General features: G+C 35.0%; 2 protein-coding genes across 3 annotated transcripts; both read right to left on the bottom strand.

The window, feature by feature from the left end:
- Positions 1–56,686: 56,686 nt before the first annotated feature.
- Positions 56,687–70,337, bottom strand: LOC117340911 (BUD13 homolog). The gene is made up of 6 exons (XM_033902693.1): positions 70,179–70,337; positions 69,265–69,461; positions 67,233–67,720; positions 65,612–65,766; positions 63,970–64,154; positions 56,687–61,197 (listed from the first exon to the last, which is right to left on the bottom strand). Exons 1-6 carry the CDS (start codon positions 70,304–70,306, stop codon positions 61,022–61,024), a joined length of 1,329 nt encoding a protein of 442 aa, XP_033758584.1. The 5' UTR covers positions 70,307–70,337; the 3' UTR covers positions 56,687–61,021.
- Positions 70,338–73,938: 3,601 nt separating this feature from the next.
- LOC117340326 lies at positions 73,939–102,882 on the bottom strand. Of its 2 annotated transcripts, XM_033902092.1 has the most exons (16): positions 102,815–102,844; positions 100,936–100,979; positions 100,306–100,484; positions 98,915–98,992; positions 98,444–98,553; positions 94,927–95,016; positions 94,537–94,616; positions 90,174–90,295; positions 88,567–88,626; positions 85,021–85,640; positions 83,159–83,238; positions 81,622–81,746; positions 80,357–80,416; positions 78,875–79,017; positions 78,084–78,165; positions 73,939–77,110 (listed from the first exon to the last, which is right to left on the bottom strand). In XM_033902092.1, the coding sequence occupies exons 3-16, from the start codon at positions 100,417–100,419 to the stop codon at positions 76,946–76,948; spliced, it is 1,929 nt and encodes a 642-aa protein (XP_033757983.1). In that variant the 5' UTR covers positions 100,420–100,484; positions 100,936–100,979; positions 102,815–102,844; the 3' UTR covers positions 73,939–76,945. The 2 variants fall into 2 exon arrangements, with proteins under 2 accessions (XP_033757983.1, XP_033757982.1); XM_033902091.1 differs by lacking the exon at positions 100,936–100,979 and having other exon boundaries at positions 102,815–102,882.
- Positions 102,883–144,179: the final 41,297 nt, after the last annotated feature.

Genomic DNA, 144,179 nt, shown 5'->3' with positions numbered 1-144,179 from the left:
CAAAAGTGATTGTAAAGCTTTCACTTACATACTGCAAGTTAACTCCAAAATCATCGCATTCATAAGGATGTCATTCTGAATGATTATTTTTTCATTAGAACAATAGGTTAGTGGCCTAATTTTGCACACAAAAAAATCTAAAAAAATTCGCATGTATTCTAATGTGAAGCTCAGATAAATGTTTTTTTTTAAATAGTCAATAATGACTTCATATCTAAACAATATCTACATCTATAGTGATCATCCAATATGTAAATTTTCATTGTCCAATGGTAATTCCTAGAAAAGTACATTGTATGTTAGTGTAACCTCAGTTTGCATCTATGATATCAATATCATTGTCAGCTGGACGTTATTGATAAAATGCAAGTTCAACTTTAATTTCTCATCTCAGATGTCAATTTTCATTGTACGGAAATTTTAGTAGTGCTAGTCTGATTTTGACTTAAAGTATGTTAAAACGTATCAGTCATTATACTAATTACCCAATGAAAGCTTCATCAAAAATGACAACGACCAATGAAATATCATGGCTATATCTCACCTCATCATTTCACCACACTGCTAAACGTAAATCAACTTGTAAAAGATTTCCACATTGGTGGGGAAATTTTACCGACAATTATTGTATTTTTGCCTTTAAAAAAGTAATCCAACAACTATATTTGTATGTTTTTGAATGAATTGTTGGATGCATAAACATTGATTGACATTTTAATTCGAAATAAACATATTTTTTCCGTTGAAACATGGTATGTAATATTTGGATACACTTCAAACATATAGAGTCGATGTCTATCTCTATCTCATTGCATATAGTAATATCAGTCCATCGTTAAACTTAATTTCAATTAGCATCCACTTCCTTCTGAACTTATCTTCATACTGTACATATGTGAAATCAGTCGTTTAACCTCCTTCAGCCTTTCTCTGGATCAATATCAACTTTGACAATCTCAGGCAACCACTTTAAGATCATAGCCGATTTATACTCCTTTAAAAAATTTCGAAGTCTAGACATACTCCCCACACCTGAAGAGTCTGTCTGGAGTTTAGAGAATGATTGTCTACATTGGTACATTGTCTACATACTCCTGTTGTATTCTATCACTTTATCTGTACTTTACTCTGATGTCCCTTCATCACAGATAGCAAAACATTTTTTGAACTCTTGATGAATTCTCCCATCAACAGAATGTTTATCAAAGTTCATGGAGGACCGCTTTATAGTTATATCAAACTGCCGACAACCTCCGGTAATCCTTTATGTAGGACCGCTTTATTACAGTACCTATGATCACAATTGCCTACTTCCATATTCAGATCCTCCTAGCAGGTATAGCTGCGTCTCCAAACTCAACCTACTAAATCTATCAGCTACCGTTTATAGGATAGATGTACATTTGTCTCTGTGAACACAGCCTCCTTGTCCACAAATATACCATAGTCTACGCCTATGTGGTAACTTGATGATTCACATATCCTCAACACTCCATTTGTAGGCCTGATTGGCCAGAGCCTTCAAATCCATTCGACCTATTGATCCCGTCAAAGCGGTCACCTGGCTGGCTCCTATCCTTGGTTACTCTGGATATCCCCATTCCCATTAACAATAAAATAAATATATCCAGGGGTTGTTGAGAATGGTGCAAACTTTGACCTATACTCTTCACCAATGACCACCAAATCTTAACCCGCTGTAGAACTTAATGGTGTGGTGTAATGAGGTAAATATGAACTAAACCTACCATAGGTAAAATTTGCTCAGACCCACGCAAGCAAACGAATACACAAATGTTATGGTTAGTACCATGGGGCGGATCCGGGATTCTATGTTAAGGGGGGCGTGAGACAAATCATTCAGGCGAGGGGTCTGGGGGCCGCCAGAAGATATCCAAGAAATAGTGCAAAATCCTGCATTCTGAAAAAAATGATTTATGGTATATATTATCTCTCTCCTTGACGCTTGTGGTGCTTGTACATGTTAACTGGCAACATGACACCAATCTCGGTTACTTTTGCATTATTATTTTCTTCGTTCCCCACCTTTAATAAGATTTTACAGACAGAACTAAGTAATTAAAATGATAAATAATATGATAATAATATAACAAAAATAAGTGCACAATAACGTTAACTCATATAGCAATATGTTAATCAATTTGAGTACCGTTTACATTAGTAATTTAACAGTGAAGCGAGTTTTTCTCTTGAGGTCGAATACACATGTGTACATGTATTAGGTCACTGGAAGTGTGCCAGTAGTATGTTTGTACTATAATAATATGATATTTCGGTATCAGTTAATGACTGTACTAGCCAGACGTCTGAGTGTGAGTGTAAGCAATCACTAAACATAATTTAACATTTATTGATTATATGTACCATACCTGAACTAATTGGAAAATCACGCAACGGACATGAAATAATAAATACAAATTACATAGGTGTGGCCATTAGTTCCCCGCCGAAAAAGAGGGATAGTTTTGCTTTGTGTTCGTCCGTCCTTCCATCATTCCCGGATGACTTATCCAGGCTCTATCCCCTACACTTCTTAACACTTACACTTCAAACTTGGGGTATGATTCATCTAGGTGTGGTGGTATGTCGCATACCATGAGGAAGTCACTCTGACCCACGTCATTACCCTTGATTTACATAAAAAGTTTGGTCCTGGTTCTATCTCCTTCAACTCTTGACACTGGCACTTTATGCGAATGTCATTCGTTACAAGATACAAATATAAACAGAATAAAGTTCCTCATAAATTAAATGATTTAGAAAACACACTTAAATATATCAGGTATCATTGCATACAAGAGCTTATACAGTATAAGTAAGAGTATTAAAATATAATGATATTCTTTTCCATATAAACAGCATGAACGGTTATCATAAAACAAATTTTAGAATAGTTAATGTCTAATCATCAATTAAGATTGTAAAATCAATAGCACAGAGAGCAGGTTATTGGGATTCCGCTACTTAATAAACTCACTGGCTTCTACACACTTTAACTTAATTAAGATTGAAAAAATTCTAGCTCAGAGGGTAGGTGATAGAGAATCCTGGATAAACAATTACATGATTAAATGAATAATAAGTAGAAACGTTTTTTTTATATGAGGTTAGATGTAGAAAGTAAAATACCTATAGACATAGCCAAAGGATATAGCCGAAGATTTAGGATTTGAAAATATTGCACATACAGATCGGACCATCACAGGAGTGAACCAGTCTCTTACATATCCTGAACTTTTCTACTCTTAGAGAGTCATTTTGGAGACTGTTCCACACCCGGGTAGCCTCAAAAGCACATGACTTTTGACCAAACCTCACAGTGTTTGCCCAGTGTTATACTATCGGCTGTGAAAGACAGACTTCAAAACTACCGTGATAAAGCCCATACAAATGACAAAAACAACCAAATTCTGTCTGCAATGTATTTTTGTAATAACTTAGTTATTGTATCCAGCTACCATAGTATGATCCTGATTCATCTGTTTGGTCATTTAAGGTAAATACTTTTGAATACAATTTATTGGATTAAGGTATCCAGTCTTTCTACTCCTTGAAACAGTACCACAAGCCACGTTTCAAATGGTAAAATGTCAAATAAGTTATAGTATCAGTTCAAAAAATCACAGTTGTTTTTACATCTAGAATGGGCGACACCATTGATCAAATGAGTCACATTGTCCCTTCATATTTTTGTCTTCATATTTTAATCCCCATACTAAAACACATACCACAAAACGCAATTGCATAATGAATAGTTGTCAACAGATCCAATTTCATGGTATAAGGACACCACTATCATTAAGAAGTCATTTAATTATCATCTGTGAATTCCTTGTATAATTCCACACTCCGTGGGGGAATGTAGTTCGCGGAATCGCTCTGTTCTGCTTTGTATCTTTTCGTTATTTTAATCTATATCAATGCACACGGCATTGTTCAAGTAAGTAATATGCCACAAGTCTCGACTACTTATGCACTATATCGCTTTTGAAGTCGGCGAACCTCAATAGGAATAATATTATAACATTAACTGTACAAATACATTTTACTAGCTAATTTTGGTGTTGATAGGATGACAGACAGTGTTAATAAGATAGGTAAAATGATTATATTAGAATTACTTAACCACACAGACTTAATAATTACATTGGTCGTGACATTTCATGTTTTTTTGGTAATTAAAGTGTGAGAATGCTTACAGATGTTAGTGTATCATTAATTGTATCTTATTTGTAACAGCAATTTACAGATACGTATTTCTTTATACATATGTACATCGATATCACTGCTGTTACAAATAACCAACGAGTATAACGCAGGACAACCAGTAGACATAAAATCTGAGTTGAAAAGTATTGCAATAGAGAGAAATCATCAAAACAAGATCAAGTTTTTAAGGATTTTCCTCCATAATGATATCTATCACATTTGTATCGTTTTTTTTTTATTTTTGAAGACCTCCGTGACCAAAATCAGACAACACAAAAAAACACTTACACAAGACAGAGTAAAATACAACCAATTAATTACATAGAAAAATAGGCAAAACTTGTTGCGCTGAGAAAGCAGTGTACGGTGTTTGATCGTCGATTTGAACACATACCATTTTAGCAGAAATGGTGACATCAACAAAAGTGTCATATTAGAGAGTAGAAACTTATTTTCTATTGATAATTACTATGACCTTGACCTTTCAGTTTTTGACCTGTAAAGAAAGCCCATGCAAGCTACATTGTATCTCAATAAGGAAAGACAATGTGGCAAGTTCAGTTAGAATTTTATCAATTCACCTGCGCTATTGTCCAGAGATCAGTTTTCAATTTATATAGACAGTGACCTTGAACAATTGAAAATTGTATGGCGTTTGATATGTACACATGTACTTGAGTTATTGTCTGGAAGTAGTGATATGGAATGAATGAAAGGTTGACGGACGAATTATCAACAGATTGATAGACAGAATCACGGACGAATGATCAACAGAATGATAGACAGAAAGACGGACAAATGATCAACTGAAAAAATAACATATTTTGCCAAAACAAACTTTGGAGTACTGTTGTGCAAGATGACCGAATAGAGATATAATATACATGTACAACAATGTATAATATGCCGACAATGGCAGGTGTAGTCTACGATCACGCGAGTGAGGTACCTAAATACGTCCGTGTACAAGCTTGACCAGGTGTAGACTACATCGATAGTGGTCACGCATGGCCGAACATAAACTCCGGGACGAGGTGACATAAAACACCTTCGCTTAGAGAAGTCAGCTCGTCACGTACATTCACAAGAGTACTACTGTCAGGTTTGAACTAAATTCGAATGGAGGTGTTAGGAACATTCTTTTCTTTTGTGCATTAGGCCGGATCCCAATTTTGGAACGTAAAAAATAGTAAAAAGATTAAAATGAGAAATAAGCATGGAATAGAGACGGGAATGGCTCAATTCACCGTGGAAGTCGTCTATAAGATGATATGAATACCTGGATCGCAATGTATTTACATACATGGCTACGAATTGTACATATATTATTCTTCCTTCGTCATTTGTGTTGCTAAGTTATATGTATCATATACACTATGTGTTGGTGATCCGAAGATATAAATTTGAATTTCCTGTCGTAGTTGTACCGAGAGAAATATAATTTATATAAATATATATATATATATTGAGTACAAAATCAAGGCCGATTTATTAGGGAACAACCAACCAAAAAATAGATTTTTGGAATATCCCCTGTGTGCCTGGCAGCCACTGATTGGCCAGTATGTTATGAAGTAAGAAAATAGATATGTAGCCTGATAGGTAACTATACATAAGATATGTTGATATAAATCTTGTTAGTCCGATTGAATTTTCCCCCAAAAGTTCATGTAATATTAATTAACAGGTAAACATTTCAGATTTTTGAGAATTTTTACTGCGAAATTCACCCATTTTCAAAATGGCTACACTGGAAAAAATTTGAGCTGAAGGAACCAACTACTTTTACTAAACCATAATTGCCATATTGAATTCAAGAATTTTAATGATATACTCCAAAACGTTAACACTAAAGTCTATGGGAAAACAATTGGTTGGTTGGTTCCTAGTAGGAAACTTTCGATGATTGCTGCAAGTTTAACGACAGGAGATAAAACAGCCATAAATGATTTACAAATTTATAGTAGATCCTCTAAACCATTTGTCATGTCGTATGTAAATAATTGTTATCCGAGTCGTGCGGTGTTTGTATTTATAGCTACAGTATCAGTGTTTGGATGTGACACATGGGGTTTTGGAGCAGAGAATTTAGTGACTCTAAATGTGTGTGAGAATGGTTGAGAGTGAGTGTGTTTTGTTGTTATGTTGTAAATTAATTGTTAGCCGATTGGAAGTGAAATAAGGCATTTTGTAAAATTAATTTCCTGTTACCCGCACCGACAGACTGCCCGCGGGTTATACGCCGATTACATTCATCGATACTCAGAGTGTATTATGTATGTGAACAAACCTTTTCCTAATTAAATGCTATGACGAATAAAATATATGTGGTTCGTGACCTATGCAGTTACAGTATATTCTTTTGATACATACAAATCATACTAAAGTGTTTGCGTTCCTTTAAACTGTAACTGATACTCTTAAAGTTACACCCGCAAACCGGCAAATATGCATTTACAAGATTTCCTTACCTTTATGTAGCAAATTAATTATGTTAAATTATCATTGACACGAACTTTAAATTTTATTTTTAAACCAAGCCTAGTATATAAATGGTAGAGTTGTTAGGTTGTTAGGTTGTTAATATCACCTGTAAAGCAGATTGTATGATCCAACAATGATATACATACGAACATTATGAATAATGGTATTGTGGATATGCGAATCAGAAGACAAAGTGGATGTTAAAGTATATAAATAAGGTAAATATTTTTTTATATTTTAAGCTTTTAAAAACAGAAGTTGTCATGTTTTTGATATCACATTTTACCATCATTTTGTCTTACATAATAGTAGAATTGAAATGAACTCTTTATCATTTCATTGAAAAGTCATTACAATAAGTACAATCTTGATATTACATCTTTAGCCCTATTAATGATGTGTTGTCCTTAAATAAAACACTTACAGTCGTGTTTAAATAAAAACACTTAACGGCCGTATTGCGCGGACATCGCTCGAATCCGAGTGAAATGGTAAGTTCCGGAGTCCTCAGAACACAGCCAACACTTCACTTACAACAGCAGCATGGACAGTTAACACCTAAGCTGTACGGTAAACAGGACGATTACTATTTTCCGTGTATTACTGTATTTGTGTTATAGGTAGTTATATCGCTATTGATCCAATCTAAAATGATAATATGTAACAGTTTATTAAATGCTCAATCGCTTGTTATCAATGACACTAATTCCATGTCGGTTGTCGATGCTGAGGGAATACGGTTACGACAGATGTAATTTGATAACGACCATCGTCAACACTTTTATTTCATCAAGAAGAGTTCTACTCCATGAAATATATTATGTATTTGAGGCTCTGTAATGTCTGCGGTCGATTTCTTTAGCCTTTTGAGGACCTAACATTTGACCTATATTCATTGAAGATATCGCCCTGGCCCTGGGATCGTAGGCAGTGTTAAGTTTTGACTTAATTTTAATTTTTTTGACTTAAGTCTGTAAACAGATTCAATTTGTTGATCTTTAATCTAATGACTTTGCAATCTTACCTGGGCGTGCAATTTTGTGAATTGATCATCTCAACCAACTTTCATAAAAATCGGCCAATAACAACCAACTGTACCAAACCTATAGTTAAGAGTGCTTTTCAGGATTGACCGACAGACAGAGTAATTACTATAGGGTATCCGTATGTCCAAAACAACAAACAATAGGCTACAGAATATGTCCTCTACATGTCAATGACTAAATGAGTTTTGACTGCTGTACAGTATATATTTTACTACACATGACTCTTGTTATCTTAAAAGGCAATCTAGGTTATGTATCAAAACAAGCCATCCATTCAAAATTTTATTTCAAATCTGTCATGCCAATGTGTGAATCAAGATTTCACAGAAATTCAGTTTTGTACAGATCAAAATGGATTGTCAGAATTCCGAAAATAGGGTTATACAGTATATAATGATAATGTAGCGTATTCATAAGGAATCTGAATAGGTGATGATAATTCATTTATAACAATATTTTATTGTCTCGAGTACTCTCTTCTGATCACCAAGGCAACGTTGATAAAATTCACATTATTAAAAACAAATAACTCTTTGAACTTCTAGATATGTAGTAAAATGTTCTGTTATAAGTTAATTTACACACAAACAAAAGTAATATAGATCTCCATCACCATTTCTACAAATGCCGTAATATGTCCTCTATCCAGACCATTCACCATTTTCAATATGACGAGACAGGTTTGAGGATCTAAATTGACATCAAATATTTCAATTTTTGAACATTAATTAAGATGTTTGGTACACATTCCTTACAACATAGTTATTTTTCAAAGGATTTAATTTCCAACTTTCATAAAAAATGGACAATAGTTTAACTTTAACCAATCAGAGTCTTCATTTTTGAGAAGCATGTCGAAATCTAGTTTGCGGACAGAATAGAATAAGAGTGCTAATTTTAATAGGAAATCATTACAGAAGTTCCCAAAACGACCTCCATAGTCCGAGAGTTACTAATGTAGTAGCTATGGCAACCTAACCGAATTCGCACTCCCTTATTTCCCAGATACACCAATTTTCATGTAATTGAACAATATGGCTGTCTGGCTTCGAATAACTCCGCTCTCTACGAGCGACCAACGCCTGGATCACTCCTCAAATGGTCATTAAGATCAACTCCTAGAGAACAAGTTGATTTTGCCTTCGCACGGCATCCGTTCGTCTTCTCAAAATACAACAACGTTTTTGGGGGATTTTTTCAGTGGTTTTGTAATTTATTTCAGCTATTTCTGGCGTCGAATAACTCCACTCTCTACGAGCGACCAACGTAAAGTTCGTAAGTGTTATTTTGATCGTTAGAATAGAATTACGATTACGGTGGTTTTCACAAAATAAACACACAAAAAAGTCTACGAGAACCCACTCGTAGGTGTAAAACTTAAGAATTATCGTAAGAGTAAAAATAATCTTACGAGTGCTTTCGTGAAAACCACTAAATTTCACTTACGATCGTCAGAATAACCGTAGGTGTAAAACTTACGAACTTTCGTGAAAAGGTCTCCAGGCCCACAGACCGACCCGATAACAGCAACTCTCTGACAAAATCTCGGGTGAAATATTCTAATCGTCTTTTGCCCGTCACCGTACGTCTGGCGTTTTTAGCTAGGTCTCAGGCCCTTAGTAGGGTGTAAACTTTACTATAGGGAAATAACATTTTTGACAGTCATTTGTTTGTATTGAAATTAATTCTAACATGGTTAGAATTACCGGTATGTGATTACATTTATATGGTATACACACTTGGCCCTTCATAGATGGAAGGGTCTAAAAGGTACTCTAAAAATGATTTAATATCATGACACTGGGCCCCATGTTAGCCCTTTGGGAGGAGGTAAACTTGACTATAGTTACATATGGAAATCACATGTTTGAAAATTATTTGCTCAATTGCCATTGAATAGAATAAACATGTGATTAGAATTATCAGTATCAGATGGGGCGGGTCAGACTGACAGAAATATTTCTTAACTCGGGTGACCGTTAAGGTACATCTGCCCCTTGCCATTATGAATTACCGGATACAGTAACACAGGGCGAGCGTCGGTACTGATTATTAGACATGAACAAGCCAAACTAGTCAGTTACAGAAATTTATATGATATGGCACGTGATCAAACTCGTTGCAGTGTGTTATTGTTTTTGTTTACACGTCGCAGTGTGTAACCACTTTCTAAGCCTTCGATTGGTCATTTGTGATCCCCAACAAATCTGATTGGCCTTTGACCACGGACTATTTTTACTACTCTCACTTATTCTTTTTTTGTCTTCTGTCTTCAAAAATCAACATAGACACGTTTTGTGGATTTGTTGGTGGTCAATATTAGTATAACTGGTTGATAGGAGTGTCCTGATGGAAATGTCGATTAATCTTGGGTTCGAGACGTTCATGTACGAAATATAATTTGATTTTGGTAAAATAGACGAGGCACGGGAGCGAGATATTGCATCGATTATAGGCCTACGCCCAGCGAACCAAAACTGACACCCCACCTCCCCCTTGATTATCGATATGCAATGGACCGCGATAGCCATGAATGAATTATCAAAACAATGAACAAATGTAATACAAAATGGTTAAATCGCTGTCTCTAATCGTAGTCATTTGAAGGTCTAAGCCTACAGTAGAGCTACCCTTTTTGTTCGGTGTCATTCGGTACGGATATTTTACCAGCAGAAAAACAATCAACGAATTAACACTTTCTTATCATTCCACTTACCTTTATTACGAATACATATACATGTATCCCAAACACATCAATGTAAAACTCATTTTTGAACATTTGTCTATGTCAGTAATCTGATGACATTTCGTGTTTACAAACACACTGACAAACGTGAAATAGACATTGTTCAGTACTCCAGCTCTGTTTCCGAAATATTTGTTGAAATACACGGTGTCTTGAATGAAGAAATCTCAGAATGAGCATTTAACATCACAATAACCAGAAATAGCAAACCTACGAAATCCAGGAAAGGACCGATAATTGAATATGACAATGATAAGTGTAATATTCAGCAGTGACGTCGACTTCGCGATGACGGTTTCGTCTTCAATATTTATTTGTGTGGAGTCATTTCAACATGTTACCTATCAATAAATCACACAGGAACAAGGATTGCCAAACTAATATTTCGTTTCGTAAAAGTATATCATTTACAAATAAAGAACATCTAAAATAGGACGATAAGCTTTCGTTCATAACGACCTATATTTTGTCGCGTAGTGATTTGGTTCACGAAATTTAGTTGCCACGTTGGAAGAATTTGAACTTGACAAGCTTGCATTTGTAAGTAAAGAAGTTATGGGATAAACAAGTTCCCCTACTCGTGATGATTGTTTGTCATTTTTATGTAACTTTTGTTAGTTAACTTTCTAATTTTGAAAAGACACTCGCTAAAGCTAGTGTCTTTTCAAAATTAGAAACTTAAGTAACTGGAGTTGGATAAAAATGATAAACAATCTCCACTCGTTGTGGAACACCTATATACACATTTTAATTACAATTAACAAACATACATTTCTCTAAACATATCTGCCATCTCTACCGCATCCACTCATTTACATCCATACAAATACATAATTTCACAAGTTGATTTCATACAAAAGTTCAGCGTCTAAATAAAAGCCGGCACAATGCATAATTCAAGTCACTGTTCCTTGTACACAACAAGATAACACTTCATTTGCTGTCCGCTGCTGTCTGAGCTGAATCACTCAATAAACCAATCGTCCTTAACTGGGTGACATCTGTCTCAGTGCGGTGACACCGCTGAGCAACTTTACTAACGGTTGAACTAGATGCTGCGTAATATGAGCATCTCTTGAACATTATTGTCCACTATATGACTAACATAAACATCACAAGACAATACATTCGATAAATCCCCCATTCTGGAAAAATAGTCACACTTTTTATTCACACCGCGGAGCATGTATCTTCTATATCCTACTCAAATGGTCTGCTCCAACATTGTCAACTCCTTTGATTGCCTTGATTCTGTGTCTGTATAGTTGCAACCGCAACGCCCATCTCATTAGTCTTGCGTTTGCTGTTTTTGATCTTTGAAGATATGTCAGTGGCTGATGGATCGTTTCCTGAACCTATTCCCGTTCTTAGATATACACTTCATATTTCTGAATTCCCCAGACGATGCCTAAATAAACAATTCTGTCAGATTCTATGTTATGTCATTGAAGCCATGTCTTACATGGCGGTATCTGTTTGTTCTTATGAAGTATTCCTTTGATTTATTTTAGAGAAATATCGAATGTACATCTATATACCCTTTTTAGGAGCATCGTGTTAACGACGAAGATACATTTCAAATCAACAACCAACTGGTACCATGGCACCCCTTAGGAAAAGTAAGTAACACTGTTAAAGGATAAGTTATCATGTTTTGCCCTTCAAAAGTCATAATGCAGTATCATATTATATTTTATAGATAATGATGCTTCAGAATTAAGAATAATAGAATATATCATGGGTCTGTTCCGTGGATAAGGATATCTCAACCCGAGTGTAAGAGTTTGTAACAGTTTGTCCAGTCAGCACGAGGCTTGCCGAGTGCTTGCCAGCTAAACTCTTACATGAGGATTGAGATATCTTTGTGCGGAACAGACCAATGATTGATTATTTTTCTCACATACTTGCAACCAAACGTTTTATGAAAGTTTTCACGCCATCTTCAATGCTCCTTGGAATGCGTCAAAAATGTATTAGGTGATAATTTACGACTCAACGCAAAACATCAAGGTTTTAAGAACAATGACTTCCATCCCGCTAGCTTTGAATGCAAACTTGTTTTCCAGAAAGGGCGTTACGTGGTTCTGGTAATGTCACTACAACAAAGAAAAGAAAACTAACAGACAATGGTAGGTACCACCTGACCTTGTTTTAAAGCAAAGCTTAGTGCCTGTCACTGATATCATTTCATTGTTAGATAGCAAATTAACAGACCCTTCTCATTTTTTATTTATTTATCTAATATTTGTTTTCATCACTGAATGCATATTATTAATAATAACAAGAGAAGATTTGAGGTGTTAAAGAAGCGGGAATGGCTTCCGGTGACATATCTAAAAATTTTACCTTAAAGTTTTCAGCAGATATCATACATTTCAGAGTATAATCACGTTTGACTGCCTACAACATTATTATATTAACGACGGGTGTAGTTCTTTCCCCCACTTTTCCATGTAATTAAACGTCTACTTCAAATGAGTTTACCCGTATTTACCTCTTCTACCTGTGCATGCAATATTAGGCTGGTGCTTGATGATATGTACTGATTTAGTATTTTCTTTGTACGAAATTATTTATTGGTTTCTCTTTTTATTCTTTTACCCCCTAAACCTTAGATAACATTCTTACTATTAGAAAAACTAATGATATTTTAACATTCCAGTTTCAGATCCTTCTACAAAATTGATATTATACAAAGTTTATGGTATTTATGAGTCTTAAAATAGCAAGAGTACTTTGGGTGAGAACAATACATGTCCAACGAATATCACAGTCAACTCTTTATCAAGATGTAATAAATATTAAAATATGGAAGCATAATACTAGTGAATTGTGTAAACAAAACAAGAGGCCCAAGGGCCTTAACGGTCATCTGACTCTAAATTTCAAATGTGTTTTCAAAACGGCGGCTGTGGCGGCCATATTGGATTTCAGACTGACCCGAAAAATAACAACACTAGGTCAGGACCATCCCAGCATCATTTTCAGGCAAGTTTCAGATTAATCCTACTGGTAGAACTTGAGAAGAAGTTTGAAATGTGAAAAGTTTATGCACGGCGGACGGCGCACGACGACGGACGAAACATGATGATTATAGGTCATCTTGACCCTTCGGGTCAGATGAACTAATAAAATACCTCTAATAAGTACCTATGTTAGAAGATCCCCCAGTAAACATATTAAGATACTCCAACAAAGAGCAATGCCTCTTTCACCATGTTATGCATTTATTTATTTAATTTTTTTTTTTTTTTTTTTTTGTAAAAATCTGTCAGATTTTTATAGTCCTTGCCTGAAATGAATAACATTTTGCATTTACATCTGTTGAAAAAGCCTATTTCAATCTAAGTTTCTTTATCTATAATTAGATCAGATAGTGGGCAATTCAACACACCAATTAGTTGTGGGTGAGTCTGAAAATTAGGGATGCTAGGTATTTTTAATTGAAAACTTAGTTCAGTTTCTCAGGACTACTGTTATCCCTACTCAAACCTAGATTATAATTAATTATGATATGATTGGTTTGGTTTGGTTTCATTTGTTTAACGTCCTATCAACAGCTAGTCATTTAAGGACGGCGTCCCGTGCGTTCGACATGCAGTGCGTATGTGTGTTTTGGGAGGCTGCGGTATGTTCGTGTTAAGTCTCCTTGTGATAGGCCGGAACTTTCGCCGATTTTCTAGTGCTACCTCACTGAAGCATACTGCCGTAGACACCCAGCAGGACATCCCATCCGGTCACATTATACTGATAACGGGCGAACCAGTCGTCACACTCCTTGTATGCTGAGCGCTAAGCAGGAGCAGCAACTACCATTTTTAAAGACTGGTATGTCTCGGCCAGGGGACAGAACCCAAAGCCTTCCTCTCAGGGGCGAAAGCTCAACTAAAGGCCAAAAGTGAGGCATTGTCAAGGAAGACATTAGGAAGAAGAAAGTTGTTAAGAAAGAAGAGAAAAGATAAGATCCCAAATTTAGTCGCCTCTTACGATCATGCAATGGGGCAGCAGGTACAATGCTAACGCCATACCTGCAGGGCAGAATTGTAATATGGTCATCTCAACCTTCCAAATAGATTACTTGCCTTTTAATATCGTGTCTGTTTTTTTCTAATTGATATCCATACGGGTCTATATCAATACATCGTGTTCGTATCCACATCTAGATTAACCTTATTAACACTTTACTAATATCGGGGGTTAATCCCTCTGTGCGCCTTAAATACTGATATTTTAGTGAATTTGTCGAAACTTTACCAAAATATATCGCTAAACAGTTGTGGAATGTAATAGCAAGCCTTTAAAGTATTGTTTCCATTGTATCTTACGGTAGAATCACTAAGTATTTCAGAGTATCAAGTTTAAATCTTAATACACACAATATGTAACTACTATCATAGGTGTAATACAACATATCAAATAGGATAATATGGGTGTATGTAATGATTTTGATATTTTTGGCTTAGCAGCAATAATTAACTTATTTTGATTTCCTCAACTTTTTAGATCGTGCCAGTCACAGGTCAAACAGGAATGTTGAGTTACAGTGTTGAATAAAACTCATTTTAAATGATTTTCCTTAATCTTACAAAACCAGAACAATTCTTTTCAAAAAGTGGGGGAATAGAGAAGACACCTTGAAATCCCTGTCGTAAACCACAGGCAGTCGACATTAAACTACCCTGGTGACCCTTTGAATTGTTTATTAACATTCCATATGAATTGTATACTAATCAAATTTGATCTCGGGGGAAATTGTATCGTTCCTTTGTTATGCAATTCAACTATAATAGCTAAGATACCATTTTAAGCTTGCAATGTTTTATAACATTTTAGATTTGGAAGTACCCGCAGATGTTAGGGAATGGAACTGCCTTTCGCCCATGTATTTCATGGGTAAGTATCTAGGAGCTATTTAAACAGACAATAAATAACATCCGCTATTGGTTATTTCTTGTCGTTTCTCCTACATGTATTTAGTGTATCGGTATATTATGATAGTAAAAACCAACTCATCGTATCGTGTTACTTAGACATATCGATATACACTGCCCTCTAAAAGTTCTGTTACACTTGAAACGGTTATTTCGAATGGCTTGCCAACAAAATTTGAAAAAAAAGTGTTTTAATATCCGTAAGATAGTCCATTTGAGACGAGTGCAAATTATTTGAAAAATAACTCATTTTTTTAAGTTGCTAAAAAGGGAATGAATGGTCTTATTTTCCGTAATTTTCAAAAATGAATAAAAATATGGGGTTTTTGACACAGGGGTATTTACACCCCCTGAGTCATAAGTATTGGTCTTAAGATTTGAACTTTGAGCTCCATCTGGATATTGCAATGACAACATATGCCCCCCACTGGGCTCTCTGAACGAAATTAATATTACCTCCCTTCAATCAAATGTGATTACACTTTTTTTGCATCGTTGAACGGAAGATGGGAAAGCATTACTGTTGCGGCGAGGGAGCGAAATTGCGATTGCGAGAGGGCGACATTAATCTCGCCACTGAGTTTTCGCATTCTCGCGTTTTCCCGCTTTAGCATTCTCGCATTTTCGCTCCCACGCCGTCGTGTTTTCGCATTCTCCCGATTTCGACATAAGGTCGAGAGTGAGAGAATGCGAGATTTGGTATTTGGCCCTAACGAGCCACCATACATATGCACTGTTGAAAAATGAACATGGACATTTGAAATCATGAACAAAAACATCCTGAGAAGTTATGATTCTAACAATTTGTAATAAAGACTTGTATATAATAAAAATAAGGTATGTTTGATTAGTGGGTTTATTCTCACACACATAACTCAGTCTTAATTATTCCTCTTTGAACAAGTATATACAATATGTAATTCATAGATACATTATTATTATCCTATCTTTGTGTGTTGTTTACCTGATAAAATGCCATCAGTTCGTGTAATAGCAGTCTACTTATTACCTTTTTAAAATGTGGCTGATCCCATATGAACAGTATAGTTATGTGAAATTAGTAAAAATTAAAAAAATGTAATGAGAAAAACTGGCAACCATAATCCATTCGTTACATAATTGCATAATTTCGCTAATTATAGATAGCACCACTTTACAATTTAGTCGTCTCTTTTGAAAAACACCTTTTAACATTTTGTCCATAATAACTTGAAACGATCTCACGAAAGTCATAATTTCCGTAATAGAATGCTAATAAAATGTTCCTGTTTATTTTACCCTACTGCGACTAGTTCTATGATGACAATCATTGGATATGATATGTAAGTCAGGGCCAGAAATGACGCGTGTCACTCATAAGGAATCCTATCAACATGGTTATTAACAAATGTTTGTGTTACATGGGATATGACAAAAGAGTTTATCACCGTCCGTATTAACTTTTTTTTCACAAAGGAGTCCATGCTAAATCAGCTTTGGCTGAGGGATGGGGTTTGGGGAGGGGGTGGTCAGTTGGTTATTGGGTCGGGTTATCTAACACAGCCTCATCATCCCAACGACAATAAAGATGACAGAATTAATCAAGAAAAAATGTTTACAAATGAAATACGAGGGCTGACTGATAACGGTGTAAGGGCCTCGATGCAACTTTTATAGAACTCCTTTTCTTGGCTGTTATGAAAGTCATCCACTGCATGTTATGGTTAGGGTTGGAGTGCCTGAAATGTTTTCAGTTTTGGGAATAGTTAAAACTCTGATTGATCGAGATCAGGTGAATAGGGAGGATTCAAGCCATGGCAATGACAAACTCTTTCACCATAACCCTAACCGATTTGTCCATTTTGCAAAAGTCGGTTGTATTCGTTTACTTTAAAGTACTACCTCGTCAGACAAATGAGATCAGTCCTTGTGTACATGGCTCTATATACAAAATGTTGCCAGAGAATAGTAGGACTTAAAAAGAACATCCTTGAGTACCTACTTCAATACGAGACACACACCTTATCAATCGCCCCAGGTAATTCATATACAGATAACATATATATATTTTAGGTAAAGAAAGACTCACTAGAGGCCAGCTACGTAAAGATATTGACGAAGCAGCTATCCTGCCCTGCTACGCTCAAACTATCGGCAAACGTACGACTGAAAATCGTGAGTATTAATTAGAAATAATGCTCGTACTCGTTACAGGAAAGACAACATGTTCAGCCATTCAGTCTCTCTAGAGAAATTTATGCGTATTCTGTCTCTCGTCACTCTATCGAGTCAGACGCAAACAATTGGAGAGCATTACGCATTTAATGCTAGCTAACTCTCGTGTTCATGTAAGACCGAATGTATTAAGCTATAACCTTGATGTATACATTTAATATTATAATTGCATTTGTACATATTCTCTGTCACCCCTCATTTTCTAACATACTACCCGACGTGAAAGGAAAATTGTCTAATTATGCTGTACAGATATATGTATAAGGATCTCTTTATTGCCGTTACAAATACAGAATTCCTATTTGCGTGGTTAGGAATAATTAGTATAGTTTGTATGACGTAAGTTGATCTGTTATTTAGGTGTGTCTATAACCTAACACACCATTGGTATATAATATGAAACGTTGGTTAAATTGAGTTTTGTTGATATGCTTTCTTATCGCATATAAAATAATGCTTATCACTAAAGACAGAAATAAAATATATATTGTACCAGTCGGGTACAGTTGTAGGATCGTACAACGTACCAATAATATCGTCCTTACATCGTGCTAACATCGTTAACACAGATGTTATATTTGAGATTGTATCGCACAATGTTGCAGTTTCGTAAGATCAATTGTGCGAAATTACCAAAAATACGGATGAGTTCATCATGGATATATATATATATATATAAGCTGTAGGTATTCCTGGCTAGGCGATTGGATGCCGTAGATCGTGAGTTCGAGGCCCGTTCAGGGCACGAGTCAAAATGTTCCGTCGTCTTCCTTCGTCATTTGTGTTGCTTAGTTATATATATATATATGTATATTAGCAGAATTAATTATCGGCCGAGGGGGTCATTTTCACAACATAACGATATTTATTGTTGTTTAAACCCACTATATTTGTGTAATTGTTCCATGTTCTATGTCTATATGTGATCGTATGTAGTTTACCTGTGTCTTGATAAAGGGGCAGAGTGCCTCGAAAATTCGACAATTTACATGTCTGTACTGTCGTTATTAGTACTTGACAATTATATGTATATACCAGTTTATAAATCACAAAATAAATTGTGTATTAAATCTAAGTCAGTGTTTGTATGTAATATAAAGAAACTTTAATTATCTGCATAGACCTATACAGATAATTAATCTATATATGCAGTTGTCAGTTGTGTACCGCAGGGGCGCAACGTGTGTCGGCCTGTTACCACGTTTGTGTAAAATAACCAAGTACGAAAAAAATACCCGCGAGGCTGCCCTGCAGGTAGGGCGTAAGAATTGTACCTGCTGCCCCCATTGTATGATCGTAAGAGGCGACTAAATTTGGGATCTTATCTTTTCTCTTCTTTCTGAACAACTTTCCTCTTCCTAATGTCTCCCTTGACAATGCCTCACTTTTGGCATTTGGTTGGGCGTTCGCCGCTGTGAGGAAGGCTTTGGATCCTGTCCCCTGGCGGAGACATACCAAAGTCTTTAAAAATGGTAGTTGCTGCTCCTGCTTAGCGCTCAGCATATTAGGATTGGGACGACTGGTTCGCCCGTTCTCAGTATAATGTGACCGGGTGGGGTGTGCTGCTGGGTGTGTTTGGTAGTATGCTTCACTGAGGTAGCACTATAACCCGGCAAAAGTTCCGGCCTATCACAAGGAGACTTAACACGAACATACCGCAGCCTCCCACAACACACATACGCATTCGCCACACGCACGCACGGGAGGCCGTCCGTAAATGACCTTAGCTGTTAATAGGACGTTAAACAAAATGAACCAAACCAAACCAAACCAAACTAACCTAAATCATATACAATTGACAACCCTCGTTTAATCACTAATGAAATATAAAGTAAGACTTGGTTACCCCGGGTTTCAAGCACGTGACATGTCCAGTCAGAATACAGCATTTTGCTAACCACCATTCTTTTCTCCCGTATCTCCTTACGAGGTTTCCAACAACCATCCCTCGCCTTACCGGTATAGAAACAGTCCGAGAAGCGGAAATATTCACTAGCCACTCCGCGAGTGCTCTCAAAATGGAATAGTTCCTTCAAGCAACAACCTGACTTTCAAAATGACACCGGCCCACGAAACCCAAAGTAAACACAAAGTTCCACATCGAAAATACATTGAAATATAACATATGAAAAGGAAAATACATGTACTATAATTGCAAATAATATCCAGCAGACAAGCCAATATCAAGTTTAGGAAAGGATGGGCGACAGTTGCTTAATAATTTCACAGATTAAAATTCAACACCACTTACCCTGCTGACACCCGAACGGAAAGTGATTGACCCCACAGTAGCACAGGTAGCTTACGTAATCGGATGTTACAATTTCTGGCACTAGTCAAAAAAAACACTAGCAAGCGGAAAGCATTTGTGTTACACAGTTTTGTGAATCAACTTAATCTTAACGTAGATATTCAACGCAGGTAGGTCAAATATATTGTACTTACCTATTTCCCCGAGAGGTGTGAAACCACGTTTTTAAAGAACAAGGATGTAAGATTAATGCAACCCAATTAAACTCAGTTTCCACAGGTAAACACAGTCAAACATAGAGCTATTTTCATTTGAAATACAGCACCGGTATTGTCCTGACAGCAGCGTCTTCGTGTTTTTACAGCACATTGCGGGTCATTGAATGTATGGGTTTTTTCACCAAAATAGGGCATGCATTTTATTATTTTACCGTGTGTTCATACGTTGAATATGTTGGCACTGAAGCGTTTTTCCAAGGTAATAGTCGGTATGGCTTCTGTAGGAGACACCCGAAATTCACCCCCGACGGCGAGTCATGGACCAAATCTCCGATTGATCAGAAGCCGAACATTTTGATATCATTAGGAAGGCTGTATCTCCATTTGCCCACTTTTTAAAATCCTATAATGAGGGGAGTGTTGTTTTTACCTGTGTTTTCATCTGTTACCTGATTATATCATGATGGTAACTTATACCTATAGGATATACATATAAAAAGAAACTTATTATAAATATATTAATTACATTTATATATTTATAATGAATTAATTACATTAAATCAAAGATTCTTTAATAATCATTTTATCATTACTTATATCAAACAATAAAATATCACCAATTTACAATGATCACATGCAATAATGTCCAGTAATATTAATGAATGAATAATTGTGTTGCCAAACAATTACCAATTTAGAGTTCACCAATGCGATATTAATTACACTGTAATTGCCACTAATTACATGAGTGTGGCCATTTGGTGACCACTTTTCAGTTGATTAGAATTACCCTTGGTGCCCATGGATAGTGTGGAGGACGTGTGGTTCAACGCCTTGGAAGAACTAGAGTATGCTGACCTACACGTGAACACCATACCCTTCACCGACTGCGTCGTGTCGTATAGAGAGAGAGACAGACAGACTTGGAACCACTTCTTGACAGAGGGGCGTCGCACCACCAACGACCTGGAAGCCTGGCACGGGAAACAGAAGAGGAAAGTCCGCCACTCCCATCCTAACATCTTCGCCATCATCAAAGTCTTCAAGGAGATCCAGGCCAGCAACGAGATCAGCAGGATATACAGAAGGACGTAGGGGGACCAACCAGACGACGCACCAAGATATACCGGGATAGCGACCACCGCCTCGCCCAACTCAAAGAACGACTGCAGAACCACAGCATGAACCTGATGGACTACGCCGAGGCAGCATCACACCTTCTCCACTTGGAGTAAAGATAAAATAACGGAAGAAACCCGCATATGAACTGTAATGACATTAATAATATTGTCATATACGGTATCTTAGATGTTGTATTAACGTAGATATGTTTTTTATCAAAGAAATTCTAAATTTATTGTTTCCATCTCATGAAATGTACAAAAATGTACATGTATGTGGTAAAATATTGTTTTATTAAAATGTATTGATATGTTTCGCATAATGTATTTAAAGTAACATGTTGTAATATTATGTAAAATATGTCTTATATGAATGAAAGGATTTGTAGTGTAATATTTTCCATAAAATGAAATTAATGTAATTGGTGCTTTCTTGCTGATATATGTTGCTGATTGTAATGTATTATCTCTATATGTCTGTCGCTGTATAATTTAATTTTATGTCTTTAGTACTCATTACATGTATTCTTTCTACAGTTTATGTTTCATTAAAATGTATTGATATGTAACTGTAGTTGATATGTATCGCATACTGTATTTAATGTAACATTGTAATGTTAAATATGTCTTATATGAATATTTTCAATAGAATGAAATTAATGTAATATTAGTGTTACAGGTAACATGTATCTAGCACAGGTAAAACACAGGTAAAATTAAAATGGAACAGACTATAATTGGTTTTCCTTTGTTATCCTATATCAACACTTTTCATTGAACTTTAAAAAGGGGGCGAATGAAGAACATCCCATTAGGAATCGGCTCGTAAATCAACCGTGATTACCATAAAAGGTAAAGGACACGCTTCGTGCAGACAACGTACGCGTGCGTAATTTGTATATCGTGTAACGTTGTGCGAACCCACAACTGCATATAAATGATGTTTGGTTTGTTTTAGTGTTGTTGCTTAAGTATTGTTAACGACCTTTCAACAATGTTGTGCAAAATGAATGCGTATGGTGAATGTCCGCGTGTGTTTCGGGAGGCTGCGGTATGTTCGTGTTTCACTCTTTAGAGTGCTACCTCACTGAAAAATACTGCCAAAAACACTCAGCGTAACACTCCTCTAGGACATTATACTGACAACTGGCGAACCTGTCGTCCAACTCCCAACATTCTGAGAGCTAAGCAGGGAAATAGATAGTATCTACCAATTTATAGACTATGGTAAATCTCGGCTAGGGGGAACGGAACCAAAAGCATTCCTCTCAAAGGCGAACGCCCAATAAAAGGTCAAAAGTGAGGCAGTTTCAAGGAGCCATAAGGAAGAAGGAAATCGCTAGACAGAATAGATAATATCCAAAATTAAAGTCTCCACTATCGATCATGCAATGGGGTGCGTGTGTGTGTGTTACTCCCTACCGGCAAGGACAGTGATATGAAAGTGATATGGAGGAATGACTGAATTTCCAACCTGGCACTCCTGTCTAATTTTCTGCTGGGATGGGGATACTTTTTAAATAAGTCTTTGCATTGCAATTGATAAATCTCACTTAATGTATATTTTCAGAAAGCGTTGTTCGAGTTTATGAAGTTCAATGCAGGCGGGATTGTTTCCCGTTATTACAGTATAACTGTACTCTAGCAGGTGATATTGTTACCAAATACGACAATATGAGAGACAGCATCGCTCCTAGAAAAAGATCGAATACAACAACACAGGTACCGGACATCCTTCAGAGTGAGGAATTACGGTTTACCGTTGTAACAGACGGTAGTATCAATGACGATCTTAGTCTCATTGTTAGGAAAGACAACCTCCGCCAAACCAAATATACAGACATCACAGGTATTGTTATAACCACTTCTCACTGGAGAAATTGTTGTTAAAATGATTTATTCAAAATGTGTAACATGTTATTTGTTTTAGTATTTAAACCTTGCCTGAGAAGCGTTTTGCTTTTTAAACATGAGCTATTAATTTTGATTCAAGAGTGCAGCTCCCTTACGCATCTATCGACGGGCGAACATTTATTTTGTGAGCCAAGTGGTACTCTTGCTCTACTTAATGTTTTGTTTTACAGCAGTTTGATTTTGTATTTAAAAATACTTTTTGGTAGTTTTATGGATCGTTCTTCTAATGAAAGTCACAAATGGGTGTTTGAACAGATACAACCAAATACAACATTAAATAGATCTTTTAGCATTTCCATGAATACCACCTTGGTCGACATAATCATGGAAATATAATTTGATACCGGTTGATTGAATATTTGACAAATGTAATTACGGCCTTACAAATACTAGTATACATGGTCAAAACACAATGGGGATTTAATAACTCAATCTTCTTAAACTTTTCAAGTCAAGAAAAATGTTGAGGGTATTTTAACTACTATTGTTGAATCAATACTTATTACACGTACTTCATGTCTTTCAGGAAATTCCAATCAAGCACTCAGATTATTGGAGGCCAGGGGAAGCTACTGTTGTATAATCTTTGAGCACTCCGGTGCCAGACTAGATGTTCAGGTAAGTTAAGTTAAGATTACGTCGTTTATTGCAGATACATTATACATATTGAATATTGTAATTTTGATTAATTACAGCCAAATGTTATGCATCCGGGTGTTCATATTAAACATTCAAAGCATCGTGTGTAAGTGCGCGTGTAGCACAGACCACTCGTCCATATCCCTGTTAGGAATACACACGTGCAGCACGGACCGCTCGTCCGTATCCCAGTTACCGCCTCATTCCACTATATTTTAACATCTCGGCGGTGTCACCGGGAACCGTCAAAAGCAAGATCCATTCTGGATGTTCGTTAGATATCAATCACTTTAAGGTTTAAGGAATTTGTTAGTGATAATTTACGTCTATTTAATCCAGTGACCTTTCTGTCAACAAATACAACATCATATAACTTACTGTGAGGGATTTGTCAGTAATAATTAACGTCTATTTAAGGGTCATCTATATAGCAGAATAATGTTGAATATCAAACACGAATAAATACCTTAAGATTTGCACAAAAAATGTCATGTAATATACCAAAATTTTTGTTTGGACATGAAGCTTCTTACAATCACCAATAATTTGCTATAGATACTACCAGTTTCTTCTATAGAGTAACTTTGTGGCAAGATTTAGCATGGAATAATTCTAAGTCACACAAATGACCAAACCTGAAAAATAGCCAATCTGTTATGTTCACAAGTGTCTATAGCACAGGGTAGGAGCATTTGTTTGACCGGATTTAACTGTATGTACGAATAAATACTTATTTTGTTTTGACCTTGAAATGCAAATGGCGGCTGTGAATTATATTACATAAATATGGCTTAAAGGGAGTCTTTTCAGTTAATAACAATACTCCTATATCGAACTTTTAAGACATCTCATCATAGTAAGAAGATCATTATAGGGTCAAATTGTTAAACTGGTGAGTTTGTAGGCTTTTTCAGAAATAGGCATATTTTACCCCAAACTCAACGGTTGAACATTTTTATATGCCGTATTTGTGTGATATCATAAACGACCGCCATTTGCAATTCAAGTTCAAAATAAAAACAGCGTTTATACATACAATAACGTCAAAGCCGTTCAAACCAATGCTCCTATTTTGTGCTTTAGACACTTGTGAGCAAAACGACATGGCCAATTTGTGGAATATATGGGATACAAATGAGTTAATTATGTCCCCCTGAAACATGCATTTTTCTTACGTTTTGTTGAAATCTACAGCTTAACAAATTACATGTCAACAGCAAGTCCCACGGTTTGCCATGATACATACTAAAAATGTATCATGTTACTTCTGTGACATTGCACCATAATAGGGATTTATAGGCCTGTACAATATCAATGTTTTGACTGGATTTGCTGTTTAGATACCCCTTAATCCAGTGACTTTTCTGTCAACAAATACAACATCATACAACTTACTTTGAGCTGGGTGTCTCTGATCCTTCTTCATCTGATTTTTTAACATATTTGTGCATTCTGTGTCCAAATTCTGAAATTTAAAACTTTTATTTAAAAGTTCTGTCTGTCGACCACAACTATCAATGATCTAGAAGATTGAGATACATCAATTGATATAAAAGTACCTAATTTCGACTATAAATGATATTTCGGAAGTTGAATTGCCAACACAAATATGAAATTTGGGAAAGACCAAGGAAGATTTTCCTTAGAAATCGATGGCTGTTTGTCGGCCATTTTCGTTTCAACAATGAGCCATAAAACTCGTTATTGGGATACGGCCAAATGGGAACTTATCTGTTTTTGTTATCATTTCAGGCAAAATATATTATTCGCACTTCGCCTACTGCAAAACCACTGCACCGCCCAAACGGTATCAATGAAATCGAATGCGACATGACTGAAAAGGCCCTACGAAAACACTTGACACATTTTCTTTCCGAGACTCTATTTTCCTATGCTGAAAATATAGTGGAGAAAATACATAAATTGGCACTTCCTGGTAAGGAAGATTCAGGAGAATTGATTCAACAGGCTGAACAGGCAGCAAATGCTCTACTAAATAGAAAAGTCCCGCAGGAACCATCCAAACCATCCAAAGCTAGCTGTATTCCAAATGAAGTCGCAACGCGTTTAGCAAAGTAAGTTAACCAATAAGACTTTTATCGAAAATAAAACTTACATCAACAACGCAAACGAAAACCGGAGTTTGTAATAGACATTTCTAACATAGCCTCAGACGCGAACTCCTAGACCGACTTCGACTGTTTGAGGGGTCATCTCAATCATCTCAAACAGTCAAAGTCGGTCTCGGTGTTCGCGTCTGAGGCTATGTTAGAAATGTCTAATAGTACAAACAAGTTCTAGTATAGGACAGAAAAACGAGTACATGTAGCTGTACTTACGCATTGAAATGTTACAAAATGGTAGTATACAGTAGATATGAATACAAATAAGGTGACAGATAAATAGAATATCGCCCGTTAAGTTGCTTTATTTTTTGTGGTGGCGTATGTCAATAAATGCTTGCATTCGAAAGCTCTCTAGGCCGAAAGTAACTGACAGTCATTGTTTTAACCTACAACACCCGGAGCTGTATTCCTACAATGACCGAATCACTGTAAAGTATATGTCATGAATACAATTTGGTTCACTGACGACATATAGGCAAGTGCAACACAGAATGTAAATTAATATGTAGTCACTGTTTAATTGACTCTATTACCTTCGTAATGCAAATCATCATTATACACCGATATTACTAGTATCTCCCGTGCTTGTAATGATGTGTGTTGTTGGCACGTCTTGTCAGGCTAAACGGGGACTCCCGTGGCTATTTTTAAATGTAAACAAAGTATCCCAAACGAGAAATTACCACAAACAGATAAACAGACTTCACGTACTGAAACGTAGACTTAGTCATATGTGAAAACAAAAAATCAATTATGAACAGAAATATTTGTATGTTGGGAGAGGGCGTTCATAAGTTGAAAAAACTTGAGCCTAATCTTTTGTCACAATTACATTGACAATAAAACATGTTTAAAGTAAAAAAAAATTACTCGTGATCCATTGTAGTTTTTTCCCCATAATCTAATGAAAGTTAATCCTTCAATAATAATCGGGATGGGCTTGGATTAGTTAAAATGACATTGATCTTCAACCACGTAACTCCTTTTGTCATTTTAATCCAATCTTTTGGACAAGGTAGGGTAGTACGATAGAAATATTGCGTATAAGTTCCTTTCAAAAATTGAAAGCCATGTACGGATTAAAATTGCGCTATAGAGCATCACTATATTTCGTTAAGGTAGATGTATCTTGACTTTTAGCTCTGTTTTTGTTTTATTCATACATTGTCAGATATTTAGATCAAGATTTAAAACTTTTCCATTCATTAGATTGTTAAAAGTGCATTGAATTACATTATTAACGGTTTTAGGTTGGTTACGAAAGGAGTTTTGGCCTTTGGTTTATTTTCAACCGGCGTCGTTGTATTCGTCGACGAGTGCATCACAAATAAAAGAGCAATAGAGGAAAGTGTGAAAAGAGCATGCGAATCACTTGAACAATTACCAAAGATAGAGTATACCGCCAAATCCTTTCTGAAGCCAACCTGTGGGAAACAGGGAGACAAGTTAATAAACAACAGAACGCACAAGACAGGAACCCTTGGAATGGTTGCACGTGCAAACGTTAAAAAGGATGCTGAGAAGAAATGTTCCTGTGATGCACGAGATAATCAGAAGTTGATTTACCAACGAGATTCGGAGGTAGAGCGGGAAGACGTCATCGTAGGCCTGACGAGCGGACATTACTTCGACGAAGGAAACGACGCTGATTATAACTCCAGTACGGCAAGCAGGAACCCACAACCTTTCGGAAGATGCATCGCAAGCCTTCCGCCGCCTGGCACTGACCTCGCATTAATTCGGGTAATTGAAGGAGAGAGGTTTTCATTTAATTTCTCTGGCGAAAACAACCAACTTTGCAACTGTGTGCTAAATGAGGAGCAAATGAACATTTCAGATATTGTCTACAAAAGAGGCGCTACGACAGGACTTACACAGGGTTATATCCTTAGTCCGGACTTTCGAGTTGGCAACTCCGAAGAAACTGTTCCTATGTGTAGAATGCAAGACGGATACCTAATTCAAGGAAATGAAGGGCCATTCGCAGAAAAGGGCGACAGTGGATCAATCGTCTTCTTTCCAGACACGACAGACGTCGAAAAAGAAACAGCTAAGATAGCTTCGATTCAATCTTCTTTAATTCCAAAAAAAAAAAAGCGGAGAAAATGAATTTCCCGGAAAATGTCTGCTACTCGGTTAGAATTGACAAATGTTTCGAGAAATTACAGACTGAAAAGCGAATAACAGTTACCTTGCCGACAAAACAGGACATGATGTCATAAGGAAGTGACGTTATTCATACACCAAAATTTGATAACATACTATCTACAAAAGAGGCGCTTAGACAAAATTTAGAAAGGGTTTTATCCGAAATATCTTTGCAATTCCGAAAATACTTCAACTTTATATGATGAGAAATACGGATTCCTCGTTGACGGAAATCATATAACATTTCCCAGAAGTAGACAGCGGATCCTATCTTTGTCATTTGACCAAGTCAGTGCTGGAAAATCGCAATCACACGTAATGCCTGCTATACAGTAAGAAATGACAGTTGTTTGCGTGAAAAGGGAATCGTAATCAATTCACCCACACAGCAAGATATGAGAAAATGGAAATATAGGAACATTTGCGGTATATGTACACCCGCTATCAAGGCAGCTCAATTATCTGCAGATTCCAATGACGTTATCAATTATATGCAATATAATTATTTAGAGATTTTAAAACATTTTGTTGTAGTAGATTAACGTTACACCTTCCGGGTTTTTTGCTCTTTTTTGTATTTTTTTCAGCTATTTTTCACACCTCCTGGGCTCAGTTGTTCAACGAGTTTTTGTGCTAATTGCAATTTAACAACAAGTGATTTTTATTTTTATTTTTTTTCAAAATCAATTTTATTCAACAAGCATGTATATATATATAAACAAATGTCCTCACGCAGGAGGGCTTTCACTCATCAGACATCCTATCTCTCACTCATCAGAGATCCTATCCCCTCACACATTCTTTTCATATTTTACATACATGTACTGTACACTCTGATACATTTTCGTTCAATCTAAATTATATACACACAATATCACTTAAAATCTATACTAACACACATTTTTTCTTCTACTACTTTGGTCTATTATAATCGGTATATTATAAAAAAAACTATCCAGTGGTTAGCCCAAATTTTGGTATTCGACTATTTTGGCCTTTATACAATACTCAATATTTACTTCCGGTTTGTCGTAGCACGTTGTTTGTAAGTAAACAGATCACATTTCTTGTAATAGTGTTCGATATTTTGATATCAAACATCTCTTTTAAGTGTCGGGTGTAATTTTAATGTAAAGTGATATGTTTTCTTTCAATAATTTCTTCAGAATTATATAAGCCGATTGTGGAGACGTTGTTTTGTTTTGAATTTTTTTAATGTTTCTAGCCTTCCATATGACCAATTTAGTTGTCAAGATAATTGTGTTAGCTATGGTGGCTGTGATGTTATCAGTTGTATCTCCTAGTATCATCTTCTCTTCGTCAATATTCCATATTTGATTAGCTGTGACATGAACAGGGTTATTGTACAAGTTAACATGAATTATATCTAATAGCTGATTTGAAAATGTACAGTGAAAAAACAAGTGAGTTAGAGTTTCAGTTTCAGTGTTACACATGTGACATAAGCCATTAGATCTGTTCATTAAATTTAATTTGCTTTCAGTGTATATAATTTTATGAATACTTTTCCAATGAAGTTCTTCTATCTTGCTAGTAATTGCAATGTCAGTATTTTTGAAGTTTTCCCATACTTTCTCCCATGGTATTTCCTTATGAAAATGAGTATTCCATTTCATTTCTGATTTAGGTCTTACAGTTGGATCTGAAATATTGTGGAGAATTGAAAATTTTAGTTCATGTGGTTTTAAAATTTTAAAATGATTTATTTTCAAGACACATATCTCTAACTTATTGTTAACATATATTTTTTGTTTTTTAGCACCAGCTGTTCTGTCAGGTTCTTGTCCTTGTATAATCTCAATATATTGTTCAGGTATAGCTTTCTTTATTTTTGTTATTTCTGCAATCCAGTTTGTTCTAACAACAAGTTTTCTTAATAAATGTTGGTTATTTATAAATTGATTCCTATCCCAATCCCATAAGTCTGATATTTTTTTAATGCCACTTTTTGAAAAGGATGGTATAAATAATGGTTGTCTGTTTAGCTGTATGTTTTTGTTTCCAAACAGTGGCTGTGATGAAATTTGTGAGATTCCTTCTGGAACTATTTTTGATTTCATATTTGCCCATGCTTTTAAATTATTGTAATAAAACTTAGGAATTTTATTGTTAATGTTTAATCCGTTCAAGTCTGAGCAGCTTGCTAAGAAGTTACTTTGCATATATTTATTGTCCAATGTTTTCAAATAGGATTTTCCAATAGCATTCCAAGCCTCAGTCTTTGTGTGTAGGATTTTGTATATTGTTTTTACTTGTTTATTTTCTATAAATTGCATTAAATTTATCATTCCTATACCTCCATCTATTCTACTGTTACAGCAGACTTTCCTCTCTACTAGATTTACTTTCCCATCCCATATATAATCCCATATTAATTTGTTTATTTCTTGCATGTATTTCTCAGGAATGCCTCTGGCTTCTATTTCAAACCCTATCAAGGATATTATGAAAGATTTTATTATAAGTGTTTTCCCCTTAAGAGTGAGATTCCTAGTTTTCCACACTTGGAGACAGTTTTTTTATCTTCTGTATTTTGTCTTTCCATATTTTATCATTGTCGATCACATGCCCATGGAAAATGCCTAATGTTTTAACAGCATTTTTTGTCCATTTTATTTTTGTGAATATTGGTTCTTTGTTTTTCCATGGCCCTAAGTATATTCCTTCTGTTTTAGTGTAATTTATTTTTGACCCAGATGCTTGTTCATATAGTTTTAACCATTTAAATGTTTGCTCAATAGATTTTTCTGTTTTGTTCATGAGTTGTGTGTCATCGGCGAACATGTTTAATTTTGATTCAATATTCCCTGGTAGTTTTATTCCCTTTATTTCTGTATCTGATCTAATTGCACAGGCAAGTGGTTCAGCCTGTAGTATATATAGTAACGGTGAAATCGGGCAGCCTTGACGGGCTGATCTTGTAATTTCAAAGTAAGAGGAGGTAAAACCATTTGTTTGTATACATGTTTTTGAGTTAACTAACAGCATATTTATCCAATTACAAAAAATATTGCAAAAAATATAACAACAAGTGATTAAGCTAATGACCTTTTGAACTGTACTCTTGTTTCTAGCAGATACTGATGTAGATTATTTGATAAAAAAATCCGTAATATAAAAATCTGAAAGTAATACAAGAAAGTTATTACTCCCATTTTTTTTTTTTTTTTTTGTGGTTTTTATTTCTCTCTTTGCTCTTAAGTAGATTAAAGTGTGGTGATAGTTAACTCTTCATACAGCTTCTGAAGGTGAAGTTATACACGTAAAGGAAATATCCACATCTTGGTCGCCTTTAGTTTCGGGGAGTTGAGTTTCCCCCAACAATAAACCAACAGAGACAATTTCATTTCTGTATGAATATTTGTTTGATACATGTATTGACTTTATGTGTCATTTCCCCCCGATTCCCAAATTCCCAACAGAATGCTGTCCACTACAGAGTTTATGCAATTCAGAATTTATTTCATCATTATTATCCCCTCGCGACGAAAGTCGGGGAGGGGATATAGCGTTCCGTTCGTACGTACGTACGTATGTTCACTTTTTGTCAGCGCTCTTGCGACTTTATTTTTGAACGGATTCTGACCAAACTTCATAAATGGGTCCAGCATGGGAATACCTCGAAGGAGTTTGTGTTTCAGGGTGCCAAGGTCAAGGTCAAGGTCACCGTTACTATTTATAGAAAATCTTTGTCAGCACTCTTGCAACTTCATTTCTGAACGGATCCTGACCAAACTTCATATATAAGTCCAGCATGGGAATACCTCGAACGAGTTCGTGTTTCAGGGTGCCAAGGTCAAGGTCAAGGTCACCGTTACTATTTATAGAAAATCTTTGTCAGCGCTCTTGCGACTTCAATTTTGAACGGATCCTGACCAAACTTCATATATGGGTCCAGCATGGGAATACCTCGAACGAGTTCGTGTTCCAGGGTGCCAAGGTCAAGGTCAAGGTCAGCGTTACTATTTATAGAAAATCTTTGTCAGCACTCTTGCAACTTCATTTCTGAACGGATCCTGACCAAACTTCATATATCGGTCCAGCATGGGAATACCTCGAACGAGTTCGTGTTTCAGGGTGCCAAGGTCAAGGTCAAGGTCAGCGTTACTATTTATAGAAAATCTTTGTCAGCGCTCTTGCGACTTCAATTTTGAACGGATCCTGACCAAACTTCATATATGGGTCCAGCAAGGGAATACCTCGAACAAGTTCGTGTTTCAGGGTGCCAAGGTCAAGGTTAAGGTCACCGTTACTATTTATAGAAAATCTTTGTCGGCGTTGTTGCGACTTCATTTTTGAATGAATCCTGACCATAATTATAATAACTATCAGGAAATGAAGTTGCTAGTGTGATGCGTAACCAGATACTGTTGAATGCATAACAATATATACCATATTTATCTGGCAATGAGCCCATGCCTGATAATAAGCCCATCCATGTCTATTGCAGTTCAGTGCAAATGACAACTGATGTTATTTCAATGTCCTGCAATAACCCGCCCCCCTTTTGTGTCAGAGTTCATGTGTTAGCACGCCAGGGGATTTGTATCGTTTGCGATGCCTTGTTCCACTCTTAACACCAAACTTATCGAATGGCTTTGTTCACTTATTTTATGCCTATAAGGCCATCCCTTTTCAGGATCTGAAACAAATGTGTGACTTTTTTTAACATCTAACCTAGGTGTTGAAGATATTTTTTTTGAGTTTTGCCTCATCTAATCAATTTTTCCCCAATTTTTTCATATTTATCCAGTTAAAACAATTTATCCAGTTATTATTCTTATTTTTTTTTACTTTTGTACTGTTAATCTTTATAATTCGAGATACCTTGGAATATTGACATTACATTACAGATAAATCATCATTTTCTTTGTATCCTTTTGGCTTTTGGTTGCTATGATTTAATGTTATCTATGATGCTTATATAGCATATATTAAAATAGTAAATTTTAATTGTTATTCATTCTCAATTATTTACCTTAAATTTTATTATGTCTTTCCACATTAATTAAATTATATATTTGTGATTAATGTATCATTTTCCAAAGCGCTTTTTGCACAATTTTTCTGTTTAAGCTTTATTTATTGTTTGTTTTTTAATTTTTTGTTATTTCATTTAAATTATGTATAATCTCACATCAGCTACATGTAAAAATATATATATTAAAATTAATTTGTCGTCCACTAGCAGTGTTTAGGGACGAATCGTCTTTGAACTCTTCGGAATACTTTCACGTGCGGGGGAATTCAAAATATCTCTGCCGTTGGTCGCATAGCGTTCTAGTGTTTGAACATGATGCAGTCACGCTAGTATCCGCCTTCGGCCCACGTTTGCCGAAGGGTTCATTGTGGTTTCTCAAGTTACTAAAACATTATTCTTATTGTATTTTATTGTATTTCCAGTACTTCTTATATATATTATGTGATTGTATTTGTGATTTTTTGTGTTTTGATAAAGGGGCGGATTGCGTCGAAAATTTAACAAACCTTATTGTTTACACTGTTTGAATTACTTCTTTGTCCCATATATATATATATATATATTTATTATTTTGTTTTTCACTTGGCCCCCAACGAAGCGTGTGTGTTGATATTATGTAACGCACACACTGAACAACTGCATCAACGATTACTTTTGATTATGACTATTTATATGTTAATTATTGCACTCAGAAATGATCTGATTGTCAGCTCTATTATATGGGTACAAAGCGACATACAAATAATATATGTAATATTTTTGTGATATTGTTAATTTATTCAATTATGTTTTATTTAACATTATCAGATAAAGACAGAAAGATAATAGAGAGGGGAGAGAGATGGATCTGGAGGGGGAGAGAGACGTGGGGGAGGAGAGAGAGAAAAAACGAGAGGCAGAGAGCTGAGGAGGTAGAGATTGAGAGGAGAGCGAAAGAATGTGTGTTGAGTTGAATAGAGGAGGGAGAGTGTCTTTTGACAAATACAAATATATGTCAGAAATAGAAATAATTTGAATATATGATACATGGTAAAGATAGGAGAATAGCTTAAAATATAAGGAGTAGGAAATATTCAAGGTAGATAGCTAAAGAGAAATATATAACCTTTCTTCCAGAAAATTTTTTCAAAACTCTTTGTTCTTTCATTCTTTTTATTTGTTTATGCATGCAAGTCGCGCTCAATCTTACTCCGAACTCATCTTTGCAATATCACTTACAAACGATTGAAAAAGGTATGTTAGGATTAAAAGTTTAAAGGACCTAAATATCTGAATATTTTATTTGTATAATTTTCTTGTGTTGTTATATGTTTTTGAGATAATAATTATTCCATGTCGCATTTGTTCATATCTGCTGAAGTAGGATTTTTCATATCATCATCGTACAAGTTTTATCTTTATTTTTTTTGATTATTTCATTCTTCATGTTTCACTTCTTATATTAATATAAATATTTGATGTCTATTCTATTATATCAAGAGTTCAGCTTCCGTGTTGGTCATATCAACTCTTACCACTTTCACTGACTGTCGATACAACAGAACAGACGATACATTAGATATATCTATATTTTTCACAATTTTTCAATAATAGTTAGACATACACATAACTTCAATAATGAATAATATGCATTACAACTGTCATTATTATCAATAGAATAAGCTCACATTGTAATCAATATAAATAATTTGATCGATCCATTATTATTTTAACAATTCAGCTTCCGTGATGGTCAGACAAAGGAACGAATCAATATTTATTATATGTTTTCTATCAAATAGTTAATCATCTTATATTTTCCATAGATGCAACCCAACTCATATTTCAAAACTAAACATGGGTTTACGAATTTCCTTTTATGATCGCTCAAATGAAATGTTTTAAAAATTGTAAAGCCAACCATGCATAAAATTATGTTAATTTCCGTGTACATTTTTTGCCCAATTTTGTAACCAAGTAGGATATATTGTAATTTCCTTAAATTTACATTGAAGCCATGTTTCATAAAAATAACGATTAGCTTATTCCAAAATATTTCAAAATATTGGCATTCAATAAAATAATGATTGTAAGTTTCTGTTACACCGCAGACATTTCACAAATTATTCTCTTCCATTCTCCATTTGTGGAGCTGGTACTTACTAGGAATAATGCAGTGTAACAATTTCCACTTAGAAATTTTGTGTTTGTTTTCCTTCAATTTTCTGAAGGTGAAATAGATAAAATCTTCAAATATTTGTGTTTCTTTTATGTCAAATTGCTTTCGCCAATATTCAAAATTGTGCGTAGGTACGACCTTTTTCTGCAATGCTTTTTGATATAATATTGTATTATTCAGATCGTCTAACTCCAAATAAGTTTTTGTTTTTTTGTCGTAAAGTGCTAATTTATCAGCACCTTTAACCCATGTTTTCGTCGACTCTTCTGTTTTTAATATAATCTTCCATCTATTTGGTATAGCTTTTTTTAGTTTAACTACTTCACTTATCCAATTTCGCTTGTCTATTAATTTGTTGTATATAATATGTTCATCTAAATCTCCATGATTGTTTATTACATCTGCTATTCTTATTATGTTTTGCTTTACCTAGTGCTTATTTATTAGTGCTTTACCTTTAAATTGTATATGTCTATTTCCCCATCATACTTCATTTCTGATGTCAGCGAAATTTTGGCACTCATTTTTTATACCTCCACCCAGTTTTATCAAGGAGCTCAAAACTTGAATATAACAATCAGGTACATTGCTTTTTAAATTCGGGATATTTTCAATATTTTTCATGTTCATTTTGAATAATAGCCAGTTGTTTCCAAAATTGTCAAAAACTGTTCTTGGAATTATTTTCAAGTTTGCTTCAGTAGCATCTGTTAGCCTCTTCACCCATCTAATTCTGATGCTATCAATGTGTGATTCCAAGTCCCTCAACTTTAACCCTCCCTGTTCGTAATTTCCAATTATCGTTTTTCTTTTAACTTTGTTCTTTTTACCATCCCAAAGAAAGTCAAAAATACTTCTCTCTAAATTATGTAAATTTTCCTTATTAATTGTTTGTACATTAGCCAAGTAAGTTATTTTAGGTATTAATAGGGTTTGTATAATTATCATTTTTTCAATTAAGGATAATTTTCTTTTCTTTAGCATTTCATCAATTGAAATTCTTTTACTTTCCCAGTTCAAATTCATACACACTTTTTCATTTGTTCAAAAAAATATCCCTAGTGATTTAATTTCTGTTTTGAACTCAATTCCTTCATACTTATTGTGTCTTCCTTTATTACATCCTAACCATATACCTTCTGTCTTATTTTTGTTTAATTTCAAACCGGACATTTCTCCAAATTTTTCAACTATTTTAATTGCCTCTTCGATATCTTTTCGTTTCAGAAACAGTGTTGTATCATCTGTCAATTGTGCTATCTTTGTGCTTTTATCATTTACCTTAAAACCATCAATATTTTTATTCCATGGGTCATCTGATGTATATAGTTTTTCATAAAAATGTTTAATTGTCTGTAAAATTTTCCTGAGTCGTGTATTAATGTTCCGGAATCATCTTCTATTTCATTTATAACTTTACTTGATTGCCTTTTCTTTTCTAGACCTAAGAAATATTTTGTATTTTTCTCTCCCTCTTCTGTCCACTTAATACGTGAACGTGTTTGTGCCCCTTTTGCTTGTTGATCGTATAAGTTTTTTATGTCATTTTCAATACGTTTTGCCTCTTCATCCTCCATAACTGTAGTATTTGTTTTATTGTTCAGTTTTTGTAATCTTTCTTCGAGAGAGACTAATGCCGATTTCTGTTTTCTTGATTTTGATATACTATATTGAATAGATTCGCTTTTAATCATTATTTTGCAATATTCCCATGTTTGTCGATTATTCAATTCATTTTGTTCGCTATACAATTTTGCATCGAGTATGCATTTTTTTAATAATTTCTTGATATTCTTTATCATTTAGTATACTGTTGTTGATTTTCCATATTCCCGGTCCATTTTCCTTACTTGTAAACAGTTTTAAAGATACTCCCTGATGATCTGTACTTCTTATTTGAGCTGGTCTATTGTCTGCAGATTTTACCAAATTATTGAGTTTTTTTTCGATAAGAAAAAAATCAATTCTACTAGCTTCTCCTCGTCTGTTCCGTCTCCAAGTATATTGTGTCTTTTGTTTGTTTTTCTCTCTCCAAATATCTGTCAGTTTTAATGATTGTTTTAAAAGTTTCAATCCATGTTATATTTCTATTTCTCATTTGTGCATTACTTCTTCTATCACATTGCTGAAGAACTTCGTTAAAGTCCCCGCCTATAATTGTCATTCCCGTCCCCTTTCCCTTTATGTCATTTAAAACTGATTTTAGAAAAGCATTCCTTTCGTGTTGATTATTAGGAGCATAAACATTTGCGATAGTTAAAATGGTGTTTGCTATTTCCATATTTAATAAGATAAATCTACCATTTGGTTTATTATGTACATTTAAAATTTTTGCATTAAGATGTTTCTTTACAATAACACTAACACCTTTTTTATTTTGTTCCCCAAAACAATGATAGCAAGAAGCAAACTCACTCGTTTCAAATTTTAACAAGTTACTTAAAATGGGTGTAAAATGTGTTTCCTGTAAAAGACATATCAAATTTTTGTTGTTTCATCCACTGATATAACCGAAGTCTCTTTCCTTTATCCCTCAGTCCTTGGGCATTTAAGGAAAGAATGTGAATAGCACTTCCGGTCTCTACTTTATATCATGTGTCATTTATTTTTTATGTTTTTTCTTTTCTTTATTCGTCGGCGACGGGTGTGTGCGTGATTTTGACAGGCTTCTGTCGCGAGATTTTGGAGTCTCGCAGCCATAAGTCGAAGGTTTGATGAACTTGTCTATTGTTTTTACCTGTTGTTGACCGATGTTTTTTTCCCTTCTTTCTTTTCTTCTTTCCTTCCTTGTGTCTGTATTTGTAGCCCCATGTGTTGTATTGTCGTCTCTCTTTTGTTTCCACATGCTGAGATTCATCGTTTTGTTCCTCTTCTCCATCATCTGATTGACTCTCCTCGATGTCCTCTGCCTTCTTCATATTCATGCACTCATCCCTCTTATGTCCCGATTCTTTGCAATAGAGACATTTCCATTCATTCCTGCAATTTGCAGAACTATGTCCATCTTCCGAACATTTCCTACATTGTTTCTCTTCTGTTTGTATTTCGTTTTGTTGCCCTCTTGGTTGTCCATAGTACCATGGTACCTACCCATGGGCATTGTTTTTGGAAGATCCTTTTGGAGTTTTTTGGTAAAGATTACCCTATCCCCTGTGTCACAATCTGTTAGTTTGTTGTTTATTCTCAGTTTTTCCATATACATGTTTAGAATTTCGCAACCGTTTTCCTCAAGTGTTTTCTTGATCAAACCGTCATCTACGGACAATGGAATATTTGATACTTTAATCCGTGTAGTGTGCATTGGGTCATATTTTGGTCGTTTAGGGTTCTCCGGTACAAGCGATACATGTTTACCCCTGATGGTTATACCTCTGCTGAGGAGTGTTACTCGATCAGTCGGGTTGTCGGGGTAAATTCTCCACACGTTCCCTGTACGTTGAATCCCACTGAGATTTTAAGGCACTATCCCAAACTCATGTATATTTCTGTGTGATTTAACCATTGTTTATTGTCAATATTGTTACCAAAAATGTCAGACTCTACCATACCCATTTGGGTACAAGTTTTCATTTGTCTGCGTTAAATCATTTTGTACGTCCTCGGGATCGATTCGCGAATTAACCCCTACGGGTCTCTCACCTGTCGAAACTGCATTATTAGTACCACTCAATATATTTGCCCAGGTATGCGCGTTCCCGTCACGCTCCATTGGTCGAACGCCTACCTGTGTGTGGCCGGCTTGGGTCAATATGTCGCTCAGTGCTGACAATATATTGTTTACGTCAATCGAGTTTGATGCCATTTTACTCAAAATTCGCAGTAGTATATACCATATAAACAACCAAGTACAAGACTTGTTAGGTTCATAAATGAGTCATTCAAAAATTACCAACATTACCCTTCAGCAACCGTTGATTTTGAAATTCTTCAGAGCAAAAAATCCACAACTTCCCTTAGGTAGCGGCAGATAACTCTCTCTATTTATATGGTTGTTATAGGTTTATGCATATTTTCCTTTTAAACACAATCTTGACCTAGCAACATGTACTACATTTTCACCCAATCTACAGACGAAACCTCACAAATGAACACGGAAGTTGTGAACATTGAATTATTGTTTTGATCGGAATATTACTGATGGCAGCTATACGAGTTATCACTGAGGGCCCTAGACCGTTCAATTACGTTAAAAAAACGTTCTGTTATATACAATCGTTGATTTATGACAATCTAGTGTTGATTCTTCAAATCAGTGTTCACCCCTCCCGCTACACTGTTCATTTAATATTCTAGCGATCATTCTTCAAGTGTCACCGTTCAGTAATCAGAAAGTATCTATTTTTCACGGACAGCGTTCTCGCGTGAAGGAACCGTGTATACCTCGCGGATGCTGTTCTGTTTGCAGGTCTACCGCTGAATTTTGAATTCGAGTGTTCAGTCTTACGAAATCATTCAGTTCTCGCGACCCACCGTTCAGTTTTGGGCATACTGTTCAGTTTTGGCAACACCATAGAGTTTTCATGACCCACCATTCAGTTTTTAAGTCACTGAGCAATTTATAGTTTTGTTAGCCTCGGGCTAATCTATCGACCAGCAACGCCAGCACAGCCAGCCATACGCATTGCCTCCTACTTTACCTGGACAGCAGTCATGCGTGACGACCTATCTCAGATCAGCGGCCAGGGGACAGGGGTCATCTCGGCATGCGAACCTTTCAGTGACACCTACCTTACCACAGGTAATAAATTATAACTGGATTATGATTAAATTGCTCAAAATCATTGTTGTATACTCTTCACTATACTAATCAAACGACTAAACCTATGCTGTCATATATACATCATATTGATTGCACATTGGCAATGCAAAGTGGTAATAAAAATGAGTCGTTTTTTTCATATTGGTCTTATCAATGCAAACAACAATGCACCCGTGATTGAAATAGAATGCATGGAATTCTATGCGTAACAATTGTTCCGTCTCGCAGTATTCGCGCATGAAATGACTAATACCCGGTAATGAAATAACAATGAAACAGATCACTATGCATCGCAATACTACATACCGTAATACATATCTTTCTATTCCAAAATGTTTCTCCTCTTTGCATTACATTACGTATAAAGAAACATGTGTAATATAAGCAAAGCATGAATTATTAGTTTGACTGATGGGGTTAAACGTCTCTGTTCCGGTTATAACGAGATCATGCGTTTGAGACCCTGTCGGGGCACGACTCATAAAAACTATGTTACATGATCACCCCGCTATTCTGAATATCGACCACTTTGGACAATTAACTAATTAACGTTAATTTACCTCATCATTACGACCATTCACAAATGGTCAAATTTATCTGGTGTGCAACGAGCCGTGAGTAGCTTTCCGCGGCATATCAAGCGTTTTATCTAAACATAAGTTCATTTTATTTGGTTATACGATCATGTATCAGAGCGACATAATATAGATACAGTGAAACCTCACCTCACGACCACCTCAAAATTACGACCACCCCGCTATTACGGGCACTTTTTTTTCAGTCCCGATATTTTCTCTATATATCTTTGTATTGGTCGCTTCACTATTACAACTACCCCGCTATTCCGTATTACGACCACCTTGGGAAGTCCCAACGACCACTAATTAACGTTAAGTACCCCCACAATTACGACCAGTTGGTCGTGTCTAAAAATTTACCTGGTGTGTAGCGAGCCGTGAAAAGCTTACGGTAATGCGTGTCAAACTGGCCATTGGCGTGTATATACGTAATTATCGATCTTTTGTTTAACTACTGACCAATGTAGCGACAGGTAAGTTCAAGTTCAAGTTCTTTATTACTTTAAGTCAGCTGACTTATCAGTTATAACATATATACAGAACAACATAATACAAAGACAACAACAGTTATACACGCGTACGCACACACTCGCACACACCGCCACCGCCACACACACACACACACACCGCCACACACACCATCACATACAGTGGAGAGTAAACACTAAGTCGCAGTAATCAGCTCAGATCTCCTTTTGTTTGCTTGTAACAAATACTTGCCAAGATTTCTTATTTCCGACAAATTCTCACACGTAAGAAGTTGAATTAATTTATACATGCTTGGATGTCTTGCATAATATTTCTTAATCAATTTTATCCTTATGTCAATATAACAGGGGCATTTCAAAATGAAATGGAACTCATCTTCGACATCATTCAAGTCACATAATGTACATAATCTGTTTTGTCTTTCGATTCTGTTATATCTGCCACACTCGATATTTAGCTTATGTGCAGACAATCGAATTTTACATATTTGCTTTAAATAAATTATATTTACAGATTTTGATAAGTAATACTGGAGACCAAAGTTACACACATATTGGTACAATGCTCCTTTCGGAGAAGATTTAATTTTTTCAAAACATTCTTGTCTAAATATGTCACAAAGACGTTCTTTTATAATATAAAAAGTGTTATTACTTACACTGGAAGATTCCCACACATTTCCAAGACCAATTCTGTATAATTCTTGTTTTACACTCATTAACCATATGTCATTATTACAAAGCATATCGTCATAGCATGACCTAAGTATACAATTTTCTACATTTCTCAGTTTTATCCAATATTTGAATATTCGAAATTTTCTAATAATCTGTAAGGGATATCTTCCCAGTTCATAATACACCATAACATTACTAGTTTTATTATGTAATCCTAGTATTTGCTTGCAGAATCTCACATGCAGTTTTTCAATATCCGGAGCGGTATGGAAGCCCCAAACTTCTGCTCCATAATTTAAAACACTATTTACATAAGTATCAAATACTGCTAATTTTGTTTCAATATTAAAATAATTTTTCCTACAAACATTTAAAAGTGCAAACAATGCTTTTCTCCCCTGGTCAGCAACTTGCTTCTGAGTTTGTTTGAATTTCCCGTTAAAATTTAATAGCACACCCAGGTAATTAAATTGGTCGACAACATCCAATCTATTTCCTTCGTATGTCCATATTTCATTCCCTCTTAGTATCCCTCCATTTCTAAACACGACAATTTTAGTTTTCCCAGTATTTACCGTCAAATCCCATTTTTTTGTGTACTTGGCAAGAGAGTTTAACATTGTTTGCAAACCCTCTGGTGTTTCAGATATAATCACCATATCGTCAGCATACATAAGTAAAAACATGTTTATATCTTGTATTTCAATAGATGGGCAATTATCTACTATAAATTGCATTTCACAATCATTAACATATATAGCAAACAAAAGGGGTGATAATATTTCCCCCTGAAATAATCCGTTATCTATCTCAAAAAAATCTGATAGAATACCATTATATTTAACAAGTAGAATAGCTGTTAATCTCTTCGCACTGAACGGAAGATAAAATAAACATCCAGTCTTTCGTAACAAGCCAGCATGTGCCGGGTTTTCGTTTGTAGTCCTTTGTTTACATGTTGTATACGGCTCGTATACGGCTCGTTATAATAGAAAATTAGTAAGATGCTACATGTATATACAGCTTTTCAGTGACGCTGCCTCACCACAAGTAACAATTATAACTGGGCTATGATTATAGAACTTCTGGAAATTACTCAAAATCATTGTTGTATACTCTTCACTATCTAATCGTATGACTTCACCTATACCGTCATATTTCATGTACATCGATATACAATTATATATATACACATTATTTTGATTGCACATTGGCAATGCGGAAGTGGTAATATAATAAAATGTGTCGTTTTCAAGATAGTACAAACTTTGTAATTATTCATATTGGTCTTCAAATGACAATGTAAATTGCAAACAATGAACGCGTGATAGAAATAGAAAGCATAAAAATTGTTCCGTCTCGCAGTATACGTGCATGAAATGACTGGTACCGGGCCTAATGAAATAACAATAAAATCGCTTTATCACAATACTATATAATACATATGTTTCTATTCCTCATTGTTTCTTTTCTTTTACTACAATCAGATAACCAGATTTCTTGGAAAGGACCAGTAAATGTTAAGCAATTTAACTATATCTTTATGTAAGTGTATATACATGTATTACTTGATAATATTTTGTTTTAAATGAAATAAACAGATGACAAAGTCGATGCTCGTTCGATTTTATTCAGTTCATTTTTACAATACATTACGTAAAAAAAAAAACATGTGCAATGCATAGCATGTGTTATTAGTTTGATTAACGGACTAAACGTCCTTGTTCCGGTTATAACGAGATCACAAGTTTGAGACCCCGTCGGGGCACGACTCATAAAAATTGCATGTCCTCGTCATTGGTCTTACTATATAGTACATGATCATCCCGCTGTTTTGTATATCGACCACTTTGGACAGTTGCAAAGACCACTAATTAACGTTAATTTATCCCATCATTACGACCAATCACATGTGGTTTGGCTTTATCCTTATATGATTAAAACGCGCAAAGTAAGAATTTAAGATTGTTATTTCATATGACTTAACCTATGTACCGTCATTACTATGTACATCAATATGCAAATATATATATACAATGTATCATATTGATTGTACATTGGCAATAATCAGTCAATCACCAATAAATGTATATTAGTTATGTGTTTACCATTTCTTACTCATTACTATTAAAAGGAACTCGACATCATCACTTTATTTATAAAAGAACGTGGCATTTTATTCACATATTAATATTCAAAATAAATTATACCAACAGTTCGGAATAATCTGGTTTATGAGACAAGACGATACATACGTACATTAAGCATTACTTATAACACGTACAACACTTTATTTATAAAGAAATGTGCCATTTTATTAACATATTAATATTCAAATAAGCATACCAACAGTTCTGGATAATCTGGTTTATGAGACGAGACGATACACACGTACATTAAACTTATGCATTATATTCTATACGAAACCAGCTTTTAGTCATGAAGGCCACTTAATTTATTAAAAAAAATAATATATAGTTTCATCATAATCGAAAATAGACTAAATCTCTCCCGTATGAAAACCAGTGTTGGAACCTTTCCCTTGTATTTTAACAAGTCATGGTCACATGGATTACAAACGATTAAATGCTTGAGAAAGATATATACAGTGGAACCTCTATAACCGAACATGCACGGGACATGGATATTTGTTCAGTTTACAGAGGGTTCTTTTTGGAGAAGTTTTATCGAAAATGGCCGGTCGAATTGCGGACATAATTGGTTAGGATGATGTTTTGTTAGAATGTACCCGATTACAAACCGGCACGTACTAAGTAGCCAATTTGGTTTGTCTGAATAATATGAATATTATGAACGTTAATCAATGTATATGTTGCAGATTATACAAGAAAAAGAAATGATTATAACTGCAGTTATAAACAGTATTTTTACATGTACTGCTGCACTTTACGATCGACATGCATTTTGTTACATCCGGTGAATCTTCGTTGTGAGGATTTGAAGAGTTCTTTCATTAACCAAGTGTTACAAGAAAAAAAAAACATATAAAAACACCCCTTTTTGGACCTCATTTAAAGTAGATGCGAAACTCGCGATCGGGCTTCTAGCTCTACTTGTTTTGAGAAGATGCAAAAATCGACGCGCTTCAATGAAGCGTGGCATTGTTTCTTAATTGTCGTGTTGATTATATAATTGACCTACCGTCATAATGCCCCCTTGGGGCATTATTGGATACCTGTACAAATCACCTGCATGTGTATACGGAGGTCCCGAGACAATAATGCTTCACACAATACCAGGTGTTGTTTCAAGGTTTACTGGCCTGACCTCGTGTCATAATCGCTCAGGTAAGGCCGGTTTTTCACAAGTAATTTTTGGTATATTATCAGGTCCCGGACTCAAAATCGGCCCGGTGTTCGGAATTCAGAGGGAAGCACTGCATCAAATATCGGATCTCATGGAGATACGGGCTGGTCATCTTGTTTATCAAAACAGCGTAAGGAAATTTTCAGGATGTATTCCTGACTTCAAAACTTAGAAACACACATGATTTTATATAAAGTACATTCATGATCATCTAGAAGAGGCAATGCGTGGGTAACGCGTGTGAAGAAACTCGCGTGTAACTTTTATATGTTACAATACTTAACAGTAGCACTACAATTAGAGTAAAAATGCATAACATATATATATACATGTCTCTGACATTAGCAATGCGCTCATCGTGTCTAATGAATATACGTGGTTCAAAAATATATGGAGAAACCGACGAAACCAGGGAAACAAACTTCGGACATACAGATGTTAACGGAGGACCAGCGATTATGTTCATTTTGTATGAACGCTGTTGAAATTGAAATACATTTCCTATGTGAATCAACAATCTAGTACACTATGTAACGATTTTTATTCTTTAAATGCCAGAGACAGGTTTGTATATATTCTGCAAAATATAATCCTCAATATCTTTAATCTAAATCTATATATTTTATGAAGCATAGACGTTCGAATTTTTTACGTATGAAACAAAATTCAACACTTGAAACTTACCCCAGACTGAACAGGGAGTGTTTTTTAATATGAGTACCTGATATTGCTACAGTAAATCACAGTAAATTGGAGTTTTATATCTTGCGATAAATCAGAACGTCGACATACATTGTAGGCTATGGTGTATATAGATAAAAGTCATCTTCTACATTTTTAACAAGCTTTTATCATTATCTTCATTGTACATTTTTAAATGATGTGTGACAATCAAATAAAATATTAATGTATTGGTATTTGGCAGGTTTTTATTACTATAATAAAGAAGGACCAATTCTGTACAATGACAATTCGCTAGGTATTCAGAGGTGTTCAACCTAATTAAAATTGAGATGGTCATTCTCACTACTGAGAATGGCCATCTAAATTTTAATTAGATTGAGAGGTGTTCGGTTTTCGGAAGTTGCACTGTACGATCATTGTCAGTGAAGCTATCCTGTATTTACGATCTTTGTCAGTGAAGCTATGTAGAGGTGCTTCGCAAAAATTATAACATTAGGCCATACCAATTTGATTTGTTCGTGTTTTAAAAAATTGAAATTAAAATAAAATTAAAAATTTACCGCTCCTATTTTCGCGTCGACAAAAAATGACGAATCCGGAAATTTATTCCGCGAAGTTAAAATTTAGAGAGTCCCTTTCCGGATCAATTGAGCGTTTGAAACGAAAGCTTTAAACGTGTTAAGACAGATATTTCAAGCGTTTGTTTGAGATAGACATTTCTGTCAGATCACGAAGAAACCACGAGGTATTTACATCAATTTCAATGTGTCAAAATGGGTATTTTGTCGTATCTGTCATTACAGAGTCATGTCGTCATAATGTATTGGACACTACGGCAATGGAGCTTGAAGGCGATTTATCGTTCCTTGATTTGTATAATAGGGTGAACGAAACAGTACTTAGTTATCAGAAATTCGGATCTCGGGGGCAATCGCCACCCTGCAAATATAATCGTCATTTCGTCCGCAGAAATGTCCATATCGGTATGTCAAGGTTTAGGGATGAGATTTGCTGAATTCTTAGTGAAACCCCAACACGAGAAAGAGACACAATCTACCAGTGACACGGTTAAAATGTCAGCAATTTTCTGTGCTAATGGAATCCCAAAAAAACGCTTTCTCTTCCATCCTAACCTCCGCCAAACTTGCGATCCTCAAAAAGTGTATTGGGTTTTCAATGGTAAACTTTAGTTTTCATTTCCTAATGGTTGGGACCATGCTTTTATTCTCATTAATAAATATTGTTAGATTTAATAGTCCATGCTACCATTTTTTGGAGTTTATTAGTTTGAGATAAGGGAGGGGACCATGTTTTTGTTCTCTTTCCAAAATATTGTAGTTTATTGGTTTCAGATTCTAGTCATTTTGAGACCTGTTGTTTGATACTTTTAAATGCCAATCAAAGATGCCTTTGTTAATTTTATCTAAGTTCAAATACTATCAATGTTTAAACTTAATATTTAATAAAACACTGTTGATTTTGTTTGAGCAATGTGTTTGTTTTGTAATGGTCATCCCTTGATATTTGGATTTTTGTTTTTTATAGATGCACTGACTAGCCAAAATATTTCTTTGGCATATTTTTTTTATTGGTATCCATAAAAGAACATGCATTGCATATAGTTTTTGAATTCAAGCTTAAGCATTTCATCATTCATGGAGTGACCAATCATTGACTTTGGGTATTTTTGACAACTTTTCTACTACATGTACATTACATTGTTTGTAACTTCTGTTGTTGATGTTCTTCTATTCACCTTTTTCTCCTGAGCAGATCCATATATGTAGTTATTATTCAACAACATCAAATAACTAGTTTGAATGATTTAAACATTTGTTGTTGCTGTATTTAAAGAGGAAAAGACATTGTTCTAATATTGCATCTGTGAAAATTACGTGCTCGCTCCAAAATGTTAGGATTTCAATTTTTTGTTTAAATAAAAAAAATTTGCTCGCTCACTCCAATTTTAAAATGTAAAAATCCGAAGAACAATTTATCAAATTGGTATGGCCTTATCGATAGTTTATTGACATAGCATAGGTACTTATTAAAACCATAATTTTGTTCTGAAGATATGCTTTTACAGGTTGTACGTAAATTGAACTTGAATTTTGTAAACAATATGGGGGCGAATGTTTGCGTCTCGATGTCGACACTGCATTAGGTGAAATAAAAGGGTCTGGAACCTGAAATAAAGACATCAATCATATCAAATTTACCATAGGAAGGTTTGAGCTGGACTTTGAGGATAATAATGAAATAAAAATTGCAGGTAATACAGCCTGCGCTCTTGAAAATCGAGGTGGTGGCTATGCTGATGACATCCACGCTGATCGTCGCAGGAGAGGTATCAGAAGACGATAAATATTGAGACATTGGTTGATGTATTGACGTAATTGGTTCTACTACATCCCTTCACACGGACAACAAAATAAAGACATTTTTTTCTGATGTCTCGGGTCGTACGACATATGATAGCCGAATATAGAACATCATTTAGGCCAAATGTTATACCATTCCTGCCAAGGCTGGTAGCTCGTGTCTGGACTGTGCGCTTGGAGAGATGAAGACGTTTATATAGGCCTAATTAGCATAGGACAGATAATTATTTTGTCTTTGCCGAGATATTGGTTGTCTGGCAGTCTGTTCCAGATAGCTGCCAAAAGTGATGACCTCACAGTGTTAAATTAATTGAGCTATTGAACTTTTTTTGGAATAGTTTCATTTTTGTAAAATTAATATCTACATGCAGGTTTGACTTGTACTCTGGTGTTGACAAACAGTTTCCATATTTCTTCATGAACAATGTAGACAAATTGTGTTTTTGTATTTCAGTTATACCAAATGTGTATTTTAACTGTAACAGAGTTTCTTATATTAAATTTATTTCAGTGCATCTTCTTTCTATTTGAAACCTGGGACCTCCCAGGTAAAAATCATAGTTTTGCAGAGGAACAATACATGTAGGCTAAACGCCGGTGGCTAGGTAGCTCAAACAGTTGGAGAGTCCATCCAGAGTTTGAAGGTCCAGGGTTCGAGCCCGAGTATGGTCCATGTATTTTTCCTCTCCTGCTATTTTAATGCAAAATTGATGGAGCTAAAGCACTTCTCATGGTTACCCAGACACATTGTTTATCAATGTACTGCACTAGACTTTTAATTATTTATTGTAGAAATAATTCTAGGTGAATTTGTGTTTAACAGATACATATCCAGTGTGTACATGTATACTCTCTACAGCTAGTTGGTTAGTTACTGGTCTACCTCCTAACTGACTCCGCCTCTTGCTTGGATTTGTCTCACTGGCTAAAGTAATTGTGTTCTGTCAGGCTGGACCGACAATAATTTCTAATGTGATCAAATAGTGAAAAAAGTCATTTTGCTCTCGAAAAGACAAACAACAATTAACTCTTACCATGTTTAACATACCACACTGCTTGGTACCATCAAGCATATATCATACACTATATCTGCTTCAATGTAAAACTTAGATAACAATATATATTTTATAATCGATTTCAATAATTCATTCAAATCAAAACAAGAGGTCCAGAGGGCCTGTATCACTCACCTGGTTTCATGAGATATGAAACAAGATCTATGCTAAGTATATTAATTGTCACTGGTATTGCTATGTCAATATATCATCAGCATTTATATGGACGTACATGAACATTGGTTTTATTGTAATTCTTAAAATGTCAATTTAGTCAAATTGATCCCTTTTGGCTCAATCATTTGTAAAATTTTGAATCCCCACCACATAGTGATGCTCCCAGGCAAATATGAGCGATATCAATTACTTGGTTTCAGAGAAGAAGTCGTTAATATCAATATAGCCCGATTGACCTCATTTGGCCCCACCGCAGAGGTCCCCAGGGGCCGGCCCCATCATTTGTACAATTTTGAATCCCCACCCCATAGTGATGCTACCTGGCAAATATGAGCCCCATCATTTATACATAGGGATGCTTCTGACCAAATTTGGTGAAATTCTGATCAGCGGTTATCAAGAAGAAGTCAAATAAGTCAATTGTTGACGAACGGACGACGGGCGTAGAACGGACCCCACAGGCCCACGGTATCGCATAAGCCCAGCTATGTCCTTCGGACCAGGTGAGCTAAAAATATATATATTTGTATCAACATGCGTATGTTCTGGAGAACAATAAATGTTACCTGAACATTACTTGAAAAACAGTAGAGGGATAAAAATGTGGGTGTTTATTTGTAGTGCAATGTTAAACCCTTTGGTAAGTGCATATCTAAATTACAAGCATGTGACATTACAGTTACTGTTTATAGATTCTGACTTAACTTTATGACAAGTAGCGATTTAAAGGAATTACATTTATTTCCCCTATTGGGCCCCACCCCTTTGGCCCCTTTAGGGCGAGAGTCACCATTTATGCAAAATCTGTTCCTCTTCCCCCTCAGGTATCTCTGACCAAATTGGGTTCAAATCCATTCATAACTTTATGACTAGTAGCGATTTAAAGGAAATACCTCTATTTCCCTTATTGAGCCCCGCCCCTTTGGCCCCTCAGGGGTCAGAGTCACCATTTATGCAAAATCTGTTCCCATTTTGCCAAGGATGTTTCTGGCCAAATTTGGTCAAAATCCAACTTTTTAACTAGTAGCGATTTGAAGCAAATGTTGACAGACAGACGACAGACGGACGCCGTGGCATAAGCTCACCGGACCTTCGGTCCAGGTGTGCTAACAAAGATACCAGCAGTAGACAGATGGTACATATGGTTCCTTGATTTTGAAGATGTGTTTTGTGAAAAACTGAATGTTGTTCGAGTAGACTAATCAAGGATGTTGTAGACCTGCATTCGAAATACATGTAAATGGCAGTTATATGCATGTTATTTCCACTTGCACTTCAATTCTTTATTCCGCACGAGTGAGTCTCAACTTTTCTGTACTTTCATGAAAGTTTGTCTTGCAAGTCATATACAGTACTGTACATCAATGTAGGTGTGATTAATATATTTTGAACCTCACCACAAGGATTTAATCCCTATAATATAAGTGAAATAGCCCATAAAGAAAACTAAAAAAAGTCAACAAACTGTAAATATTGGATATTATTGAAAGTCAAGTTATTAAAGTTTACCTTTTTGTATTTGTCATCACACAATCAATACCATAGATTAAATTCTAAAGAAAATGTAAATTTTTTTTCAAACCCTCTGTTAATAAATAATACATTTTTATTACTCAGTATTAAAGTAAATTAAGACTTTAAATGAGTGTAAAAACTATAGACATCAAAAGATATTTCAAGTCCATCAAATGAAAAGTAAAAATATACCCCCCCCCCCCCCCCCCCCCCAAGTCCTAGCACCAGATTTTCAGCATTTTAAGTGTCTGATATGAGACCCCTGACATTTGTTCCCTAAAATGTCTTATAGTATGTGTTGCGGTAAGCTGAAACCTTTCCTAATTTTATTTTTTTCTGTTACCCAGGTAGTTACATTGATAAACTTGTTGGATGGTTGGACAACACTGTGGTAATTCCACTGGTAACTCTTTTGACTTTTATGTAGGCGATAAGGTACATTGTATGGGTCACCTGCTCAACTACATGTGTTTTCCCCAGGTAGTCTTGTTTCCCCTTCATTGTAGAAGTCCTCACGCCCTTCTATCTTGGGCCAACAAGTGATTGATAATATACACATAACTTAATTATTCCTTAATTGTTGAAAAAAAAAGTTTACAATTCTCAAAAAAGGAACTCGTCAGGGTGTCATGATCAGCTCAATCAAAAACTGTACTTTCACTTTCTAGTTTGTCAACACAAGATATACATCATTCAATATATAATCTGAATATGTCTGTGTTAAGGCTAGTAAAAACCAGAACTTAAGGAATTATACGATAAGAAATAATATTAGAAAATTTCATTATGGTTATATGTTCAGCCTTAAAATCTTAACATCTGGAGTTTATAATTGATATCTTTTCCAGGTCGAGTTATGAATAAATGTATAATTTTAAATAAATGCCAAACAATTCTGTAAGCAACCATGGGTGTATCATAAGTCAAAGTCACACATAAAATGTAGACTTGTATGTATTACATCTTTTTAGAAGAAACTTAATGACCAATTCACTTTACAAAAATCAAAAATAATTTACTTGTGCATCTTTGTCTGCACTTGTCATATACTTCCGATTATCTGTTATGATAACGGGAAATTTGATAAAAAAAATCAAACTTTAAGAATGACTGTGTTTTGTACTGACGTCAGATTTAAAACATCACATAATCAGAAGCATCATTATAAACGCATTTTCCGGTCCTAAATTAAAGTCGCTTATTATCGAAGCTGTGGTTTGCAATACTAGTTGTTTAAATATTAAACACAGCACAGGAAATGTATTATATAAATATATATATATATAATATATGTATATAAATTACAAACCCCTCTTGTAACCAAAATAATCCCCTATCGGGGCCCGGCACAATAACTGTTACCTGTGTTTTCAAGACAATGTACCGCATCATTTGTTTTGACGAAAATGGGCGAGCCGTCGGTCATAAACAGCTGTCTATCAGTCGCCATGAAGCAAACATGTAGATGGATATGTTCTCTTACTATGATACAAATGATAAATGCATTGGTCTAAGATTACCTGCATTATTTCAGCAGATTTTACACGTCCCTGAAATTCAAATCCGCCATTTTGTTTACATGTGTGGAGATGAGCCTAGTAACGACATCCGGCACGGAGCCCGGACCGGAATTACGGAAACTTGTTATACGACCCGTTATAATAGAAAATTAATAAGATAATACTTGTTTCATTTGACACGTTATAAAAGAATATTAAGTAGATGATGCATGCATACGGCCCGTTATAATTGAAAATCTGTAAGATGGAACCGCCCGTTATATGTTGAAAATTATATGTCCCTGGTTAAACATTTGTACAGTATAATTTTTGCATGGTTATATTTTTTATCTGAATCAGAAACTATAACTATGTTATTGTAATAAATGGTCTATTTAATGCATCAAAAGTAGTCTACATAACCTGTTGCGTTTACGAAAGCACTACTGTAACAATAGGCGATATATGTTGGTAACATTAATATGTCTGCTTTTAAATATGCCCAGTCGTATTATCTACCAAATATAGTTGATACCTGCAAATTTATCCATCACTGATTGAGACACCTGTGGATTGTTTTGACTGGATATTCAAATTCAAATTGGTTTATTTCTCTTTTCAAACATAATGCATAGAGAAAACATATTTACAATATTATATACAATCATTATTCGTGTAGTTTTCGTTTGTAGATATACAGCACTTTCATAATATACATTTATGTACATAACTTGTTTTAAGGAGGACAAATAATATTATTGATTATTCTTATAAATGTACACAAAATTTTAAGTGTTTTTATATTTGTAGCATTCATAAGTTCATTAAATTTAATTACATTCGGTCGTAACCAAAAATACTTGTCTATATACAAATTTCTTTCTGTAGCTAACTTTGTACATTCAAGTAAGTAATGAAATTCATCACCAATCTGTTGACTAATGCAATGTGGACATTTTCTATCAGTATATTCAATCTGTTGCCATCTACATGTTTCAACAATAAATTTATGATTAGTTGTTCGAAATTTACAAAGAGTGATCCTGTCTTTATCATCTAAAATATCTAAATAATCTTCAAAATTAAAATTATTTTTAAAAATTCTATAACATATAGATTTTGATGAGTTATTAATATCACTCTCCCAGTTCTGTAAGTACTGGTCATTTACTCTTAGCTTAATAACATGTCTAATCCATTATTCCATAAATAGCTCATTCCACATTCGTTAAGTATAGATTTAACAAAACTGACATATGTAACAGGTCTATTTTCAATATGATGACAGTAACAAAGGAGTTTGTATAAAGTTATATTATATTTACTATCTTTAGAATGTGTCAACTGTGACCAATATGATATTAATCTTATTTTAACTGATATTGCAAGTGGGGTAATACCTAACTCCCCATATATCATGTAATTTGGAGTACTGTTTTTTAATCCAAGTAATAATTTACAAAATTTTAAATGTACACGTTCAATTGCTTGGATATGAATGCTCTTCACGTCACTCGGCACGGTCGGGCAGCCGATCCTTTCAACTTTACGGCAAGCGACACCTCGCGTGGCCTGCTTACCTAGCGTGAAGTCGCAGGTTTTCAGGTAATACCTTGATTGGCAATACTTAGGGATGTCCAAGTCACAATTAAATAATCATCATGAACACTAGTTATATGTGAAAATACATGTACGATTTCTTCGGTTGCCATACCACACGAATACAAATATTGCATGTTATTTATACATTGCCGGGGTCTAAATTTGCAATCGGCTGTCTCGTGAGTGGTGTATTTTGGAATGTAAAAATAACCTGAATTAACGCTAAAAGATGTGGCATATATTAAATCACGGACGCATTCTAATGATCACGCATACAATCTAATAACCTAAACGTGCTTGTTGATCAACTTTAAATCTTGGCATTTTTTCTGGGCCGGTCATCGTGGTCGAGTCTTCGCGAGCTTTCAATGGAGTTTACTGGGAAAAAAAACTTACTTAACGTTCTTCCAGAGACGTATATACCCGATATACAAATCTCTGGTTCTTCATATGACAAGTTCGAACTATCCGAAATGGTGTCAGTAATAAACAGCCAGAGTTCGAACTATTACTTGCTTAAAAAAAAAAAAAAAATCATTCTTGTCTTGTACAATGTAGATTATTTTTTCCTATTAAACTTAACATTTTGTATATGTTTTTGATATCCTTATTGTACATGCACATGACATTATTTTGTTTTTGCTGTAATACTGTGGGCCGCAAGGCTTAAAGTGAATAAAAAATAAAATACAATCTCTCAAAAGCGGTGACATCGGCAGCTGCTAGAAAGTGATCAATGGGCACCATTCTGACCTGTCAATGCCCTAATTAGTAAACAAAAGATTACTTTTAACAACCTCCTAGTCCAGGCAGTTAATCCCATAATCTGTTTATTTGTCACCGTGTGGCAAGGGTGAAGCCGTTCACGGCTCGCTACACACCAGGTATTTTGAACATATGCGACCGGTTTGATTAGTTATCTGATTGTTGTAAAAGAGAAGAAACAATAATGAATAGAACGATATGTCTTATGTAGTATGGCGATACACAGTGATCTGTTTGATTGTGATTATCTGTTTGATTGTTATTTCATTAGGCCTGGTATCAGTCATTTCATGCGCGAATACTGTAAGACGGACGATTGTTACGCATATAATTCAATTTCATGCATTCTATTTCTATCACGGGTTCATTGTTTGCATTTAACATTATCATTTGAAGACCAATATGAATAATTGCAAAGTTTTTACTATCTTGAAAACGACACATGCATTGCCAATGTGCAATCAAAATAATGTGTGTATATATAATTGTATATCGATGTACATGAAATATGACGGTATAGGTGAAGTCATACGATTAGATAGTGAAGAGTATACAACAATGATTTTGAGTAATTTTCAGAAGTTGTAGAATCATAGCCCAGTTATAATTTTTACCTGTGGTATGGCAGCGTCACTGAAAAGCGGGCGTGCCGAGATGACCCCTTTTCCCTCGGCGCTGATCTGAGATAGGTCGTCACGCATGACTGCTGTCCAGGTAAAGTAGGAGGCAGCGCGTATGGCTGGCTGTGCTGGCGTTGCTGGTCGATAGATTAGCCCGAGGCTAACAAAACTTTAAACTGCTCAGTGACGGAAAAACTGAATGGTGGGTCATGAAAACTTTATGGTGTTGCCAAAACTGAACAGTATGCCGAAAACTGAACGGTGGTTCGCGAGAACTGAATGATTTCGTAAGACTGAACACTCGAATTCAATATTCAGCGGTAGACCTGCAAACAGAACAGCATCCGCGAGGTATACACGGTTCCTTCACGCGAGAACGCTGTCCGTGAAAAATAGATACTTTCTGATTACTGAACGGTGACACTTGAAGAATGATCGCTAGAATATCAAATGAACAGTGTACCGGGAGGGGTGAACACTGATTTGAAGAATCAACACTAGATTGTCATAAATCAACGATTGTATAAAACAGAACGTTTTTTTAACGTAATTGAACGGTCTAGGGCCCTCAGTGTATACCAATATATATATCTCGTGTCTATAGACAGAACATGGCTCATTTATCTCCCTTTGATCTAACTTATTTAATAATTACTTGCATGCCTTTTACTTTAGTCCATCGTGTGGTACCCTTATTAGAATATTCGTTAATATGTTTGCCTGCCCAAGAGAGTGTATCATTTTTGGGTTTTGATATATTTTATGGTCTTAAATGGGGTTTTTTTATGGATTTTGATATTAATTATTTCTTCAGCATTAACACAACTGAAACAGCAGCTGGGCACTATACAATCATAGCCTTTTAATTAGGTCGATACATGGCTTGATTTACCTGAAAATATCAACCGAGGACGAAATTGGGATATTTGTTTAGGTCAATAAAATCATGTATTGGCCGAAAGCAAAAGACTGAGCGTTTCATTATAAAATGACCGACACTTTTTCAGGTTAAACACACAATGTATCGGCTAAAATCAAAGACTGTTCTGTGAGGTATTTGTAAATATTTCGTATCATTTTTAAATACTACATAAACAAAATTAAACTAATTACACACATATACATTAAATATTAAATGTATCCAATACATTAACTCCCATATTAATTTCATATTTAAAAAATAAAAGATATTGTTTGTCATGTTTCAAAAGCGTGCAAGATCTTTAAGACTAGTAGACAATACCAAGAGGAGGACATTGATAATTAATCTATTTTGGAAACACCTAATACATTGTTTTTAATTTTTTTTGGGGGGGGAATTTTTTTATTAAAAGTTTTCTATACATTTATCTATTTGTTTTTTTATAATTATTAAAAAACCTTCTATCCAGTATGAACATATGATATTGAATCTTGGTTTCAATGTTCCATATATCTATTACTAAAATGTGACACGCATTCCAAAAGCCTAGACAAAGGTTTGCTTCTCGATCTATCCACTTTTAACTTTTTACTTTGTCGATAATAATCTTGAATTACATGGTGTATCAATATTATTTTAATATTATTTTTATTGATCTTGTAATACCATTATCTATCTTTTGTTTTATCATCAAAATGTTGTGGTTTGTTTTTTTGGTTTTTTTTTTAATTTTTAATATCCTTTTTGTAGTTTTGATCTCTCATTTAATCTAGTATTCAGCGTTCTGAAAGGAACATGATATCAGGCTCGAGATTATTGGATCACTTTTAATATCCTTGTTGAGTTCTGATAATATGTTCTCATTTATTTACTGAAAATTTTCATTGTGTTTTGAAGATTTCTCATTAATTCTTCTGAAAGGATATCTCTTTTTAGTTGCATAATCAAATTATAAAGATAGATAGAATATTTTTTATCAATATTCCTTAGGAAATACTGAACTAGAAAGGTATTTAGCTCTCTGACGGTTCCCCTCCGTCCATTCCAGTAGTTATGCACATTTAATTTTTGAGACAAACTGGAGGAAAGATTAACAGGTACGTAGCTATCTAGGATAATAGACGAAGGATGACAGACAGATGTCGCACCATGTCCAAAGCTCACTTGCCTTTCAGGTATATGATCTAAAACAAGAAAAAACTAATTCAATCCAAATTTCATCAAGATCAATTTTCAGGCTATTATATACCATTATAATATGGAACTTTCCCCCAAAACATCACTCAAACTTCCAATGTTACAGTCTATGAGTTACAGTGTATTTCAACAATGTTAAATATTTATGCCTTCAGTAGCAGCTGCTGTGACCATCGTGCAATTTTGATGAAAGTAAAAGCAGCGAGTTGTTCTAAACCATAGATTAAATTTATCAGTCTTCATACTAGCTATCTTTTGGAAGCTGGAAACTTTATCAAAACCGACAAAGAAATGTCTGTGGATGACAAACGATTGAAAACTAACAACCTGGCTATATCGAACTCGACTGATTATTCCATCACTCTGCTAAATTCAATCAAATATCATTTTTATTTGTATTTTTGCCTTTGATAATAAAAATAGTGACCCAACAACTACTTTGATTTATCTTTTATATGATATATTTTATATGAACTGGTTGATATTTGAATTAACAAATATATACATCAATGTTCCATTGAAACATGGTTTATCTTAATTTTGATGCACTTCAAAAATACTAACAACAGATTATAGATTTAAAGTCAACCTCGACTCATATCTCATTGCATAAAGGAAGATCAGTCCGTCGTCAAACTTGATACCATGTATCAAGCAGCATCCACTTGTATCTAAATAAAACTCATTTGCTGCAGAGATAAAAACTTTTGAACTCCCAAAGCCCCTCTCTGGATCAATATCAACTTACACAATCTCAGACATTGATAACCACTTTAAATTTAGATGAACATATTAATAAAACTTTCATCTTCCATGTAAACCATTTCAGAGTCTAGACATACTCCCCACACCAGTAGAGTGTGTCTGGAGTTTAGAGAATGATAGTCTACGTATATTGCTGTATTGTCTACAAACTCCCGTAGAGGAATATGACTGACTACATCCATTTGTATTCTATCAGTTTAGCTGTACTTCACTCTGATGTCCCTTTATTACAGATAGTAAAATATTTTATTTAAACTTCAACTCTGTTACCGATCTTGATAAATTCCTCTATAAACAAAAAAGTATACTTGTATCTTGAAACAGGACTGCTGTGTAGTATAGGAATGCTGTATAGTTTTATAAAACTATTTCATTTTCTGGCAATCCTTCTTGTAGGATTGCTAAGCAGTTGTATCAAACTGTCTTCATCCTCCCGTAATCCTTGTAGGATAGCCGTGTAGTTGTATCAAACTGTCTACATCCTCCAGTAATACTTGTAGGATCGCCGTGTAGTTGTATCAAACGGTCTACATCCTCCAGTAATCCTTGTAGGATCGCCGTGTAGTTGTATCAAACTGTCTACATCCTCCAGTTAAACTTGTAGGATCGCCGTGTAGTTGTATCAAACTGTCTACATCCTCCAGTAATACTTGTAGGATCGCCGTGTAGTTGTATCAAACTGTCTACATCCTCCAGTAATCCTTGTAGGATCACTGTGTAGTTGTATCAAACTGTCTACATCCTCCAGTTAAACTTGTAGGATCGCCGTGTAGTTGTATCAAACTGTCTACATCCTCCAGTAATACTTGTAGGATCGCCGTGTAGTTGTATCAAACTGTCTACATCCTCCAGTAATCCTTGTAGGATCACTGTGTAGTTGTATCAAACTGTCTACATCCTCCAGTAATCCTTGTAGGATCACTGTGTAGTTGTATCAAACTGTCTACATCCTCCAGTAATCCTTGTAGGATCGCCGTGTAGTTATATCAAACTGTCTACATCCTCCAGTAATACTTGTAGGATCGCTGTGTAGTTATATCAAACTGTCTACATCCTCCAGTAATACTTGTAGGATCGCTGTATAGTTATATCAAACTGTCTACATCCTCCAGTAATACTTGTAGGATCGCCGTGTAGTTGTATCAAACTGTCTACATCCTCCAGTAATACTTGTAGGATCGCTGTGTAGTTATATCAAACTGTCTACATCCTCCAGTAATCCTTGTAGGATCGCTGTATAGTTGTATCAAACTGTCTTCATCCTCCAGTAATACTTGTAGGATCGCTGTGTAGTTATATCAAACTGTCTACATCCTCCAGTAATACTTGTAGGATCGCCGTGTAGTTGTATCAAACTGTCTACATCCTCCAGTAATACTTGTAGGATCGCTGTGTAGTTGTATCAAACTGTCTACATCCTCCGGTAATCCTTGTAGGATCGCTGTATAGTTATATCAAACTGTCTACATCCTCCGGTAATCCTTGTAGGATCGCTGTGTAGTTATATCAAACTGTCTACATCCTCCAGTAATACTTGTAGGATCGCCGTGTAGTTGTATCAAACTGTCTACATCCTCCGGTAATCCTTGTAGGATCGCTGTGTAGTTATATCAAACTGTCTACATCCTCCGGTAATCCTTGTAGGATCGCTGTGTAGTTATATCAAACTGTCTACATCCTCCAGTAATCCTTGTAGGATCGCTGTGTAGTTATATCAAACTGTCTACATCCTCCAGTAATACTTGTAGGATCGCTGTATAGTTGTATCAAACTGTCTTCATCCTCCAGTAATACTTGTAGGATCGCTGTATAGTTGTATCAAACTGTCTTCATCCTCCAGTAATACTTGTAGGATCGCTGTGTAGTTATATCAAACTGTCTACATCCTCCAGTAATACTTGTAGGATCGCTGTATAGTTGTATCAAACTGTCTACATCCTCCAGTAATACTTGTAGGATCGCTGTGTATTTATATCAAACTGTCTACATCCTCCGGTAATCCTTGTAGGATCGCTGTGTAGTTATATCAAACTGTCTACATCCTCCAGTAATCCTTGTAGGATCGCTGTGTAGTTATATCAAACTGTCTTCATCCTCCAGTAATACTTGTAGGATCGCTGTATAGTTGTATCAAACTGTCTACATCCTCCAGTAATCCTTGTAGGATCGCTGTGTAATTGTATCAAACTGTCTACATCCTCCGGTAATCCTTGTAGGATCGCTGTGTAGTTATATCAAACTGTCTTCATCCTCCAGTAATCCTTGTAGGATCGCTGTGTAGTTATATCAAACTGTCTACATCCTCCGGTAATACTTGTAGGATCGCTGTATAGTTGTATCAAACTGTCTACATCCTCCAGTAATACTTGTAGGATCTCCGTGTAGTTGTATCAAACTGTCTACATCCTCCAGTAATACTTGTAGGATCGCTGTATAGTTATATCAAACTGTCTTCATCCTCCAGTAATCCTTGTAGGATCGCTGTGTAGTTATATCAAACTGTCTTCATCCTCTAGTAATCCTTGTAGGATCGCTGTGTAGTTGTATCAAACTGTCTTCATCCTCAAGTAATCCATGTAGGATCTATTTATTACTGTACCTATAATTACAACCACCTACTTCAATCCAGAATCTCCTGGCAGGTTTAGCTGTTTCTCTTCACTCAACCAACTACATCCACCAGATACCCCATGGTAGGATGGGTGTATACTTGTATCAGTGAACACAGCCTCTTTGTCCACAAATATACTGTAGTCTATGCCTATCTGGTAACTCGATGATTTACATATCCTCCACACTCCACTTGTAGGCCTGATTGGCCACAGCCTTCCTGTCTGACATTTTTGCAAAGAGTTGTGCTTCAAAACCGTTTGACCTATTGACCCCGTCCCAGCGGTAGCCTGGCTGGATTCCATACCTGTTTGGTGGACCAGCAGGGCCCCTGTACTTTGGTAACTCTGGAATATAAAAAAATGTAAACATTAATATATATCTCTCATCAACAACCAAATAAATATACGTAGGGGTTCATCAGATGTGAAGACTGTAGAGACATTTTATTTTAGAATTGGTAAAGTGCCTTTGACCTAAAATCTTGATCACCAAAATCCAAAATGTATAATTTGATGGTGTAATGTCATGAGGTAAATATGAGCTAAACCTGAAAAGGCATTTATGGCATATATTGTATACAAGATTTGCTCAGACTTTCACACACACATGCACACACACACACACACACACATATGATTACTATATGCCCCCTACCTACCCACTTATCAAGCTGGGGTTGTTACAACTGACCAGAATTCCACTTTATCTTTAACCTTTAGCCCAAAATTACCTTGACCTTTGACCCAGTGACCTTGATCAAGCAAAATGACAGACATGATGACGAACGGATAATCAAACAGAATAATAGACAGGATGACAGACAGATGATTAAACAGAATGAAAGACAGGATGACGGACAGACAATCAAACAGAATAACATACAGGATGATGGACGGACAATCAAACAGAAAACAGACAGGATGACGACGGACAATCAAACAGAATAACAGACAGGATGACGGACAGACAATCAAACAGAATAACAGACAGGATGATGGACGGACGATCAAACAGAATAACAGACAGGATGACGGACGGACAATCAAACAGAATAACAGACAGGATGATGGACAGACAATCAAACAGAAAACAGACAGGATGACAGATGGATAATCAAACAGAATAACAGACAGGATGACAGATGGATAATCAAACAGAATAACAGACAGGATGATGGACGGACAATCAAACAGAATAACAGACAGGATGACGGACGGACAATCAAACAGAATAACAGACAGGATGATGGACGGACAATCAAACAGAATAACAGAAAGGATGATGGACGGACAATCAAACAGAATAACAGACAGGATGACGGACAGACAATCAAACAGAAAACAGACAGGATGACAGATGGAAAATCAAACAGAATAACAGACAGGATGACGGACGGACAATCAAACAGAATAACAGACAGGATGATGGACGGACGATCAAACAGAATAACAGACAGGATGACGGACGGACAATCAAACAGAATAACAGACAGGATGATGGACGGACAATCAAACAGAATAACAGACAGGATGATGGACGGACAATCAAACAGAATAACAGACAGGATGACGGACGGACAATCAAACAGAATAACAGACAGGATGATGGACGGACAATCAAACAGAATAACAGACAGGATGATTGATAAATGCTCATTAGCAATACAATATTCACTTCCTTCAGGGAAAACCAGAAAATCTGACGAGACAAAGAAAACTGAGAACAAAAGATCAAAACGTTGGACAAAGCCAGGAGATGTGAGTGTATGTTGTTGAATGTCAACGTACATTACACATCTCCCTGGGATCAGCTGATCACCTCAGTCATGCTCTACATCACTGTATCCAGTATCATATTAACTTTTCAACACCTAAAGACAACAAAAAACACACTCCCTGCTATTTCCCCCACATGTAAGCCTGGGAATAATTGATACTGTATTGAAGTTTTAATTGATATTGAGTTCAAATCACAGTAAGAGAATTTTATCCAAGAGATGATCATATTACACAAAGTTAATTATTTGATCTCCAGATTAAGATTCATAGTTGAATATGAAAAATAATTTTCACATCAATTAAATATTAATTTAACAACTAATACGAAAAACAAAAGTTTAGCTTTTGCTGGCCCTGATGGACATTATACCAAGGATGTTGTAAGTGTGGGAGGAAAGCAGAGTACGAGAAGTAAACCCACGTGGCTGGGCAGGTAACCCTCTACCTTTTCATGTTTGATTAGGGAACTGTACCCTGCCACCTATATAGGTATAGGTGAGTGTGTTACCACTGTGCCAATTGACTACCCATAACAACATAATTAACAGTTAGCCTCTAAGTCACGTAAAATTATGCCTATTTTCAAGATTGAAAGAAGGGCAGGGGCAAATTTGAATATTTAAATAATGTCATATTAGGTGTTGTTGATACATGTAAGATTTCATTCTAACCCCATTTATGTATATTGTAAGCACATGCTTGTTTTGGAATCAATTCATACCACAGGAACAAACATGACTGTTTATAACATTATCCATCTTCACCAGGTACATAAGTACAGATAGTTGACATAAGTATGTTTCCAGGAATTTTTTTCTAGTACTTTTCTGAAACATCTTCCCTAAATTTATCTCCAAAACAAAATTTGTCACATTTACAGACAGACAGCTTCTTCGAGAGTTCTGTGGCAATATCAAGGGACACGAATCACCCTCAGGACACCAATCACTGTTTGGTAAATTTTGGTCATTTCATGAAAAATCATTTTAGAAACTTAAAAATGTAAAACTTAAAAAGAAATAATTTTAAAATAAACACAACAAAAAGTTTCCTCAATATACTAAAGTTATGTTTTGTTTAATAAGGCAGAATGTAGAAATATTATTTTACTCCATGAAAATAAGTAGCACATAGATCATTAGAGCATTTGAAAGGTTTAGCATTATACTGGTCAGTGTATCGCTTCTGCTCTGACTTACAGCAGACGTATCAAACTTTATTTTACAAAATTAATGAAATTAAAGGACAGTTATCAACACTGTGCATAAACATTAAATGTTTACCACACATTGATACATCAAAACCCAGCATATTGTCAAATTCAGTCTCCTTACTGACCTTTAACCTTAGCACCTCCTTTCTGTTTTTTCTTTTTGATAAATGCCAACATTGGATCTCCTTCTCGATCTTGTTCTCGCAGCATAGTGTCAAGGTCAGAATCGTCACGATAACGGGCAAGTGGTTTATTTACTTCATGAAGATGGTCTATCATCATTGATTGTTTCTCTTCCTTCTGTTTTAAGCTTCAAACGAAAAGGAAAAACAATGTTACAATATTTCTGTCTTGACCATATACATCTATTTATCCTGCAACTGCCACCGCATTGTCGGAATACACCCACCGTATATATTTTTGCTGTATACGGCAGTGACGGAAAACAGCTGTATTTTGGAATCTTAGCACGTGCGTCAATTCGACTGACCTATATATATAGCTACTTCAAAGTGAAACCACGTTTAAAAGGCGAACATATTTCTGTCATTTTTGACACTGTTTCACTTCAAAAAGATTATTTTTGATGATTATTTTTTTTATTGTTGCAGGATAAATAGAATACATGGTCAGTGTCTTAAAATATAAGCTGTATTTTTGGCTCGGGACAGAAAGACAAAAGTGGCTCGCCAAGGCTGGCCACTTTTGTCTTTCTTTACCCTCGCCAAAATACAGCTTATATTTTAAGACACTGACCATGTATTCTCTATATATACAGAGGCAGGTAGGATCAATAATATGTTGGCGGTTCCACTTGTAAACAAATTTAAACTTTTAAAAATGATGGCAGATGGCATGTTGTAGAAGGGAGCTAACCCAACAAAGAAATGGAACATTTCACATGTACATTTCAGAGAAGTCACATCTATGCTTTTAAACAATTCAGTTCCATTAACAGTACTAGGTTGTAGTGATATGTATACGCATGGAAAGGGATTATGAATTATTTCTCCAAACTGATCTTCTATGGTAAAGGAATGAAAGACTTAAACATCAGTACTGACAGGGACAAAGATTACTGTTTAAATAAACTATGTAAGATTTATATGTACTGTTGTATTGAACCCATTACCTTCACAAAAATCAAAGAAATAGACCAAGGGAAAATAAATTCCCTGTATACACATGAGTTAAACTGACCATCACCTGGCCGAGGCAAAACAGAGATCTTTAAGGACTTGGCTTGAAAACACTCATAACCCATAAAGCATCAAATCCAAGACTGTTTATAAACCCAAAGTTCACAGAACTAGAGATAAAGGGCTACCTAGCTTCAGCCCCTCAGGGAGTAGGACCCTCATCGAAACAACTGTGAATCTCCTAATTACCAAAGGAATAATTATGACCAAGGTTGGTCAAACAACATGGTCAAAATGATAATTATGAATTACTGCTATGTATTACTTAATAGACTTTTTCACATGACAAGGATGAGGACAAGAATAAGACTCATTTTTATTAATTGATTATGCTTTCAGTGGTCTGGATGAAAGTAAACTGTGGTTTTATTGGAAAAACTATAGGAAGAAAATAGAAAACCACATTACATATTTTCATGTTTGATTGGGAACCTATAGCTATACCCTGGTCGCCTTGTATGGTGACAGGCCAAGGCCTTAATCATTGCACCACTGATACCCATAAGACATTATACATGTTATAATTAATCTATAAATTATCTAGCTCGTATAATAATTGATACTGTACCCTTTGCCCCATTCTTGATACTTGGCATCTTTAACTGCCTTCAGGGCCCTCTCCTCAGCCGTTTCTTCTTCTTCCTGTTCAAAATTCCTCCGTCTTCCACTTTTCTTGTCCCGAAAAACGGTAGCTGCATCTTTACCCAATTGCTCCGTTCCAATCTGTAGTTGGTAAAAACAAGTATAATCATATTGTCTATAAAATTTGGAACTACATTGTATCATATTTTTTATAAATCATTCATGTTTGTAACAAGCATTTCATTGGTTTTGCAGTTTATTTATAGTACACTCCATTTTAGGATATATCTATATGACATTAAGAATATACTCCAGTTAATCCTGAAATAACTATCTTTGCCATTTTGAGTTACCTCCCTTGCACATTTGCATTTAAAATGACCAAAATTGCTTCAACTTGACAAATGTAATTAAAAGTATGTCCTTATAACATAATTATCATCATTATCATCAAATTTTTATTTTGTTTTACTGTTTGATGGCTCTACGACAGTTAAAGTCACTGATGATTGTAACTGCATCCTCAACAAACCCTACAAATTTAATCACAATTATTTATACAGATATATATCAAATAGACAGGTTTATGAACTAGTGTTTAAGTATATGTCAATGTAAATATATCTCCTTATCAGATCTATGAGGTGTTATAAATATTTGAAAACAAAAAATTCACAAACCCGACAGAAGTAGATCAAAGTTTTTAATGAGCTATCAATACTGTATTATCTGCCACATTAGTCAGTAGAATACAAAGCAAGTGTTTTTTTCAGAATTAACATTGATAAAACATTGTCATATCAAGTCAACACCTGAAATTTTTAAGGTTGTGTATTCGTATAAGTGATACAACAGTTACAGTGTTAACAGACGACGACAGAAAGTGATCTTGACAGTAACAAATTTACTAAACACCGGTTATGTCAATATTCGATACTTGTATTGGAAAGTTATGGAGCAAACACAACTTTCTGTAGTTGATCATATAGGCTACAATGTGAAATCACAAGAGATGTTGACCTATGAAGTACAAAACAAATCAATTATTCAACTCATCTTCTCATAATAGAATTAACAACCATTCAAAGATCCATCCCCTTACTATGACTGCATGGTTACAATGTTATGAAGGGAATATGAATGTGTTTCGGACAAATGCACAGAGACAAATATATAGGGGTCCCATGTTAACCTAAGTTTTAGAAATTGAGTTCTAAAGGACAAATGAGAATTTTGTATGACTAACACTTTCTAAGAGTGGTCAAACATGTCAGGTTTCATCCTTTACTATCAATGGTTACAAATTTTAAAGTGTATGTATACCAATGCAGTTTGGACAGATGTACACACCTTCTAATGGCGGTAATATAATGAAGCATGGAAAGTTTTATCCCTCCACTATGACTTAAGGTTATAAAATATGAAGCAGTGTTTCAGATGCAGAGATCAATGGATAGAGCGATCACTGTCGTATGTCTGCCATTATGTGGTGTGGACCTTATACACTTTGCACTTAGGGTCAACAGTAAATTAATCCAGATAGAATCATTAAAAGACCAGAAATGATGAGCTGTCCTTTGAAAGATCCCTGTTATATCATTTCTAACCTTTTTGAATGCAGCCTCCTCCTTAGCTTTCAGTTTAACTGCTTCTTTTTTCATATCTGCAGCACTTGATAAACCAGCCAACTTTCCTGATAAAGTTCTTTTCATTTTTTCATCTGATTTTAATTTTTCCAATTTTGTGTTATCTCCCCTGTTGGAACTCTTTCTCCTTGGTGGAGATTGGTCAGAATCTGAGTTTTTTCTCATTTTTCTCCTTGGAGGCGAATCAGAGTCATTTCTGTTTTTTCTCCTTGGAGGCGATTGGTCAGAATCTGAATCATTTCTCCTTTTTGACCTTGGTGGCGATTGGTCAGAATCGGAGTCATTTCTCCTTTTTGACCTTGGAGGTGATTGGTCAGAATCAGAGTCATTTCTCCTTTTTGACCTTGGTGGTGATTGGTCAGAATCTGAGTCATTTCTTTTACGAGGCCGCAAAGGTGATTGATCAGAATCAGAATCGTGTCTATTTTTCCTGTGTTGTGACTCATCATCTACAAAATATATAAATTCAATCATAATCCAAACAACAGATTAAATCCAGCCACACAATCACAAATATTTTTAAATTCTTTTTTATTATTTCAAAAGGATATATTCTAATTTCTTATTTCAAAAAGTTTAAACTATTAAAACACTAAGAAAATTTCAACTAATAGACTGATTGCAAATGGACTAGAGCAATGGAGGGTATTATCGTCAGGTTAAGTACGACTGCTTCATTACCAGTGAATACTGTTCAAAAAAATAAAATAACTGTTGTAGGTTAAGCTTAGGCTAGTGTTGTGTTTACCCGAGTCTGACTCGTTGAGCGTTTGTCACTTATACAAGGGAACATACTTTATTTGTATTTCCAGCCGAACAGAGGCAGTTATCGTCAGGTGGAGGCAGTTATCGTCACCGTCAATATTTTCATGCGTTTTGAAATGTTTCTTGTTATAAACACAAAAAATATCATGTTTACGTTTAAAGAACATGCATTGATCAACAAAATAATGCATTTAAACCGTTAAACAAATGCAACCGGGCAAATTTCATTGTCGGAAATGTTTTGGGTTTCTGCACGTGCTGCCCGAGCTTTCAAGCACTTTGCAACAGTGAACATTACATTCAGCATCGATGTTACGTATGCTAATACAATATTACGATATCAATAAATAACAGATGAAACTTGGAAGACACAGATCAAATACTGATCTTTTAAAATCAAATCTTAAATTTAGAACAAACAATTGGGTCTTCTAAAAGACTAGGTTATTTATTTCGATTATGCAAAACTGACGATAACTGCCTCCAGTGTACCAAATTGTGGCAGTTATCGTCAGGCCGATTTACGGCATCGAAGAAGCCCGGATGTACATACAACGCGGGTCAACTTAGCAGACGCGGCGGAACTTCACATATATCACAAACATTCCAATGTTTGCTTCGAGATTTGGATATTGATAGGAGAAATATGATGCACTTACCTTATTAAGTGACGTAAGAACATCAGAAAATTATGACGTGAAGATTATTAAAATATTTAAACGTAAATATTATCTGTTTGGAAACTTTGTCTGAATGAAAATAAGGCCAGAAACGTTCTAACAAATCAAAAATTTGTTTAATGAAAACAACAGCAATTTGACTTCAACATTTAATGAAATATTCAAAACTTTTGTAAAAACTGACGATAACTACCGCCTGACGATAATACCCTCCATTGCTCTACTATTCACTATTCCATCCTTCTACCAGTTATAAAATTTGGTTCAAAATGTATTTGTATTTATAATATTGAAATAATAAGAAAATCCACATCTCACATCTTTTTTAAATTATTCTTAAATCAATAAATAAAGCGATCATAGTCAGAATATTACCCATGCTTACAATACATATATCCCTGGTAACTACTATCTGCAATATACGACCTGCCAAGAGAGAAATTCCGTTTAGCTTGATCTGTTGTGTGCATCCAGAGGTCTCAGTTCTGATCCATAATTATTTAACCAAGCAGTGATTTAAATCTATAACGCATAAAAGCTTGAATTACCATTTTCTGTTTTGTTCATTAGCCTCCATTTTCCGTCTGATTCCCTGTAAGTCTCCAGCCGTTTCACATGTTCTGGACGTTCATCTACAACTTCAGCGACCGTCGGGTCATCATCACCAACATCCTCATCCAATGTGTTTTCTAGATTTCCTGGTAACGTTGTCGTAAAGTCAACATCATCATCTACAATCCTGGATCTGAAGTAAAAAAGGAAAAACACATATTTTTTCATGTAACAGTAACTGAAACTGGCAGAGAATATACTACATGAAATACTTTTATATATTGTGTACTAAATTCCAACTTTGGAAACACTTCAAATATTTTTACATAAGACTGCATATACATAGCAGGGTTCTTCTTTTCTATACATGTTATTTTCATTTAATTGATTGCAAATTCTAAAAGTAAACTTTGCACGTTCAACATCGGACATTTATATTACAAATTGGGACAATGTTAAACTTTCAAAAGTATATTAAATTAAACATATATATATGATACTACCATTACTACGCTTCTGATAATTCATTAATATAAATACCAATACACTCTGATGAAATCAGTGTTAAACCAGTGTTGTACATATAGATATTGTTCTGAGGGACTTATCCAACTAGATAAATTAAAAAATAAATAAATAACAAAAATCACAATAAATGCATTGTTATTATAGGTTTGAAAGTTTCTAGTAAGTGTTTCCCCTGGACCTGACACCATGGCTGGTGTATAGTTAGAGTACAATATAAAAACGTGGAATTATCCAACACTCTTTGGAGTTTCTAATGAGTCTGAGTCAGAAAAATGACCCAACATGTAATCGGACGTTCTATCACGTTTTGTACTTCGGATGAAAGTCCGGTACTGAATTATCAATGTGAGCCCAAATGGAACAAATCAATAAACACGTGTACCGAGGAACAATGACTGCTGACTTAGATTTCTTCTTCTTTCTCTTCTTTTTTTCGTCGGAAGCGTCAGAGAGATAACGTTTTAAATAGTCCGCTTTGCTCAAACTGACTGTGGCTCCAGCTGCAGCCATTTTGAAAATTGTTGATCTTGGAAACGCTTGAAAATCGATCGGGGTCACAGAGGAGCATGTACACCTAATCACCGACTTGCAAATATTGCATTAGCGTCAATAAAGTGTTTTCAGCGGTCGGAGAACTATTTATCATAAACTATCTTATACATTTTATAGGGTTTAATAGGGTTTGTATAGTTACCGATGAGGGCTGTCGGTTAGAATTGATCAAATGATTAAATGTAGAGAAACGTGAATGTCGGATTATCATTTAAAGCTGTTAACCGTTTATTCTGAATTCCTTTATGTGGCTTTAATCATAGTAACCACAGTCTTTATCTCAGAAATTACTTGCTGTTAGTTTGCTTCAAAGAATTGTAAGGTATAAGAGCTACCTCCCTTGAAACACAATTCCTTTTGAAAGGGCCTTGACTGGATGGCCACTGAAATAGATACGGATAAAGACAAAGAATGCAATAACCTACATTGTATACGCACGTACATAATAAATACATGTAATTGAAGCCTACAAATAGTGAATATTCCATGCAATAAATTTAGTGTCCTCTAAAGACCTGAATGGATTTAAAGGTGTTTATCGAGAATATGTTTGTTATTTCTCTGTGTCTCGTGCAAGAAGGGGTATCATCAGAGACATATATATATGTCTCTGTCATCATTCCATATTACAATACCATATTTATATGAAAAATATATTTCAAAGATATATTTTCTTGATTTATTTACCTCAATCTAAAACTTGTCACTTCAAAATATACATGTAACGATTATGTCCAGTTTTCAGGGAAATGACTCTCAGAGTGAATTATGAACTCAAAAATTACGTTACATTTCCTTGTTTTCACTGTTACAATAGTAATTAAGGAGATATATATTGGCTTGGCAATTGTTTTTAACCAAATCATTACCTTACCGATAAGTATTACTGCCACATACCTACCGATTTTTAACATACAAAAAACCGTACTTCCCGCGTAAATGGTTCAATGTTCAACGTTTTATTCACGTTAAGCCTTACGGCTCATAAGCATACTAAAAGATTACACTATATAATTTACAATCCTTAATATATAATACAAATTAACCAACGATGGACAGCATTAATATAATCATTTTATATATACAATAGATCTATCAAAATATATCATATTGAAAATAAATATTAAAGTAAGGTTACAGATGTTAAATATTTCTAAGCGGCAATATCGAATGGATAAGTGAGTGGAGTATACAATAGTTTACGGCTATAATGTTGGAAAATTTATATAAACGAAAACAATATAAGCTAAAGCTAGGATCTAGAAGGTGCTGCAAAACACAATACAGCTATTCTGGAATATAGACGTAAAAAAAATTATATTTCTATCCAAATGATCAAATAGGAGAAATTAACTTTTTTGGTTCCACATCGTTTTTAAGGTCGAGCAGCTTAACTGTTTCATTCCTGGGAGTTTTTAACGTCCCAATTTAAAGATTTAAGTTGGACTTGAAGAAGTTTTGTTTTTAGAAATAGGTCTTTAACTGTTTGCGGAATTCATAACATGACGTACATACATGTATATGTGCATGATCTATTTATTTATTTAGGACATCAATTCTACTTTACATGTGTATATACTTTATATACCTTACTGGCTCCCACTGTGTATTAATTTACTTTTACGTTTTATTTTATTAATTTGTTACCAATTGTTTAATTGTACCTTAGGGTCTGTTGAAATTAAAATAAATTAAATTATCCAGTAAATGGTGAAAAAACATGATTATATAATACAAACATATGCTGTTTTTTTTTTTTTTTTTTAGCTCACCTGGTCCAAAGGACCGGTGAGCTTATGCTATGTTGCGGGGTCCGACGTCAGTCAACATTACCTTTAAATCTCTAGCTAATTAATTGTCCTAAATGGATTTTGCTGAAATTACTTCTGGAACGAATGGATTTTGCTGAAATTACTTCTGGAACGAATGGATTTTGCTGAAATTACTTCTGGAACAGTATTGGACAAAGGAGAACAAACATTGAACGTCTCACACAACTAATTATTTCACTATATGTTATTACCAATAACTCAATCCCCTCAATCGCTCATTTGAAGTTCAAATATTGTGAAATTCATATCAAATTAAAGATTGAAGATTTCTCTACCAGATACCAGAAAAATGGTGTTATTGGATAGGTTTAATAGCATATAAGAGCTCACCAGTACTTGGAAGACAGTAACCCCGATATTTACAGTGGATAGGGGAACCCCCACATGGGGAATTCCCGCCTTTTTACACCTGGAATCCTACATCTTTCTATCAATACCAGGAGTCTATTTTTTATGTTTAAAATCTCAAGACTCTACTCTTTATTCTCGTATATAGAAAGTACCCATTGCGTGTGTTATTTACTCAGGAAATAGCTACAAACCCAAGAAACACATTTTCCTCAAAGACTTGGTTCAGGTGAAACACAAGCTGATTACAATTGACTGAATTAGTTGTGTGAGACCTTAATTAGAAATGGAGGGTTATGCTCCCCTGGGGCTGGAGGAGCGGGGCCCAATAGGGGAAATAGAGGTAAATCCTTTAAATCCCTACTAGTCCTGAATGGACTTTGATAACATTTGGTCTGGAGCATTATTTGGCAAAGGAGATCTAATGTTGTATAAACGAAGGATGTAGAAATTATGGGGGAGGAGAAAAGGGAAATTTCACCTGTATTGTGAACTGTTAGATTAGAGGCAGTTCAAAGGGTAGAAAATATTTGAAATATAACTGAAATTAAGAGTATTTTGCCATAAACATAGATTCTGTTTGTAATAGTCCAATACACATAGTTAAGTTTTGACTTTGACAGAAGTGCATTTAAAAGGTGATTACCATATATACGTAGCTAATCACTTGATTAGTTAAACTTTCATTTATCCTTTACTTAAATATGTTAAAGTATTTCCCCTGAACAGAAAGAGACTTAAAGTGCTCTAAATTTTTGGTAAAAAATAAATTTGTTAATTTAGTTTTACCAGATATTATTTTATATGGATTTTGTAACTGGTGTTAAACTGTTTTTAGCTATAATCCCCTTTTTAACTACTGGGCTCTGTTGCTTGCCAAATCACTGAAAGACCACAAGTCAACAAATCAGTTTGAACAGATTTTGATTTAAAGGATTGCAAGAGCTTTGACAGCTAGTAGACATCATACTGCTTAAAAGTGATTTACAGATCACACAACTTTGTGAAGAATTCACAATTGTTTTAAATAATGAAATAAACATCTGATAAATGTTGTAATATAAATTGAAACTATTTCTAAGTTAGAATTTGTACTTGTCTCAGATTGTTCTCACAAATAAGTGATTTGTAGCTAAAAGTACACATTTTGTTTTATTATATCTTCTGTGATCATGATGACCAGCCATCCTGGAAAAGTCCTTTCCCTAACAAGTACACAACATTGATAATTATCATGCATACTTATAAACAATGCATTATAAAAAGGAAGTCTTTCAAATCACAAAATGCTCTTGATTATTCTCTGGAGAAAATTTCTACCTCCCCACCAAACACCTACCAAAGGCTAACCGTTAGGGTTGTACTACTTCTAAAACATTGAAAATATGAAAATTAAACACACAAAAGATGTATCAGTTCTAATTTGACAGTGTTTTATTGAATACAATAAAAATATGCAGACGTTATATTTAACATTATAAACAATCTACACAACATACATAATGCTAAAATATGAGATGTCACGTACCTGTTAAATCACTGGTATAAAGATAAGCCAATCAGGATAGCACCTGTTATAAACTATAATATTGACATTAACACACATACAGAAAACTGTCAAATGTTGACTAGAATTTTCAAATTTCTGTTAAATAATTTTCAGGTCTAAAAAAAATAAATTGCCAAAAATTTTGAAAATTGAAAAAGCAGGTCAGAGTGAGGTGTTTTCTATTCTAGTCTTAACTACCGGGAGGTGTTAGAATAAAGAAACTTCCATGAATCCGTAAGTTTTCAATAGTAACCATACCCCACATCGAGATAATCTACAATGTAAACAACTTGCGGTCGAGCTCAGTCTCAGAACTTGAAGACTTCTACTTAACAGAAAAAGCAAACTTTGTTGCTTATATATCATCATTAATATATTTCTTACAAAATCTAAATAATGTGACTATGAACAAAATTATAAATTGAATGTAAATATATTTTTTTTCCTCATAAAAGTTCTTATCAAAACTCCTTATAAGATGTGTTTCCTAAGGCCAAGGTTAACGAGAAGTCTCTGTGTTAAAGTTCCTCTACTTTCCCAGGGAAGAGCTAGGTAGTTGGCTTTATCATTAGCCGGGTGCCAGTCTTCATTGGGTATGATCGAGTGACGTAATTTCTGTAAAATAATTAGCACATAACTATAATGGGACCATCGCTGTCACGTGACATATTTATTTTGTAAGTATGAAGTAATCATGTACCTATAATAGCTCGTCTGATCAAACGGAAATTGATTTAAACACAATTTTATCACATAAAAGTTGTTTTTTTGTTATTTTTTTTTCCGAATAAGACATTCTTAAAATCTGAAATTCCGCCATCTTAAGCATACCTGTATATATGTATCCTTTATTTCGTCATTTTAAACTTCTGAATTGTACTAACATGCCTGTGTTGGGCTAGTTGCTTAGACTAGAGCTATGGTGCCTATAATGGTGGGGCCCGAAAATGAGTCACATAGTTTCAGATTTAATAAACCAATGAAAAACAATGATGTCCATGGTTATGTGACACTGGGATTCAAAATTTGAAGTCATACTGGATAGGACAGAAACTTGCTACTGTATTCCTTATCAATCCTATGGCGGAATGCCAGTGCCATCATCAATTGTATTGCAACATGGTAAATGTTGAGGAATATTATGGATGCAAGAATATATGTTAGTGAATTGTCCTTATGGGTATTCATATTTTTTGTCTATCATTTAAACCCTCCGACTCCCTAAACAATACAAATGTATATTACACTCATTGTATATTTATCTTATAAACGGAATGTACAACAAGAGGCTCATAGGCCATATTGGTCACCTGAGTTTTAAAATATTTCAGTTAATTTGAACATTTTGGTTCCGCCCATCAACCCCTGGCGGTCAGTCAGGGCCAATATGTGCTTACCATCAAAATATCATCCAATTCTGATAATATTAACCAAGTTAGAATTACAGTGTAATTCCAAAAGAAACCAAACAAATGATAGTCAATTTTTAAATGTGATTTCCCTTTATAAACTATAGTAAATCCCCTTCTGCAGAGGCAAACGTGGGACCCATGGGTCGTGAAATTCACAATTGGGTACAGCACCTAAAGACCCTTCCATGTATGAAGACTATTTGATTCTACCTTATTTGGGTTCTGAGAAGAATTTGTTTTGAATATTCAGTTTATCTGCCCTTTTTTGCCCTACTCCTCAGTTCCCTGTGGGGGGGGGGACCAAATATGTCACAATTTTGGGTGACCTACGGCCATGTAAGGTTTCTGCTATATTTCATTAAAATTGGTTCAATGGTTTCCGAGTCAAAAATAAATATTGTTTACGGACGAACAACGGAGGATAGACGTTGCAGGACAGATGACGTCGAACAAAAAGCGACAAGAATAGGTCACTTGAGACTTTGAATTTAAAAATTATAATACATTGTACATCCTCAAAATCAAACAAAGCTACGCCAAGTAACATATTTGCCTGTTTCTTATATATCGTTATCAATAGCAGAATCATTAGACCATCAAAACATTATATCTACCAACAATTGAATGTCAATGAAACCACACTCATACAATGTATTTATGTCATCACATCACTACTTTATCACCGTTTTAAATCACAATCTTGTTCATATGCTTTAGATTACATTAACATAGTACTAATATAATGATATTATGATAAACGTGTTATGAGCAGTGAGATACTACTTATACTGATTTCAGTAATTGATGTGCTTCAATGTATTAAGTATCATTATAAAATTGTGTCCTTCACACTTTCTGATTGGCTAAAAGAGTGTCACATGATTCCCAATAAAAAGTTGTATTGAGTGGCCATGCAAGAAAAGCTGGTAAAATGATGGTTTACTGGATGTTTCCACAAAAAAATTAACTATGAATCATTTCCCCTTAGTATTGTTCAACAGTGTATAAAATCTTGCAGGTTTTGAAACATGACAAACAATAACTTTGATTTGTAAAATGTTGAATCATCTTAAGGATTATTGCACTAAACGATGCAATGTTTTATTTTTTCATTACATATGTTTAAAAGTTATATGGATTCTTTACAAATGCTTCACAAATCAGTTTCTACCACTATAAGTGTTACATGCATTCAAATCGTTTTTAATACAACTAAAAAAATTATAATAAACTATAATTTTGGTCTTTTGATTTCCGTCAATATACAAAATACAAAAATGTATGATTTTATTAACCTGAAAAACTAACCTCTGACTTCATCCTCAGTTAATACTTTTTCAGGTTAATAAAACTACCTAACAACCTTGTCAAAAGGCTATAATTGTATATTATGCAATATAGTATTTGAACATTCACACCAGCCTGATTCACTATTATACCATACACTATAAAGCATCTATGAGAAAATCAACTGTTCTCTATTGTCCATTTTTGGAACATCCATCACTCTTAATATCTCGCTGGCCTCCACCTCACAAATGTCATCAATCTTTGGCCACACATAAATCTTTCTTGAAACTTTCTTGAGGAATTTGACCATGATTTTTTCCGCATCCAAAACCTGAAATTAAAAAGTCAATGCCATTAACATAATACAGAGAAGAAAATTACATTTGACTTTCTTAATTCATCTTTTTCATATCACAATAAATACCAACATTATATGTAATACATATACAACACCTAAACATATAATACCATCAAGCTGTCATCCCATGCTGATAATATCAACCAAGTTGAGTGATCGTCAAAAATATGACCTCCCAATGTAAACTACAGTAAAGTTTACCCATACTCAGAGGCAAATGTGAGACCCCAGGGTTATTTAATTCACAATTTTGGTACGACACCTTTAAATCCTTCTTTCTAACCTATTTGGGTTTTGAGAAGAAGTTCTTTGAAATTTCATTTAATTTGACACTTGTTTGCCCCCAATTTTGTGTAACCTTTGGTCATTGAAGCTTCCTGCAAACTTTCATTGAATTTGGCTCAGCTTTGGAGAAGTCGAAAACGTAAATTGTTTATGATGCACGATGCCCGAAAAAAGCCAATTGCAACAAGTGACCTAAAAAGTCTTGTACCATATATGTAATATCAAACCTTGATGTCAAACTCAATTAAAGGATTTATCATAATAAGTTACGTCAAACTCAATTAAAGTTTTTATTATAATAAGTTATGTCAAATTCAATTAAAGGTTTTATTATAAGTTATGTCAAATTCAAAGGTTTTATCATAAGTTATGTCAAACTCAATTAAAGGTTTTATCATAAGTTATGTCAAACTCAATTAAAGGTTTTATCATAAGTTATGTCAAACTCAATTAAAGTTTTTTATCATAAGTTATGTCAAACTCAATTAAAGGTTTTATCATAAGTTATGTCAAACTCAATTAAAGGTTTTATCATAAGTTATGTCAAACTCAATTAAAGGTTTTATCATAAGTTATGTCAAACTCAATTAAAGGTTTTATTATAAGTTTATCAAACTCAATTAAAGGTTTTATTGTAAGGGTTTTTGCCAAAACCACTTACCTGTCCCAAAAACGTCTCTGATGACTTCTTTCTCCCCCTTAAAACTGGGAATCTCACTTCCACAAAGTCATGGAGCTTTAATCTGAAAATGAATATAATTACCTGAATGATTCATGATTGGCTAAAACAATCTGTACTTTTCATACTAAATTATTCCATTTTTTTCAGCAATGACCTCTGCAACAGTACTGCTAATATGCAGCAGAAAGTTTTTGTGTCTATAGAGCTCTACAGAACTTAATTTGAAGTGTTTCAATGATAATTGGATTTTGCATTAGTTACCATATCCAATGTATTTTAATGTATTTTCACTGGTAAACTAATTTCATTGAGGATTTCATGAGGTGATAATACAAAAAATAAAAACGTTTTTAATGTAGTCACTAATAATAACATGTGACTCTAAAATCCAACATTGGATCATATATTATTCTGAGAAATGTTTGGCCACAAAAATGTATAAGATGTAATTTCAGTCAACAGCTTTATGGTTCCACAGTGAGCGACCTTGACCTTCTGACACTCTTTAACGATCACTGATAGCACAAAAAAATGTGACATTGGCTTCTGACCTAGTAGCCTTGACCTCTATACCATGACCTCAACATTTGGTTAATTGTCTCCTTGGTTCCTTCTGAAAAAAAATCTTTGATTAGTCATGTCAAGACAAAATATTAATAAACAGAAACATACAGAAGGAAACCTTGACTTTTGACCTAATGACCTTAACCAGGTGCCCTTGCTCAAATTTTTTTTGTACCCAAAGTAGTATTGGTAAACTCAAAACTTACTTTGCTTCAGACTCCTGAACAATTTCAGATGAAGGTTCTGCAGGAAGTTGTGTATAAGCTGGAAATTGAGCAGTAAATTTATCCGGAATGGAGGGAAGGATTCTTTGAAGAACCTGTCTCTCTTTTGTTTCCTCTTGTTTATGCTAAAACATAAAAAGACTTCAGTAGAAATGAACCAGAATCTTCCCATTTTGTTAACCAGTCTCTTTGTAATGGGCTTGTCCTCCTACCGTCTTATTTATAAATGGTTTTCAAAGGATAAATTCTGAAGACTAGAAAATCCTGGTTATATGTCACCTCTGGTCTCAGTAATTGGAACTAGTTTTTAAACCAAACTCATATTCAAGATAATCAATTGTTTGCATCATTCAAAAAATGTTTTCTATGATCATCATAGCTTACTTAATATTTACTTAATTTTTACTTAAACAGACTGGAAGTCACATGTTAACATCTCAACCCTGAATTCACATCCTACCATCTTAACCCTGAAGTCAGATCCTGATGTCTTAACCCTGAATTCACATCCTATCATCTTAAACCTGAATTCAGATCCAATCATCTTAACCCTGAATTCAGATCCTATTATCTTAAACCTGAATTCACATCCTGTCATCTTAACCATGAATTCACATCTTAACCCTGAATTCAGATCCTGGTGTCTTAAACCTGAATTCAGATCCTGGTGTCTTAACCCTGAATTCACATCCTATCATCTTAACCCTGAATTCAGATCCTGGTGTCTTAACCCTGAATTCACATCCTATCATCTTAAACCTGAATTCACATCCTGTCATCTTAACCCTGAATTCACATCCTATCATCTTAACCCTGAATTCACATCCTATCATCTTAACCCTGAATTCACATCTTAACCCTGAATTCACATCCTATCATCTTAACCCTGAATTCACATCCTATCATCTTAACCCTGAATTCACATCTTAACCCTGAATTCACATCCTATCATCTTAACCCTGAATTCACATCCTATTATCTTAACCCTGAATTCACATCCTATCATCTTAACCCTGAATTCACATCTTAACCCTGAATTCACATCCTATCATCTTAACCCTGAATTCAGATCCTATTATCTTACCCCTGAATCTAGATCTTATTATCTTAACCCTGAGCTCAGATCTTAACCCTGAATTCACATCCTATCATCTTAACCCTGAATTCACATCTTAACCCTGAATTCACATCCTATCATCTTAACCCTGAATTCACATCCTATCATCTTAACCCTGAATTCACATCCTATCATCTTAACCCTGAATTCACATCTTAACCCTGAATTCACATCCTATCACCTTAACCCTGAATTCAGATCCTATTATCTTACCCCTGAATCTAGATCTTATTATCTTAACCCTGAGCTCAGATCTTAACTCTGAATTCAGATCCTATCATCTTAAACCTGAATTCAGATCATATCATTTTACCCCTGAGTTCAGATATTTATCATTTTTACCTTACCTGACCATATATGCTGATGTCACCAACCATTTTCAGTGGCCAGGACAAGAAACTGTTTTTCTGAAGAAAAGAAATGATAAAAAATCAGACAAAATTGGTTCCCATCCAGCCCAGGATGCTTCAGACCAAATCCTTTCATTCCAACAAAAGGATTTTAAAGAATTTGCCAGACTAGCCCCAATGAGGCCCTGAATTTTTTTTCAGTTTCAGTTTCTCATATATAGTGACCTTAATATCGTGATTTGAATCATATTGCCACCTACCTTGTGATACACAGCTCTATAACAGTTGTCTGGCCAAGATTTGTCTCAATAAAGAAATTCAATAAGTTACGATGACAAACACCGAGCATTTTCTTTCTTTATAAAATGGTAAAATGTACTTCCTATCCCTAAAATATTTCTGAATTTTACCTTAAATGGATAAGATCTCGGTGCTGACCAATGTAAAATGTACTTCCTATCCCTAAAATATTTCTGAATTTTACCTTAAATGGATCAGATCTTGGTGCTGACCAATGTAAAATGTACTTCCTATCACTAAAATATTTCTGAATTTTACCTTAAATGGATAAGATCTCGGTGCTGACCAATGTGAAGCATTAATAATATGTTTTTAGTAACAGTTCTAGAAACACATAATCTTTGATATTTTCAAGGTTTTTTATTATTAATTACATCATTTGACCAAAACAATGTACTAAAAGAAATGCATGCACACCTTCACATTGGCCAATCTGAAGTATAACACTGCTGTTACTGGATGTCATATTAAGGTTATAATAACAGGGCCCAGTAGTTCCAAAGGTGACTAGCTTAATCACTTGATTAAATGAAATCTTCATTTCTCTTTTACTTTAAAATCTGTGGAAGTATATTCCTTAAACTAGCCATGTATGAAGAAATAGAAATGTTATAGTTTCATAAAATGTCGTCAAGTTGGTTTTTCTAGAAATAATTTAATCAGGATTTTGAAATTGTTGTTTAACCCTTGGCCCAGAAAGGTCTATCTTAACCAAACTGAGCTAATAGAGATATTGGTTTAGTTTCTTGTTCACAGTAAACTTTGACCTTGACCTTGGTATAGTAAAACCTGAACATATGCCAAAAAGAAATAAAGTTGCAAGTGCCCTGACAAAGATAATGACCTTGACCTTGGAACCATGACAGACAAATTAATCTGCCTCATCTTCGAATCAAGTTAAAATGAAGTCATTAGACTCAGAGGCCTAAACATAAAGCTCTCACTGTGAGCCACATACTTACCCCTACATTCTCCCAACTCTGTTTGGCATTATTTGATAATGGCAAAACGTGCAGTGTAGAATTCCTTTTTTTAGTTTGAATCTTAACTGAAACCCACTCGTCTGCTTTCTCATTATCACATATGTCTAAAATAAAAGACAAAAGATGTCAGGATAAGAAATGGATAATTCGTATGACAGTAGTTAATTTCTGTTTCATTTTACCTTGTGTCTTTTCTTGATTTCCTTTGAAATACTTGATATTATCAGTAAATTATAAAAGAGAGCCCTGCAATGTGTCTATTGATAAAGCAGGTCATCATATTGTCTAAGATTATAATGGCTTATATGTTATCCATTCTCAAACAGGCATTTTCGACCATACAAAAGCATAAATCAAACTTCGAAATAGCAAGCAAATACGTACTTCATGGAAACAGATAGTATGTTATTTGTTGTTTATTTGTGAAGAAATTATTCGCATAGATCACACTTTGAAAAAGCAAACAAATACTTCATGGAAGGAGATAGTGTATTAATTGTTGTTTCTTTGTGAAGTTTCTTTTTGGTTTGTTTTTGCTTAACCTATTATTTACAGCAAGGGTCAATAAAGGACGTGCCAGGTTTTGAAGGTGGAGGAAAGCCGGAGTACCCGGAGAAAAACCACCAGTATACATTCAGTACCTGGCAACTACCCCACGCAGGTTTCAAACTCGCAACCCAGTGGTTGAGGGCTAGTGTTAAAGTGTCCGGACACCTTAACCACTCGGCCACCACGGTTTATTTGTGAAGAAATAATTTGGTCCAATCCTGAACTCGATGGGATACAAAAAAAAGCAATTTTGGATTCCCCTGAGAGTTCTGAATGATTTGGTTCTCGACAAGATTGGCTACCACTATAGTAAAAGTGGCTGTGAAAGGCTGAGCATGATGGCCACAGTCGGAAGTACTCCATTACTATTTTTTCTACTGGTTTGACATTAACTGTAAATAAACCCTAGACTTGTTTTCAAAATTGGTCCCTCTTTTTTGTCCGGAGGGACATTTTGACCCACTCACCTGAAACATCATGAGGCTCTGAGGATTACCTAAGCTTGAAGACATCCTCCTTTAATTGCAAGACAAAATATCAAACAATTCCACTGTGATATAATTTACAAAAGCTACAGCTAGGGGCTATAACAATGGTTTAAGCACAGCATGTTGGGAGAAAACATTGTTTCAGCACAGCATGTTGGCAAGAAAGCATTGTTTCAGCACAGCATGTTGGCAAGAAAGCATTGTTTCAGCACAGCAAGTTGGCAAGAAAGCATTGTTTCAGCACAGCATGTTGGCAAGAAAGCATTGTTTCAGCACAGCATGTTGGCAGGAAAGCATTGTTTCAGCACAGCATGTTGGCAAGAAAGCATTGTTTCAGCACAGCATGTTGGCAGGAAAGCATTGTTTCAGCACAGCATGTTGGCAAGAAAACATTGTTTCAGCAAAAGCAGATATTTCTATCATTAATTGTGTTTTTCCAACTTTAAACAGGAATTATGTTCGTCCTTATAACTACTTACACTCATCAGTACATGGATATGCCATAACTATGGCTTTTGCAATTGCAAATCCCTGATAATCCAAAAGGCAAATCATGTCCCTGTAAAATAAACAGCAGTCTTCATATCATTTCTCTCATAGGTAAAACAGATCCACAGAATAATTACTCCATAGACTAATTATCAAAATAATTTTATTGAATTCCAGATCATTTTTAACGGGAAGGTGTCTAACAACTCAATGCAGAATAAAGATATCAGTCCAGGTGAACCAAAGATTCTATAAATCACTCCAGACATATTACACAATGTGCTAAATGCTTTTATTGAAATTGCTTTTTTTATTGCAAAAAGTAATTCAAAATTCTTTTATAATGGAAAGGCTTTACTTTAAAAACTGTAAACTCCAAAGAAATTCTGTTAAAAAACATTATGCACTTGAAGAAAGAGAAATCAAAAAGGATATGTTGTAAACAAACCACCAAAACTTAAAATGCTGCATTTTGAATCATTTTGAATATAAATTTTACATTAAACATTTACCGTAAATATTCGGGTATAGTGCGCACTCGCGTATAGTGCGCAGGTACGTTTTTGAGGTTCATTTTCAAAAAAAAATTTTTTTTTTTTCAATATTCAACTGAGCGGTAGAAATCTAGATGAATTCTAAAGCATGAGATGATAGGAATTTGTAACTTATGAAAGCTTATTTACCACATTTAATTGGAATCACCGGTCAGATTTGACACATTAGATTGACAGGTTGTTTACATTATACCGCGACAGGCCTAGTCAGCTTGCAAATTGTAGCGGTGCCATCTACGGTGTTGTACAAACAAAATAATTAATCCTACCCTCAATTACCTTGTGATTTTCACGCAGGTATGATCTCTTACAAGTGTTGTCTGTCCACGAACATACAAAGCTAATTAAGCTCAATTATAACAAGATTGACTAGTAAGCTGACTGCTACGTAATGTAACACAGGCCGCCATTTTGTATACAGTACGGAAACAAGTCTGCTGTCGTCGTGCTGGTCACAACTTTTATGTCAATGAATTAACATATGTAATGGATAAATCTACAGTGCAGACAATAAATAAGAGTACCCTGGTAGTTTTCACAGTCAGATCGTATTTTATATGGCCAGTTGGTCAGTGACTGCCGCATGAGATCAAGGCATTAGTGTTACCCTTGCCTAATTGCGCATGCGTGCTGTTACAGCTTCCGTAAATAAACAAGTTGAACGTTATCAGTTTCTGGCAGCACTCTGGATTAATAAGATTATTAATTTAGAAGTATGAAATAACTAAGTACTGCTATATCATTTCAAGTTTTGTTTGATGTTAATTGAGATGTTATACATCGTTTTGGACCTGAATACGGGAACATGCTCTAGTGAGATCGTATGTGTACGGAACGTGTGGCTCACGATCGCGATCGACTTAGATAAATCCACGTAATTGCTGATAAATACACAATTTCAAGGAATTAAACATCAAAATAACTATTCATTTCTTTGATTATTTGTTAACTATTACTTTCTAAATGCTTTATATATATATATATAAGTATTAAATCAATCCTGCTGTGAAAGGAAACGATCACAAATCTCAGTCAAATCACATTCATTCTGACTGGGAAAAGGCTTGTACTTGCGTATAGTGCGCAGTGGTCTTTTTCACTTGTCAATTTTTAAAAAAAAGTGCGCACTATACGCGAATATTTACGGTAGATGTAATCAAGTACTTAGCCAAATTCTGAAAGTCTAAACAGAAAGTGTTTGCTATAATGTTAGCTTACATTATATTCATTCTATCATTAATGACTAATGTTTTTGACCAGAGAAGTATTAGTAAACTCCAAACTTTGAGCTTACATACCCTGCTATCAACTCTTGAGCAGCTTCTGATGAAGGTTCAGTAGGAAGTTGTGGTGTGCTAGCTGGAGAATGAACAGGTGAAAGTTGAGGTGTGTCATCTGGAGGTCCGACAGTAGACTGTTGAGATGTGCTGGCTGGGGGTTGAACAGTTAAAAGTTGAGGTGTGTCGTCTGGAGGTCCGACAGTGGACTGTTGAGATGTGCTGGCTGGAAAATGAACAGGTGAAAGTTGAGGTGTGTCATCTGGAGGTCCGACAGTAGACTGTTGAGATGTGCTGGCTGGAGGTCCGACAATGGACTGATGAGATGTGCTGGCTGGAGAATGAACAGGTGAAAGTTGAGGTGTGTCGTCTGGAGGTCCGACAGTAGACTGTTGAGATATGCTGGCTGGAGGTCCGACAGTGGACTGTTGAGATGTGCTGGCTGGGGGTTGAACAGTTAAAAGTTGAGGTGTGTCGCCTGGAGGTCCGACAGTGGACTGTTGAGATGTGCTCGATGGAAGTTGAACAGTTGGAAGTTGAGGTGCGCTAGCAGGAGATTGAACTGGTTGGCCACACAGGGAGGAAGTTTTTGTTTTTTGTTTACGAAGGATCTGTTTCTGTTTCTGGTCCTCTTTTACACACTAAAACATTAAGAAAAAAAAGCATAAGTAGAAATGAACCAGAACCTTCCAATTTTGTTAACCAGTCTCTTTGTAAGGGGCTTGTCCTCCTACCGTCTTATTTATAATCCTACTGTTTTATTTATACATGGTTCTCAAAGGATAAATTCTGAAGACTAGAAAATCCTGGTTATATATCACCTCTGGTCTCAGTAATCGGAACTAGTTTTTATACCAAACTCATATTCAAGATAATCAGTTGTTTGCATCATTCGTAAAATGTTTTCTATGATCATCATAGCTTACTTAATTTTTAGTTAATCATACTGGAAGTCACATGTTAACATCTCAACCCTGAATTCACATCCTACCATCTTAACCCTGAATTCAGATCCTGGTGTCTTAACCCTGAATTCACATCCTATTATCTTAACCCTGAATTCACATCCTATCATCTTAACCCTGAATTCAGATCCTGGTGTCTTAACCCTGAATTCACATCCTATCATCTTAACGCTGAATTCACATCCTATCATCTTAACCCTGAATTCAGATTCTATTATCTTAACCCTGAATTCAGATACTGGTGTCTTAACCCTGAATTCACATCCTATCATCTTAACCCTGAATCACATCCTATCATCTTAACCCTGAATTCACATCCTATTATCTTAACCCTGAATTCACAACCTATCATCTTAACCCTGAATTCAGATCCTGGTGTCTTAACCCTGAATTCAGATCTTATTATCTTAACCCTGAATTCACATCCTATCATCTTAACCCTGAATTCAGATCCTGGTGTCTTAACCCTGAATTCAGATCTTATTATCTTAACCCTGAATTCACATCCTATCATCTTAACCCTGAATTCAGATCCTTGTGTCTTAACCCTGAATTCAGATCCTGGTGTCTTAACCCTGAATTCAGATCTTATTATCTTAACCCTGAATTCACATCCTATCATCTTAACCCTGAATTCAGATCCTGGTGTCTTAACCCTGAATTCAGATCTTATTATCTTAACCCTGAATTCACATCCTATCATCTTAACCCTGAATTCAGATCCTGGTGTCTTAACCCTGAATTCAGATCTTATTATCTTAACCCTGAATTCACATCCTATCATCTTAACCCTGAATTCAGATCCTGGTGTCTTAACCCTGAATTCAGATCCTGGTGTCTTAACCCTGAATTCAGATCTTATTATCTTAACCCTGAATTCACATCCTATCATCTTAACCCTGAATTCAGATCCTGGTGTCTTAACCCTGAATTCAGATCCTATTATCTTTACCCTGAATTCACATCCTATCATCTTAACCCTGAATTCAGATCCTGGTGTCTTAACCCTGAATTCAGATCCTATTATCTTAACCCTGAATACAGATCCTATCATCTTAACGTTGAATTCACGTCCTATCATCTTAACCCTGAATTCAGATTCTATTATCTTAACCCTGAATTCAGATACTGGTGTCTTAACCCTGAATTCACATCCTATCATCTTAACCCTGAATTCACATCCTATCATCTTAACCCTGAATTCACATCCTATTATCTTAACCCTGAATTCACATCTTAACCCTGAATTCACATCTTAACCCTGAATTCACATCCTAACATCTTAACCCTGAATTCACATCCTATTATCTTAACCCTGAATTCAGATCCTATTATCTTAACCCTGAATTCACATCCTATCATCTTAACCCTGAATTCACATCCTATCATCTTAACCCTGAATTCACATCCTATCATCTTAACCCTGAATACACATCCTATCATCTTACCCTGAATTCACATCCTATTATCTTAACCCTGAATTCACATCTCAACCCTGAATTCACATCCTAACATCTTAACCCTGAATTCACATCCTATCATCTTAACCCTGAATTCACATCCCATCATCTTGACCCTGAATTCACATCCTATCATCTTAACCCTGAATTCACATCCTATCATCTTAACCCTGAATTCACATCCTATCATCTTAACCCTGAATTCACATCCTATCATCTTAACCCTGAATTCACATCCTATCATCTTAACCCTGAATTCACATCCTGATGTCTTAACCCTGAATTCAGATCCTATTATCTTATATATAACCCTGAATTCACATCTTAACCCTGAATTCACATCTTAACCCTGAATTCACATACTAACATCTTAACCCTGAATTCACATCCTATCATCTTAACCCTGAATTCACATCCTATCATCTTGACCCTGAATTCACATCCTATCATCTTAACCCTGAATTCACATCCTATCATCTTAACCCTGAATTCACATCCTATCATCTTAACCCTGAATTCACATCCTATCATCTTAACCCTGAATTCACATCCTATCATCTTAACCCTGAATTCACATCCTGATGTCTTAACCCTGAATTCAGATCCTGGTGTCTTAACCCTGAATTCAGATCCTATCATCTTAACCCTCAATTCAGATCCTATTATCTTAACCCTGAATTCACATCCTATCATCTTAACCCTGAATTAATATCACAACCTATCATCTGAACCCTGAATTCACATCCTATCATCTTAACCCTGAATTCAGATCCTATTATCTTAACCCTGAATTCACAACCTATCATCTTAACCCTGAATTCACATCCTATCATCTTAACCCTGAATTCACATCCTATCATCTTAACCCTGAATTCACATCCTATCATCTTAACCCTGAATTCACATCCTGGTGTCTTAACCCTGAATTCAGATCCTGGTGTCTTAACCCTGAATTCACAACCTATCATCTTAACCCTGAATTCAGATCCTATTATCTTAACCCTGAATTCACAACCTATCATCTTAACCCTGAATTCACATCCTATCATCTTAACCCTGAATTCACATCCTATCATCTTAACCCTGAATTCAGATCATATCATTTTACCCCTGAGTTCAGAAAATTATCATTTTTGCCTTACCTGATCATATCTGCGGACGTCACAAACCATTTTCAGTGGCCAAGACAACAAATTGTTTTTCTGAAGAAGAGAAATGATAATTTCACAGGAAATGTTGACACATGAAATGTCTTACAATGGAAATTAGGTAATCCTGGTCAAATGATTTTTTGTTTCCCATTCCCAGACTCTCTTTGAGAAAAGTTAAGCAGGATGGAAATTGTTTTTTTCTTGTTTTGTTTTTTTTGACAAAACATGTCTTCCTTTAAAATCTAACTGACTGTCATTTAACTTAATATGTGTATTTCAATTTTCAGTATGCATCTTAATGTAATTATAATATGTTCACCAGTCCAATGTGTGGTCAGTGTATATGGTATTTTTTCACTTGAATAATTCATTTTTCAAAAGTTATAAAAACACGAGCTTTAGCATGACCTACTACAATAGAAAAGGTTGTCAAGGATACATTGTCCTGTTTTGTCATGTTTCTTTTTCACAATATCAGTTGGGGTGTAAAGATGTGAAATTCAGCTAATTACTAAATTAAAAGTGATATGCAAAACTGACAATTTCAGAAGTGTGTGGAAATATTAGAATTTCCAATTAAATCATAAGATACAAGAGGCCCAATGGGCCTGTATCACTCACCTAGCTATAATAAGCACAGAAACCTCTTCAAAAGGGATCTCTCACCAAAACTCTCCTTACAACCGACACACTTACCCCAACTTTCTCCCACAAGGGATCTCTGACCAAAACTCTCCTTACAACCGACACACTTACCCCAACTTTCTCCCACAAGGGATCTCTGACCAAAACTCTCCTTACAACCGACACACTCGCCCCAACTTTCTCCCACAAGGGATCTCTGACCAAAACTCTCCTTACAACCGACACACTCGCCCCAACTTTCTCCCACAAGGGATCTCTGACCAAAACTCTCCTTACAACCGACACACTTACCCAAACTTTCTCCCACAAGGGATCTCTGACCAAAACTCCTTACAACCGACACACTTACCCCAACTTTCTCCCAAAAGGGATCTCTGACCAAAACTCTCCTTACAACCGACACACTTACCCAAACTTTCTCCCACAAGGGATCTCAGACCAAAACTCTCCTTACAACCCAAACACTTACCCAAACTTTCTCCCACAAGGGATCTCTGACCAAAACTCTCCTTACAACCGACACACTTACCCCAACTTTCTCCCACAAGGGATCTCTGACCAAAACTCTCCTTACAACCGACCCACTTACCCAAACTTTCTCCCACAAGGGATCTCTGACCAAAACTCTCCTTACAACTGACACACTTACCCCAATTTTCTCCCACAAGGGATCTCTGACCAAAACTCTCCTTACAACCGACACACTTACCCCAACTTTCTCCCACAAGGGATCTCTGACCAAAACTCTCCTTACAAACGACACACTTACCCCAATTTTCCCCCACAAGGGATCTCTGACCAAAACTCTCCTTACAACCGACAAACTTACCAAAACTTTCTCCCACAAATGATCACTAACCAAAACTCTCCTTACAACCGACACACTTACCCCAGTTTTCTCCCACAAGGGATCTCTGACCAAAGCTCTCATTTCAAGCCACACAGTAACTTACCCCTATTTCATTCCAACACTGTTTGGCATTATTTGATGGCAACATGGTAAGTGTAGATTTCCTTCTCTTGGTGTAAATCTTAACTGAAACCCACTCGTCTGCTTTCTCAATATCACATATGTCTAAAATGAAAAGACAAAAGATGTCAGGAAAAGAGAGACATTAATGGGAGGAACAGTAGTAATTATATCAATTGGTATCTTCTCTTAACCTCCAGTCTTTACTCTTTACTATCTCCTTTGAAATATCTGATATACATGTAGTAAATTATAAAATAAAACTAATACAGACACCTTAAAGATACTATATGTACACCTGGTAAGTTTCGCCCCATGTTAATTTCGCCCTAGAGCAACACAAAACCATAAATGGTTTTCAAAAATATCCTTTTCCTCCTTAGTAGAATTAAAAAAACAAGAGACCCCATGGGCCTGTATCCCTCACCTGGCTCTACAGCAACTTTGAAGTTGATTGAGGTCATTTCTACAGATATTATATATATGCTGATAACCTCTTTATTAAAATATCAAAGTAAGCTAGGTTTATTCATATTAATAAATGTTCTAGTCCTTCATTCCAGCATTCTATTGGCCTAATATCAGGTCTCGGAGGCTCTTGGCTATCGCAAAATTATTGTTTACAAATTTAAGCCGATTTCACCCCTGTGACCTTAAATGTATAACCTATTTGACCCATGTGACCTTGAATGAAGGTCAAAGTCATTTATTTGAACAAACTTTGTAGCCCTTCACCTAAGCATGCTACAGACCCAATATCAAGTCCCTAGGCCTCTTGGTTATTGAGAAGAAGTTGTTTGAAGATTATAGCATTATTGACCCCTGTGACCTTGAATGTAGGTCAATGTCATTGATTTGAATAAACTTTGTAGCCCTTCACCCCAGCATGCTACAGGCCCTATATCAAATCGCTGGGCCTCTTGGTTATTGAGAAGAAGTACAGTCAAACTTCGATGTTTCGAAGTTCAAGGGACTAACAGAAAAACTTCGAAACAGCAGGGACTTCGAATTATTCATGGTTGACAATAAATCGATGTTTTCTTGATAATGACCATATCTGTTAACGTTAAATGTCATCAGTGTCTTCGTGTTGATCGTCGCCCATCAGGCTCACATCGAAAAGCTTAGTTAATTTATACCTCAAACACAACAAAATAAAAATACTTTTCATTAATTATACCTAAGCATTTTACTAATGAAACAAACTATGTATCGGTTACAAAACACGTATATCGCGTTTAACAGATAAAGCAAAAGAAGTACAATGCACACTTACTTAAGTCGTTAGGTTTATCTGCTAAAGACACGTGCGTTTACGTTATGTGCATATAGTATACGGAATGCCGATCGGTTGGAGAATGCATGATTGAATGACAAATAATCGATTTACTTGGATATTTATGTATAAGTTTGAAACGTGACACTTTGAATATGAGTGAAGACATCGCTAATTGTTTGTATTTGAAATTGGTCCGCTTGTTTTACAGTTCCGTAAAATTTACTCACCGACCGCTGATTTCAATGGCGGCGGAGATTATCAGAGACGACTACCGAAATGTTTTACCGGAGTGATTAAATGTCATGGCTTCTAAATACACCTTTTATCCATCAAATTTGGTATAATTATTAATTAACCCCATGACCGGGAGTGACAACACACGCTATCGTTATCCCTATTGTCAGTCAGGGCATTTTGGGGAGAGGTGTGAAATCTTGCCGCAGGGGTCACGACAAACACCTTTCCAGTGGTCCGTACAGGCAGAGACCTATATACTAGTATATAGGTCTCTGGTACAGGTAATTTTTTTGTTCGAATCATGAGATGTCAATTACCTATAATATCATAGCTAACAGGTCATGAAAAAGTTCGATACATCGAAACTTCGATTTATAAAACTTCGAATCATACATAGGTTTGTTAGTAGTGTTATATAGTGAGAAAATTCGGGACCAAGCAAGAAGTTCGATACAGTGAGAAATTCGAATCAACGAAGTTCGATACATCGAGGTTTGACTGTAGTTTGAAGATTATAGCCTATTTGACCCATGTGACCTTGAATGAAGGTCAAAGTCATTTATTTGAACAAACTGTGTAGCCCTTCACCCCAGCATGCTACAGGCCCAATATCAAGTCCCTAGCCCTCTTTGTTATTGAGAAAAAGTTGTTTGAATGAAAAAGTTGACGGCGGGCGGACGGACGGACGACGGACGCCGCACCACGGCATAAGCTCACTTGCCCTTCGGGCAGGTGAGCTAAAAATCCATTGGGAATTCTCAATACAGCAGCACACGGAACACTCCCCAATTGTTTTACCAGCATGAGATGTGGAATTTTATCAGGTGTCATATAAAGAACATTTACCAATCCTCAAATGTTCTTTTAGTCCTTACTGATTCAAGTAGTATCGGGTATGCATGGGTGTTTTCTCTTGTTCACATGTACATACATGTACATGAATGGAAGTCATAATTAAGCAATTATGGTGAACTCATGAAATTAGTTTATATTCTTTAGCACAAATTTGATGCCACTCTGTATTTCATTTTTATCATGACCTGAGACTACATATCAAAAAAAAAAAAATTAGTTTTTATCGTTTTTATTGGAACTGCTTTAAGCCTAGTACGTGATTTTCCAGTTGAAAAGTAAAAGGGTATGTTTGTGATCCGACTACACTTGGCCAACATACTATGAATAATCAATGCTTCAATTCAGCTTGAAATTTTTGCCTTCATCTTAAATTTGCCCATCTTCAAAGGGCGAAAATTAAAAATGGGCAAAAATTACCAGGTATACAGCAGCCCTGCAATTCGTCCATGTATTTAAGTTTGAAAGATGACCACCCAATTAAGTAAAACAAGACATGGTATGTAAACCCATTGTGTGTCGTGTATATCCACAGAAATACTTTTCAATTAGCCCTCCTGCGCTATACTTTTTGAGGTATTTTCATATTTGATAAAAATACGAGGTTAGAAAATAAAGAAATTAAAGTTTTTCCATGAATGACATAAGACTTTAACCAAATAGTAACAATAAGCTTGACCATGAACTTAGCTCTGTTGAACAATCATTACCGAGTACTCTATTCTTTGCCAATTCATTATGTTTGATTAAAAAAACAAGAGAACCCAGAGGTATCTTGGTGCCTGCTAATTACATTAATTTTATCTCTGTAAGACTGATATTGTCTCTACTTTTCTCTTCTTCCTCATTTGAAATCAATATGAACTTACAAATCAAATCCTAGAAAGATCCATCAAGATATCTTTAAGGTCAGCAAATCTTCAACTTAAACAAGAGGAACTTACATAGGAAATGCAAAAACTTTTCTATAGAGAATTTTCTGGGAACAGCATTAACAATTTCCTATCAGTCTCGAAATAGACCATACAAAACAAATCTTTTATTAAAGAGGAACAAAATCAAATCTTTAAAGAGGAACCAAATGATCCAAGTATTGCTTTCAGAGAAATAGTGGTAACAAACTTGACAAGCGCAATCAATGATTGCGAAAGCTCACCGACGGCAGCAATCACACTATGCATTCATTTTTTATGTATGTATAAGCAGGTCATTTTGAAATTGTATGTCACATAATATCGCTCCTAGATCTCTAATGGATATATAAACCAAATAAGAACGGGTGTGGACTTACAAGCTTTTCAAAAGTAGCCCCCAAAATCTTTAAAGTGAGTTTTTGTTTCAAAAAAAGTAAGTCCACTAAAAAGTAAAATTCCAAAATGCCAATTTTTTTCTGCATGATTTGCAACAGCATCACTCCTGGATCTCTAATGAACGTATAAACCAATTTAGAAGGGCATGAGGTGTATACTTTCGGACTTACACACTTTCCAAAAACTGACCCCAAAAACTTTAAAGTGGTTTTGGTACCAAAAAAGTGAAGTCTGCAAAATGGTAAAATGCAAAATAATCACATTTTGTTTTCTGCATAATTTTGCCATAACATCACTCCTAGACCTCTAATGAATGTATAAACCAAATAAGAAGGGCATGGGGTGTATACTTTTGGACTTACAAGCTTTCTAAAAACTTACTCCAAAAATTTAAAGTTTTGGGGTGGGACGCCGACGCGGACGCCGGGGTGACAGCATTAGCTCTCGGTTACTCGTAACCGGTGAGCTAAAGATGTCAAAATTTCAAAGGACACACATTTATGCTGGCCATTTCGTTTTCTGATTTGTCTCAAAATTAAAGCTTCAGGTTTCACCACATTTTGTGACCTTCAGTTGGAAGATCTCTATGCCATATATGAAAGAGTTTTATAATCATTGTGTCCTTCCAATTTAAAAAAGTTTTTTTTTTCACTCTTATATCTACTTACACTCATCGGTACATGGATATGCCATAACTATGGCTTTCGCAATTGGCACTTTCTGATAATCCAAAAGGCAAAGCAGGTTCCTGTAAACAAAGAACAGCAGTCTTTATATCCATTCTCTTGTGGGAAAAGCAGATTAATTATCAAAACCATTTTATTGAATTGTTGAGCATTTTCAAGGGTATTGTGTCTAATAACTCAAAGCAGATCAATAATACTAGTCCAGTATAAAATAAACCTTTATTTAACTAATAATCAGAGAGCGTATTTCCTTTTTTATTCTTTTTAACTTCTCCCCACCATGCCTAGCGAAGTGAGAGGGGATGTTTGTGTTTTACAAACCAGAATTTTTATCTTGAAGTCAAGAAAAATCTAATCAGTCAGTGCATTTACCCAGATTTTAAAAGTTCCTCCATACTCTGTGTCTCATCTTCTGTTGCCAGTGTCTGGTGCTTATATTTGTTTAACTTATATTCTCTATCACTGTGAATAACAAAACAGTAAACATATTTGTAAATAACAAAAAACATTCACTTTATATATTTGTAATCAAAGAAAGTTAGAACTGAAATACAAGAATGACACAAAACCTACCTATCAAAGACCACATAAACTATGAATCTTTATACTATAACTCATGTTTTATGATCACAAAACCGTATACAAGCCTATCTTCAGAGTTATATTACCAAAAAACTCCATTTCGTATGCTACTGATTCAATTGTACATGTACCTACTTATACAAATAGGATGTATAATTATATCGATAACCATTATAATTGATGGAGTCTAAAACTATACAATTTTATAGGTAATCCTACATACGAGATCAGAATTTATTTTCCGTATATTATAGCATAGTACAGTTAGTGAAGACTATATGTAACACATACAAAACGCCTTGATATAATTTTCCCTCTACCAGCTCTCACTGTAATTTTATTGTGTTCTATGCATTACGTCACTCATAATAACTTGTTGTTATTGTCACTAGGCAAGGCACCACATTTTACACCTTATAACGGAACGTTTGTATTTTGATTTGTTCTGATGACAACACGCCTTAGTGTCAAAACTTATCAACTACTTGATTAAAGCTGATTCACCCAGCACAACATTGTTATGGTCAACTTCACCTTTTGAGAAACAAAAATAGTCATTGCACATTCACACTAACTGTGTAACAATTGTGTGAATCGGTCCCGCTTATATTCCTACTCATCAATTTTGATGTTTACAGTTTGTAAACAAGGTTTTTCATTAGTAAGATTTTATAACAAATTCACTGATAATGTAAAAGTTATGTGATAAAGTCAAATCTGTATAAGAGGCCACCTAAGGGATGGACAGAAATTGGCCTCTTTAAAGGGCATTCCTTCGTTGAAACAGCAGAAATAAGTTACACGGTACTTCTACTTTATAACATTAAAGGATTGCATTTTGAATGTTGCTAAATGGTCAATTTTATGGGGTGATGAATTGAGTTGCTCTTGAGACAAATTTAATTAACAGCATAGAATGATGATCATCTGGTCAAATTCATGGACAAATGAAACTAATTATATTTGGTGGTTTCATTGAGTTTATAACTTTAGAAGAAATTTAAATATTTACAAATGAAAGAAGCTTACACTCATATCTGGGACTATCTCAGTCTGAATTAGTATTATATTTGTAAGAAAAATCTGCAAGTCTCTGCTGCTGTGCATCCCTGGAATATACAGCCATGCCTACTGCTGTGCATGCCTGGAATATACAGCCATGCCTACTGCTGTGCATGCCTGGAATATACAGCCATGCCTACTGCTGTGCATGCCTGGAATATACAGCCATGCCTACTGCTGTGCATCCCTGGAATATACAGCCATGCCTACTGCTGTGCATGCCTGGAATATACAGCCATGCCTACTCCGCTACATTTAGATATCACACGACTCAATCTAATTAAAAGCTAGATGGTCATTCTCACTACGTTACATGTACATCTAACAACATCCCATCAGGGGTCACGTCAGGGTGACCTTTTGGATTAGCCAATCAAATGACTACTTCCAGAATCTTGGAAGTGAATTTTACGTGTCCGACTTAGCATGACTAAAGTGTATAGCTGTATAATCTGTCAATTTATTTCAAGTCATTTCGTCCCACAAAACATATATAGCTATATACATACTGTGCCGAAATGGTTTGCTTCAGATGCAATTTGTGACGAAATGTTTTGCTTCGACGACATCGCCAAATTGACAATTCGCCCTGAAATTGAAATACACACATATCGGAGGTCATCAGAACGCGACCCATAATGGGATGTTGTTATATGTTCATGCAACGTAGTGAGAATGACCATCTAGATTTTAATTAGATTGCACACGACTGTGTGTGCACTGTCACCACAGACGATCGTAAACAACATAGCGAGTGATGAAAGTGTATGGATTTAGTGTGATGATCAACCCGAATTATAGTCTGATTTTATCTTAATTACTTATGTTATGGTAACATGCTTAGCTAGTAAATAAGTAAAGAATTTCAAAACATTTAATATATTACACACAAAAAAATATCAAAACATTTTATATATTACACACAAAAAAAAATATCAAAACATTTTATATATTACACACAAAAAAATATCAAAACAGTTTATATATTACACACAAAAAACACATCAAAACATTAAATATATTACACACAAAAAAAAATATCAAAACATTTAATATATTACACAAAAAGAAAATATCAAAACATTTAATATAATACATACAAAAAAAAATAAAAACATTTAATACATTACACACAAAAAAAAATCAAAACATTTAATATATTACACACAAAAAAATATCAAAAAATTTAATATATTACACACAAATATCAAAACATGTCAGGGTTCGCTTTGAAGACATCCCCACTGCCTTTTGAGGCATAGAAATTTGAAAGGAACCCATTTTTTTCTGGAAGCTCCATCTAAATTATTCACAGGGACCCCGTATGAAAACGACCCTGGGGCGAGCAGGTTCTCGTGGTGACAAATGTAGGCCTGCTCAATTATGTCACTTGTTGTTCTCTTCAATCACACTACGTATTAGCTGAAAAGGACATCATTTATGAAATGCCCAGTGCAGCTACTAATATATTACCCATAAATGTGATATTACTTGTGTACAACATCACATAAATATGAGCACCACAGGGCAGGAACACACGTGTCATATGTTTACATACAAAACATATGCATGTGCATGCAATCTAAATGAAGGAAAAGACTACAGATAAGACAAATACATAGTCCCTATACTTGTAAAATCATTTATTATGGTTGATGGGGTAATATTTAGTTTTGATGCCAGAACAGTAGCATGTCATGAACTGTAACTTAATTTGAGCATAAATTTATTACGAACCTGTCAGGCTGAGGGGTCAAATAATATACTGCAGAACTTTCCAGAAGCAAAGCGATCGTGAGTTTATCCTTTTACTCAACTGATCCAGCTCCTTCTCGCTCATCTATCTTTCTATTAAGATGACAATATTTATTCGACTTTTTATGACATTCAGTATCTTGTCGCATCCCCATTTTCTCTCCAATTTCAGGGACACATTAGCTGCTCGCTTACTCTGGGTGCTCGTATTGATAGTCGTTGTGATTTTCGCCCTTCAGGTAGTATTCAAATTTTCAAAAACTTATATTTTTAAGAACTGTAAATTTAAGTGTTACTTTCGGACCTTAAGTGTTTTGTTACGGTAAACTAATAGTTTATAGCTTTTACTAGTTGAAAAAAATATAAGATTCATGTTTACATTTATTTCTATAGCATAAAATCATTTCAAGAACAGAAAGCCCCTTTGAGGCAGATGTCTTCTAAGACCAGGTACACCGAACAACACACCACTATCTCAATGAATACTTACGGTGACACCTCTCTCTTCTTCAGATGTTTTATGACATTGATGACTTTGCTTTTCAAAATCCTTATCAGATGTTTGTTGTTGACATCAATATTTGTCACATTTTCTTGTATCTATATTTAAAGGTAAAGAATAATGTAACATTTGAACAGATTTCTGTAAATATGTTTGGTATGTCAATAATGTCATCTTTGGATAATATCTATGGCAACCACAACAAAACCTACTTCTTCAAATGTTTGATCAGTGGTTGACACAGGCATCCATCAATGCCAGAAAAGGACGAGGATATTCCAACATTGTACATCACATCTATAGGCCATATAGAAGATTTTTATTTAAGATTCTTTATAGTAAGAGGATATTCCAAAATTGTACATCACATAGGCCTTATAGAAGGTCTTTTATTTAAGATATATTTTCCGTCAATTGAGTAACAGATCATGTTAATTAAGAAAACACGTTTTCATTTACCTTGGTCAGTAACTTATTAAATTCCCCTCCTTTCACTCTTCTGACCCCTGTAGCAGTAACTGCATTCCTTATTACCTCCTGTTGAATGAATCAAAACAATACAGAAAATAACTGGAAAACCCAACGAAACAAGCATGCCAGGTATTGCAGAAGCAATACATGTCCTCTACTGGCCCCTGCTAAAAATAGTAACAGTGACCCTGTCGACCTTGACCCCAAAACCCTGAAACTTGACCTTGATCTGTAGCTTCTCACACTTAACTTACATACTGGTACCAACTTTCAAGAATATAATATTATTTATACTGAAGCATGGCTCAGAAAAAGTGCAGAAAACTGAGTGGATGGACTGACAAACAGACTGGGAGAAACCCTATTAGTATAGCTACGTATATGTAAACAGTCTCCACGGTTTCATGGGTTGTACACTAATAATGATATATTTACTCAATAAATTATAATAGATCTCCAATTTTTAGAAATAAAATTGGTTCCAGGGGCATCAAAACACTCACCTGGAAAACCAAATTTTGAGTTTGGGCAAGTAAAAGAATTTGTACACTGGCCAGGCAGGAACATTGTTATAGGATTACACAACCTTATATGATGTGAACAAAAAGTCTGCACAATGTATGCATGATAGAATAAATATATATGATCGTGCACGTGGTTGATACAAATTTTGCAATAGATTATATAATTACAAATAATGTTAAAATGCTCATAAAGCAATGATATATACATAATCTCTGTATATATCATGGAACTATATATTTCAGCTTATCAATGTTGGATTTTCTATGAGAAAACAAATCAAATGTTGTCATTTTATTTATTTAACTAGATTAGAATGGCTTGTGATCTTCAGCCCTAGGCCTCCGGTCTATGGCCTTATCTAAATCATCACTCTACATTGGTACATGAAGCTTTGGGTGTCACATATAGAGAAGCCATGTACAGAATATCCCCTTGAATTGATACATCATAAAAAATTTAATATGTGACTAATATTCAGGGAGGAATCTAAACCCTGAATTCAGAAATTAACAAAAAATAGGAAATAAGCAACTAGAAAATAATAAAAAGAAAACATGACAGTAATATAATTCAAATCACAATATAAATTATTTTCTTTCAATCATTTAAGCTAAGTAAAATTAAATGATGAAATATTCAATATTTTTTTTATAATTTGTGCTTTTTATGCATTTTATTGAAATGGAACATTTTAAGACCCCGTTCAAAATGGTGATTAAGACATGTCAAAACAATTTCATATTACATACAAGTTCATAAATGAAACATGAATTTGCATTAATCAGAAGTAAAACCAAAAGTTACTAGGTTATGCTGAAGATGTCTATTTTCAACCACCCACAAGCGACACTTACATTGAGGAAATTTCTGTCTTCTCTCAGACAGTTTGCATTGTCAACTTCCTTGCAATCTTTAGCTTTGAGGAGTAAAGAATCTAGGTTGATCTCCCTTTTCTCTAAATATGGCATTATGCTGATGATGCAGTCCTCATGTGTGTTGATGAAGCTGTACCTGCTAGCTGGTGGTGTGGTATCTGTTGGTAAAACAATAACCTATACATTACACAAGTATTAACACAGCAGTTGGTAAAACAATAACCTATACATTACACAAGTATTAACACAGCAGTTGGTAAAACAATAACCTATACATTACACAAGTATTAAAACAGCAGTTGGTAAAACAATAACCTATACATTACACAAGTATTAAAACAGCAGTTGTAACGGAAACACTAGTGAGGAAATTCTCATGATTCTGTAGTCGAAAAAAAAAAAAAATCAGTTTTAATTTACAGCTCAAGAAACCTGGTCTGGTAATTATTAATATATATATATATATTGGAGCTAAATAATAAGTTTTTAAGTGAATCATTGTGGTGTTAAGACTGTAATGGGTTTCTCAATAAAAAGTTAAGACCGAATGCTTTGGTCACTTCAACAAGTTTGTTTCTTCTCATTAACAGGTAAAAGATTGAAAGTTACTTGTTTTCGGTTGGTAGGTTAAATGTTTTCTCGATCCTTACAACCTGCCAAAAAAAAATATCACTATAAACACACAAATATCTCAAACACAACTACGGTATGTAAGAGTTTAATTGAGTGAGCTTTTTCAAACATTTCCACTAATACGATTTTCAAAACTTGAAGTCGGACTCAATCTTTGTCTTCGATGTTGTTTGTAATTGGTTTTCATCCAGATGGTATATGACCAGATCTTCTGATGTGCATGTCAGGGCATCCAGTAGACCCTTGATAGTATGTTTTTGACTCCCCAAAATCATATTTGGCTTGAGTTTGAAACAGCATGTCTAATTGACATATTTTGACCCTTCATATTTCTGAGTAATGGAGATTTAACTTCTGAAATTGCTTAAAGTCAAGGGTCAACTGGATGCCGGATATATCTGCTTGTGTTTGCATTTAATATGTGCGTAATTTTTTCAGAAGCCATTCCCCACTCCACTTGCACATAGTACCGAAGCCTTTAAAGGGGTTTTGCAGTATTGTTGTATCTTCAACTCTAGTTAAAATTTTGAGTATTTTTGTATCGTCTGCAAGAGAGTACATGTCTGAATCCACCAAGTCGGGAGCTTATTGATGAAAATGATGAAGAGAAGTATATAATTTGGCCAAACAAAGATTCTTGTGGTATATCGCGGAAGTCAAAAATTTCCACTCCCGAGTCCTCTTCAGGCACCGTTTGTCAGAATGCGTAACAGCTGAGTTTGTTGTTGAGACAGACACGAGGGATGGTGTCAAAAGACTCCATTATAGTCCTCAGGCATGTATACACAATCAATAACATGATAATTTCCATGGGCTTCTGTCCATTTATCACTTCAAGTAAATTATCAGCTGAAGTAAAGTAGACCTTTAAGCTTCCTGATATATATGTAATAATATATATACATTGTGATCTAGGTATTCATATCATCTAATAGACGACTTCCACAATGATCATGTCAGGGCTGGGTACGTATGTAATAGGAGTGGAAAAATGCACGGCCAGACCGGGGTTCGAACCCGGGACCTCCGAACACTAGCCGGATGCTCTACCGATTGAGCTACCTGGTCGCCGATGATCGATCCGGTCCAGTTCCGCTACACGTATACATACATGTATACGTATCAGACCGACCATCACTGGAACGGTCTTTGTTTAAGAACCCTGATGTGGCATAGAGGTATAAGCTGTGAGTTTTTCTGTCTAGACGATTGTGTGCCGTAAATCATGAGTTTGAGACCAGGTCAGGGCACGAGTCAAAAAGTTGTCTTCCTTCGTCATTTGTGTTACTATGATATTATTTATCCATTTTGTATGTAATTATAATCTATATTGTTATAATTAAGCTTAATTAATACATATTGTATAGCTGCATGGCCATCACGTTTGTCCATATATACCAGAAAAACTCGAAGGATAGAAAAAGAGAACTGAGAAAATACAATGTTGTTCTCGAACGTTGTTTACCAACAAAGCATTGTCCTTCCGCCGGCGAACTTCAAAGGCCTGGAACTTATCCAATTTGCAATGTAAACAAACATATATAAACCTTTCCTAATCAACCATCCAGGTTATATAAACATCAATGATCGTACATAGACCATTCCTAAACAAAAGTTCAACCGAAAAATCCTTCCATAACCAATTATAAACTGATAAACTAGGACATCGAAAGGTGAACTAGCCTGGGACAACAAGCCAAGCCGCATGATGAACAAGGCTATGCTTCAACACCCAAAACTATACTGTATGTCTTAGCAACCTAATTTGATGTACATTATTGTGAAAAATACCTTTCTACATCAATATTTAACAATAGAATGAAGTGTCAACGATAAATTTATCGGCAAATCTTACCTAAACGAGGAGAGAAGACAGTGGTGAATTTCTTCGCGTTACATGACTAAACTAAAATTGGACCCAATGTCAATACCTGATTCCGGATCATGATACGAGTTATTTCCCTTTAAGCATTATTCTCAATTTTTTTTGGTTTATGAAGTCATAGACAAAAAAACGGAGGGGCATTCTTCATAGACGCGAACACAGAGTGTCACTAACCCTACATTTTATGGCGCGGGAAGGATGTCATAATTAAATATTTCTGCCTAGGCAAAATTATTTTTGCCTAGGCAAAAATCGAATATTGCCTAGGCAAAAATATTTCTGCCTAAGCAAAAATAATTTTGCCTAGGCAAAAATCGAATTTTGCCTAGGCAGATATCGAATTTTGCCTAGGCAGAAGTCGAATTTTGCCTAGGCAAAATTATTTATGCTTAGTCAGAATTATTTTTGCCTAGGCAATATTATTTTTGCCTAGGCGGCAAAATTCGATTTCTGCCTAGGCAAAAATAATTTTGCCTAGGCAAATATATTTAATTATGACATCCTTCCCGCGCCATAACATTTTACACTAAATCTTCCTCTTCTCTCCTAGATATAGTCTGTGATAGTGATCCTTCCCTAATCAATCTATGTCATGTTGGTGACAGCTTCCTAGATCAGCCTGTTAGATATCATTGTCCCGTGTATGGTAGTATTAATATTTCCAAACCTATTCAATCATGTTTTAAACGTAACATCTGGTTAAATACTTCAGTAACTATGACGAACACAGAGACAAGCTTTTCAAAATTGACTAGGACTCCATTTTAGACAATAATGACGTTGACGGAAGTACCGAGATGATTACCAACATTGTACTCAAAATAGCAAGAGAATGTTGACCAAATAAGACTATAGACGACTGGGCTAAATTCAGAAAATACAGAAACGCTTGAACAAATGCCATTCGAAATTCCAAACGTGAATATCTAGGTAAACTCTGCGATGAACTTTACCACAGTAATAACACTAGTACTAAGGAATGGTGGAAAATTATCACTACTTTTACGTCCAACTCTAAAAGAAAATCTGATATTTCTCCTATTTCTGTCAACAACGACATTCTATACGACGATCTCGATAAAGCCAATTCCTTTTTTGAAAACGAATATCATTTTATTATGGAATGTCCCTTATACTCAGAAATTAGGTCATTTTTTTGTATAGGAAGTATTATGTTAGACCTAATATATCTAGATTTATATATGTGATGACATTAGAGAACTGTACCATCATTCAAAACCGCTGTGTATATTTACAAAGAAAATGAATTAAGGAATGAAATACTGTTTAACAAAGGGACATGAAATTACGTGTACCGGTTTATTATCATACGTTTACTTTATTGTAGTACTGTTTTTCATGCTTTCATATTCTGTCATGAATACTGTGACGAAATGTTTCATTTATCAGTGTACAATGTATAAATTGTTGTTGGTTGAAATCGTATGCAAGTAGTATTATATCTAAAACTGTTTCTACTGAGTAAAATCTTAGTACGTATTTAATTTTAGCCTATCAATTAACAAAGGATTCATTGGCAGTAGGTCATATGATAGCACTTTTGTACAACCAGCTGGGATGGGGAACCCAGTCTGTCTCCGAGGCTAAGGTTATCTCTTATCAAATTAATCGATAACAGCTTGTTATTCAATTAATTTGCAACAGTTATGTGTGTAGAATTTGAGTAATATTTTTATTGTACCCGCACATACAATATTGTGAAATAATTGTGCTACTGTAATTATGTTTAGCTATTCCTCAACCGAAAATCAAGGTATTGTAATTGGCGTTTGCATGACATTCATACAGTTTCAGGGTTTTGGATCCAGCATCCGTTCTCTGATATTTTGCAAATAAAAAAAAAGATTTTTAAACTCAGGCTATTTATTATACCTTGTCAAATAAGTATTTTACAACGCTGCAACTTGCACGTGATTACGTTGTTGTACTAGTCTATTATCTTATTATTTGTTAAAATTTGATTTAAACATATTTATTGCCCTAAAATTGAGCAGAGGATTAGGCACAAGTTTTTCCAACTTATCAACGCCTTTTCCTCTAATACAGTTCATATATTGATATATACATGATGACATTTAACAAGGCATACAAATCATAATATACAATCAATACGTTTTACTTAAAACCTGCTGCTGGATTTGATGAAAATATGCACGTGTCTGAAAACTTCTTTATTCATGTCTACGGACAGATTTTCATTACCAAATAAGACTATATTCGCTGTCAAAACAAACTGCCCTACAGGTAAATTCAAAATGTTGGCGTTCAGAGATACGCCCCTTTATCATAAAGTTTAGTAAGCCAAAGGTGTGTGATCTGATACCTTGTGTCGTTATAAGATATTTTTAAACAACGATATCAGACAAAGGAGCAATTTGTCTGTAATTCATGAAATTGTTTTTAATAGCAAGTACATGCATTCATTAAAAAGGAAACGTGTAGCTAAAGCGAGATAATAGTGTTCAAATTTTACTACATGTACATGTATCTGAAATGTATTCTAAATTTCACTCGAATTGCAAAAGCACATAATCATCTAATTCCTATGCATGGATTTTTGACATGTTTCAAACTACAGAATTAACTTACATACAAATTAAAATAAAAGAAATAAATTGATAAAGATAAAAAAAAATAAGATCGGGGAATATTAAATGGTGACCTATAGCATTGCGTCACCTGGACGGACCTTATTTTTCCCTTTCTGAACATTAATAATTCAAATAATATGTAAATTGATGTTCAGATAATCATCATGTCCCCTTGGAAAGTTAGAATTGGTGATATGATTTTATTTTGTTTGAAGGACAGACTGTATATGTATAGATGTTGATCTGTATATGTTGATAAGCCATTCCCCAAACCTATCTATACACCGTAAACATGACCTTCCTTGGTATTCTATTTATAGGCTAAGGTACTGTACACCAGACATAAATCCACGACAGTTTTAGCAATTAAAGGTATTTCTGATTTCTTTCAGGACATTAGAGCATAAATGGTTTTCTGTTTTGAAGCAAAGCATTGTTAATGGATTAGGTTATTGTTGTAGTGTCATCAGACAAGTTTATCAATTGATGTCCTCAGACATGCGTTATTAGGAAATGATATTTTTGTCATCTTTAATATTTTCATCATAACCAGAGGTATCACTTTTCCATGATTGATGCAGAATCAGTAAAGTGCTCGGGAGTTAAAGCCTATATTGCAACTCGCAGTACAAAATAAAAACAACAACGACCGCTACACTAGGTCATGATCATATGAGCAAGATATCATTCTCAGAGATTTGATGATTTATTTTGGTAATATCAGTATATCGAACAATATCTGTAAACATTGTTGGGAACTGATGATCAAGCATACATGTAGGAAAAGTGGTCTAACTTTGTGTTGGGACGTTACTGATCTTCTTTGATTTGTTATACGGGTGTTTTTTATCCGTTTGTATAGTTTGCCTGCTTGTTTCATGTATAAATTTAAGACTATTGTGTTAACATATTCCATACTGGTTGCCAGTGCATTTCTAAGCATTTTCTTTTAAATATTTCCATTCAAATAGGTTTAAGCTACACTTCTACATAATATATAATATGTATATAACTCATTTCAGATTATTGGCAGTACGTATTACACTAAAACAGCAAAGAGATTGTCATACTGATCCACGTCAACTTTTCAAAATACGACGTCATGGCATAAGGTAAATAATATATTGGAAATAACAAATATGTATTGATCTTTGTATTTCAAATGCTGCTGTTGTTGTTCCCGCTGTCTAATCTGATCAATTTACAGGTTTTTCAAGAACCAGGAATACGCGATTTAAGAAATTAACATATATGAAATATTTAGTTGTGATTGGTTGATAAGAAAATAACGACAATTATCACAATTTTTTTTGAAAAACGAAACGAAAATATTTCTGACTTCGATTATAAAATGTATAAAAATATCGTCTGGACACACGGGATAACTCGTACTTTCAAACTCATTATTGATACATACAGATAAAAAACGAAATTATAAAAAATTAAATGCTGATTGATGTCCGGTATAAACCGATGAAAACACGCAGTGCGATACACCAGATATAGGCCTTCCCCCTCTCCAGCACGTGTTGACCACACATGCCATATTTTTTTAGTAAACGAATCCGTTAGAAAATCCCGTTGAACATACATACATAAATAATTATGAATTCGTCATTAAACATAAGCATTAAACATTCATTCATCACATTACGTGGTCGTATAATCAACATTCGTCAACTTAAAACATCTGACTGCAACACAAATATTATCTTTAAATGTATTGAAGGTAACACGGTCCCCATACAGGAAACTGGAGTCCCTGATCCACTTCATCACCTACGCCATTTCCCCCCGAGACGTGCTTGAAGATTGGATTCTCATATCTGCAGGTATCTCAAAAAGACAAATATTGCTATACTTTCAGGTAGAGAGACTAAACAATGTTTCCATACATTTTCACTTTCTCTGTTTTGTATTAATGACATGAATGAAATACTTATCAGTTTTCTCTGATGTTTAAAATCTATCAATGATAAAGGAAACAAATTGTGGTATCCTTGCTGTCCCTACCCGTGTATCAAATATATATGCATCCGTACTAAGATCTGTAGTGGTCCAAGGGAGATAATAAGGTATGAATATGTTTTTAGCATTATACGATTATCAAGCACAGTGCACATTGGCATCGTTAGCGTTCGCCAGCTTAATAATATGTCTCTTAATGAACAAAACTATTTCTTTTAAATATAATGAAGGTTACACGGTCCCCGTGCAGGAAACTGGAGTCCCTGGTCAGCGTCATAACCTACGCCATATTCCCCAAGAGGAGGATAGGATTCTCCTACCTGCAGGTATCAAAGAGAGGCCAAGTAATCATATTTCAATACCTTCCCACTTTCTCTCTTTTACATGGAGATTATTAATGACTTAAACGAAATAACTTTAATAGTGTCTCTTATGTATCATAACTTATCTTTATTTTTTGTCTAAATACACACACGTTAACTCGTAGGTGATATTCATATCCAATCAAACCCGTTAATTATCTTTGCGATTATAACCAGCACGTCTGAGTCACGTTTGGCTACTGATGCATGACTGTGGTTCCCAGTCCGTCATTCTTTGCGCATGCTCATTAGCATATATATTGAGTACAGATCTCCCGTTATCAGTTGGAAGTGTTCTGTTTTGCAATTATGAAATAAAACGACGATATTGGTTCTCGTTCTCACGTGATATCTGTCTTTCATTACTTTTTTTGTAATGTTGTCAAAATGTGTATGTTACACAAACAAAGAGAAGCATTAATCGAAAGTTCCCCGCTGAACTAGAAGATGTATGGATACAGGTATATACTGTTATAAACAATGATCTGCCAAAACGCCCCCATCTTGGTACAATTTAAAAAAATTCCCCAAAACAAAGTTAGATAAAAAACAACGAGAATAAACACATATACACACTTTAATTGACAGGATTGTTCTCATAATCGCACTTTTATAAGTTGTATTGCCAGGCATCCGCAAGATTTTGCAGCATTTATCCCGTCAACTGAAGAGTGTCTTCATAGCAAAAGATTGGGAACCTTTCCATGTGGGAGGGTCGCCTTTGAAATTGAGAGATATCCTTCAATGCTTGTCCTGGTTCTCTCGATTTTATGTTTTTTCTTCAAAAATCAAAGTTGGAAATACAGAATAAGGGAGGTAACTCCTTCAGTCATAAACAAAATATTCGGGCTACATTTTCCCTAAACTCTCCGTGTTGTAGCAAAGGCATGCATGGATAAGGTGCTACATCTTCGAAGAAGAGCGGAAACACGTAAAGGCTGTTATTTATTTTTGCACAATACCAAAAAGTTACATACTTTCTTCTTTTTTTATCTTTTAATCTTATTGATTGCATCTCGAAACGAATGTCATCACGCCTCGCCTCCATACTTGGTACGGGTATTAACTTTCTGATTATATAAACGATCGTTTTCAACATACTTTTATCTATTTTCTTTTAGAATTAAGACAATTTGTGAACAGCAGTATATTTTCAGCAATCAAATGATTGTTTTATATGACGGTAGTAACGATGCCTGGATTGTTGAAACGCCAAGTGATAATTATAGTTGTGACGTCACATTTACTTTAATGTAACAGTAGTGACACCTGGTCATAATTAAACATAAAACACATCTAACGGTTTTCCCACACTATCGGAATTCATGCAATACAAAATAATTTTAATGGAGAAAACCAATTTGATCAAAACGCAATCACCTGCAAGGCCGAATACAATTATTTCCGTACCTATACTGATCGTGAGTTGTGTCAAATTTCATTTAAACAACTTTCCAAAACATAAGTAGAGCCTCATCTTAAATATTAAGCCAGTGTTAAAAGGTTATTTAATGAATAGAATAGGTACCAAGGGGATTCACCTGTAAAGAGTTATTATACCGAGATCGTACGAAAGGAATAGGTATTCCAATCCTGGCATACGGATGTAGAGGCGATCGACACCAAACATGACCAGCACGTAACAAAAGGAATTTCGATTTACACTCGTATATACATCAACTGGAACAATATATTTTTAACTAAATTTTAAAATAATTTATTATATTTCACTTATTCAAGAAAGTTTTATTTGATGATTGTTTTTCGGCCCACATGTTTTTCATTGAGCATGAAGATGAAAACAATCCTTAATTGTTGGCAATATAACACATAACGGGGCTGTTCCAGATTTTAACAACCCTAAATCTTGTAATGTTTCACCCATTTTTTGTTCCTGTTCACTTAACAATCATCAAATAAAACTTTCTTGAATAAGTGAAATATAATAAATTATTTTAAAATTTAGTTAAAAATATATATATATATCAGATTTTATTCCTAGATCTGTATTTTTATATAACACATATGCCCTTTGGTACCAACTCTGTTTACTTGTTGACGTAGTTGATCTGATATTAATGGTACATGTTGTACATGGTTATCTAATATTGTCTTAGGCTATATGACAGACGTCTTCCGTATTATCATGTATCAATCAATCATATATACTCATACCTAGGACTTAGGACTATAAAAGATTAGATGTTACTATATTATACAGTTAGTGTCCTGGGCTGGGCTCTTGCCCGGGACAGGCCTGTACCGATACATGTACAGATGTATACCTATGTATGATATATGTATGTATGATGCACGTATAATTTGATTAAAAATACCATCTAAAGTAAGAAGATTCATTACATTATATAAGTTATCATTATGAGATTAACATATACAGGCAGTGTGTCTGCTTGTATCCATTTTCAATCTAATTGTATAAAGTACATTAAATGCTTACAATTTATATCATCGATACTACATGGGTTACGTCCAATTTCGCTGGGGAATTAATGATAAGTTTCTAAATATTTATTGTACATTATATATTGACGCTTTGAATATCGAAAATTACATCACTATCATCCTTTTTTTGTTCTACATTCACTTTATAATTTACGACGATTCCGTTTGTTTAATTGTTTGTTTGTTTGTTGCTTTTGTTCTTTTTGATGTCCGTTCTTCATTTTTTTCTTCTCTATGTCCTTTAAATCAATTCTCCTTATTTGTCAGTTCCGCCTATGTATTTATGATTTTTTGTAAGATAGTACTTGCTGGTTCGAGTTCAGGAACCAGCACTGTTTTGTATATTTGAACACGACACTTTACCCTGTAGTGTTCCATTCCATTAAGTTGTATGTCAGTACGTGGTAGGGCAGTGTAAGAGATATCGTGTGTAAGCTGTCAACGCCCAAATGGCAGTTAAGGTTATATGCTTTCTAGGGAGTTGAGAAAGACATTGGTTGGTTGCTAGAGCAATAATGATATTCACAGTGAGAAATTACACATATTTTGTCTTCACTTGTAATCTGAAATTATGGTATACTGAAATGTAGGGAGAGGTGCTTGTCAGTTATAATAATCTGCCCAATCCTTTTGATGTCTTTTTCAATGAAATATGTTTAAATGAAAAATATGATATAATACGTGGATGTTGTACTTTAGTATAAACTGCGGGCGTTTTCAAACTCTGCGTTTAGGTGGCGTAAATCATGAGTGTGAGGCTCGGTAAAGACACGAGTCATGAAATTGTCTTCCTTCTTGTGTTGTAAAGTTTCCGCCAGTCGTCGACAGCCGTCAATGAAGCTTTTTCCTTATTCAGAGATAGTTGCAAGTGATATAATTGAACAAATGGCAATTTACACAGATATAATTATGTATAAGAAAAGTACAAAATATTTCACTTCACGTTAGAAGAGGATAGAAAATAATCTGAGACATACAAGTATGTTTGTGGCTCTACCAATTCTAAGTGGGGTTTTGGAAATATTCTGTAGATGGTTTGGTTTGGTTTGGTTTGGTTTATTTTGTTTAACGTCCTATTAACTTCTAAGGTCATTTAAGGACGGCCTCCCGTGCGAGCGACATGCATGCGTATGGTAAGTGTGTGTGTTTCGGGAGGCTGCGGTATGTACGTGTTAAGTCTCCATGTGATAGGCCGGAACATTTTTCCGATTTATAGTGCTACCTCACTGAAGCATACTGCCGAAGACACCCAGCAGGACGACCCACCCGGTCAGATTATACTGACAACGGGCGAACCAGTCGTATCACTCCTTATATGCTGAGCGCTAAGCAGGAGCAGCAACTACCATTTTTAAAGACTCTGGTATGTCTCGGCTGGGGGATAGAACCCAAAGCCTTCTTCACAGCGGCGAACGCTCAACTAAATCCAAAAGTGAGGCAGTGTCAAGGGAGACATTAGGAAGAAGAAAGTTGCTAAGAAAGAGGAGAAAAGATAAGATCCCAAATTTAGTCGCCTCTTACGATCATGCAATGGGGGCAGCAGGTACAATTCTTACGCCCTACCTGCAGGGCAAATCTGTAGATGGTGTTCTACGGAAGATATTCTACGGGTGAAGTTAGCAGCAAACTTCCATGTGTTTATATTATCTGCCACCTACGGATTTAACCATTGGATTCAGCTTTGTTGAATGGTATAGACGATATTTAAGAAATACATGCCATATAATTACATTATTCGCCATCGGTATTCGTCTAATTGACTTTAATACTGATTCTGGGTTCTGCATATTTGATATCAGATGTATTGTCACTCGGGGGAAGTCAGTGAAGGACTGTGTAATGGTTTCATATGAACAACTCCATGATGTCAAAGATTTGTATTTATATCAGATGTCTGATATTGCCGAAACGTTGCACATGGAAAGTGCTTATAAAGCAGGTCACTTATTATTAGAATTTCGTATTGATTCTCTACGTAGAAAGTTTATATAATTTAGTTTAGTCGGGACCATGTATACACTTAGCTACAGGCTACATTAACTACATCAAATATGTATAATACCCACAAAGATGAATGTATGGTAGAAAAGATGGTTGATTGGGTATAATTGGTAAATGTTACTACAGATTCAGCTAAGGTGTTTTCGGTATGGCGTAATATGTATAATGATTTGTCAATTTTCAAGGATAACAATTATTAAGTTAATTACATCAAACATAATATCTCATTGAGTTCAACGTCAAATATTGATAGCAATGGAATTGTATTAGAAAGAGAGTAGAATATGATGTATTTATGTCAAACTAAGTAAAACTTGTTACATATATATAATTCAGATCTAGTAAATATCTAACATATTAGCATATCACTTTGTAAATTGCCTTCATACTTACTACAGGCTATCATAAACCATATACGGAAAGCAGGTTGAGGCCAAATGTCACCCTCAAGATATGAAAATAATTCGTTGCTGATAGAAGTTTTCCTAATCATAGCCCCATTTTTATTCTATTTTAAACAATAGCAAAAAAAGTCTAAAACAGTCTATCTTTCTAAGCTTTGCCTAAGTTAAAAATGCTCATGATAGTGTTAGCCATGATGTTTGATGGAATGTCACATTTCGATTTTCAGAATGTATGTCTCACCAATATTTTTTAATGCATATCAATAATTGTGTTTCTGATGAATAAATAGCTCTTGATATATGATACAGAAGTATCCATGATCCTTTATGGTAATGATATACCACTTGGTGAAACACAAAGGTTGAATTCATGTTTAAGATGATATCATGTATGAAGTAATGTGATGACTGCAGATTATTGCACTCGCATGACAGAATATCTCGATATTTTTCACTTGTGCTTAGCACATGTGAAAATATCGATATTCTGTCATACTCGTGTAATATATTTAATATTATACGGAAAACCATTCAATATCCTCTAAATGCTTAATTTATGTTATTTACTTTTTTTTTACTACAGAAAGCTAGAAGAATAAACTGTAAAGCATTTATTAGGTCAGAAATAAAGTAAAACGATGTTTGATATGATCCGGAAAATCGTCTGTGTCTCTAAAGAGCGCACTAAAGAGTTCCAGTTTAACATAAATAGTGGAACACACGTTCTCTGTTCTGAAGAACAGCTGGCATGTTTTACAAGTTTACAGGACTATTCAAGTTAGGTTTAAGTTTAATAATCTGTAATATATAGTTATCTTCATAGGGATTCTTTTTATCACTGAATAGTTAACAGTTTAAAGAGCCTTGGGTGGTCTGCTATAAAGTATAGTCTGTTTCATAAAACTAATAATAACGTATCTTAATAAGGGCGCACCCACTGTCAAGCACCCGCGCCATGCGCCCTTATTTTGTCATATACGGTAGTTAAATTCGGATTCACAACTTGCATGCCTAACACAAGTGTATCATTGGATTTATGTAACACATGATGTATTTTCTATAATCTGTAATGCGTTTTAAGTTTTGTTTCGGAAATATTCACCGTATATGAGGACTACCTAATGTGTTTGTGTCCTGTTGCGCCATGCCAGTACCTTGACGTCCGTCATTGGACAGTAACATCGTATTTTCGAGTGATTCAGAACACTTTGTGTGAGAGATAATTTACCTTGATAAAGGTATCGTAAAGTATTGTTCATTTAATTTCTGTAATGAATATATATACATCATGTATATAGCGTTTTCAACTGAATGTCTGAAAGTAAGTCCAAATGGGACGAGCACAAGTTTAAAAACACCAATAATCTCACCTTCCCAAAATTCCAAATCAGTTCTACGACGGGTGCACACAAGGCTGGAGGCATAAACAACTATGCCCTCACGGTATCTAACGGTCTCTACGGTAAATTCCATAGCCCCTAAGGAGTATATCAATCAGTATCAACAATCGAGGTCTTAAGATGAGTCTCCTTGACACAGACAACATCATACATTTTTTTAAATTTTCGATGATAGTTTGATTTTTCAGACTACTGCTAAATAAATGAAAGATTTAAATGCCATATTTTGGTAAGGGCCTGGGTTAGTGCGAAAGTCGTGTATTACCTATAGAAATAAAAATGAAAAAAATTAATATAGTTACTTTGTTGTAAAAGACCAAGAGCTACTCTATACTAAGCTAATTCATTGTCGTCAACAATTAAAACAAGTAGAAGAGTATCCTTCAGTTTTATCTACCAAAGTTTTATATGTTATCAGACTTTTGCCAAAACACTTCGTATCACTTGCAGAGACATAGACTAACTAAGAGACAAGAACCGAAAAGTTTGAAGATAGGAATGGATTTTACAGAAGTATTAGGTAGTTGAGAACAGAAGTTTCGCTATTTTACACCTGCTATCTATACCTTTATGTTCGGACTACAGAGAATAGGTTAAATTATAGGCTAACGATTTAAAATGTACCTTACATGTACGTTCGAATACTGAGGTATGCATGTCAATGTAATATACAAGCTTCATTTATCCTAATTAACACCATTTTTATTCATGACAGATGAAGTATATACCTGGTCGTGAAATTTTAAATGCTTGTTACTACTTCATCGTCTTCTTTTGTGTTTGTATGTGTGTGTGTGTTTGTGTGTTTTTTTGTTGTTATTTTTTTGTAATATCCAAATTAGTATAATAAAGTAGTAGTTGAGGACTTTAAACTACCTGTTGTCCATGTGTGTAGGTGGGTTTTCCCACAATTAGGGGCCGCGGTGGCCGAGTGGTTAAGGTGTCCCGACACTCTAACGCTAGCCCTCCACCTCTGGGTTGCGAGTTCGAAACCTACGTGGGGCAGTCGCCAGGTACTGACCGTAAGCCGGTAGTTTTTCTCCGGGTACTCCGGCTTTCCTCCACCTCCAAACCTGGCACCTCCTTAAATGACCCTGGCTGTTAATAGGACGTTAAACAAAATAAACCAAGCCAAATCCCACAATTAAAATGTATACTCCTTGTACGATCCTTGCGGCTACGATATTTATAGAACAAATACACCCGTTTTGGATGAACACACAGTGCGCATTCGTAGGAACCGTGCTAACTGAATATCCTCAGCCTTACCGAGCGCTTGTATATATGTCTTTTGCACGCGGACTTCGTTTCTGTTTCTAACATCATACCCAGTCGACGTCTGACCGTTAAAGGTATTTATATATTTAATGAAACTATAACATTGTAGAATCATATATATGTATACATAATATATATTTATAAACCATTTTAATTACTTTAATATCACCGAAAACATTTCCCTGTTGTTGTCGATATCTAAAACCTATATTTTATCAACATTTCAAAAACTTGCAAAAAATGAAGCAAGATGAAAGTGAAATTTTTAATTTTCCTGATACAGTGTATAGCAACACTTAAAACATGTCATTAACATTGAAGTCATGACATGGTAGATGTAGAAGATTTTATATTTTTGAACTGGACCAATCAGAATATCTAACAGTATATTCAGTTAAAACAAAAATATGTCACATATAAAAGACGTAGCAGGGGGCAGCTCCACCATACTAAAACATTATGTCAGCTATCAGAGCTACTTACCTTCTGCCATTTTCCTTTTGCTAATCAGGAAGTTTACTCACAATTTTGACGGGGAAAATATCTTCGGTTCGGAGGAAAGTAAGACGTAGTTAAGATATTAACGCCGTCATGATATAAACCGCTATAGACCCAAAGTATCCGTGATACATCTATCTGCATTGTTCTTTGACCAAACTGTCAAGCTTCCTCCTGCTTTAGTTTCTTTTTACTCTTTTCACTCCAGACAAGTTCGATTTACGCGGTAGTTCACACACACACTAACGTCCAGTCGTTCCTAATTTCAGTCTGTTTTGAACACATATGTTAAATTAGGATGCAGATGAAGCATCCATTCATGTTATATGAAATGGATGTCATGTCGTGCCCAATAATCTGGCGTTTTACAACCGTTTTGTGATATTTACGTACATTGTTCACACCCGCACTCCAAACTACGATGGTTCACACCAACACATTTTGTTAATGAATATTGTGTTTGATATTGTGGAAATACTTAGTCGATTTACATGTGTGTAAAGTATACGGCGTCATGTTAAAAGAGAACAGTTTATTAGTTCGACACCAAGTTTGACATAAGAAGTTTGGTCCTGATCTTTCTTTGAACTTTTCCATTCTATAGGTCTTGACTTTCTTGGCAATGTTCGTGGCGGCAAGAAATACTACATTTACACTTAGTAGATAAATATGGCCGGCTCTCCCTGTTGACGACTTTGATCGTACAAATAAAGATGGTACACTTGTTCATTAAACTTAGAAACTGGGGGAAATTGCTGTGTTATATTGGAGAATGTGCTAATTTATTGATTAAAAAACGACGTTATCATTTTCTTACAAATATTTTCAAGCGATAATCAGTTTCGTTACTGTTGATTCACGGTGTTGAGGTGTACTGGGATGATTTTTAGAGCAATCTTAATGTTCATATTTCAAAATTGGATTCCAGCTGCGATCACGACTGCCCGAATGTGATATTTTAAAGAATACATTATTTCATATTTACCTTCCGATATGATTAATATATACTGAATTACGATTAGAAATGTACATATCTAATTTACTATCATAACAGTACATATACAATTGGATTTGTTTCCTTACGTCGTAAAAGTAGCAAGTCTAAATATAGTATCGTCCGAAACAGAAGAAGTTCTTTCAAGTCAAGCACGTATAAGTACTTCGTTATATCGATCTTTTGTGACAGTGTACTACTGTAATCAAGCAACCCGCTATATCTACTCTGATGTTCGGTCGAGGACAGACCGACCGATCGAATACACAGTATTAGTTATACGGTATTAGAAGGTAACAGACCGTGTCGCGATCTAAAATGATCGTGAAAAGTAGAGTATTGTATTGAACACCATTGGCTTGTGGAGTTGGCTTTCTGCGTCTGTTTCTGGTACATGTAAGTATTTACACTACAAACAAGAAATACTTTTAAAAAAGATAAACGGCATAGTTTTAATGCTGGTGGTTATAATGTAAAACTGCTGGTGAAATGGATTAACGAACTATTTTATAAATGTGTTTCAGCCCGGATAATAAAATTATATCAGTTTGAATCATTTTTGGTGATAACAGTTCTCATGTATAGTGTTCTTGTGTATATTTAGAAATTAGTTACTTATATTCAATAGTACATTTTAAAATTATGACGTCCTACTGTCATGAGGTCAGATGCATGCATAACATAAATGCTGAGTTGTTAGGCATCAGTTACAAGTGTTCAAAATCAATATGTAATTCATTATTGATCATGTGTCGTAATTAAATAGCTTGTGTTGTGCCCTCCTCCATCTTGTCGTTCAATTTGCAGTATGTAAACATATATATGAATATTTTGTTATCATATATGCTGTGTTGCATTTGGAAATAAAATGAATTGAAAAATTGAATTGATGTCAAAGAATGCTATATATAATTATGGGGTTAGGATCCCAATGGTTTTAAAGATTATAAGACTCTTTCATATGTGTATATGTAGGATAGGGATATTCCACCCGAGGGGTCACAAAATGTGGTGAAACCCGAGGCTTGCCGAGGGTTTTACCACATTTTGTGATCCCGAGGGTGGAATATCCCTATCCTACATACACACATAATGAAAGAGTCTTTTTCTCTCATATCATTACCGAATTTCTGGCGAAAGTGTCCCTTAGCCATCCATTTTCTTCAATTTTTTAATTTCTTTATATGACGTTTTTACTAAATATACTTGTGATATTCTGAAAGATCATACCCTATTTTGCCAAACTATGTTTGAACACAAATTTCATTCATTTTGTGGTTAAGTGATGAACGAATGAACTATTCGCCGATAAAAATTACCGTAACTTGACCGACTTTTACGTGGCCGTGATCAAATTGTCAACATCCGAGAAAAAGAAGTTCTATCAACAATACTGAAAGCCAACGCTGAAATGAGTTTTCCAACTTCACATATAATTTGATTTGCACCTCGACATATTTAATCATTTCACAGAACACACTGTACTTTTAAATGTCAAGTCAATTTTTTTTTATAAAATACTACGTCACTGCATGACGTCACAACTGTCATTGGAATTCCATTCATAGTTCAAGGATATTGAGAGTGATGTCGATCTCGATCGCCATGACGCGGCGATGTTTCGTGGCTGGTAATTTTAAATTCACTGTGATTTTGGCAACTTCGTGTGTGAACCAGCGAACAGTGACTCTATACGAGTATTCGATCTTTTCTGTGACATAGGATTATATGTGTTTAATCGGTTGTCTTGATGGAATGACGAAGGTAGGTCAGTCGATAGGCTAACGATGATCATATTGAAAGACTAGGATGGCAGTTAGTTTCATGGTTACTCTACACAAATATAGACTCCGAGTTACAATTAAAATAAATATTTTCATATGAACATCGAGGGGTGTCATTTTTACCGAATGTTCGTTCATTTAAGAGCCAATTCCCAACTTCCAAATACACAGGTTACTGAGTAGGCCTAACAGTTACTGACAGTACAGTACAGTAGAGTAAACAAATTCCAGGGCCCCCTGCTGACGCAAACGGAATCATTTCATAGGTTGTGACGTTTGACATTTTCTTTTTTTATATTTTTTTATGTATGGCTTTTATTTTACTTCCTGTCATTGCCAGGTGATTGTGTGTGTTTACATGTTTTTAATGACAAATGACAATTCTGTCGGGTAGGCAAGTCTGTATTGTACTGTAACTGTTACAACAGGCCTGTAGGCGTAGTCTAACTGTTTGTTACAGTAACGGAGTTATATGTTCGCTCAGATGAAATGTCTAATCGTTTGACCGTGTAGCCCTATTGATTTACTGCTGATATGATATATATTTATCTAAGAATGTATGTATTTTTATAGTTAAGTCCAACGTTTCAAAACCGACACCGACGAAAAGGACTGTCGGATGTGAACACAAGCAGACGACGTTGTGAGAGTTGTCCCCCTTGAACGCAGATTAATCCGCGCGTGTGAAATGCTATGTAAGATAGATTTATCTTACATAGCTATCTTACATGGGCAAACTCTATCCAACATGGCGAGATATGAGAGAAATAACAAAGAAACTAAGTCTTAAGGGACACATCAGCCCCCTTTGGGTCAGCTCGAACATTTGTAGCTTTTTAAATCCTACCCCGCTTGGGAGGCTACCAGTCAAATATGAGTCATATCAATAGCTTGAACATCTATTTATATTACCGATGCTACTTCCGTGACAAATCAGTTGTGTATTGAACGCTGGTTCGCTTCAGTTGTAGTACTAAAGACCAGGGGATGCTACAAAGGATTAATTAATTGAAGGTATTTATAATGTATAACTATGCTTATAATGAAACACATTTGCTTTCAAGTTGTTTTTTTATATTTTATTTTTGTTTTCACAAAATACTTGAAACATTAACTGATATTATCAACTAGTCAAACATAACATCTTATAACATGATCAACTGTTAATGTCATTAATTGCACGTTTAATGGAACTTTATGAAAAACAACAGGTGGGAATAAAAATAAATAATATTGCGAATGTCTGAGGTGTATAGCACACAATATTTAGTATGTAAAAGCAAATATAATGTCAACCTACCTACCTAAACCATAAACCTGTACCCATCATCACAGACAAAAGATCATGCATGAAAACATGTAAATGCACATACAGAATATATATATGTGCATACACATACATACATACATACAACAGTGATCTCCATGACATTATCTAATGATCATCTTTTATAATACCCAACACTCTAAAATGAGCTATGCCAGACAAAACTTCCTCATTTTCCAATTCATATGTACAGATTTGCTTTTTAATTGAATATATGACTCATTTGTAAATCGTAAATGAAAATCAAAATTGTTCCCCATATATATAACAATTACATTTCAACACGGTAATAATCTTAATATTTGTGATGCCAGATCTTTTTCTCAAGGCAAACATAAGTTAACTGATGCATTGGACAGATCGAACATCTATTACCTTGGATGTTTGTTGGGAAATATAGTATAAAAAATAGGGAACTCGGAAATCAATCCGATAACAGAGAACAAGATTTGTGTACTTTCAAGTTTTTTGGTGGGTTTTTTTCTGAATAGATTGATCAAAGAACATTATACATGTAATTGGATCACAGGCCTTTGTTTAACCTTTACATTTTACCTTTCACATTTTGTACTTCTATTATTTTATATATATATTATATATATATGCATATGTACATTACCGTATATTGGTGACTACTCATTAGTACTTCTTAATTTTGTTTCTTTGGTTAGATCAAATGTAAAATATATAAAGTAATTCCGAATGTATGAATATAAATAATGAACATGTGTAAGAAAGGCCATCCTTTACAAAACCTTTGTTTTCAATTTTCTCTGATGACGATGGTTTTAGATACTTATATAGTTACTTGAAAATCAACTTTAATTAAATATCAACGATTTGTGATATAAAACCCGTCATTTGATGAAATGCCTACCCTTGTATGAATGAATATTACAAAAGGAATACTGTACTTATCAACATGAAAAGTCTTTGCTGTACGTAAATTTACACTTAATTCTAATAGTACGTTATCTAGCATTTAGTGCATTCTATGTGACTAATATTATGTAGTTATCCTTAATATTGTTATTATGACAGGACATAAAATGTTAGACGATTTCTATATCATTATGTTTTCTATGACATGTATCAGGCGCGTAGCTACCTGTGCGCAGGTGAATCCACTTATTTTTTCATAAAAAAATAGTATCAATATGAAGTAAAATGCAACTTGTATACATAGTAGAACCATATAGTGACACTGACAGATCGATAACAGAAATGAACGTTTAAGTTTAATGTATTTCAGGCTTATCTTATGTTGGAGTTTAATTGTATCATTGTTTAGGATAATATAGCAGCGGGCTATGGATATGTATTGCATAGGGTGTGTATAGGTTCTGTACAGGGAGCTAGGTTTCCATATAATGAGTTGTTTACGTAGCATCGGGGAGCTGTGCATCCGGGCCAACTTTGATTGACAGGTTGCATAAGGCCCGTGTAAATTTAGTAACATGTTCCTATTTACAACTAGTGTTTAAACAATCAGACAGAGGAAGTGGCGAGAAAAGCAAGACTCACTGGGATAACCAATCAGCTTGGGTGTGGAGCGAGAGAGGGTGTGAATCTAAGTCGGAGGATCCGGAGATGTTAGCCAATGAAAATGTAGTATGAAAGTGGTATATAAGGGATGAAAGTGACGAAAACGGGGGAGATTAAATTTTAATTTGGAAAATATTCCACGCAATTTGTGATTAGAGATTAACACTTGGATTTAACTTACACATTCTCATACATATTTAGTCTGGTGCCATAGTTGTCTCTGCCGTAGTCAGCTTCCAGCTCGAACTTTTTAAATAGCGTCTCGTGTATACCCGAGTGGAACGCTACACTTCATTTATTACCCCTGTAACGGTTCACTTCTTTCGTCGTCCTTCTGCACCGCTGTCCTTCCGGGTTCTAGCGTAAAGTGACGTTGTGTACTTTTAGAGTATGTAGTGCGACAAAATACCCAACACTCAACTGACAGTTACTAACATTTATTTACATAGACAGCATATTTATACAACAGCGTCTAGGAATAGTGCGTCCTATTATGTGGGTACCCGACAGTTTTGTGGCCCAGTGTTATAATAGTTACTGATGTGACACTCGGTGCCATGAGGAGGACCCTACGACGTCCACTCTCTGCCGTTCCGGTCCGGTAGTTTTCCTGACGTCACCGAGTGCTTAGCTCTATTATCTCGCTCACCTGAATCTTACTCGCTGGTCGCTGGTCTGCTCTCCAAGAGAGTGAGACCGGGCTTATTTATTTATTTATTTATGGGTTTTACATCCGCTATTACGGCCTTACGGCCTTTCAGCTGACGAGAACAGATAGGAAATTGAGTAGAGTGGGTACAGTATGGAGTAAAATGAGAGAGTGGGAAAGATGAGAAGGGAGTCGGTTGGAGAACTTATGGGTTATTTTTGAGACGACTTCCCGAGTCCGAATGAATCCTAACCTGGCCCTGTTTAGTAGCAGTCAAAGGGGAGTGGAGAAGAGAGAATACCCTACCCTATATATAAATTTGGTTTACCGAAGTTTTTGACGTCCGTCTAATTAATACCTATTAAATAATATGAAAAAATCTATCCTCTGGGCCGGCGTTATCACACCTACTCTTCAACGAAAGACCACAGAGGGATCTTTATCGTGCAAGTTGGACATTCTTACACGGGGCACCGTTTTAAGTCCCATCCGACGGACTACGAGACCGGGCCTCGGCTAGCGGTATACATACGCATGGATGAACCCACATAATAAGACGCAATCCTTAACAGGTAACAATACAGGTAACACACGTTTGACACAATACAGGTAAAAGCTAGCGTACATTACATCCCGCTTTCTATGTCATTATATATACTCAATGCAGATTATCACGCCATTACTCGTCACGTAGCAGTTTAGTGTTCGTATCCCGGACATTTCTGTATTTTGTTTCAATGTAGGTCACATCAATTTGGAACTTTTGCATAATCTGTCAACATGTTAAAAACTTTCTATTTATAAGTGAAAATACTGCTATATGATATTCACGAGCTTATTGTAGCATTCACAATTTTCCTTGAAAAACATGAAATATCAGTTATAACCCACAACACAGACATCAATCATTAATATATTAAATGGAACAAACCTCAGGGAACATGCACATATTCCAATGGTAGCACGGACACTACCTGTAACCTGACGCATATAGCTTATATTGTAAACGTCACATTAATTCAAAGCGACTCGCCTTTAGATAATTACTTATTAGATCACTCATAGGTCGTCAGATGTTATGTAGAGAACCCTTTGTGAAACGAGATCAGACTAAGGAACGATTTGTCTGTAATTGATGCAATACTTTTTTTATAACCAGTACGGGAACTCCTCGCTCTTTATTAAAAGAAAACATGTTTAGCCAAAGCGGGATGATAGAGTTCAGATGTACAATAATCTTACAAATACATTTAATTCACTTATTTTTTTATGCATGGACTTTTGACACATCCTATTGCTGATCGGGACCATCGGATCTGTGTGTCCTAATCTGATTAAAATCCAGATGGTCATTCTCACTACGCTGTATATACAGTAGTGAGAATGACCATCTAGATTTTAATTAGATTGTGTATGTCCGAACAGAATGTGAAGAAAAGATATCCTGTAACTCTATATTACTTTATTACTCCCTACAGATTTGCGGTATTACACCTCAAGTTATCATCGAACAATACCCCGTTATGGCTGAAGGTAAGTTATTTACACTTCAATGTTTATTTAAATCAGAGACCTATATACTAGTATATAGGTCTCTGTTTAAATGTGTATTTCAAACGATAAGGTGTTACCTCCTCACACCACATTTCAACAATCTTATCCTGTCCATTGATGTAAGTCAAAGCTATTTTTTCAAGAACCGGGACCTCTCGGTTTATACGAAGTCTTACCTAAATCTCTGATAAATTAACGTAAAAATGTTTAGTTAGGATTGGTTGATGCAAAGGACATAGTGATAAATTATCATAATTGTTGGTCAAAAACAGAAATATTATTGACTTATATACCAAAGCTGTCGGTATATTTGGAATAATTCACTTCACGAAAATATCAAAATAGCATGCAGTATTTGGTGTAAGATCTAGCACGGGTCGAGCAACAAAAATACCATTCTTGGTTTGTTATTCATTATTGAAGATATGAATGAAATACATGTTATAATTTACAATAAATCATGTCATATGTATACTATGAGTAATACAATATGTAGTGGCTCAAGGGAGGTAATCATTCGATTTTATCATATCGATTGGTTATCTTACCGATATATTTAAAGATAGCATCGAATGTAAACAAGAGTAGGTTTCTGTGTAGTTTGATACAAAATTATAAGTTACATACTTTACACAATTATCACCCTCAGCAACTCGAGTTTTTTTCAGTTTTAAAACTTCCTGTAGATAAATGATAAATAACCCCACAAGAAAATACGTTCATGCTCCGCCTATATATCTATGACCATTCAGCGGGTGTTATTTTATGTATTTTTCTAAAAAAAAAAAAAAAAAAAACAGGCTGTATATCCAGTCGGCGATGTAAATGTGATTTTTTTAACATGTCTTTCTTCAAAAGGTAACAAGCTACCAACACAGGAGACTGGCTATCCGGATCCTTATCAACACCTGCAACAACGATTCCCCGCCGATCTCGTGGATGAATGGATACAACAACAAGTATCAGGTAAACGATATACTGAGATGAAGACATATTTGAGTAATAAGATATCTGTAGTTTTCCCAGGGAGGTAAGCATGTCATTTTATCTTGCCGACATATCTAAACAAAAAACATCTTAGACGCAAAAATATTACTGTAGAATGATATACAAAAACAAAAGTTACACACTTCACACATTTACCACACTCAACACCTTTGAGAATCTTATTATTCTTTTCATTTCAATCCCAGATAAATATTAACAATAACATCTCGAGGAAATTCTTTCGTATTCGGTGTCTTTATTTTGTACGGTCATGGCTAATCATTAACAGGACGCTGTCATAACTTGTTTTTGATATGTTCGTGTAAATTGAGTTATTTTGTACAGTCGGTGTAATTATTTTCATCTAATCGTGAAGTAGTCCGTATATGCTGTTAGAGATATACCATCTTTAGCATGCATTTCTTTAACAGGTGAAAAGGTACCTATACAGGAGACAGGTTATCCAGATCCTTATCAACACCTTCGTCAAATGTTCCCCGCCGATCTTGTAGATGAATGGATACACGTATCAGGTACATACTATACTGTTATACGCCTTGATCAGTGTCAAAAGAAACGAAAACAAGTAGCGTACGATTACTGTTTAAAATGTCAGGTGAATTCAACCTCCTCGGTTGCATAGATTTGTTTAATACAAGCTTAGTTTTATATTCAATTATATCTATGGTGGAATGCAAAATCGTGAAATTTTTCTGTCATTGTTGAAAAGGTGCGTGATACCTATACTTACATTGTTACGGTGTTATGCACGGCAGAATTTAAGTCAAAGCATGTAGACCACAAATGTATGTGTTTTTACAATACTATCTTTACTATTACAGTTTCTGAAGTATTTTTTCTATCGCACTTTATAGTGAACTCAAAAATGGAGATATGTTCTTAGTAAACGATAAAACCGTCATCGACATCACTACCCTACGTTGAAGTTAAGAAAGCTGTGACAGGTTGTTTTATACATTTTAGGACGTGATGCGTTTCCTCGGCTGAGCAGGACAGTGTCCCCTTCATCATAAGTAGAAACAATCGGATCACGACGTCTTCTGGTGATTCTTTTCAATGACAAAACACTCAAAATTGTATTTAAAATTCAATACATAAATTTACAAGGAAGAAGTGTGATAAAGAAAATGTCGTCTACAGTGACCAATCATAACATCAGTATAGTAACCATGGGGACGACGACGATGGGCCATCATTATAATAACTGTCTAACCTAAACAATTACACGTTCAGTAACGAATAATTCATCATAGTGTAAATCTCTAGTAAATCTAAGAAAGGTTAGATTTAGATAAAATCATTTCACTGACTCACTGTTTGTAATATGTATAAAAGCTGCAAAAGGAAAAGATGAAGTAGAGCCTGCAGCGTTATATGTATTAACTTCAGCGTTGCAATATTATCATTTGTGATATCTAAATGTGGAATAATGTATATTTAAATTATTTCTAACTAGAAAACCAACCAAACCATCGTACCGGTGTTGTTTCCTCTGTAAAGTTTTCTGTTGGTAAAATCATGAATTATTCGTCTCAACTTTTTATGGGATTGGGGGGTGGGGCATATCGTTTACTTATAGTAAATGCAAAGGTATTATTTGATTTTGCACATTACTTCCCCCTTGATGATGAGAAATTTCATAGGATTTGGAATTTGCGTAAAGTCTCAGAGAGTGACAAAATGGACACTCCGCTGTCTACCTTGGTTAGATAAAAGGTTTTCCAAACTGTTTTCCTTTTGATCCTTTGCTCCTTTAATGATATAGTATGTTGATATCAAAGACGTCCAAATGCTTCTAAATGATGTGTTGTCTATTTTAAACTAATCCTTTAGAAATGTAGATTTGCTTTCTATGATATGGTCAATTGAACGAAGACATGCCATCTAGCTATTTTGGTACGGTATGAAAGATTTTGTGATTGTTTTAAAAGCAAATTGAATAACTACTTTCAAATAATATTCATAATGTTTGAGAGTAATGTTTCATTCTCCAGAAACGTAGTGGAAGAAGACAACCAAATATTTATTTGTTCAAATGTGTTGCATATATTTCAGCATTAGATGATCTTGTTATGCATGTTTTTAACGTCACGAATATCATTATTTGCTTTGTTTTTTTTATCTGCTATTGATTTTTTAATGTTATGTGCTATTGATTTTTATTTTTTATTTTATTTTTCATTTACAATTGTCTTCTTGTTATCATTGTTATTATTAAACAGAGAGAGAGAGATTTTTTTTTTATTATTTCTGTTTAACAGAATGTGTTATCTAAAAACCAAATTTCGTATTTCATCGATTTTCATCCTGGACGTTTGACGTCATTTCCTATTTTTATATTCATTGATTGGATACATCAAAATGCAATGAATAAAGTGATTGTCGTTTGTCGTCGTGTCTTTTTTTGTGTGATCTGATGCATGATCTAACAATAATACTGTATATCAAAATACAATATGTATACCATACTTCAATAAAGAGTAATCTTGAACGACGAAAAGGCAGTTAATTCACAATTGTCAAAAGTTATATAATTTGTATGGTGTTATTATAGTTGTTCATTTCTTTTGTTAATTAGATTTATTTCCTTTGTTCTTCTGTGCCATTTGTCGTTGTTTAATGGTGAATTATAACGCCACGTTTTATTTCAAGAAAAAACATTTTACCAAAAGACACTATAAATATACAAAAGACTCCCCGAAAAAAGAAAGATATTTCAAATCTAATAAATGATAAGTCCATACACTAAATTCTCGGTCAAATCTCCCGAACTCTCCCTGTCGGTCGTGCGAAAGACTTGCAACTGCTGCCCCAAATGCATTGTTGACAGAAGCGACTGGAATCATACATTTGCTCTTCTTTCTATACAACTTTCCTCTAGGTAATGTGTCCTTGAAAATACCTCACTTTTGGCCTTTAGTTCAGCGTTCGCCCCTGTGAGGAAGGCGTTAGGTTCTGTCATCTGGTCGGGACATACCAGTCTTTTTTCCCAGTTTAAAAAATAGCAGTAGATACTCCCGCTTATCGCTCAGATTTTGAGAGTGCGACGACTGCTTTGTCTGTCAGTGAGGGAGCACTATAAAGTCGACATCACTTTCGTACTACTATAAGGAGACATACACAAATATACCGCATCCTCCCAAATGACACAACTATTACATGCATCAGGCACACATATTACGTTTTCCTGCATTTAAGTCGTGGGAATGACGATGCTAATTTTATCTCTTCTTTCTAAATAACCCATGTCTTCTTAATATCTCCCTTGACACTGCCTTACTGTAGGCCATCGATTGAGCATTTGGAAGACATTTGGTTCTGTCCCCTGGTCGTTAAATGAGCGTTCGTCCCTGTGAGAAAGGCTTTGGGGTTTGTCCCTTGGTTTTTATTAGAGTGTTCGCCGCTATGAGGAAGACTTTGAACATTCGTCCCTGTGACGAAGGCTTTAGGTAGAATTGTCCCTGGCCGTTAGTTCAGTGTTCGGCTCCATGAGGAAGGCTTTGGGTTCTCTCTCTTGGCCTGTAGTTGAGCATTTCTTCCTATGAGAACGGCTTTGAACATTGTCCCTCTTAGGAAGGCTTTGGGTTATGTCCCTTGGCCTTTAGTTGAACGTTCGCCGCTGTGGGGGAAGCTTTGGTTTATATCCCATGACCGTTGGTTGAGCATTCGCCGCTGTGGGGAAGCTTTGGATTATGTCCCCTGACCGTTAAGTGTTCGTGCCTGTGATAAAGACTTTGAAGATTCGTCCTTCCTGAGGAAGGCGCTAGGTTCTTGTCCCTGGTCGATAATATCTATTGGTATATGCTGCTTTCCACTTGACATTCGATCAGCTTTAAAAGTTGTGGTAAGGTTCATATGTTGTCAGTATAACACTTGTAATTGGACTGAAACGACCTACAACCAATACCAGTTCTTTTGCCAAAACTAAATAAATCTCAAATTTATATCTATATCTTTGAGCAAAAAAAATAAACAAAAACTCTAAGCTTATTTAACAACTATGTGTGACCGTGTTGATATTTGTTCCCTTTTTTAAACTTATATCTATGGAATGGCGTTAAATGTTTTCCTTTGTTCTATCTCCACCCACCATTTATTGACCCCTATGAGCGTATTCTGTGTCGATGGACCGGTAAGAGCAGTAAAATAAAGATACAGAGATACATATTTTTGTTTTAGTAAATGTATTATTTTAATCTAATCCTATATTAAAATATCATTTCTCATATTGTTTTGTCATAACGGCGCCAGGATTGTTGAAACAAGAAATGAGAAATAATAAAAGTGACGTGACAGTTACATTAGATTAACAATAGTAACAGGTGGGGTGGAATTATCATAATTGAACATAATGGATGTCCCCACACAATACTATATACGTATTCATGCTGCAACACAACATTGTATGGGGGAACTCGATGTGATCAAAACGCATTTCTCTGTGATGCCGGAAGAAATCATTTTTGCACCCATAGTGTCCAGATAAGATTTCTTTCAAACTTTTGAAAACATTAGGAATTCCTCATCTATAAAATACAGCCAGTGTATAGAGTCTGCGGAAAGTAAAGGATCTTGAATGTACAGAAAAAAGTGCGAATTATAGTCACCAGAAAAGAGTTATGATACCGAGATCGTACGAAAAGGATAGGTTCGTGAACCCTGGTATACCGCAGATTGAGACAATCGACCGACATGACCAGCACGTAACAAAAGGATTCCTCGAACTTCGTAGATACATCAGCTAGAACAAGTTGAAACGAAAAGAAATGGGAAAACATTACAGTTATAATATTCGGAAATATCGTTAGGGGAAATCTGTAACAATACCCGAATATGTTATTTCATCACCAACAATTAAGGACTTTGATACTCAATGGAACAATTTGCGTTGAAATACATTAATTTGAATATTTCTAAACATTTTTTTCAGGTTGGAAAGTATGGGTTATGTAAGGAATATCGTAACACAGCCAATTGAAACATCCCGTATAAACACTTATCTGTTATGTTATAAAAATTCATACATAAACAATAACAATTTGAAATTTCTGGAAATAAATAAACTATTCTGAATACGTTAACAATATATTGAGATATGCATACATAACCAACGTACCTGTATGCATCCATTATCTATTATCATACTGTAAGAACATTAAACACATACAACTTCCATTACGATACTCCAGGGGTTACGTGTTTTTTCGCTGGAGTTTGAGGATATAAAGTTTCTGAATACATTTGGTTCACATTTTACTTGAATGGGACCATAACCCCTGGAGTATCAAGGATACATCACTTATATATTTACATTATAAGATTATAAAAAAAATATTGGGTGCACTTTTTTCTTATGCACTATCAACGTTTTGGCCTACAGTATTTGCGAAAGGACATAATTCTTCTAGCCATAACTAATTCCTTTTGACAAAACCACCTTACGACGGAAATTATGACATCGCCAATTTTCTTCTTTGTGTCCGTTCTTTTACTCGTTATCTCTTTTTTTTGTATTTCACTTCGATTCACTTGCTAATTTTTTTCATAGCATCAATGTATTGCATTTTTGCTGTTTTGTTTGGGTTTTTTTTGTTGGTATTATTTTTCTTCTTTCTTTTTGGAAAGAGGATATTAAAGACGTTACGTCGCCGACAAAGAATTTACCGCTGTATAATTTTACATACAACCTCAAGTGGGTGTTATCGAGGTCCCTAGCATCGAATGTAAACAAGAGTAGGTTTCTGTGTAGTTTGATACAAAATTATAAGTTACATACTTTACACAATTATCACCCTCAGCAACTCGAGTTTTTTTCAGTTTTAAAACTTCCTGTAGATAAATGATAAATAACCCCACAAGAAAATACGTTCATGCTCCGCCTATATATCTATGACCATTCAGCGGGTGTTATTTTATGTATTTTTCTAAAAAAAAAAAAAAAAAAAACAGGCTGTATATCCAGTCGGCGATGTAAATGTGATTTTTTTAACATGTCTTTCTTCAAAAGGTAACAAGCTACCAACACAGGAGACTGGCTATCCGGATCCTTATCAACACCTGCAACAACGATTCCCCGCCGATCTCGTGGATGAATGGATACAACAACAAGTATCAGGTAAACGATATACTGAGATGAAGACATATTTGAGTAATAAGATATCTGTAGTTTTCCCAGGGAGGTAAGCATGTCATTTTATCTTGCCGACATATCTAAACAAAAAACATCTTAGACGCAAAAATATTACTGTAGAATGATATACAAAAACAAAAGTTACACACTTCACACATTTACCACACTCAACACCTTTGAGAATCTTATTATTCTTTTCATTTCAATCCCAGATAAATATTAACAATAACATCTCGAGGAAATTCTTTCGTATTCGGTGTCTTTATTTTGTACGGTCATGGCTAATCATTAACAGGACGCTGTCATAACTTGTTTTTGATATGTTCGTGTAAATTGAGTTATTTTGTACAGTCGGTGTAATTATTTTCATCTAATCGTGAAGTAGTCCGTATATGCTGTTAGAGATATACCATCTTTAGCATGCATTTCTTTAACAGGTGAAAAGGTACCTATACAGGAGACAGGTTATCCAGATCCTTATCAACACCTTCGTCAAATGTTCCCCGCCGATCTTGTAGATGAATGGATACACGTATCAGGTACATACTATACTGTTATACGCCTTGATCAGTGTCAAAAGAAACGAAAACAAGTAGCGTACGATTACTGTTTAAAATGTCAGGTGAATTCAACCTCCTCGGTTGCATAGATTTGTTTAATACAAGCTTAGTTTTATATTCAATTATATCTATGGTGGAATGCAAAATCGTGAAATTTTTCTGTCATTGTTGAAAAGGTGCGTGATACCTATACTTACATTGTTACGGTGTTATGCACGGCAGAATTTAAGTCAAAGCATGTAGACCACAAATGTATGTGTTTTTACAATACTATCTTTACTATTACAGTTTCTGAAGTATTTTTTCTATCGCACTTTATAGTGAACTCAAAAATGGAGATATGTTCTTAGTAAACGATAAAACCGTCATCGACATCACTACCCTACGTTGAAGTTAAGAAAGCTGTGACAGGTTGTTTTATACATTTTAGGACGTGATGCGTTTCCTCGGCTGAGCAGGACAGTGTCCCCTTCATCATAAGTAGAAACAATCGGATCACGACGTCTTCTGGTGATTCTTTTCAATGACAAAACACTCAAAATTGTATTTAAAATTCAATACATAAATTTACAAGGAAGAAGTGTGATAAAGAAAATGTCGTCTACAGTGACCAATCATAACATCAGTATAGTAACCATGGGGACGACGACGATGGGCCATCATTATAATAACTGTCTAACCTAAACAATTACACGTTCAGTAACGAATAATTCATCATAGTGTAAATCTCTAGTAAATCTAAGAAAGGTTAGATTTAGATAAAATCATTTCACTGACTCACTGTTTGTAATATGTATAAAAGCTGCAAAAGGAAAAGATGAAGTAGAGCCTGCAGCGTTATATGTATTAACTTCAGCGTTGCAATATTATCATTTGTGATATCTAAATGTGGAATAATGTATATTTAAATTATTTCTAACTAGAAAACCAACCAAACCATCGTACCGGTGTTGTTTCCTCTGTAAAGTTTTCTGTTGGTAAAATCATGAATTATTCGTCTCAACTTTTTATGGGATTGGGGGGTGGGGCATATCGTTTACTTATAGTAAATGCAAAGGTATTATTTGATTTTGCACATTACTTCCCCCTTGATGATGAGAAATTTCATAGGATTTGGAATTTGCGTAAAGTCTCAGAGAGTGACAAAATGGACACTCCGCTGTCTACCTTGGTTAGATAAAAGGTTTTCCAAACTGTTTTCCTTTTGATCCTTTGCTCCTTTAATGATATAGTATGTTGATATCAAAGACGTCCAAATGCTTCTAAATGATGTGTTGTCTATTTTAAACTAATCCTTTAGAAATGTAGATTTGCTTTCTATGATATGGTCAATTGAACGAAGACATGCCATCTAGCTATTTTGGTACGGTATGAAAGATTTTGTGATTGTTTTAAAAGCAAATTGAATAACTACTTTCAAATAATATTCATAATGTTTGAGAGTAATGTTTCATTCTCCAGAAACGTAGTGGAAGAAGACAACCAAATATTTATTTGTTCAAATGTGTTGCATATATTTCAGCATTAGATGATCTTGTTATGCATGTTTTTAACGTCACGAATATCATTATTTGCTTTGTTTTTTTTATCTGCTATTGATTTTTTAATGTTATGTGCTATTGATTTTTATTTTTTATTTTATTTTTCATTTACAATTGTCTTCTTGTTATCATTGTTATTATTAAACAGAGAGAGAGAGATTTTTTTTTATTATTTCTGTTTAACAGAATGTGTTATCTAAAAACCAAATTTCGTATTTCATCGATTTTCATCCTGGACGTTTGACGTCATTTCCTATTTTTATATTCATTGATTGGATACATCAAAATGCAATGAATAAAGTGATTGTCGTTTGTCGTCGTGTCTTTTTTTGTGTGATCTGATGCATGATCTAACAATAATACTGTATATCAAAATACAATATGTATACCATACTTCAATAAAGAGTAATCTTGAACGACGAAAAGGCAGTTAATTCACAATTGTCAAAAGTTATATAATTTGTATGGTGTTATTATAGTTGTTCATTTCTTTTGTTAATTAGATTTATTTCCTTTGTTCTTCTGTGCCATTTGTCGTTGTTTAATGGTGAATTATAACGCCACGTTTTATTTCAAGAAAAAACATTTTACCAAAAGACACTATAAATATACAAAAGACTCCCCGAAAAAAGAAAGATATTTCAAATCTAATAAATGATAAGTCCATACACTAAATTCTCGGTCAAATCTCCCGAACTCTCCCTGTCGGTCGTGCGAAAGACTTGCAACTGCTGCCCCAAATGCATTGTTGACAGAAGCGACTGGAATCATACATTTGCTCTTCTTTCTATACAACTTTCCTCTAGGTAATGTGTCCTTGAAAATACCTCACTTTTGGCCTTTAGTTCAGCGTTCGCCCCTGTGAGGAAGGCGTTAGGTTCTGTCATCTGGTCGGGACATACCAGTCTTTTTTCCCAGTTTAAAAAATAGCAGTAGATACTCCCGCTTATCGCTCAGATTTTGAGAGTGCGACGACTGCTTTGTCTGTCAGTGAGGGAGCACTATAAAGTCGACATCACTTTCGTACTACTATAAGGAGACATACACAAATATACCGCATCCTCCCAAATGACACAACTATTACATGCATCAGGCACACATATTACGTTTTCCTGCATTTAAGTCGTGGGAATGACGATGCTAATTTTATCTCTTCTTTCTAAATAACCCATGTCTTCTTAATATCTCCCTTGACACTGCCTTACTGTAGGCCATCGATTGAGCATTTGGAAGACATTTGGTTCTGTCCCCTGGTCGTTAAATGAGCGTTCGTCCCTGTGAGAAAGGCTTTGGGGTTTGTCCCTTGGTTTTTATTAGAGTGTTCGCCGCTATGAGGAAGACTTTGAACATTCGTCCCTGTGACGAAGGCTTTAGGTAGAATTGTCCCTGGCCGTTAGTTCAGTGTTCGGCTCCATGAGGAAGGCTTTGGGTTCTCTCTCTTGGCCTGTAGTTGAGCATTTCTTCCTATGAGAACGGCTTTGAACATTGTCCCTCTTAGGAAGGCTTTGGGTTATGTCCCTTGGCCTTTAGTTGAACGTTCGCCGCTGTGGGGGAAGCTTTGGTTTATATCCCATGACCGTTGGTTGAGCATTCGCCGCTGTGGGGAAGCTTTGGATTATGTCCCCTGACCGTTAAGTGTTCGTGCCTGTGATAAAGACTTTGAAGATTCGTCCTTCCTGAGGAAGGCGCTAGGTTCTTGTCCCTGGTCGATAATATCTATTGGTATATGCTGCTTTCCACTTGACATTCGATCAGCTTTAAAAGTTGTGGTAAGGTTCATATGTTGTCAGTATAACACTTGTAATTGGACTGAAACGACCTACAACCAATACCAGTTCTTTTGCCAAAACTAAATAAATCTCAAATTTATATCTATATCTTTGAGCAAAAAAAATAAACAAAAACTCTAAGCTTATTTAACAACTATGTGTGACCGTGTTGATATTTGTTCCCTTTTTTAAACTTATATCTATGGAATGGCGTTAAATGTTTTCCTTTGTTCTATCTCCACCCACCATTTATTGACCCCTATGAGCGTATTCTGTGTCGATGGACCGGTAAGAGCAGTAAAATAAAGATACAGAGATACATATTTTTGTTTTAGTAAATGTATTATTTTAATCTAATCCTATATTAAAATATCATTTCTCATATTGTTTTGTCATAACGGCGCCAGGATTGTTGAAACAAGAAATGAGAAATAATAAAAGTGACGTGACAGTTACATTAGATTAACAATAGTAACAGGTGGGGTGGAATTATCATAATTGAACATAATGGATGTCCCCACACAATACTATATACGTATTCATGCTGCAACACAACATTGTATGGGGGAACTCGATGTGATCAAAACGCATTTCTCTGTGATGCCGGAAGAAATCATTTTTGCACCCATAGTGTCCAGATAAGATTTCTTTCAAACTTTTGAAAACATTAGGAATTCCTCATCTATAAAATACAGCCAGTGTATAGAGTCTGCGGAAAGTAAAGGATCTTGAATGTACAGAAAAAAGTGCGAATTATAGTCACCAGAAAAGAGTTATGATACCGAGATCGTACGAAAAGGATAGGTTCGTGAACCCTGGTATACCGCAGATTGAGACAATCGACCGACATGACCAGCACGTAACAAAAGGATTCCTCGAACTTCGTAGATACATCAGCTAGAACAAGTTGAAACGAAAAGAAATGGGAAAACATTACAGTTATAATATTCGGAAATATCGTTAGGGGAAATCTGTAACAATACCCGAATATGTTATTTCATCACCAACAATTAAGGACTTTGATACTCAATGGAACAATTTGCGTTGAAATACATTAATTTGAATATTTCTAAACATTTTTTTCAGGTTGGAAAGTATGGGTTATGTAAGGAATATCGTAACACAGCCAATTGAAACATCCCGTATAAACACTTATCTGTTATGTTATAAAAATTCATACATAAACAATAACAATTTGAAATTTCTGGAAATAAATAAACTATTCTGAATACGTTAACAATATATTGAGATATGCATACATAACCAACGTACCTGTATGCATCCATTATCTATTATCATACTGTAAGAACATTAAACACATACAACTTCCATTACGATACTCCAGGGGTTACGTGTTTTTTCGCTGGAGTTTGAGGATATAAAGTTTCTGAATACATTTGGTTCACATTTTACTTGAATGGGACCATAACCCCTGGAGTATCAAGGATACATCACTTATATATTTACATTATAAGATTATAAAAAAAATATTGGGTGCACTTTTTTCTTATGCACTATCAACGTTTTGGCCTACAGTATTTGCGAAAGGACATAATTCTTCTAGCCATAACTAATTCCTTTTGACAAAACCACCTTACGACGGAAATTATGACATCGCCAATTTTCTTCTTTGTGTCCGTTCTTTTACTCGTTATCTCTTTTTTTTGTATTTCACTTCGATTCACTTGCTAATTTTTTTCATAGCATCAATGTATTGCATTTTTGCTGTTTTGTTTGGGTTTTTTTTGTTGGTATTATTTTTCTTTCTTTCTTTTTGGAAAGAGGATATTAAAGACGTTACGTCGCCGACAAAAGAATTTACCGCTGTATAATTTTATACAATACAAAACCTTCTAAAAGTTGGTGCTTTTGTATTTTTTCTTTTGAATTCAAAGTGAATTAATTGCATTCCGAAAAATTCTACCATGCGCCGCGTCCATATTTGTCACTGTGATTAACATTTGGTCTTATAAACGATCACTGTCATTCTAGACGCTGTATTTCACTGTGTGAATACTGTAATTCACTGTAGAAACACTGTAATTCACTGTCTGAATACTGTAATTCACTGTCTGAACACTGTAATTCACTGTCTGGACACTGCAATTCACTGTCTGAATACTGTGATTCACTGTCTGAATACTGTAATTCACTGTCTGAATACTGTGATTCACTGTCTGAACACTGTAATTCACTGTCTTAATACCGTAATTCACTGTCTGGACAGTGTTATGTACTGTCTGAATACTGTAATTCACTGTCTGAATACTGTAATTTACTGTCTGAACACTGTAATTCACTGTCTGAATACTGTAATTCACTGTCTGAACACTGTAATTAACTGTCTGAACACTGCAATTCACTGTCTGAATACTGTAATTCACTGTCTGGACGCTGGAATTCTCTGTCTGAACACTATAATTCACTGTCTGAATACTGTAATTCATTGTCTGGACGCTGGAATTCACTGTCTGGACACTGTAATTCACTGTCTGAATACTGTAATTCACTGTGTGGACACTGTAATTTACTGTCTGAATACTGTAATCCACTGTCTGGACGCTGTAATTCACTGTCTGAATACTGTAATTCACTTTGTGGACACTGTAATTTACTGTCTGGAAATGAATGTGCACTGTACTGAATAACCAAACGGTTTCAGGTAGTAAAGAACTGAACTTAGAATCAGTTCGATATAAACTTAGAGACTTCACGTTTATATGTAAATGAATAGTAAAATACATCGCTTTAAGTACAGACGAGGTATCTATCTTTACGGTCCACAATGACCCCGGTCCCGGTAAGGGAGGACGTCTGATGATGCGTCACTGACTAAACTGCGTCCAGTATAGCAATTATAAAGCATAAGTGATATATATGTTTCATTACATCCAGCTACATATGGCCTTTCAATAAGGTTATATATCATCAAGACGGTTTATCTTTGATGAGAGACAACACGCAAACTCCAATGTCACACATATTGATTTGTATCTTCTCTTTTCTCTCTGAACATATTTCCTCCTCCTAATGTCACCCTTGTTGCTCTTGAGTTACAGTTGAAGAAAACTTGAATGGACTAAACCTACACATGCTCATTTTAAACAGATTCATGTTTAACACTGGCTCATTGCCATTTTAAAGTCACAAGTAACGATCATTATACAGTGCCATTTCTGCAATACCCTGAAACCTGATTACGTGTATTCTGCTCAGAATACTTTTTGTTTAGTAGGATTATCAGATAATTACTTATTTGAAAACTGATAGGGACATTTTATCATGTGTATCAACACTTAAAGATGTGATTCCTTAACATAAATCGTTTCAAAATGTCTTCACGTTGTACCAACTTTTTTGTTGTTTTTTGGTTTGGTTTAGTATTATATTTAGTATTAATATTTAGTTCGCGTTCGGAAGTTCGATGGGGAGTAATTTATTTATTTATTGTATTTCATGTGATGTAAGCATAAGTATTCCAAAATGATTTTGCAGCTACCGTACCTTGAAGAGACGTTTAAAGAATCTTGGTCTCAAGAAACGGGGAAATTGGAGTTTAAGTGAAATTGTCACCGCTATTAAGGTTAATATATCATCTCTCCAATAGTATGTTCCAATGTTCCACGTCTTATAATATTTCGACTGATCCTATAGTATGTATATATGTATCTTATCCATCTTAAAGTTGAAAAAGTGGCTCAATGGACCGAACTCTTTATGAAAACTCTCCGCCCACACTTCATTTTTCTTTCATCTTAATATTCTTAGTAGTTATCTTATTACTGTTTTCATGTGGTGTCTTTTCTAAATCCGTCATTTTGTTAAAAATAATAGAAAAAAAGAAATGTTCACACAGATTTAAGTAAGAGTGATTAAAGAAAATTGTACTGAAAACATCTATTATTAAAAGCACAATTTCAACTTGAAACTAGAGATAGAGCTAGGTTTCATAATATTATGTCGATTAAATAAAATTGGGTATAGTTTAAGTATTTACCGCAAAAATCAAAGATTTATCATGATAAGTAGCTTACATGAATTAATTTAAATCTTTATTACATATGTCATATTCAACTTGTCATTTCATATCTTCTTTCATGAAAAGCAAGATCAGACTAAAGCTGAAACTTACTCAGGTGTTGAATTTGACATGTTTGCCATGAAATACAGGTAAATTTCAGAATGTTGGCTAAGTGAGAATGAATCTATACTATAACGGAAATAATTGTTTGTGTGGTTTCTTGTAAGTCATTCGGTTCAAAAGGACATGTAATTATCAATTACATCTATGTTGATAACAACGTATATTACTACTGTTGACTGCGGTGTATAGTATACGTGTATATACACTGGTATACATTTTATTCGCCGTTTTTACTAAACATAGACATTAAAACTTAAATTTTCTTAAATTAAAAGAGTTCCAGTTGACATAGAATAATTTGTATTGTTATCAACACAACAACTACACTACTTGTTAGTTGGCATCACAATATACAGCCATGAAGGCACTATTAGTCCAAAAATAGCCCCAGAGAACTAATCAATCGTTATACCTGGGTAAACACTACCTGCCCACCACCAACAAATGCGGAGCATACACGGTGTATTCTCACTTAGCTAACATTCTGAATTTCGAGGTATACAGATAAGGTCTTTTTTTCGTCAAGTGATACAAGGTGTGAAAGGTAGAACAACAGGAGATAATTACAGGTAAGGCTATATACTTCTTCATCAAACTTCAAAATTTAATGGAGATGCCATCGGGATCTATTTCTATTGAGTTATTTCTTATTTATTTCAATTCAACAGACCAAAAGATCCAATTGCAGAATTGATAACAAATTGATAAAATATATCATAAGAGTAAATAAAATGCATAGTAAAAACAAATACGGTATATAAAGAGCAGCATACACATTTAGAATAGAATTGATGTCCTTAATAAATATCATCTAGACAATCATGTTATGAACAGCAAAAATACCTAATTCTTAAAACAAATCTCCAAGTCCAACTTAAATCTAAGAAATCTAAAGTAAACGTTAAAAACCTGTCTGAAACATGCCCAGGGTAGTTAGAATTGATTTGGACACTACATTTTCTTACATTAATCCGGCATTAACAGGGAACTGCTCAATCTTAAAAACCGATGTGGAACTAAAATGTTCATTTCTCCTGTGTAATAACTACAAAGTTCAATCAAATATATAAAATATATGAATTTACTTCTACATTACAGACTAGGAAAGTTGAATTGTGTACACAGTTTTATAGTATAATTTTGATTTGATGCAGAAACGATTAAAACGTTCTCTGTACTACTTCAACCTGGTGTATGAGTGTTGTTTGATATAGTGACCATATTTCAGAGCAGTACTGGTATGCACGGATATATTTCATTTGGTGTCTTTTCTAAATCCGTCATTTTGTATCAAACAAAAACAAAAAAGAAATGTTCACACAGATTTAAGTAACAGTGATAAAAAGTTGTACTTAAAACATCTATTATTGAAAGCACAATTTAAACTTGAAACTAGAGATAGAGCTAGGTTTCATAATACTATGTCGATTAAATAAAATTGGGTATAGTTTAAGTATTTACGGCAAATATCTAAGATTTATCATAAGTGACTATATTCATAAAAAGACATCTTTTTTGATAATGAATGTAGATAACGTTTGATAAACACTAAATCTAGATAGATACGTGCATTTATATATATAATATACATTGTGTACAAACACTATGGGCCATAATTGTAAATTGTACAATTGTAAAAATAAAATAAAAAAAGTCCACAATAAAATTGCAACATAATAATTACGTAATGATTTGTTTTCATCACTGGTGAAATATCAGTGTTTCCTCTTAGTACTCTACTAAACGTATGATCAGAATACTTCCATTAACATATTCCAGGTTACTGTTTAAATCCTACATTGTTAGTGTTATTTCCCTGCTGTCTAGTCATTATACTCAATGCCGATTATATAAAGCTTCCCGGAGTGTCACATTTACCCACACCATTCCCGTCACATATACATGGCACGGCTGTGTGTTGTTTAAGTAGGTCCTACACATATGAAAACCATTACATAATCTGTTAACATATCAAGACTTTCTAATCATGCATCAGTGAAAATACTGTTATACATTATTTGTTTGTTTAATGTAACATTCAGAATTTCACCTTAAAAATATTAAACATCAAATATACCCTACAATATAGACACCAATCGTTAACATTTCATATTCAATATAGGATAAAATGGCGGACTCAGTAACATAGATCATTGTGTAATGTGGATTATTGTTTATACCCGTATACCTACCAACTGTAAGATTCCTCCTCATTTAAATCCCGAGAAATATGACACTTTATATTTGTATCATTTTAAATCCAATCATGATAATGATAATCCAGTATCCAATAACTTTATTTACCCTCAGGAACAGACATAGTTCTAGATCCCTTTGTTGATAGGGGAATTACCTGTGACATAAAGCATTACGTCACGTGACACATATAGCTTGTATCATAAACGCCACACTTCTTCAAACACGTCTTCAGAAAATCACTTTTTAGATCTCCAGTGTGGCTTCAAATGTTTAGTAAACCAAACGTGTGTGGTCTGATGCCTTGTGGAAATGTCGTTATAATATACCTGTAAACAAGGAGAGCAGACAAAGGAACGTTTTGTCTGTAATTGATGAAATACTTTTAATATCAAGTTTATGAAGTCATTAATAAGGAAACATGTGTAGCTAAAACGAGATAATAGTGTTCAAATCTTACTATCTGTAATGTATTCTTAATTTCACTGGAATTGCACAAAAACATAATCATCTGATTTTATACATGGACTTTTGACACGTTCCAAACTCCTTGCTGATCGGGGCCTTCGGGGACAATACTTTCCGGCACCATACCAATCAGTTACAAGACCCTATGTTCGGTCCATGTGGCCGACTATACATTCCAAGGACTGTTGTGGGTTCAGTTAATTGTTCCATGTACCTGTTTGAGCTGTATATAAACAGAATTACCTTACACACAAATTAAAATAAAACAAATAGATAGATAAAGATAAAAAATAAGATCAGTCCAATCGGGTAATCTTAAATTGTGACCTAAGGCATTGCGTCACCTGATTGGACGGATCTTATTTTTTCTCTTTCTATATTTAACGAAACATTGATAATTTAAATAATATGTAAATTGATGTCCAGATAATCATCATGTCCCCTTGGAAAGTTAGAATTGGTGATATGATTTTATTTTGTTTAATGGACAAACTGTATATGTGGATTATCCATTCCCCAAAACCCATCTATACACCGTAAACATGACTTTCCTTGGTATTCTCTTTATAGGTAAAACGACGTAACACCAGACATGTATCCACGACAGTTTTAGCAATTAAAGGTATTTATTATTTCTTTCATGATATTAGAGCATTAACTGTTGTCTTTTTTAAACAATCTATTGTTAATGGATTAGGTTATTGTGTTAGCGTCATCAGACAAGTTTATTGATTTATGTCACCAGACATACGTTATTTGGAAATGCTTATTTTGTCATATTTATTATTATTATCATAACCAGAGGTATCACTCTTCCATGATCGATGCAGAATCAGTAAAGTGTTCGGGATTTAAAGCCTATATTTCAACTCACAGTACAAAATCAAAAACAACGACCGCTACACCAGGTCATCTGAACACGATATCATTCTCACAGATTTGATGATTTATTTTGGTAATATCAATATTGAAAAAAATATCTGTAAACATTGTTGGGAACTTATGATCCAACACACATGTAGGAAAAGTGGTCTAACTTTGTGTGGAGACGTTACTGATCTTCTTTGATTTGTTATACGGGTGTTTTTATCCGTTTGTATAGTTTGCCTGCTTGTTTCATGTATAAATTTAAGACTATTGTGTGACATATTACATACTGGTTGCCAGTGCATTTCTAAGCATTGTCTTTTAAATATTTCCTTTCAAATATGTTTAAGCTACACTTCTACATCGATAACAATTGATCTGTATATAACTCATTTCAGATTATTGGCAGTATAACACTAAAACAGCAAAGAGATTTTCATTCTGATCCACGTCAACTTTTTTAAAATACGACGTCATGGCTTTGAAATAACAATTATGTATTGATCTTTGTATTTCAAATGCTGCTGTTGTTGTTCCCGCTGTCTAATCTGATCAATTTACAGGTTTTTCAAGAACCAAGATATAGGCCTTCCCCTCTCCAGCACGTGTTGACCACACATACCATATTTGTTTTAGTAAACGAATCCGTTAGAAAATCCCGTTGAACATACATACATAAATACTTATGAATTCGTCATTAAACATAAGTATTTAACGTTCATTCATCACATTACGTGGTCGTATAATCAACATTCGACAACTTAAAACATCTGACTACAACACAAATATTATCTTTAAATGTATTGAAGGTAACACGGTCCCCATACAGGAAACTGAAGTCCCTGATCCACTTCATCACCTACGCCATTTCCCCCGAGACGTGCTTGAAGATTGGATTCTCATATCTGCAGGTATCTCAAAAAGACAAATATTGCTATACTTTCAGGTAGAGAGACTAAACAATGTTTCCACACATTTTCACTTTCCCTGTTTTGTATTAATGACATGAATGAAATACTTTTCTGTTTTCTCTTATGTTTTAAATCTATCAATGATGAAGGAAACAAATTGTGGTATCCTTGCTGTCCCTACCCGTGTATCAAATATATATGGATCCGTACTAAGATATGTAGTGGTCCAAGGGAGATAATAAGGTATCAATATGTTTTTAGCATTATACGATTATCAAGCACAGTGCACATTGGCATCGTTAGCGTTCGCCAACTTAATAATATGTCTCTTAATGAACAAAACTATTTCTTTTAAATATAATGAAGGTTACACGGTCCCCGTGCAGGAAACTGGAGTCCCTGGTCCACGTCATCACCTACGCCATATTCCCCAAGAGGAGGATAGGCTTCTCCTACCTGCAGGTATCAAAGAGAGGCCAAGTAATCATATTTCAATACCTTCCCACTTTCTCTCTTTTACATGGAGATTATTAATGACTTAAACGAAATTACTTTAATAGTGTCTCCTATGTATCATAACTTATCTTTATTTTGTGTCTATATACACACACGTTAACTCGTAGGTGATATTCATATCCAATCAAACCCGTTAATTATCTTTGCGATTGTAACCAGCACGTCTGAGTCACTTTTGGCTACTGATGCATGACTGTGGTTCCCAGTCCGCCATTCTTTGCGCATGCTCATTAGCATATATAGAGTAGAGATCTCCCGTAATCAGTTGGAAGTTTTCTGTTTTGCAATTATGAAAAACGACGGTATTGTTTCTCGTTCTCACGTGATATCTGTCTTTCATTACTTTTTTTTTTGTAATGTTGTCAAAATGTGTATATTACAAAAAA

The sequence above is a fragment of the Pecten maximus genome, chromosome 13 (genome assembly GCF_902652985.1).
Source record: "Pecten maximus chromosome 13, xPecMax1.1, whole genome shotgun sequence".
NCBI lineage: Eukaryota > Metazoa > Mollusca > Bivalvia > Pectinida > Pectinidae > Pecten > Pecten maximus.
This window is presented reverse-complemented; position numbering and strand designations above follow the sequence as displayed.

What these genes read in the sequence shown, in the direction of transcription:
- LOC117340911 (XM_033902693.1), bottom strand. Translation starts at nt 70,306, where the DNA reads ATGGCTGCAGCTGGAGCCACAGTCAGTTTGAGCAAAGCGGACTATTTA. An exon ending in TATCAAGAATGGGGCAAAGG is followed by an intron (nt 64,155 to 65,611) that starts GTACAGTATCAA and finishes TTTCGTTTGAAG; the next exon opens with CTTAAAACAGAAGGAAGAGA. An exon ending in AGGAGGTGCTAAGGTTAAAG is followed by an intron (nt 61,198 to 63,969) that starts GTCAGTAAGGAG and finishes TTTATATTCCAG; the next exon opens with AGTTACCAAAGTACAGGGGC.
- LOC117340326 (XM_033902091.1), bottom strand. Translation starts at nt 100,419, where the DNA reads ATGCCATATTTAGAGAAAAGGGAGATCAACCTAGATTCTTTACTCCTC. An exon ending in ATATCCATGTACCGATGAGT is followed by an intron (nt 90,296 to 94,536) that starts GTAAGTAGATAT and finishes TTTTCATTTTAG; the next exon opens with ACATATGTGATATTGAGAAA. An exon ending in ACATCAGCATATATGGTCAG is followed by an intron (nt 79,018 to 80,356) that starts GTAAGGTAAAAA and finishes TTTATGTTTTAG; the next exon opens with CATAAACAAGAGGAAACAAA.